The following is a 144,179-nucleotide window of genomic DNA, read 5'->3' as shown; positions in this document are numbered from 1 at the left end:
GACCAAGAGTTCCTTGATATTTCATCCCGTGCTATTTCCCTTTGGTTATTTTTCTGTCCATAAGTGGAATAAAAACTAAAATGTTGCTATTATCACTGATGCTGCTCTCTGTAATGGCACCATTCACACAAATTTAATCTCAGACTCCAAACCAACTCATTTGTGCGGTAATGATTAAGAGCATGGTGTCTAGAACAATTGCCTGGACACCTCACTGTGCAGCCTAGAACAAATCACTTAACCTCTCTGAGCCCTGGGTTCCTCTACGGTAAAATTGAAGTAATACTGGTCTCTCTCACAAGGTTCTTGTAAGCATTAAATGGGTTCACAGATGTCATACACCTAGATGGTGCCAGATGCGTAGCAAACCCTCAATAAACCTGGTTATTATTGGTACCATTACCTCCTGCCACTGTCCACCTTCCAACCTGCTTCTCCTCCAGTGGCCCTATCATCCAGCAGTTCACCTGTTTCTATGTAGAGTTGAGGGCTGGAACCTCCTAGTGTTCCATCTTGCTGACATCATTGCTCCATTCCTCAACTGCTAAGAGCTTTGCACTTCCCTCTACTCGTTCCTTTTTCTTGTCTTTTTTTTTTCTTTTGTCCTCCTTCTCTAATTAAGGTCTCTGGTGCCATGTATTTTTCAGTTTAATACCGCTTTGCAAAGATATTCAGATGCTTTGGGCTCACAAAAATATTGCTAGTCAAAGTTAAATGGTATTTATCATTGATAGGAAAGGAAAGTTATCAAATTCTTTTAAAAAGTTTTCACTCTTTCAGGTTAATCTCTTACTATTAGGAGTTGATATCTAGAGGCACTGGGTGGCTCAGTCAGTTAAGCACCTGCCTTCAGCTCAGGTCATGACCCCAGGGTACTGGGATCGAGCCCCACATTGGGCTCCCTGCCCAGTGGGGAAACTGTTTCTCTCTCTCACTCCTGCCTGCTGCTCCCTCTGCTTGTTCTCTCTCTCTCTCTTCTCTGTCAAATAAATAAATAAAAACCTTAAATCAAACAAAAAAGGAATCAATATCTAACCAAACATCTATTATTTAATGTTTTGCTAGATTTGGAAAGTATATTTTTCATACTCTTAGTTTCTTAATGTTTAAAAAAGGGATGTTTCTATGTAACTGGAATGCTCAGTAAGTATTAAACACAGTAAGTATTAAACACAGGGCCAGCTACGTAATTTGCTAGGTTCAATGCACAATGAGAACAGTCTCCACGAGATCTGAGAATCAATCTCCCCTTCCCACCAAGCCCTCTGCTCAAACCCACAGCAGACCACCAAGTCTCAGGGATTACAACCTCTTCCCAGGATGCACTCAGTGCCTGGAAGGGGATGAGCCAGAGCACAAGGTGCTGCAGGTCCCACCCTGAGACTCCCAGAGCATGTGCCTGACACAGCTCATCCAGGTGCCCACATCCAGCCCCACCCAGGAAGGTGCTGGTAAAAGGGGGACTTCCTCCCCACCATGCAACCTAGTTAGTTGCTGCCTAGCCTGAGTGGCAGTGGTGCAGGGCAGGCATGGCCCAGCCACCAGGTAGCCAAGAACTCATCCCAGAAAGGGGGAAAAGGGCAAAGGGAGGCAGAACTACACATGAGCCAGGCTCTAAGCCCTGGGCACCTGCTCCCCTGTTATCACAAATTCAAAGATAAAATCAATAAGAATTTCAAGGCAGCAATTACAGAGCATTATATCCCAAGCACAGGACTCGTCTGAGAGTAGGATCCCACTCAACTGTGCTAGTCACTTACTCATCTGTGAATCCGACCCTAAGACATATTCCTGTGTTTGTCCAGCTGAGGCAGTGGAGGTAAATGTCAATCAAAAAGGAAAATAGACATATTATCACAAGTATAGTTCTACTTCTGTATCCTTATCAGGTGTCAACGAGTATTTACTCAGTACATACTGGGTATTATGTTAGAATCAACTAAGATCGCTGCATTTTAGAAAGACAGGGTTTGGGTACATATTTCATTGCAAGAAACAATACTTCTTGAATAACATTAGATGATTAGGATACTAATGAGAAGAAAGAGGAAGAAGAGGAAGAGGAAGCAAGAAGGGGGGAGAAGGAGGAAAGAGAAGAGGAATATGTTTGAATGATTAAAAAAAAAACAGAACTTGTATTTTTAGTAAATCCCAACAATTCCTACTGATTTCTTCTTGTGGATCAAAAAACTCAGAATATATGTCAGTTGGGCATGATTAGACAAAATTCAGATAGAAAGTTAATATTTATATCATGAGTTACATAACTACTTTAACTTGCTATAACTTTCTATTATATAAAAAACAATTCAACCTAGTTAATGCCAAAAACATTTTACTAGGTTTCCAGAGTACCAGGGTATCTTTGTTTTCTAGGCATAGATTTATGCAATTTTATTTTCATAGTGTGTATAGGGGTTTTTTAAATACAGTATTTCCTGCAAATGTTTTTATTTACTGGTTGAACTATGGTTACAGAGGCTCTTTTTATGTTTATATCTACCTGAATTTCAAAAGTTGTAGAATGACATTTATAGCAGTTATGTAAAAAAAAAATGTGGGGTGTTTCCTACTACTATTTTTACTTTTCTGTTCCAAGCAAGACAAAGGTCTAAGCTGATCTGAAAAGCTGAAAAGATGTATTTTTAATTACATTTAGTTTACATGTTACTTGTATTTTGAAAGTACTAATCTAGTACTTTGCTTTGCCTTTCCAGTTTTTTTTTTTTTTTTTTTTTTTTTTTTTTTTATTTATGATAGTCACAGAGAGAGAGAGAGGCAGAGACACAGGCAGAGGGAGAAGCAGGCTCCATGCACCGGGAGCCCGACGTGGGATTCGATCCTGGGTCTCGAGGATCGCGCCCTGGGCCAAAGGCAGGCGCCAAACCGCTGCGCCACCCAGGGATCCCTGCCTTTCCAGTTTTGATTTAAATTTGTGACCTATAAATAAATGCTTTAAAGATTTCTCTCTCCTTATCCTGGGAAAAACTGTGGCCATATGGATGTGTGGAGTGAGCTGTGACAACCGCTTCCATTGAGTACCTACCCTGAACTATATTTCTTCTGTGTATGTAATAATTTCATACTCACAAAAACCATTTGACATATATGCTACTCATTGCCCCAATTTCTTGTTTAACAGATTAAGGAACTGAAGTTCAGTTAGATTAAGTAATTTGACCAAGGACAAAATAATCCCCAAGTGGATTCAACTCACTTCCGAATGCTCCCAAACTGTCAGTGTTTTCTGCCTGAGATGGTGCTGCCCTTCTAACGGTGACAACTTGAGATTTTATCTTATGAAATTGTGGTTTTATTTTTTTTAAGATTTTATTTATTTATTTGAGAGAGAGCACCAGCAGGGGGAGGGGCTGAGGGAGTGAAAGATGCTGACTCCCTGCTAGGCAGAGAACCCACCTCTGAGGCTCAATCCCAGGATCACAGGATCATGACCTGAGCCAAAGGCAGACACTTAATCTACTGAGCCACCCAGGCACTCCGAGATAGAGGTTTTAAAGTTACAGTTGAAAAGAGATGAGGCACAAATTTAATAAGCCTAAATATTTTCCAAAATAAGCTTCCTAAATTTCTAGTTCCATGTACATACATCGGCATGTTCTTTCATTGGGCTCAAATGTAACAACTCTAATGACCAGTACTCTCAACTCACAAACAACAGAGTCATAAACCTTCAAATCATTCCACTTCAGTTTAGTCTGAGTCCCAGGGGGGCAGGCGGAGGGAGATGTTGGTGCAGACCCAGCATGGCCACAGGGCTATGACTCTTAAGAAGGGAAGAATGGGGGGTACCTGGGTGGCTCAGTCAATTGAGCATCCAACTCTTGATCTCAGCTCAGGTATTGATCTCAGAATCATGAATTCTAGCCCCATGTTGGGCTCAACAAAAAAAAGAGAGAGAGAGAGAAAGAGAAAAGAAAGGGAAGAATGCCTGGAAAATGAGTGTCCTGCTTTGTGACAAAAGATTAGAAAAATTGCTTGCCTAGGTGGTGCCACTTCCAAGGTCACCCATCACAGAAAACATAGGGGTCTTGTTTCCTTGTTCTATGAGCACCTGGAGTGAGTTTTTAACTCTGTCAGAGCATGGGAGTAGGTTAAAGAGAACCAAACAGGTGGTACCTGATTCCTCTGGCCTACTTAGGAGCCATCCAGAATAGTCTCCATTTCATTATGGATCCAGTGAGTCATTTGGACCCTGATGCTTTAATTTTCCCTAGCCTGCATACCCCATTCCGAGCAACACACTAGGAACCCACATTTTGAAAAATTTAATGTTTGAGGCTTTAGATATTTTGCAATGCAGAAACTTTACTTCTTTATGACCATTTTTTAATGTCCAAATGAGTTGGTCTATTCTACAAATGCCTGTTCTACTAAGAAACTGCCTTGGGAAAAAAATACTTTTCAAAAAAAATTACCAGAGTTCACATATTGGCAAAATTTACTTTGAGGAAAATATTGACACTTTTGTTCTTGGCAATGTTATGACAGAACCAGATAAATTGCATATATACCCCGATGAATTTTTTAGAGGTCCACCATTAATACAGTTAAACAACAAGGAATCTAGTAGGAAATTGTGGATTCAAAGCTATGAAATGTATGGATGCAAACCCACTCTATTTTAGATTGACCATTGAGACATTAAACTTCACATTCTGATTTATAAAGTGTCAACACACATCATGAATACACGGAGTATCATAACCACCAGAAGTAAATGGATGAAAATATCCAACAATATTTTTAATTGTATGTGTTTACTGCAGCATAGACATTCGGGAAAGACTTTTCTTTCATTAACAGGAAAAACATATTTTTCTTTAACTGTGGTAATTCCTGTTAGTATTATCTGGTAGGTCTCACAGTATTTAAATACTATTTGTCAATACATAAATTATATAAGTTACACTATTTATTTAATATAGTAATTCATAATCTTTTTAAAATCACAGATCCTTTGAGGTAAATGATGAAGGCTCTGGATCTAATTTTCAGAAAAATGCATATTCACAGAAAACTGTGCCTAAAATTGTAGGTGATTCACAGACTTTAGATTAACTCTATATCTATGAGTGCCTAGGAGCTACTTATATCTTTAAATATATGTATATTTCTTAAATATTATATATCATATTATATATATATATATATATATATATCCTCTGCAACAGCTGGGATTTGAGATTAGTTTATGGAAGAAATCATGCTCTAATGTTATCATTTATTATAAATTAAGCTTACAGGAAACAAAAGCTATTTAAACTTTGTCATCTAACTAGTAGATATATAATGTAATAATATAATTAAAAAACACTAAACAAAGAGAATAACATTTTAGTAATGAGAAAATTTGGAATATATTAGAATTTGAGAAAATTAACTTTCACTTAGCATAGCACACCAAATATTTATGAAGCAAGAGAATATATAAACAAAAGAAAGGGGCGCCTTGGTGGTGCAGTCAGTTGAGCATCCAACTCTTGATTTTGGCTCAGGTCATGATTTCAGGGCCATGAAACTGAGCCCCACATTGGGCTCCACACTCAGCTTGGAGTTTGCTTGAAATTCTCTCTCCCTCTCCCTCTGCCCCACCCTCACCCCACCCCCGCTCATGCTTTCTCCCTCCCTTTTTCTCTCTCAAATGAATAAATAAAATCTTTTTTAACATTGTTTGCTTATTTTAGCCAATCCTTTGCTTGGTTGTGACCTTTGAACCTGTCTCATCACAGGGGCAAGGGATCATTTTTTCATTTCACTCTTTCACTCTGTCAAAAACCTCCCCTACCTTCCATGAAAACATGGATTGTCCCAGCTCAAAAGTTCACCTCAAAACTCTACCTTGACCATAGTGCCACACGCTGCTGCAGAATCAGAATAATCAGAATTCCTTACAGGACAGAAAAGCTTGGAGAAAGGAGGACCACCATAACTGGCATGTCTGTGGGTGGAAATACTGGTTCTTAAAGGAGCTAGTTCATCTGATTCATGTTTCCATCTTTCCCCCATGACAACTCCATGGTGAGTCATACAGCAAGGAGGCTGATGGGAGAAACAAACACACACATACACCCCTCAAATTATAAGGTTCCAGAACTTCAGCCTTGCACATAATGCACACTGTGTATAATGGTCTACAGAAGCCAGTACTCTTACTGAAAAGAGCAGCTGCTCCATGTTTTTGCAGGGAAATTAAATTCTTTTCTTGTTGCTTTTTTTCCCCTGTAAGCTAGAAGCAAGCACTTGCCACCTGGACTCTTTCTGGTCCTCAGCTTCTGTTTGAATGCTAAAACAAGCCTGGGAGGCCAGTGGATGAAAAGTATGCTCCAAAGCCCAGATTAGAAATAAAAGTGAGGTTTGTTCATGTTTTACTCATATTACTGAAATAAAGCCTTCACCAAGGTATAGCTTTTATTTCAGTACCACACTGTAGAGTCAGTCAACACCAGAGAAGACAGCCAATTGAATTACCTAATCCTGTAGGCCTATTTCCCTCCTTTGATTCTTCCAAAAATTATACATATGGCACTATGAAGGTGCCTAATAACATTTGTGTGTTTTTATTTGTGCAGCTTAATTAACCAGATTATATAACACCTTTGTGGTCATAAATTATACAGATCCTTCTTTTATTACTCATAATACTAGTTCCTCAGGAACACATTGATGCTTTTATTGAAGTGGAAGGCAAATATATGATTTGCTTTTAAATGAGTTTACAAACAGCATGTAGATGATGGCTGTTTCATTTCTCAGGCAGGCTGTACAGAATTAAAAATATACAAGTTCTTCCTGAAGAAATAAATAAATAAATAAAAATGCAGAGAAACATTTAGCGTAGCACATGCATGTCCATAGTAAGGCCTCAAGCTCAGCTCTCTGTAAGTTTTGAGGAGTTCAATCAATATTTGACTGGAAAGATAAGGCAATGGTTGAAGATAGAGTTATCTCGGCCTTGCAAATGGATTTTTTGAAAATCATTGTCTGCCATAAGTTAATGAACTAGTGGCAGTAAAGTTTACTTGAGAGTTTTCTGTACACATTAATATCACAACAGAGATTTTATGAACTCCACACACCACTCTAGTTATATTGAAAGGCTCACACTATTCCCATTAGCTGCACATCTAATAATACAAAGCTGTACTCTTTATGATTATCGATTAATTTGATGGAACACCCAATGGGAGATAAAAATCAATGAACTGTTCACATACTTTAGGGGTTCTCAAGGGATCACAAGTTGCTTATCCACTAAAGGTACAGTGAGTCCTAGATCCTAGCTCACTATCCCCTCCAACTGATAAGAACCTGACTTCTAACACAAACGTATATCCCATGCCCATGTCTACATTCATTTAAGTGCAATAAGGAAATATAAAACATGCTAAGTATATATTTAAAGAAATGTAAGAATAAAGAAATGCATGCAGCTTGGGATTGATGGAGGCCACGACTAGTTGATTGGAAAGACATTGAAAGGCTAATTGCTATTACAAATAAATATTATTAGTTTTATACTTCATTTGAGAAGGGCAAACCTTTTTACCTCAACTAAGGTATTAAAACAATATTGTGTGGGCCCTGCTACCCAGAATAAAATACATTTGCATTTCACTGCCATGTAAAATTATACGTTATTTTCCTTTGTTTTCTGATGTATTTATTCAACCAATATTTACTAAGCACCTACTAGCTGGTGCTAGGGAAGTTCATTACCAGCCCCTGTGTGTGTGGTTCCTGTCATGTGCTGTGATTATTGAATTAGCAGGATCTTGTTCCATTGCAGGAGCTGTAATGTGGGCAGAGAGAAGACCTGCACATAAAAGGCAAAATTTCATAGGAGACAGGAAGTCTATTCAGTTTGTCACTAACATGAAAAAGGGGTCTTTCTGAACCTAGAAATGAGAACTGAAGAGGTTTTAGTTGGGCAGAATTCTGTAGACAATACTGTGCCCCGAGGACTGGAAGGGTCTGTGGACTGAATATGCTCTCAATCAATACAAAGGGAGAATCCACTTTCCTTGGGTTAGTTTAGTGGTCCTGGTTCTGCATAAGGATGATTCCAAGGAGGGCGCCTGGGTGGCTCAGTTGGTTGAGCCTCTGCCTTTGCCTCAGGTCATGATCCCAGGGTCCTGGAATCAAGCCCCACATTGGGCTCTCTGCTCAGTGGGGAGTCTGCTTCTCCCTCTCCCTCCTGCTTGTGTGTGCTCTCTCTCAAATAAATAAAATCTTAGAGGCTCCTAACTCTGGGAAACGAACTGGGGGTGGTAGAAAGGGAGGTGGGCAGGGGGTGGGGGTAACTGGGTGACAGGCACCAAGGGGGGCACTTGATGGTATGAGCACTGGGTGTTATTCTATATGTTGGCAAATGGAACACCAATAAAAGTAAATTTATTAAAATAAATAAATAAATAAATAAATAAATAAATAAATAAATAATAAAATCTTAAAAAAAAAAAAGACTCCAAGTAAATAAGTCAGGGTCCTATATTGTTTCTATGTCTGTCTTCTCCAAGACCCCAATTTATCATTAGCAATCATATAGTTAGTAGGCTGTGAGAGGAGACAGTGTCTGTCATACAATTTGGTCAGTTATATTCGGAGAGCTACAGGAACACAGAGGAAACTCGAATACATTGGGTGAGGTCAGGAAGTCTTTCCTGAGCAGGGATTTGAAGACCGAGTAGGAGAAAGGAAGGACATTCTAGAAAACAGAAACAGCATAAGCAAAGGGACAGAGGTGTTAAAAATATTTGTTTTATTTGGGAATTAGAAGTGAGCTGAGGTAGCTAGAAAAAAAAAGGAGAAAAGGAGATGGATCCATAAAGCAATTGTTGATACCTTTAATGACAAAAAGGAAAATCTTACTTAAAACAGAAGCAAGAATAAAACTGCCTCTGGTTCTGCCCTGTGTTCTGTGAAGTGACAAAGAAATATTACAGGAGGTAAAATGTTTGGAGTCTAGTTCTATCCATGTCATTAATTAAATGTAGGAGCTTGAACAAGCAACCAAACTTTTGTACGTCAGTGTCCTCAGCTATTACAAAAACAAGGGAAGGTAAATAATCTTTTCAATATTAAAGACACAGTGATTTTCAGGGACATGAGTATGAAAAATGTACCTTCATATATAGCAAATATTTATTCAAAAAATGTGTGTTATGTCGTACTCTACACAGCACAGTGGGGACCTAGGAATGAAACCAACACAGAGGATTTTTAAGGCAGTGCAAATGCTCTGTATGATACTATAGTAATGGATACGTGTCACTGCATATTTGTCCAAATCCACAGAAGGTAGGACGCCAGGAGTGAACTCTCATGTACACCATGGACCTTAGATGTGTCATTGTATGTTCATTGGTGTTCTTAGATGGGGGGAGGTGGTAGGAAACTCCTATTTGGCCATTTTGCTGACATCATTCTGTGCAGAACCCTGCAAGGCCCCTCCTCAGCGTCCCTCTGTAGCAGCTAAACTTTGAGCACCCTCACATTTGGAATGGGGCCCTGGAACCTGCATGATAAGCAAATATCCCAATTTACTTTGAGACAAATAGTCCGTGAGCCATACTGTTAAAAAATTTTTTTCAAAATGCAAACACTTTCAGTTCAGATCTGTCCCTTCATGTTCCTGTTTTTACTTTTTTGACAATACAGTATTTCCTGAATTAAAGACAAGCACTGAATAACAAAACTATCCTTTACCTAAAATACACTGGGCGCGGGGGCCGCCTGGTTGGCTTAGATGGTTGAGCGTCTCTTGATTTCTGCTCAGGTCATGATCCCATGGGTCATGGGATTGAGAGCCATGACTGGGGCTCCCTGCACAGTGGAGTCGGCTTCTCTCCCCCTCCATCTGCCTTTCTGTGTGCATTCCCTTCCTCCCTCCCTCCCTCCTCCTCCTCCTTCCTCCTCCCTCCTCTCTCACTCCCTCTCTATCTCACATAAATAAATTAATTTTTAAAAAATAAATTAGGACATCTTATCTTTGTTTAAGCCAAGTGTGCATCCTCTGCCATTAAATATGATTGCTAATGTAAAGTGGCCTCAAGTAACTGACAACAAGCCATTAACAATACCAAATTGCTAAAATTGTTAACACCATTGAAAACAGGAAAGAGAAATAAATGGGCCTTTTCAGGGAAGGGCTTAATAAGGGAGATGGTTTCACTTGCCAAAAAAATAAAAGCTCTTCCTTATTTCAGAAGAAGCTTGGCAAAAAAACCATTGAAGCCAAAGCTTGCCAGAGACACTTATAAATTAGTCCTAACTATGATTTCCTGTCCTCCAGCTAGTGCTGAGGTATACAGCAATTCTTAAAAACAAAACAAAACAAAAAAACAGGTGGTCCTGAGATTGGTCCTGTCACCTAGGACACTGCTGAAAGATAATTTCTCAGCTCCACCCACCCTCCTGAGTTAGAAGCTTTGGGGATTAAACACACCAGCCTGCATTCCAAGGAGCTTTAATAAGACCCTAAGACCGCTGGTAAAAAGTATGCTCATTGGTGAGGATGTGGAGAAACTGGAATCATCGGGCACTGATGGTGAGAGTATAAAACAGTGCAGCCGCAATGGAATACAGTGTGGATGTCACTCAAAAAATGAAAGGGACAACTGCCATATCATCCAGCCATCCCACTTCTGGGTATTTGTCCAAAAAATATTGAAGTCAAGACAGTGAAAAGATGTCTGCAACTCCCATGTTCATTATGGTATTCTTAATAGCCAAGACATGGAAACAACCTGAAAGTCCATGGTCCAATGAATGAATAAAGCAAACGTGGTATACACATACAATGGAATACCACTTTTTAAATTTTTTTTCTTAAAGATTTACCCCCTCCCCCCAAAAAAAAGATTTACCCATTTATTTATGATAGACAGAGAGAGAGAGAGAGGCAGAGACACAGGCAGAGGGAGAAGCAGGCTCCATGCTGGGAGCCCAACGCAGGACACGATCCTGGGACTCCAGGACTGCGCCCTGGGCCAAAGGCAAGCTCCAAACCGCCAAGCCACCCAAGGAATCCCCAACGGAATACCATTTAATCTTTGGAAAGAAGGAAAATTTGCAACATATGACAACACAGATGAACCTGGAGGACATTACGTGGAGTGAAATAAGCCAGTCACAGCAGGATGAATACCACATGATTCTACTACCTCTTTAGGTTCTCATGTAAGTAGAACCATCAGTTAAACTAAATGAAAAGGCTCTAAAGAGCTACTGTACAACATTGTACCTATAGCCAACAATGCATTGTTGAAAACACTTGAAAATTTGTGAAGAGGGTTAAGTGTTAACTGGAATTGAGAAGAGGGAGGGGGAGGGGAGAGGAGGGCAGAGGAGGGGAGAGGAGAGAAGAGGAGATCTGGTGATGGCTACGGGCTAAAGTCTGAGAACCTCTACTGTGGACAGAACATGCTATTTCTGTATCTTGCAGTAGCTGAAAGTAAAAGCAGTGGAACTGAAGTCGTTCAGGAAAGCATGTAAGAAGCACTAAGGGAAAAATCTGTGGCACAATTCAAATGTATATGGAGTCTGGTTATTTTCAGACAGCTGATTCAGATGCACTAACCCTTTATAGCACCCTCCTCCCACCTCTTGTCTATGCCTCCCTACCCCCACCCCTCCCAACTGGAAAAATCCTCTGGTTCAATTTGATTAGCGTTACAGTTTACTAGGTGTGTTCATGCACATTATCTCATTTTATCCTTATGGTAATCCATGCAATAGGCAGGGATTATTCCCATTTTATAAATGAGACAACTGAATTGGAGCGATTAAGAGATTTACATGAAATGACACAACTATTAATTAGCAGAGCCAGAACCTAAATTCTGCACCTTTGCTCATTCTCTAATCCACCCTGCCTTTTTGTGGACTAAATTTAGCTACTTTCTCTATTGATTTCCTTAAGGATTTAGTTCAGAGTTTTTCAACCTTGACGCTATTGACATTTTGAGCTGCTGGGCTCTTTGTTGGGCGCCCCCCTCTCAACCCCCACCCCCACTGTTAAGATGTTTAGCAGCATCCCTGCCCTCTACCCACTAGATGGCAGTAGCACCCTTCCCTCAGTTCTTAGAACCAACAATGTCTCCAGACTGTCAAATGTCTCCAGGAGGGAGTGGAGGGCAAAGCCAAACCCTGTTGAGAACAACTGTTGGAGTTTAAACTTCCATTAGATTCATCAGACCTTCTTAAACTTCAGATGTCTGGGCCCACCCTGACTTTCTGATTCAATAGATCTGGTGCCATCTGAGAATTTGCATCTTTAACAAGTTCCCAGGTAATACTAATGCTGCTGGTTTAGGGACCCCACTTTGAGAACCACCTGTTTAAACCTAAAAAAGTGGAGTCAAAAAGTATATCCCTAAAACGCATATTTTCTATTGAAAATTTTTCATTACCAGAAAAATGAATAATCAAAACAAGCAAATCCATGACATGGTAGTTCACGGCAATTCTGTATGTACAACTTCTTTCCACATATCCCAGCTGAAATGAAAGCTCAGATGAGGTTTCCATTATTAACACATGGCCCTTGACTATTATTTAAACAAAAGTACTCTTATACTATTAAGTGGAAAATCCCTCATACTTCTTACTTCTCACATCTCTTTGTGAAATTTAAAAATTTATGAGAGCTTCAAATCTCTCTTATGATACGGGAAAGATGACATTCTCATTCTTTTTTTTTTTTTCTTTTTTTGCTTACCACAGTTACTAGAGTTAATGGGCCAGATCAAGAGGTTTTTGAGGTTTTTCTTTCCCCGTGTCTGCAAACTCTTTATTACTCTTTTAAGAGGCATTTTAACAGGAAATTAAGGGGAAAGGAAGCTACCTAAGGATCAGAAAAGAGGAATCGCAACAACTCAAGAGGAATGAAGAAGCTCAAGAACAGGAGGGTCGAGGGTGCGGTTCTAAAAAGGAACGGACATTTCTGAGGAGGGACGGGGGAATCAGACACCACCAGGGATCCCAGCTCTATGGAGAACAGTTCCCCCCATCACCCAGGGCTTCCATCTGCTCGGCCACCAGCCAGCGGAGGAACAGGCCCAGAGCATGTCTCTGATACTATATCCAGCAAGGCTCTCATTCAGAATAGAAGGAGAGATAAAGAGCTTCCAGGATAGGCAGAAACTGAAAGAATATGTGACCACCAAACCAGCTCTGCAAGAAATATTAAGGGGGACCCTGTAAAAGAAAGAGGGAGCCCAAAGAAACAATCCACAAAAACAGACTGAATAGGTATTACAATGACACTAAATTCATATCTTTCAATAGTTACTCTGAACGTGAATGGGCTAAATGATCCCATCAAAAGATGCAGGGTATTAGACTGGATAAAAAAGAAAAACACATTTATATGCTGTCTACAAGAGACTCATTTTAGATGTAAGGACACCTCCAGCCTGAAAATGAAAGGACGGGGAACCATTTACCATTCAAATGGTCCTCAAAAGAAAGCTGGGGTAGCAATCCTCATATCAGATAAAGTTTATCCCAAAGACTGTAGTAAGAGATGAAGAGGGACACTATATCATACTTAAAGGCTCTATCCAACTAGAAGACTTAACAATCATGAATATTTATGCCCCTAATGTGGGAGCTGCCAAGTATATCAATCAATTAACAACCAAAGTAAAAACATACTCAGATAATAATACACTAATAGGAGGAGACTTCAACATGGCACTTTCTGCAAATGACAGATCTTCTGAGCACAACATCACCAAAAAAGGGGGGGGGCTTAAATATACACTGAAACAAATAGATTTCACAAATATATACAGAATTTTGCATTCGAATGCAACTGAATACACATTCTTCTCAAGTGCACATGGAACTTTCTCCAGAATAGACCACATACTGGGTCACAAAACAGGTCTCAACCAATACCAAAAGATTGGGATTGTCCCCTGCATATTTTCAGACCAAATGCTTTGAAACTAGAACTCAATCACAAGAAGAAATTTGGAAGAAACTCAAACACGTGGAGGTTAAAGAGCATCCTACTAAAAGATAAATGAATCAACCAGGAAGTGAGAGAGGATTAAAAAGATTCATGGAAACTAATGAAAATGAAGATATTACCATTCAAAATCTTTGGGATACAGCAAAAGCAGTCCTAAGAGGGAAATACATTGCAACACAAGCCTCCCTCAAAAATTTGGAAAAACTCAAATACACAAGCTAACCTCGCACCAAGGAATTGGACAAAAAATAGCAAGTAAACCCTACACCAAGCAGAAGAGAGATAATAAAGATTCGAGCAGAACTCAAGGAAATGGAGACTAGAAGAACTGTAGGACAGATCAACAAAACCAGGAGTTGGTTCTTTGAAAGAATTAATAAGACAGATAAACCCCTAGCCACCCTTATTAAAAAGAAAGGAGAAAAGACTCAAATTAATAAAATCACGAATGAAAAAAGAGAGATCACAACCAATACCAAGGAAATATAAACGATTTAAAAAATCTATTATGGGGAAAAAAAAAATCTATTATGGGGATCCCTGGGTGGCGCAGCGGTTTGGCGCCTGCCTTTGGCCCAGGGCGCGATCCTGGAGACCCAGGATCGAATCTCACATCGGGCTCCCGGTGCATGGAGCCTGCTTCTCCCTCTGCCTGTGTCTCTGCCTCTCTCTCTCTCTCTCTCTCTGTGACTATCATAAATAAATAAAAATTTAAAAAAAATCTATTATGAGCAGCTATATGCCAATAAATTACGCAATCTAGAAGAAATGGATGCATTTCTGGAAAACCACAACTTACCAAAACTGGAACAGGAAGAAATAGAAAACCTGAATGGACCAATAACCAGGGAGGAAATTGAAGCAGTCATCAAAAACCTCCCGAGACACAAAAGTCCAGGGCTTGATGGATTCCCAGGGGAACTCTATCAAATGTTTAAAGAATAAATAATACCTATTCTACTCAAGCTGTTCCAAAGGATAGAAAGGGATGGAATACTTCCAAACTCGTCTTATGAGGCCAGCTAAATTACCTTGATTCCAAAACCAGACAAAGACCCCACCAAAAAGGAGAACTATAGACCAATATCCCTGATGAACATGGATGCAAAAATTCTCAACAAGATATTAGCCAGTAGGATCCAACAGTATATTAAGAGGATTATTCACCATGACCATGTGGGATTGATCCCTGCGATGCAAGGGTGGTTCAACACTCATAAAACAATCAATCAACAAGAGAAAAAACAGGAACCATAGGATCCTCTCAATAGATGCAGAGAAAGCATTTGACAAAATACAACATCCATTCCTGATTAAAACTCTTCAAAGTGTAGAGATGGAGGGAACATTCCTCAATATCTTAAAAGCCATCTACAAAAAGCTCACAGCAAATATCATTCTCAATGGGGAAAAACTGAAAGCCTTTCCCCTAAGAACAGGAACATGATAGGGATATCCACTCTCACCACTGTTATTCAACATAGTACTAGAAGTCCTAGCCTCAGCAATCAGACAACAAAAAGAAATAAAAGGCATTCAAATAGGCAAAGAAGAAGTCAAACTCTCCCTCTTCGCAGATGACATGATACTATATATAGAAAACCCAAGAGACTCCACCCCAAGATTTCTAGAAATCATACAGCAATTCAGCAATGTGGCAGGATACAAAATCAATGCCCAGAAATCAGTGGCATTTCTATACACTAACAATGAGACTGAAGAAAGAGAAATTAAGGAATCAATCCCATTTACAATTGCACAATTGCACCCAAAAGCATAAGATACCCAGGAGTAAATCTAACCAGAGGTAAAGGATCTATACCCTAAAGCTACAGAGCACTTCTGGAAAAAATTGAGGGAGACACAAAGAGATGGAAAAACATTCCATGCTCATGGATTGGAAGAATTAATATTGTGAAAATGTCTATGCTACGCAGGCCAATTTACACGTTCAATGCAATCCCTATCAAAATACCATAAAAAAGAAAAAAAATACCATGGACTTTCTTCAGAGAGTTGGAACAAATAATTTTAAGAATTGTATGGAATCAGAAAAGACCCTGAATAACCAGAGGAATTTTGAAAAAGAAAACCAATGCCAGGGGCATCACAATGCCGGATTTCAAGCTGTATTACACAGCTGTGATCATCAAGACAGTGTGGTGCTGGCACAAAAACAGACACATAGATCAATGGAACAGAATAGAGAACCCTGAAATGGGCCCTAAACTCTGTGATCAACTAATTTTTGACAAAGCAGGAAAGAATATCCACTGGAAAAAAGGACAGCCTCTTCAATAAATGGTGCTGGGAAAATTGGACAGCCACATGCAAAAGAATGAAACTAGGCCATTATCTTACACCAGACACAAAGATAAATTCAAAATGGTTGAAAGATCTAAATGTGAGACAAGCATCCATCAAAATCCTAGAGAACACAAGCAATACCCTTTTTGAACTTGGCCACAATAACTTCTTACAAGATACATCTATGAAGGCAAGGGAAACAAAAGCGAAAATGAACTATTAGGACTTAATTAGGATAACCTACAGAATGGGAGAGGATATTTGCAAATAACATATCAGATAAAGGGCTAGTATCCAAGACCATTAAAGAACTTATTAAACTCAACACCCAAGAAACAAAAAAATTCAATCATGAAATGGGCAGAAGACATGAGCAGAAATTTGACCAAAGAAGACATACATATGGCCAACAAGCGCATGAGGAAATGCTCTGCATCACTTGCCATCAGGCAAATACAAATCAAAACCACAATGAGATACCACCTCACACCAGTGATAATGATGAAAATTAACAAGACAGGAAACAACAAATGTTGGAGAGGATGTGGAGAAAGGGGAACCCTCTTGCACTGTTGGTAGGAATACAAACTGGTACAGCCACTCTGGAAAACAGTGTGGAGGTTCCTCAAAAAGTTAAAAATAGAGCTACCCTATGACTCAGCAACTGCCCTACTGGGTATTTACCCCAAAGATACAGATGTGGTGAATGACCGGGACACCTGCACCCGCAATATTTTTAATAGCAGTGTCCACAATAGCCAAACTGTGGAAGAAGCCATGATGTCCTTCAACAGGTGAATGGTTAAAGATGTGGTATACAGTGGAATATTACTCAGCCATCATAAAGGACAAATACCCACCACTTGCTTCAACATGGATGGAACTAGAGGGTATTATGCTGAGTGAAGTTTGTCAGTCAGAGAAGGACAATCATCATATGGTTTCACTCATATGGGGAATATAAGAAATAGTGAAAGGGATTATAAGGGAAAGGAGGGGAACTGAGCAGGAAAATTAGAGAAGGAGACAAACCATGAGAGACTCCTAACTCTGAGAAAGGAACAAAGGGTTACAGAAGGGGAAGTGGGCAAGGGGTTAGGGCAAGTGGGTGACAGGCGCTGAGGAGGGCACTTCATGGTATGAGCACTAGGTCTTATACTCTATGTTGGCAAATTGAACTTAAATAAAAACAAATGAAAAAATATTTAATAAAAATAAAATGGATTTTTAAATTATTTTAAAGTATTTTTGTTTTACAACTCTGAGATTCATTTTTAGAATTTTAAATTTTAAAGTAAGGTGTTTTTAAGGGAAGATTATTTTTCATGAAAAGAATGACTTGGTTTTTATTCAAAGATTTTATAGTTTATAATCCTAAGAAACGTGTCCATGGGGAGCACATGGGTGGTGCAGATGGTTGAGCCACCAACTCTTGGTTTCCTCAGGTAGTCATCTCAGGGCCATGAGATGGAGTCCAGTGTAGGGCTCACACTCAGCATGGAGTCTGCTTGAGATTCTCTCTCCCTCTCCCCCTTCCACCTGTTTTCTTTCTATTTCTCTCTAATAAATAATTTTTAAAAGGTTCCATAGTAAATACTTTTAAAGCAGTAGGAAGATCACCCAAGGAGAATTATCCCCCAGTATGTGCATATAATAGCCAGTCTCAAAGACAGACCCCAATTGTGCCCTGCAAACAGGGTTTCAAGGAGTACTGAGACAACAGAAGGTTTGAAAATAAAACATTTCTCTAAGTCTTTGCTGCTTAAAGCATGGTCCTGCAGCAAAAGCATCACCTGGCAGTTTGTTAGAAATGCAGAGCCTTGGTCCCAACCCTGACCTACTGAATCTATTTGGTCTTTTACCAAGATTCCCAGGGGAGTCACATCCATTAAAATCTGAAAAGCATGGCCTGGATGAAGCTGGCAATTCTTCAAAATAGAGTTATTAAATGGGAAAAAAAATAGAGAACAGAAAAGGCCAGAATCATTTCTTTTAAAAACCAAAGAAAACCAGCCCTATTTAAGAAGCTCACAGATGTTCAGCTTCAATTCAAACCTGTTCATTGAGGCGCATGTAAAACTTTTCTGAATTTTTAGAAACAAAATGATTGATATTGAGGGGTGACCTGTAAAGAAATGCTACTTTTTCTTTACATGTGTACTCCTTTTTAATACAAAATATACAAAGGCTATACCTAACGTTCAAAGTAGAAAATATCATAGTTAAGAGAATTATTAAGAACTGATATTTTTTAAAAGATTTTATTTATTTGTTCATGAGATACACAGAGAAAAAGAGGCAGAGACACAGGCAGAGAGAGAAGCAGGCTCCATGCAGGGAGCCCGATGTGGGACTCGATCCCGGGCCTCCAGGATCACACCCTGGGCGGAAAGCAGGTGCTAAACTGCTGAGCCACCCAGGGGTCCCCAAAAACTGATCTTATTTTGGACAAAATTTGCTTTAGAATTTGAGTCTAGAAGATTTTTCTGATTCAATTTTGTCTGAATAGCTAATTAACTAGATTCATTACATAGGCAAGCTGACAATTTAACTTTTATTTTTAGTTAATATATTATTTTACTAGATTTTTTCCTCCCTTTTTCTTTTTTCTTTTTTTTCTCCCTTTTTATTTTTAAAGTGATATTCACATAGGTCAGTCACAGATTTTGAAACATGTTGAAGTTATGAGAAGAATAATTGAAACAGTTGCTTTATTTGTTCCACCTTCAAAGAGAAAAAAAAGTGAGGTTTGTGTAGCATGATTAGAAATTATTTTACTTTGATGGTGCTAATTTAAATATAGCAAATACATTTCTCTTACATATCTTGCTTTTGGGATCTAATTTAACATTTTAAAAGCTAAGCATTCACATTTTAACAACCAGTAATCATGTAATTATAGTCTTTGCATGTTTATATATATGATTGAAAGGGTAATGGCACAGGACAAATGTCTTTTAATTAATTGAATGTTTTATATGAAAAAATAGCAAAATGACTCAAAGCAAATAAGGAAAATTTGCAATTTTTTTCTTTCTATCTTTTTTTTTAAAGATTTTTATTTATTTATTTGAGAGGGAGAGAGAGAAAGAGAGAGCGTGAGAGAGCATGAGCCAGGGCTGAGGGGGGTAGAGGAGAGAGATAAGCAGAATTCCTGCTGAGCAGGGAGCCCAACATGACATAATGATGTGGAGCTCAATCCCAGGACCCTAGAATCATGATCTGAGCCAAAGGCAGACGCTTGAACGGCTGAGCCACTCAGGTGCTCCAAAGAGAAATGGCAATTTTTTTTCTTTTAAATAAATTCATTGTATATTCCATTTAACTATATAAATGTAATAAGGTTATAAATGCAAAATGGGTAATTCAAGCGAATATTGTTTGGCTTATTCATTCAAGAGAAGAGCTACCTTTGCCATTGTGGGTATAACCAGGCTGATCTAAAGATTTAAAAACAGATTTTTTTTAAAGCAAATTTTATTTTTAACATTTGTTTCACAATTTCTCATCTCCTTCAGGTGTTTATCTCCAAATGCCGGGGGACACCAAGTGACTGCACCCACCCTCCTGTCAGCTAGCTAACCCACCGAAAGTATCTGATACACTACTGTACACTGATGCTTGCTCTCCAAAATGATTGCATTCTCAAAGCAGTCCTCAGTGGTCTGCACTAAAGGAAATACTTCAAGCCCTTGTTCTCCTTGGCTTTTTCCTTGGGCCATTATCTCTACAGACCTAAGCCTCAGGCCACTTCAGACAAAGAAGCACCTAAACCCCTGTGACTATGAGGTTCTCAATAATAGCATGAAGACCCGTCTCACAACCCTTATATCTGCACAAATAGTTCAACTGCTTCTTTTTCTTCTGAAATGTCTATTGTAGCAATTCTCCCCTTACCTTCTTACCAATTGACCAATTGGCTTGTTATCCTTTGGTCATGCAAAGTCTATCTAATGTCCCTGAAACTTACTGACCAGGAAAAGGAAACCGAAGCCAATTACCTGTTTGACTCAAACAAACAAATGCTTAGTTATTCACCTAATAGAAAAGAAACCAGAATTAGTGATTTTGTGATAACAAAATAAAGTACGAAATTTGGGCATTACAATACCCAAAGTGGATTTTATTTGAATTAGCCATTTGTGCTGTCTATTCAATCTAAATTAAATAATGCTTAATCTACATCTTTCCACGACATCTTGTATATACTCAGACTCCATTATGGTCTGAATACTTGAGGGAGATTGGTTCTGTGTAAACCATCTACACAATTCTCCTTCCTTGTCTACTTCCCGCAGGGACCATGGATCACCTGGAAGAGGCATCACATTCCATCAGTCTCTTTCCATTACAGGAATTTAAAAGCAACAGCTACATTGTTAGCACAGACTAAAGTGACTTGGAAATCTTGCTGCTATTTAACATGTAAATATTTCAAAGATAACCATGGAAATTTTTAAAAGAAAACTGAACTAGGGAAAATATATCATGCCTTTCTTTATTCTGTGTTGTTAATACTTGTGTTGAACGTGACATGTCACAAACCGTGCCCATGATGATGAACACAAAACTAAGGTACAGCCTTTGCCTTCTAGTAGTTCATGCTCTTAGTAGAAAAACGGACAAGACAACAGACAATCATTGTAGATATTGACTACAACTATCCATGAAAATTCCCAGAGAGCTTTAGGAGTAGAGTTGGAGATCCCTAAAGTGCTCTGCGCAGGGGGCACTTGAGGAAAATAAGGTTTGGGTAGAGAAGGAGGGAAAGAGCTTGAAGATGGCAAGATATGAAAAAATATAATTAGACTTGAGGCTTTCACAGTAGTGACTGTGAAGGAGTGTCATATATATATATTGACATCGCTAATTCATTTTAAGAAGGGAAAGTACATGCAAAGTAATTTAAAGACATCTTTGAACCTGAGGGGTGTTTAAATATGTTACTTTTACCCTTGTATTATTTAAAGCCTGAATGAGTCTTATTATGTGTCAAGTTCCTGTGCTTATTAATCTCCCAAGGCTGTTTATATTAAACACTTTATTTTTGGAATAGTTGGTATTCTCTTATGTGTAAGTCTCTCTGTCTCTAAAGAGCTCTCTACCTTCACACATTGTTTCTCTTCATGCCTCTGCTCCCTGAGGTTAATAATAATGAGTCGATGTGAAACCTTCACAAAACACTTTAAATTGCCCTAGAAATGAAAAAATCTCAATTATCCTGGTTCAATAATCCCTCTACAGAAAAATGAAGAATGATTTGTGGCTGAGAGCAAATTTAAGCAAAACAATATCCCAGACATGTTTTTTTTTTAATCTCTTCAATTCCCATTAATATTTCCTGGCATTTTAACACAATTTTTCTGAGTGAAATATAGCCACTTTGTCTCTTTTAAAATAAATGGAGCAACAAGGACCACAAGAGCCTTAAGACACAGTCCAAAGGGAGCAAGCTTTGGGATAGAGGCAAGTAGGACCAGAAGCAATAGGAACAATTCCAGAAAAAAAAAAATCACAAAGTAGAAAATTAAAACTTGCCAGTCAGGGGATCCCTGGGTGGCGCAGTGGTTTGGCGCTTGCCTTTGGCCCAGGGCGCGATCCTGGAGACCCGGGATCGAATCCCACATCGGGCTCCCGGTGCATGGAGCCTGCTTCTCCCTCTGCCTATGTCTCTGCCTCTCTCTCTCTCTCTCTGTGACTATCATAAATAAAAAAAAAAATAAATAAATAAATAAAAAAAACTTGCCAGTCAGTATGAGAGCTTTGTGAGAGAATAAATATGATTCTATCAACATGAGAAAATAGAGTACTATTGACATTCTAATGGAACAATAGTGATACAAACATACATATACAAATACATATGCACTCTCTCTACAAAAATACACATACATGGATAGATAACCAAATATGCTTATATACACAGATACACACTTATCTACATTATGTTACAACCTATACATATGCACACATATACATTATATACATGGTACATATATATATTATATATATTATATATAATATATGTGTGTATATATACACATATCACATATGTCACTTACCAGTTACACAGAGAAAATTTTACAGATTTTTTAATTACACAGTGGAATTCTTGGGGTGCCTGGGTGGCTCAGCCAGTTAAGCTTCTGTCTTCGACTCAGATCATGATCTCGGGGTCCTGGGATCAAGCCCTACATGGGGCTCCCTGCCCATCAGGAAGTCTCCTTCTCCCTCTGCCCCTCCCCAACTCATTCTTGTGCTCTTGTTCTCTATCTCTCAAATAAATAAATAAATATCTTTTTTTAAAAAAAAAGTGGGATTCTTTTAATGCAATGCAATGCCTATCAAAGACTTGTGACTCCAGTAATAAGAAGTTGCTCAACAAACTATTAAATATTTTTAAATCACATGCTCACATGAAACTTTCTACAGTAGGGATCCCTGGGTGGCGCAGCGGTTTGGCGTCTGCCTTTGGCCCAGGGCGCGATCCTGGAGACCCGGGATCGAATCCCACATCAGGCTCCCGGTGCATGGAGCCTGCTTCTCCCTCCACCTGTGTCTCTGCCTCTCTCTCTCTCTGTGACTATCATAAATAAATAAAAAATTAAAAAAAAAAAGAAACTTTCTACAGTATATCTCAATGCAGAGAATTTATATTTAATTTTAGAAAATATGATTGTCTTTTTTCACTAAGAAAAAAAGCCTGAAGATTAAAGCTTTGACTTCAGAAATCGCATGATTTGCGTTTTTTAAATATCTAAGTATAACTATCTCATTTTTGACCTATGGAAGATAGTCTAAGAAAATCTTGATGCAGTTTCTAGAGGCATTTAATTTGAGAAAAAGAAAGTCAACTCTATAATGACCATTGTTGCCTAGGCAGCAGCCGCTCCCCATTCTTCCTCCCTGATAGACCCCCACAGTAATTCCTACCTATGCCATCCTCCCATCACCAGGGGCCTCCAGAGGAGCTGACTCCACCCCTCTTCCAATACCATCTCATTCTCTTTGCCAGCAATTGGCTCAGGATTCTGACCTTCGGGTGGCTAGGGGGAAGTTTGTAGTGGCCACCATGCCACCAGGCTGGTGATTTCAGAACCACTGAGCCAAATCTTGAAAGCCATCTTGCCTCTGGACATTCTGTCATGGGCAGATCATACATTTCCATACATACTGTTTGAATTACATTTCTGTTATTTGATGCATAAAGAGTGCTAAAAGATACAGAAATTATTATGGTTTCATTTAAGTTATGTTCAAATTATTTGGGCCCATTGAATGTTTTTTGTTTTCTAAATAAAAGATTTTGTAAGTGAAACTAAAGCCATTAATAAAGGCATAGCAAAGCAGTGCTATAGACTTAATATATTTGTGTCCCCCTAGAGCTCGAATGTTGAAACCTAACCCCAATATAAGGGTATACTAAGAGATGGGGGTTTGGGAGATAATCATCTCTCAAGTCTCCCAGGTCATGACTGTGGAGCCTTTATAAAAGAAACCTCAGAGAGACTTTTGTCCCTTCTGCCACATGAGAACGCAGAGAAAAGACATCCATCTATGAACCAGGAAGCAGGTCCTCACCAGGCACTAAAACTGCTGGCACCGCAATCCTGGCCTTTGCCATCTCCAGAACTGTGAGAAATCAGTGCTTGTTGTTTGTAAGACCCCCATCTTGGACAGAGACAAGAGAATACAGCTTTCCCAAAATGATTTGTAACTTTAAGTGTTCCATTTTCATAATTAAGGGAAGGAGAAAAGAAGACACAATGAAATACCAGGTTGATAACATATCACACCTGCAGGTTATTTGGGTTCCTGTAAACATAGAACCAAATGGACTTTTAATAAATGAAACCTTATTTTGAATGCACGGCAGGCAGGATGCGAGCTACTTAGGGTACTTAGTCATTACTCCTCCAGGGCTTATATTTGAACATTTATTAAAATCCTCCTCTGTATCAGACACTGGGTTAAGTGCTTTTACATATGTCCTAACAAAATCTTCACACAATATCTGAAGAGTAAGAATAAATATGCCCATTTTGTAGGTGAGGAAAATGAAGCTTGGTTGGATTTAATCAGTTGAATAGTCTACACAGAGATTAAATAATAAAGCTGGAGCTGACTCTCAAAGCCACTTGATCACCAGACTATCTTTTCTGAGATTGATAATAATGAAAGATGTTTTAATAGTTACTAGTTCCTTGTTGCTACTGTAACAAATTACCACAAAGGTAGGCTTGAAACAATATATTTATCATCTTACATTCAGATGCCCAGGAATCTGAAGTCAGTTTCACTAGGCTACAGTCGAGGGGTCAAAAGGGATGACTTCTTCTGGAGATGTCAGCCGGGGTGGGGCAGAGGGGGATTCCCTTTCTTCTCTTTTTCCAGCCTCTGGAGGCTACCTGTGTTCCTTGGCTCATGGCCTCTTCCTCACCAGAATGCAGCACTCCCACCTCTGATGCTATGGTCACATCATCTTCTCTCCAACTCTGGCTCTTCCTTCATCCAACTTGTAAAGACCCTGGGATTACACTGGGGCCATGAAAATAATCCAGGACAATCCCCATCTCAGCATCCTTAATTTAATGACATCTACAAAGTCCCTTTTGTCAGATAGAGTAACATTCACAGGTTCCAAGCATTAGATGGACATCTTCGGTAGCCATTATTCAGCCTACCACAAAAGGACAATAAAGATAAAAGAGATCACAAACCATGGAGAATGAAAGAAGCTAAATATTAAAGGAACCTGGATAAGAAGCTTGCTACAAATAAACCTATGTATATTGGTGACTTAGAAGCAATCAAGGGCTGAAGAAAATATATTACGTTAGCTGCCATAACACGCCAAGAAACTCAACAATTACAGAGGCAGAATTAATTTCCTTACTTCTAGTTGCTACATTTATCAATGCTACTTACATTAAAGGCTAGGGTAGGAACTATAGATTCCCATACACCAAATTCCCATACACCATCCTTTCTGAGAAGTGGCCTTTTCCCTGACTGGCCCAGAAACTAGCCACCCCTGGTGCTTGCCAGTCCTGAAGAATAAAGGATAGAAGGGAAGAGAAGCCAAGGGAGGAAGAGAAGTTGAGCCTGTGTGCATCTCCAGTTCATGAAAAGCCTGAGTTTCCCCGAGGGTCACAGCCTAACAGATCACATAGGGCCTTGTGCGCCATTCTAAGAAATTAAGTGTTTGCTCAGAATGTGCTGGGGGCCACCAGAGGGTGTAAGCAGAGAAGAGAGGTGACCTTAGATGAAGGGAGAGCCAGTGAAGGGTGTGGATAGCTAGGGGAGCCTCCTTGATGTGGTCTCTGCCCCTAAGCCACGCCATCCCCCACCATCTCTCTGGATGACTGCAAAGTGGATTTTGAGATCCAGGCACAAATCCTTCCCAGCTCCGGTGAGTTTCTCATGCGCTCCAAGCTTTGTCTTAATACAGACTAAACTCCGTCCCATCCCCACTCTCCTGCTAACCAGCTGCGGTGTGCTCCATGTTCTAGCTCATAAAATCCTACCTTCCTCTTTGTCATAGGAGACCATTCCCAGTCTATACTCTCTCTATGAGAGAGAATCTCTCACTGAATCTCTGAGTCTACCAGGCCTGTCATGATTCTTCATGTTTCTTCATGTTGTAGTTTGTTACACAGAAAGACAGTCACCATCTCATACACTGCTGTTGGGTCTCCAAAAATGGCATGGCCCCAGAGGGAGAAATTATGCAATATTTCCAAATATACAAAGTTGCTTTCACTTTAACCAGAAATCACATGGCTAGTAATTTATGTCCTGCACAAATGCAAAATAACATATGTATAAGATTACTCATTCCTGCACGGTTTATGAAATAAAAGATTGGAAGCAACCTAAATATTCCTCATTAGAAGACTGTTTAAACTAGTGATTCTCAACTAGGATGATTTATTTTTGGCCATCACATCAGGGGAAGCATGGTCCTGGCATCTAGTGGGCAAAGAATGTTGCCGAGGATCTAGTGGGCAGGAATGCCATGGTCCTGGCATCTAGTGGGTAGGAATGTTGCCAAGGATTCTACATTACAAGGACAACCTCCATAACAAAAAATTATCCTGCCCCAAATTTCAGTAGTGTCAAGGGTGAAAATCCTGGGTTGAACAATCATACACATAATGAATATTATGCAGCCATTTTTTAAAAAATTTTAATTCCAGTATAGTTTTTTTTTAATTTATTTATTCATGAGAGACACAGAGGGGGTGGGGTAGAGACACAGGCAGAGGGAGAAGCAGGCTTCACACAGGGAGCCCGACATGGGACTTGATCCCAGGTCTCCAGGATCAGGCCCTGGGCTGAAGGCGGTGCTAAACCGCTGAGCCACCCAGGCTGCCCATAATTCCAGTACAGTTAACATACAGTGTAATATTAGTTTTTAGGTGCACAGTATAGTGCTTCATCTCTCCCATATATCACCCAGTCCTCATCACAATAAGTGTACTCAATCCCCTCCACCTATTTCACCCATCTCCCACCCATCCCCCCACTTCCCTTCTGATCAGTTCATTCCCTAGAGTTAGGGCTGAGTCTTTGTCTCTTTTTTTTTCATTCATTTGCTTTATTTCTAAAATCCACATGTGAGTGAGATTGTATGGTATTTGTCTTTCTCTGAGTGACTTTTTCACTTAGGATTGTACTCTCTAGCTTCATCTATGTTGTTACAAATGGCAAGATTTCATTCTTTTTTATGGCTAAATAATATTTCATTACATATATAATGAATTATATTATATATATATCATCTTCTTTATCAATAGACACTTGAGTTGCTTCCGTATATTGGCTATTATAAAAAAAATGCTTCAATAAACATAAGAGTGCATACATTTTGAGTAAATACTTATCAGTGGAATTACTGGATCATATGGTAATTCTATTTTTAATTTTTTGTAGAACCTCCATACTGTTTTCCAGAATGGTTCCCTCATATGCATTTCCACCAACAGTGCACGAGGGTTCCTTTTTCTCCACATTCGTACCAACACCTGTTTCTTGTGTTTTTATTTTAGCCATTCTGATAGGTTTGAGGTGATATCTCATTGTGGTTTTTATTTACATTTCCTTGATGATGAGTGATGTTGAGCATCTTTTCATGTGTCTGTTGGCCACTTGTATGTCTTCTTTGGAGAAACGACTATTCATTCCTCTGCCCATTTTTAATTGTATTATTTGTTTTTTTGGGTGTTGAGCTATATAAGTTCTTTATATACTTTGGATACTAACAATCAGCTAGAAGCAGTAATTTTTTTAATAGGGTAAGAACACTATGTACAAAAATAAAAAGATCTTTGGAAGACATTTCCAAAGCAGAAAAAGCAAGGTAAGAGTGGCTATGGGCTAACTTTCTTTAAGAAAGAAAATAAGAAAATATATGTAAGTGTGTATTTGCTTGTACCTACATAAAGAAACATTAAAAGGACCCATGGGATTAGTGAAAATTATTACCAATGGGGGATTGATTGGACTTGGAGCGGGGAAGTGTAGAGACATAAATAGGAACTACACTTCTCAATGTCAGTCTCAACACATTGCTTTAACTTGGAACCACGAGTCTCTACTACCTCTTCGATACACAAAAACTTAGACATAAAGATTTTTTAAAAGATATGTGAGGTCCTTGAAAATAAAAGGATTATATCTTATTTGTCTTTGTGTCCTAATTATCTAGAATTATGCCTTCTCTAAAACAGACACTTAGATATTTACCAAAATAATTTCATTCAAGCCAATAGCTTTCATACTATTAAGTACTTAAAAAATACATTCGCAAGCAGTGAACTAATTAAAAAATAAATGAAGTATAATTTGTAGACTTTGACCTACAAATGGAAGTTACAGTCAAGTACGGAAACAAATACATAAAACGGTTAAAGAACAATCTAGCTGGGCAGCCTGGGTGGCTCAGCGGTTTAGCGCCGCCTTCAGCCCAGGGTGTAATCCTGGAGACCCAGGATCAAGTCCCACGTCAGGCTCCCTGTATGGAGACTGCTTCTCCCTCTGCCTGTGTCTCTGCCCCCCCCCCCCCCGCCTCTCGAATAAATAAATTAAAAATCTTAAAAAAAAAGAACAATCCAACTTTATTTACCCAAAGAATGCAAAAATACGAATTCAGAGAGATACATGCGCTCCAATGTTTATAGCAGCATTACCTACAATAGCCAAATTATGGAAACAGCCCAAGTGTCCATTGGTTGATGAATGGATAGAGAAGATGTGGTATATATATATATATATATATATATATATATATATATATGCAATAGAATATTATTCAGCCATAAGAAAGAATGAAATCTTGCCATTTGCAATGATGTAGATGGAGCGAGAGTGTATCATGCTAAGTGTAATCAATCAGAGAAAGACAAATACCATATGATTTCACTCAGATGTGGCATTTAAGAAACAAAACAAATGAACTAAGTGGGGAGAAAAGAGAGAGGCAAACCAAGAAACAGACTCTTAACTCAAGAGAAAAAACTGGTGGTTCCCAGAGGGGAAGTGTCGGGGGGATGGGTGAAGTAGGTGATGGGGGATTCAGGAGTGCACTTGTTGTGATGAGCACTGGGTAATATATGGAAGGGTTGAATCACTGTATTCTACTCCTGAAATTAGTATTACACTGTATGTTAACTAACTGGAATTTAAATTAAAAGTTTAAAAAAAGAACAATCCAATTTTGGGGAGTGATTTAGTAGGAAAAAATGAATTTTTCATCATGATTTTCAGAAAAATGAAAGTGAGCTAAATTAAGCTGTGAGCCAATTTATCAACTGCTTCTTTCATTGAACATGCAAATTTGTCCTCTTTTAATTTACAAAGACATATGACTTTGATTCATATGTTTACTATTTTAGTTAATGGAAGGAAGCATAGAATTAAAGGAGTGACATCATAACACACTTCAGTAGATAAGACAGAATAAATAAGTCAACATGGATTCACTGGAAATTTACATCATCCTATCTGGGAAAATACTAAGTACTAAGGAGTTGCTGCCCCCAAGAGGTTAATCAAAAAACTCCAAAATTAAAAAAAGGATGACCTTTCAAGAGCCAAGCAATTGAGAAGGAAAGACATAAGATGGAACTTTGTTTTATTAAGGAGACCTAAGCCCACTAATTCTGGAAGAAAAACAAAAAGGAAGAGAAGGTTGTCCGGTGTTCTTAAGAATGGAGAAGTGTGGGCAGCCCGGGGTTTAGCGCCACCTTCAGCCTGGGGACTGATCCTAGAGACTCGGGATCAAATCCCATGTCAGGCTCCCCACATGGAGCCTGCTTCTCCCTTTGCCTGTCTCTGACTCTCTCTGTGTCTCTCATGAATAAATAAATAAAATCTTAAAAAGAATGAAAAAGCGTTTATAGCAAAGGAAAAATAAGAGAAAGTTTTTGCTCATTGTATCCAATGAACAGGGGCAACTTTTAGGGAGGAGATTTGTTAGCTTGAAAATTTTTACTTTTTTACTGCTTCATATTTCTCCACAGATGCTAGTGGTTAGCAACTATTAGGCATGCCTAAAGGGCTCTGTGCTTATTTCAATTATTTAAGAAAAGCTGCGAGCTTTTGTTCTACTCAGCAGTAGGCTCAATGAGAGAAACCCCCAACAAAATCAACTGTTGCGTGCAGTGGAAATGAAAGCCTGCAGACAAAACCTCTGCACTATGAGAAACTCTTCTTAAAGTCAGAGGCAGAAGGAAAAAAGTCTGGGCCCCTAGGTGTCCAATCTAGCAAAAGAACTTGGAGTGCCCCACCAAAGCATTTTGCTCCCCAAATCCTTGGATCTCTTTCATCTCATTTTTAAGCCCCTACCTCATCAGAAATCCTACTGAACCAATCCTACCAAGCTCTCAGATGGCTTCCAGTAATCCAGGGTTCAAGTTGCCAAATTCTGTTGTTCCAACTGGAAAGGATATATTCAAACTATCTCCAATTGGAATTCATCTGTGAGCATTCACTTACAGCTGGATAGATTGTTGGACAGATACAATGTAGGTTAAATAAGTATATGGGAGATATTGTTTCTCTGGGAAAAAAATTAATTTCAACCTGTTGACTTATAGGAATTTCTGAAAAAAGAGAATAAACCAGCAGAAAGGTTTTAGGCTTTGGAGTCAAAAAGACAACAAATTCCAACTGCAACTCTGCCCTGTATTAACTGTCACGTACATTCTCTGAACTTCAGCTTTCTCCTTTATAAAATATAGTTGATACTTACCTTAAGCATTGCTGAAGGATTTACAAGCAATATGTACACAAAAACTATATGCTCAAAAATGCTATCCATTGGTATACAATCAGGATTAACCTGTACCAGGTTATATAACGTAGAATCAAATTTAACTGATATGCCAAAATATTTCGTAGAGACGCTGCAAGGCTACTGGCCACTAGGAAGGGGAGATCAATGTTGGCTGGAAATTTGAGTAGACTTTATGAAGACCTGAGATGAAACCTGATCAAAACTGTATAGTTCATTTGAAAAAAAATGTCACTGCCACCTTGAAATCTTTGCAGAGATCAAAGACATAAAATGTCTAATATGCATCCAAACTTAGCTAAAGATTAGACCATTACAAAAGTCTTCTTGATCATATCAAGAAAATGACTTTAATCATGAGATTATACTTTCTAAATATGGTCATGATGATGACAAGTCCATATATTCTGAAAACAGTACTCTATTTTAGAGAGACATATGATTATGGATAAGACTCTATCCCTATTCAATTAGCAGCTATATACATTACTTTCCTGGAGCTGCTGTAACAAATTACTACAAATTTGGTGGCTGAAAATAACAGAAATGTATTGTCTCCTAGGTCTGAACATATGAAGTCTAAAATCAAAGTGTCCATAGTCCACATTCTCTTTGAAGACTGGAGGAAAGTCACTCCTTGCACCTTCCAATTTCTAGTGGTCCCCAGAATTCCTTGGTTTTCATCGGCTTGTAGCTATGTAACTTCAGTCTCTTTCGTCATACCCATGGTGTTCCTCCATGTCAGAGCTCCTTCTCCATTCACTGAAAAAGACATCTGCCATTGGAATTATGCCCTCCCCCCTCCCCGCAAACCTAGGATGACCTCATCCCTGGATCCTTAACTAAGTTACACCTGCAAAGACTCTTTTCTAAATAAGGTTAAACTCACAGGTCTTATGGGTTACTACTACTTGGACATATCTTTTAGGAGGACATCATTCAACCCACTACAAGTCATTTCTAGTGAACCTTGGCATATTGCTTTTATTTACATAGCCTTCTCAAAACCTTGAATGTTTATTTTGCTGAAGCCTAAAAAAATAGCAAACTGTTATCTGTGTAGGAATCAGAAACTCCTCCTATTAACTAGGACTTCTAATATTTTATTATAAAAGCATGCGTAAACACAGGTGAGTGGAAGGGGCTACAACACAAGCAATAACCTTCATCAACTTAATCAAATGTATTTGGGATTTATGCTTAATGATCCATATCCCTGCCAACTTAAGCACTTTATTACAAATGATTTTACCTTAATCATGGTTTACTTATGGTTCTTTCTGCCTGCCCTGATGCCCCATCCCCACAATCCCACATTGTAGACTCTAGTCACATTAAATTATTTGCCTTTCCACAAAGATACCAATGCTTCTCTCATGCTTCTCCAGCCAATCTATGTGCCATCCAAGCTCAAGACTGTATCTTATTTGCACAAAGGCAACATCCACTAGCCAAGCCCAGTGCCAAGGGCCTGCATCTACCCCAGTGAGGTGTCTTCTTTCCCTCCAAAGCTTGAAGAAGGGCCAGACTAGCTGTGATGTGAGACCTGAAAATCCAGGACTGCAAAAACAGAGCAAGACTCCACCAAAAAACTGCTAGAACCGATACAGGAATCCAGCAGTCGCAGGATATAAAATCAATATACAGAAGTCAGTTGCATTTCTATACACTAACAATGAAGCTGAATGAAGAGTAATCAAGGAGTCAATCCCATTTACAATTGTACCCAAAACCATAATAAGATACCTAAGAATAAACCTAGCCAAAGACGTAAGGGATGTACTCTGAAAGTTATAGAACACTCATGAAAGAAATTGAGGAAGGTAAAAAGAAATGGAAAAACATTTCATGCTCATGGATTGGAAGAACCAATATTGTTAAAATGTCTATGCTCCCCAAAGCAATCCACACATTCAATGCAATTCCTATCAAAATACTACCCACATTTTTCACATAACTGGAACAAACAATCCTAAAATTTGTATGGAACCAGAAAAGACCCCTAAAAGCCAAAGTCATGTTGAAAAAGAAAACCAAAGCTGGAGGCATCACAATTCCAGACTTCAAGCTCTATTACAAAGTTGTAATCATCAAGACAGTGTGGTATTGGCATAAAAACAGACACATAGATCAATGGAACAGAATAGAGAACCCAGAAATGGACCCTCAACTCTATGATCAACTAATCTTTGACAAAGCAGGAAAGAATATCCAATGGAAAAAAAACCAGTCTCTTCAATAAACGGTGTTAGGAAAGTTGAACAGCCATGTGCAGAAGAATGAAACTGGAGCACTTCCTTACACCATACACAAAAATAAATTCAAAATGGATGAAAGCCCTAAATGTGAGACAGGAATCCATCAAAATCCTAGAGAAGAACATAGGCAGCAACTTCTTTGACCTCAGCTGCAGAAACTTATTAGACACCTCTCCAAAGACAAGGGAAACAAAAGCAAAAATGACTGTTGGGACTTCAAAAGGATAAAAAGCTTTTGCACAGCAAAGGAAACAGTCAGTAAAACTAAAAGGCAACCTACAGAATGGGAAAAGATATTTGCAAATGACTTATCAGATAAAGGGCTAGCTACTGTCCAAAACCTATAAAGAACTTATCAAATTCAACACCCAAAAAACAAAAAATCCAGTCAAGAAATGGGTAAAAGACACAAACAGACATTTCTCCAAAGAAGACATCAAAATGGCTAACAGACATGTGGACAACTGCTCACAGTCACTCGGCATCAGGGAAATACACCACAATGAGATACCACCTCATACCTGTCAGAATGGCTAAAATTAACAACTCAAGAAATAATAGGTATTGATGAGGAGGCAGAGAAAAGGGAACCCTCTTACACTGTTGGTGGGGATACAAACTGGTGCAGCCACTTTGGAAAACAGTATGGAGGTTCCTCAAAAAGTTAAAAATAGAACTACCCTATGACCCAACAATTGCACTACTAGGTATTTATCCAAAGGATACAAACTTAGTGATTCAAAGAGGCATGTGCACCTGCCTCTTGTTTGTAGCAGCAATATCCACAACAGCCAAAATATGGAAAGAGACCAGATACCCATCAACAGATGAATGAAGAAGATGTGGTGTACACACACACACACACACACACACACACACACACACACACACTGGGATATCACTCAACCACCAAAAAGGATGAAATCTTGCCATTTGCAAAGATGTGGATGGAACAAGAGGGTATTATGTTAAGTGAAATAAGTCAGAGAAAGACAAATACCACATGATTTCACTCACATGTGGAATTTAAGAAACAAAAAAGATGAACATAGGTGAAGGGAAGGAAAAATAAAATAAGACAAAAACAAGCAAATCATAAGAGACTTGTAACTCTAGGAAACAAACTGAGAGTTTCTGGAGAGAGGGGATGGGATAACTGGGGAATGGGTAATTAAGGAGGGCACATGATGTAATGAGCACTGGGTGTTATATGCAACTGATGAATCACTAAATTCTACCTGTGAAACTAATACTACATTAACTAAATTGAATTTAAATTAAATTTTTAAAAAGCAGAGCAGAGCCAAGGGAGAGGGTTTGTAATTAACAGCAAACAGATGGAGGCTTATGATGAAAAAAGAAGATCCAAGAAGTCCAGAAGCCATGGTGAACTGATTTTAAGACATATAAGTAGATGGTCAGGATGGAGCAAAGATAGGCAGAAGCAAAAGCTGAAGACTCTCTAGGAAAAAAACTCAAAATGAATTTAAGAAAAAATTAGCATTTTTAAAGTGGGAGCTTACAACTGACTGATTCTAACATGATTGTTTGGTCCTAACTTCATCTTATGGACAGAACTGACAAAGAATAGAGTGGGATATGTTCTTGTTTCCACTTCAATTAGTCAACTATTTCTGCCTTGTTACATGAAGGATATAGGAAGTGTGGTGTAGTGGTTATGACGTAAACATCCACACCAAACACACATGATGTCTTAAGCTTAACCTTTCTGAGGCTCAAAATGAGATGCATAATATATCTTCCATAGTTATTGTGGGAAAAAAAGACAATTCATGAAAATGTCTAATATAGTATTAGATTCATAGCTGGCCTTCGTAAGTGTTAAATTTGTTTAGGTAGAAGTTCAGATTATTAAATATGAATAAAAAGTTAAAGTCAGAACCAATAAAATTCTAATTTGGAAAAGACTTGGAAGACCGGGGGCGGGGGATACGGAGAGTTGAATATAGATGTAGAAGCCATAAGGGTTGTGGTGAACACAGTAATGTACCGCCAAAGTCCCATTTCAGTGAAGAGACTGTAGCCCTGGCAATGGCAAGGCTGTTATATTTTAGGAGCGGTTATCACCGTAGTCAAAGGGGCAAGGTCACGGAGTGTGTGCTGGAACCAGGGAGAGTAGCTTACAACAGAAGAGTGACAACAAGCAGGGGCTATAGCCTTCTGTTGAGGGACAAGGCCAACTCAAAGAAAGGCTGAAGTAGACACCCTGGCCTTTCTCCCCTCTCCCCAATCCATCCTGCCAAGGTCTCCCACTGGCCAAAAGAAAGAGGTAAGGGCACGTGGATGATAAATTCTGTCTCCTGGAGCACAGAGAAGGATGAAGAAGATGGAAAGTAGACTTGGAGGAGTAAATGAAAAATATCCAGTGCATATTGATCCCTCAGTTTAAAAGCAATCTTTCTTCTATGTACCCCTATATTCCCTACCCCCCAAAATGACTCCAAGTGTAATAAGCCAGCTTCAACCAGCAGCAAGAAGGCCCCCTTCTTCCAGCAGGAAGAGTTGTTTCTAAGTACATTTTCCCAGAGTTCTGGTGGCTCCATTCCTCTATGTCCTCCAAAGTTATCAGATTCTGAGCAACTTGAATCTCAGAAAACTCTTCTAATCAGTTGGCACCCGATTCCAGCCTGCTTGGCTTCCAAACATATGTGGTGTTCCTCATTAACATGGTTACTTTTACTCTGGCTTCATGAAATCCCTAGTAAGGTGGTCTCTCCACTGAACTTCAGACCCACAGTATGTACCCAATGGACTCCTGAGATAATTGGAAAAAATAAGAATGAGAGACTCATGCTTTGTCTTCATGATGATTCTGCTTTATTTTCTTTAATAAATCCTATTCCATATGAAGTGGTAACATGTAATTCATTATGATCCCTGTTGTATGACAGTGACACCCAATATGGGACATGACCTTAGCTACTTTGCACTTTGTACAACCACTTTACTGTGGATTTCAAAAAAAAAAAAAAAAGTAGGTAGATACTCTCCTTAATCTCTGAACTTCACTGGGGTACATAAAGGAAGAGCCAAGGGTAGTGACTATGGCTCCTTACAAATGAAATATTTGTGATAGATGTGGAAAGGAAATTTGGAATACTAATTTCTGGAATTCCCAACTATGTATTTGAAGATTGTAAAATGTATTTGCTATGCCATAATTCACATGAAAAAAAAACCTCATTCAACTGAGCAAAAATCTTTGCAAGCATCTTTTTTTTAAGATTTTATTTATTTATTTATTTGAGAGAGAGAGCACAAACAGAAGGAGGGGCAGAGGGAGAGAGAGAGAAGCAGCCTCCCCGCTGAGCAGGGAGCCCAATGTGGGGCTCAATCCCAGGACCCCAGGATCATGACCTGAGCTGAAGACAGATGCCTAACCGATTGAACCACCGAGCACCCCTTTTCAAGCATCTATTATGCACTATGACTTTTGGTAAGAATAAGAGAAACAAAAAAACAAAACTTGGAATTCAGTGAAATAAAATTGGGGACATTCAGACAGCATAATGAAAGTAACTGACTTTCTGACTCACAACTAGATGGAACAATCCTACTCCTGTACTCAAAATCCACAGTGTGTCCTCTGAGCATGTGTCCCTCTTCCTGTGAGCTGGCCTGCTCCATCCACTCAGCGGGACTGGCAGTTCCATGTTCTCCGCGGCCCCACCATCTGACCCCAACTGATGCCTGCAAGGATGGGTCTGCAAACTAAGCTGTTTCAGTGGCATTTCCTTGGGATTTTTTAAAAAGATTTATTTATTTATTTATTCATGATAGACACAGAGAGAGAGAGAGAGAGAGAGAGAGAGAGAGGCAGAGGGAGAAGCAGGCTCCATGCAGGGAGCCTGATGTGGGACTTGATCCCAGGACTCCGGGATCGCGCCCTGGGCCAAAGGCAGGCGCTAAATCGCTGAGCCACCCAGGAATCCCTTCCTTGGGATTTTTGCCTGTCTAACTCAGAAATACGAAATAAGTGCCACCTTCCCATTCTGTCAGCCATATTATCCAAAGACATTGAACTCAATACTGAAGAGAGATTAAGCGTAACCTTTCCTTAGTGGAAATATGGGGCATTAAACTCAGTGGTCATGTGTCCATCAAATGCAAGAAATGTATGAAGTAAAAGAATGAAGCCAACACACTGAATAAAACAGAGTCAAGAGCTGGAAGAAAGGGGTTTGGTGGCATTTGTGTTCCTGGTTCCAGTTAGGCCTCAGGTTCCACCACATCTCTTCCTTTTCAGAGTTTTGTATGGTTGACACTTCTTTAGACTCCTCTGGGACCTGCAGCCCTCAACCGACCATCGCAAGCCATTGCATCTTTAATCTGAAGAGGCCCTAAGTGACTCAGAGTCCTCTTGTGCACACCTCAGTAAAGGGAGACATGTCTGGGGTGTCTCACCATCGTTGTGACACCCACAGTGGCTGTGGAAATCAAGTATGGCTGGAGGCACCACAAATCATAAGGTTATTTGTACCCTACTGCAATGATACTACACAAGTTGGCCTCCCTCTGCAGGTTCCTTCCCATAAACTCCAGCCCCTGCTTCCCCTCATCTTAACATGCTCCCCTACCCCCACCATCATATTCTGCTTCTAGCCCTGGACCTGCCCACTTGCTGCAAATGGTCTCTCCATCTCAACCCTAGTAAACAGAACACACATCCTGTTATTGAAGGAATATAGCTGCCCAATGGCAGGAATCAAAGCTGCCCCAAACTGGTAGAAACACCAGAAAGGTGTGAGATCACCCACCCAGTTATGAAATGTAAGTCACGGTTCTATGTCAATGAGTATTTTCTCATGATAGCAAACTAAAGTATACTACCAGGACTATCTTGGAGAGAGACCTTCCACTATGAAGGTTTCTATTATTCCAACACTATTATTTTAGCCACTATTTATACCTATGATGTCCCCAGTGACTACCCCAGTGACTAGCTCATTTTCCTTGTTACAGAATAACTCTCATCTGGCACTAAGTTCCAGCGTTATTATTGCAGATACTAGTTTGGAGTGAGTTCTCACGTGTCACTAAAGCATTGAAAAGTGACCTGTTAATGCTCCCTTATCACGGAGTGTTACAAACTCTAAGTAAGTGAACTTGTTACCTTTTGAAGACATGAAGAGCTTGAATCATTCTCTATTGTTTAAACATATAATTTTAGTTTATTACCAAACCAACTATGAAAATCCTCCTTTTGGAGTAAACTTTGTTAGATGGCATATTTTTGGCTTAGGGTAGGAGTTGATTTTTCTGTTAAACTAATAAATCCATGTGTCTTCATCATCTCAGGAATAGATACACTTTTTAAAATATTTAGTTACACTGTCATCTCTGATAACTAACACAATTTACTATTTTTAGTGACCAAAAATATGTCCTCACCTTCATATTAAAAAATGCAATGTGTAAAGCCCCTGAATCCTCCAGAGATAGATCATAAATGTGAAATACCTTACTAAAAAAGAAAAGTAAGAAATGTTTACTTTGGAGTATACCCTGTTCCAATAAGCTGATTTAATGCCAAAGGGAAGACGTTTTTAGCGTGCTTTCCCAACTGAGACCAAACAGATGCCTTCCCATTTGAGGGGGTGTCATGGGGAATCGTCTGAGCAGTCGTCACATATGTATGCTCAACAGAATTCAGCATAAACAATTGGGAAATTGCAGTCTGGTAGGAAATGTATGATATTAGATTGTTTCCTCAGGTTTTTTCATGCTTAGAAATACTAAGTTGGCTTGTTTCCTTAGAATGTCCATTACCCCAGACAGAATAGTGAGCTTGTATTGATAATGTAAGTCCTAGAAACAATGAATCATAAATATTTATGAGGTACCTATTGTGCTCAAGTCACTTTGCTCAGAAAATCTAAGTATCTATTATATAAAAGACATCTTATGACACATAGACACTCTTACTAGAGTGTGCGGTTTTGCTTAACAGTAAAGGCAACTCTTTCCTGTGCATGTCACCTCCATGGAAGACATGTCCCCCTGTATGGGCATATTCCTCAGTCCTCAACTAAGGAGACTGTACATCCCTGGAAATTCAATGAAATGATAAAATTTGGGAGAAGGAGGGAAATCCCCCAACAGTGCAGGGCTGTAAGTGACAGAAAAGACATTGGAACTCTGGATGACAATCTACAAAGGAGCATGTGCAGAAGCTACACGTGCAAGTCTCACACACAGTCGTCCCTCTCTGGTTCAAGGACTGTTGATCCCAGCTGTTCCTGACACTGAGCACCTCCCTCTGATGCTGGCCTCACCCAGTGCAGTCATGCTGGGGCACCCATACTTGTTAAATACTAAAATGAAAATAGAGTGGCTCTACCTCCTGCTTTCATAATTCCTCCCCAACTCTCAGTCCTTAACTCACACCTATATCTGTACCTCCTTTACAAGCATCTGAGTGCCTTATTTTTAAATGGAAAGAAAAGTCCCAACAAATAACACTTTTCCAGTCTTACTGTTTTGGAAGAAAGTATCTCCTCCAATTTTCACACTTATTCAGAGTTGGAGCTAATTTCTCCAGAAATATTAGCCATTCCTTTGTCCTTGACAGTCATGCAAAGGAATCATTCTACACATACAGTATTTTTTTTTCAATCTAATGATGTTGGATAGTCTTCATAGTAGGGAGCTGTTACTATGGACTGCATGGATGTCTGTTCTACTAGAGTTGACCACCAGTCTCTGGAGATGGTGTGTTGATTTTTCTAAATCAAACTCTTTGAGTTGCATTTGCAGGAGGTTTTAAATGCTAAATTTGTGGGATATTTGTTGATTGGCAGAATGATGTAAATGCAAGTAGTAACTTTTGGAAAAACTTTAAGCAGGTTAACATAGAGATTATATTAAGCCGAACACCACGAATGGCTGCAAACTGGAATTAGGGTGCAGGCATAGATATAAAAATTGATATTCCTCTGCTGCTGTCTGGCTGATAATAAAGAAAGGGTCCTGAGAGGGACCTGCTGGAAACAAGGTTGAGGACAGGAAGGGGAAGAGGAGAAGACAAGATAGTATTGCTACTGGCAGAGCCAGAGACCAGAACCCAACAGCCAGAGATGGAGAAGGAAACCAACCAACAGAAGCCACGATGCCCTAGGAGTTGCTGGAGGACCAGGCAAAGAACCACAGATAGAATGGTTCCCTGCTGGAGAAATCATGGATCATATACATTTGCAACATTTATGGGTGGAAAATGTTGGCAGAGGCGGTACTTGAGGGTAACAATGCGAGGTAGGGAAAACAGATTTGCAGTTACAGAAAAGCAATCCAATTTGGTGGTATGGAGCATTTGGGGAACAACAAGCCAGAGTCACACTGAAGCCCAGGGACATACTTAATAATTCATTTTTAGGATAACATTTATAGAGAGATTTTATTATAAGCAGAAACACAATTATATTAAATCTAGCTCTTTGTTTTATGGTCAATTAGGTCTTAAGCACCAAATCTCTCCTCCTGTATAAATGATTTATTTAGCTGAACAAATTAAATTGTAGTTAAGCTCTATTTAAACATACAGAATTTATGGGTTTACAAAAGGTTCAGGGCATAGGGCACCTGGGCAGCTCAATTGGTTAAGTGTCTGCCTTTGGTTCACTCAGGTCAGGTCAGGTCAAGATCCCATGGTCCTGGAGTTGAGCCCCACGTCAGAGTTCCTGCTTGGTGGGGAGTCTGCTTCTCCCTCTGCCCCTCCCCTGCTTGTATTCAATCTCTCTCTCAAATAAATAAATAGAATCTTTTTTAAAAATGTCCTGGGCAGCCATCTTGAGCTCAAAAGCCTACACCCGTTAACACTGGGTCCTCATTCTTTTTTTCAATTTTTTATTGAAGTATCATTAACACACAATGGTACATTAGCTTTAGGCGTACAACATACTGATTCAATAAGTCTATACATTATGCTCAACACAGGTAGCTACCATCCCTCACCACACAATCCTATTGCAGGACCACTGATTATATTCCCTGTGCTGTAGGTTTTACCCTCGTGACATATTCCTTCCATAACTGGAGGTCTGTACCTCCCCATCCCCTTCACATCTTGCCCATCTCCTCTGCCCCCTCTCCTCTGCCTTCTCTTATTTTACCATGCTATACTGTAGATGTTCTCCGAGACTCTCAAAGAAAATCTTTGTAAGTCTCTCTGTTATTAATTGTAATAGCCACATGAATTGAGGTCATTGAAAATGGTTAAAGGGGGCAGATAAGGAACTTACTTGTCCTTTCTTTGTTCTAATTGGCTTATAACATTGTGTAACTTAAAGGTGTTGATGTGATACACTTATATATTGCAAAATGATTACCACCCTAGGATGAGCTAACACTTGCATCATATCACATAATTACCATTTCTTTTTTTCTGGTGAGAACATTGAAGATCTACTCTCTCAGCAACTTTCAAGTATAGAATACAGTACTATTAACTACAGTCAAGGAACTTGCTTTTCTAAATTAAAAAAAAAATGTCTTTGCCAACTTGAGCATCTGGGAAGCTATAAATTGAAAGTAATAAAGATTGATCAACCTTGACTGGGGAACACTCCTACAGACCCTGAAATACTTTTGTGTAGGAGATAAGTAAGCCTCTGACTAATGATCTCACAAATCCAAATATAGCAGGTGAACCGGAGATGTCTATAGGTTCTTCCTTGTTTGGAATACCACTCAAGTCCTAGTTCTTTGTGGGAAACCAATATTCACAAACCACCAGATCTAGTCTGTCAAATCTACTTTTAGTTGGGGTGACTGAGATTCAGATAACATGAACAGTTTTCACAAGAGATTGTGTGTGGGGGGGAGAGGGAGTGAGAGAGAGATGGAGAGATTTAAGAGATTCAGAGAAGGAATAAAGGGAAGTAATCGTTATCAATTTCTTAATTTTCATGTTTCAAATGAGGACTAAATTTTGGTTTGTGTGTCTCGAATGAAATCAATAGACCCTTTAAGTCGGCTTTAGTTCCTGTTGAGAAGTTTAACAAGTTTAGAAACAAAAACAAACAAAAAAGCCAGTTAGCTCTTTTAGTTGTCATTTTTATCTCAGAAAAGACCTCTGAATTTTTTTTTTTTAAGATTTTATATATTCACTTGAGACAGAGAGATACCAAGAGAGAACACCAACAGGGGGAGTCGCAGAGGGAGAGGGAGAGGGAGAAGCCGACTCCCCACTGAGCAGGGAACCAGATGCACTGTAGGGCTCAATTCCAGGACCCGGGATCATGACCTGAGCAGAAGGCAGATGCTCAACCATCCAAGCCACCCACGAACCCTGAATTATTTTCTATAATTGAGAATTAATATATGTCTTTTGCTTAAAAGTATCACAATATGACAAAGGATTTCACATACCCAGAGATGAGTTCAGTAAGCTGTTTGTGGACTTACTATATGTTGTGAAAGGTTGAATAAACAGGAATAAATAGTGTACGTACATGTAGTCTTTGAATTTGGGACGTGGAGATAGGAGATTCTTAGTCTGAGAGGCTCAGCCTAAGTTGTCTTGATCATGTGTGAAGTTTGTCTCAAGTGAATTATTGCTGCTAACAAATTGTCAATTTTGTGTTAACCAGGAACTGCTTGATAGCTGGGGGTTTTTTTGGTTTTTTTTTTTTTTTTTTATCCTTATGCTGAGACTGTATCCAAGAACAAATGTAGTGAAGGTGTCCTTGAGTTTTACACCTTGGAGGGAATTCAAGGGTTTTCCTATAACAAAGAGACTCATTCATTCTACAAGCTTCTATGAATGAGAAAGTGAACGAGAGTGAGAAAGGTGGGGAACTATATGTATCTTGTACCTGAATTTAGCAGTAAGTGATCTTTACTATTCAATCTGAATAGTTGTGTTGAATACAAATTGCTGTGATGCATTATTTTTACCAACATAAAACTGGGAGGAGCTTTTGTGAAACTCTAGATGTGCTTATTGGCAGTTGTCTCAGATTTTAACTTCATACTTTAAAAGGGGAAAGGGTGGGATCCCTGAGTGGCTCAGCGGTTTAGCGCCTTCAGCCCTGGGGCGTGATCCTGGAGTCCCGGGATCGAGTCTCATGTTGAGCTCCCTGCACGGAGCCCGCTTCTCCGTGTCTCTGCCTCTGTGTGTGTCTCATGAATAAATAAATAAAATATTTTTAAAAATAAAAGGGGAAAGGGTGAGGAATTAGGTTTAAGAACCATCGCTGTAGATGGACTCACATGGCCACATTCAAATGCTTATATGAAAGCCAAGTAGGTACCCCAGTAGCCCAAAGACCCATCTCGGGTCCTGACCTATGTATACACCAGGTTTTGAGACAGAGAGAGAGAGAGAGTTTTGGATACAATCATTTCATCCGGCCTTTTCTGCAACTTAATCAGTTCCATTGTATCTTTCGAAAGGAGAATCATTCCATCAGAAGCAAAGAAGCATTCCAAGTTTAGACACTGTAGTGGTCTATTTATATGCTTAACATAACTTCTTAGTTTCCTGTATTCCGAATGCTTTTTCATCCTATAGCACCCAACAGGCCAGCATCTTTAGCGAGCAGTCTGCTGGGATTGATTTACCCTTGATCACTCAAGTGATCCCCTGGAACAAAATCACAACGTAACAGGCAAGAACCCAGCGAGTCTGGACAAGATGCCTTCTTGCAAAAGCAAACTCTGACCAGGAGGTGGCGCTATTGCAAAACCGATGCAAAGTAGCAAAAGCATGAAAGAATTGTTTGATACACAGTATTTTTCTAGAAGCTACTCAAATGGTCACACAAATAGATACTGAATCAAAGTTTATATGGATAAGAAAACAAAATTTCACTCTGGTTAAGGATAATTATGATGGAATTATAATCGTAAAACTCAACACATAGTTTATGACGGTAACGGCCTGTTTTCCTACAATATATAGATTTGTGGTTTACTTTCCACTGTAGCCAATTTTCAGTTGTAAATTTGACAGTCATTTAAGCAAAGCAGCAAATACTTTTCTATCTTTCACTATGACCCAGGAATAGTTCTAAGCATCTCATACAATGTCAATTAATCTTTAGGATGGACCTAAAGATTAGGTCCTGCTAAGGACACTTTTTCAGAGGCCTTGAATGAGGATATTCTCTGGGTGTTTTCTACCAAGTGCTCCGCTGTACCTGCTCAGCCATATTCTAGTATCTAAAAATGACCTTGGTCCATTTGGCTTGAAATTCTTTCAAAAAAGCTGGCTGCTCAGGTTATTCGAATAGAGTCACCTAACTAGAATCTGCTTGCTTACATATTCATTTCTTGTTGATTCACACACATTTTTCCCCCACAAGTTCAGGTTTTCAGAATTCAAGTCTGAAAATCTTTGTATCCATTTTGACTAAGAAACTTGCAAATGTTTATGCACTTGGATAAATTCCAAATTCTGGGACTTTTTCCAAGAAAATCATCAGAGATGCAATCAAGATTCTGGTTTTGTAAGGATGTTTGTTATAGCATTACTTACAAAAGCAAAATCTTAGAAACAATTTGAGTATTCAAATTTTGGGAAATGGTTAAAATTTTTTTGGTATATTCATTGAGCTATGTACAAATCTCGTTTATAAATAAGTATTTAAACTCTGAAAATGTGAATAATATGTTAAATGAAAGCTTTGTATATGAAATTCTGAAAACAGTGTAATTTTGGTCATTGGGTTCTATTTCAGATAAATATAATTAGGACTCTTTCATTATAATAAAAAATGGAGTATCACCATGCACCTGTTGGGATATTTTTTAAAAAGGTAAGTGTTGGCAAGGATGTTGAGAAGTTGAAACCAGAGTATACTCATTTATTTCTCAGATTTTTTTGTTCTTCTAAATTTAGCATAATTAATGTACAGTGTTATATTAGTTTCAAGTGTACAATATAATGATTCAACAATTCTGTTATTCAGTGCTCATCAGGACAAGTGCACTCTTAATCCCCTGCACCTGTTTCATTCATCCCCCCCCCCCCATGGCCCTCTCCCTGGGAGCCATCAGTTTGTTCCTCTGTAGTTTGTTTTTTTTTTTTTGTCTCTTTTTTCTTTATTTTGTTTCTTAAATTCCATATATGAGTGAAATCAGATGGTGTTTGTCTTTTTCTGACTTATTTCACTTAGCACTATACCCTCTAGATCTATCCATGTTGTTGCAAATGGCAAGATTATTTCACTCTTTTTATGGCCAAGTAATATTCCATTCTTATATGCATACCACTTTATCCAATCGTCTATCAAGGGGCGCTTGAATTGCTTCCATACTTTGGCTATAATAAATAATGCTGCAATAAATATAGGAGTGCACATCTCTTTTCAAATTAGTGTTTTTGTTTTCTTTGGTAAGCACCCAGTAGTGGAATTACTGGAGGATATGGAAGTTCTATTTTTAATTTTTTTAGGGACCTCCACACTGTCTTCCACAGGGGCTGCATCAGTTTGCATTCCTACCAACAGTGCATGAGGGTGCAACCCATGTACACTCTTGATGGGGATGTTAAATGGTGCAGCCACAGTGGAAAACAGTATACAGGTTCTTCAAAAAAAAATTAAAAATAGAATTACCATATGCCAGCAATCCCACTTCTGGATATATATCCAAAAGAACTAAGATCAGGTTCTTCAAGAGATATCCACACTCCCATGTTCATGGTGGTATTATTTTCAACAGCTGAGATGTGGAAATAACCGAAATGTCCCTTGACAGGTGAGTGGGTAAAGAAACTGTGTTATATACATACGATGCAGCATAGTTCAGCCAAAAAGAAAGAAATTCTGCCACTTGCCTGGTTGGACCTGGAAGATCCTATATATGCCAAGGGAAAGAAGTCAACTACAGAAAGACAAATACTGCACAAGTGAGCGCATGAGTTCTTTTACGTGAGGCACCTAAAATAGTCAAAGGTAGAGAAGTAAGCAGTAGAATGGTGGTGGGAGGGAGGATGTGAGAAGCTATTGTTCCATAGATACAAAGTTGCAGCTATCCAAGAGGAATGCTTCCAGGGAGGCGCTGTGCAACATCACTCTTAGGGTTAACCATACGGCACTGTGCACTCATAAATTTGTTAAGACAGTCGAGCCAGGCTCTGGAGCTTGTCTAGAGCAGCTTCCTAGAGCTATTTCACCAAGAACCTTCTAATGGCTGAGACAAAAGAAAAGAAAAGTCCTCTACCTTGCTGAACAGTATATTTGGTTCACAGCCCGGGATTCCTCACATTGCAAAGCAATAAACATGAAACTGAAATTTCTTGAGGACAGGGACTGTTGTATTCCTTGCCGTGGCTAATGGAACGTTTGCGTAGGGTAGGATGCTCTGTATTTGTTGAAAGGTCTGGCTCTCTAAACAGCTCTAAATGAGATGTTTAGGATGCCCCATGTGGAGTGATAACAGGAAGCAGTGTCTAGGTTTCAGTTCTAACTTCGTCGTTAGCAATAACCACCGTATGCAGAGCACCTCCTACATACCGGGGACTGTTGTCTTTATAAGCAGCATCTTACTTAGGGTAAAGCATTTACTGTGGACGGCTAGGTTGCCAGGTTAGAGGAGAGTCACACTGGTAATAGTGACACATTCTCCTCTGTGCTCTAAGCACACAATAAGCGTGATGCCACTGCCCCAGCATTGCAACCACTGCCAGTACAAAAGCCATTCCTTTGCCACCAAGTCTATGGTATTCTGTTATTTTGTCATAGCATCCTAAGCAGACTAAGACGGAATGACAATAGCATAACCTAGCTTATCATGATAAAGAAGACTATTGTATAACCTGGGCTTGGATGAAGGAGTCAGCTGTGGAAGTGACGAGAGGGATCAAATTCTGGATACATTTGGAAGATAAAGCCAATAGAGTTTACTGTTGAACTGGATGCGAGATGAAGAGTGAGGAGACAAGGAAGATTCCAAGACTTTTGACCTAAACAGCTAGAAGCATGACGCTTCCCATAATGAGAAGAGGATCACTGGGAGAAGAACAAATCTGGGAAGACCAGCAATTAGGTTTTGAGACAGGTAAAGTTTTGATGTTTCTACTCCATAACCGAGTAGGTATTAGATGTTAGATATCAAACAGGCAGATGGAATCCAGGAGAAAGAGCCAGGCGGCAACTCAAATTTTGGAATCTTCAGTGAATAGATAATATTGAAACCCATGCCACAAGATTTCGTCATCAAGGGAGTACAGGGTAGATAGAAAAAGAGAAGTCCATGGACTGAGTTGTCGGGTGTCTTTAAACCAGAGGTTAGGAGAAAAGGAGGAACCAAGAAAGGAGACACACAGAGAAACCAGAAAACAAGGAGGATAAAACCAAAGTTTTGTTTTGAAAACCAGTCTGTCAAGGAGGAAGCAGCATTCAGCTGTGTTGAATACTGCTGATAAATGTCAAGTAAAAAGATAGGTTAGCAGTGTGGAGGTCCTTGAACATACCTTTTGAAAGGTGGGGGGGAAAATCCTAATCCTAGTGGGTTAAGAAGATGGGAGGACTTCAAGATCAGGTTCTTCAAGAGATATCCACACAGAGACCACAAACACAGAAATCTGGCCAAGCTCAAAACTATGGCAATCAGTATGCGAGACTTACTTCTGGGGCCCAGCTACTGTAACAAAGCAAAGCAGAACAGCAGGGTGGGTTTGAACCTGAGAAGCAATACATCGATGATTAGCACTCTACCCAGTGGAATAAAACATCTTAAAGAAACTTTTCTGTTTTAATTCTCTGTACTACAGAGCTATCTTAGAACAGTGTAGGCAAGTCCGTACAGAAGAGTAGTTTCCCAAACATCCCTGATAAAAAGAATTACTTGGATCTTTGTTAAAAACACAAATTCTCATGGGTATCCCCTGCTAAACATTCTGACTCAATGAGTTGGAGGTAGATGCCAGGTAATTGTCATTTTTAACAAGAGCACTGAAAAAAAAACAAAAAACAAACAAACAAACAAAAAAAAAAACAAAACAAGAGCACTGGATGATTCACATCAGTTTGGAGACACCTGTTGAGGAAACTTTTCTTTCAACTTCATGTGGTAACTGCTTCCTGACTTTGAGTATGTAAGTATTATCCATTATGGATATTATCCAATATCCATTATCCATTATCCATATGATATCCATATCCATTATCCATACTTCTGTTCAACTCTTTGTCTTAACCTAACAAATATGTGTTCAAAAGCTTTAGGGACTCAGTTAATTAACAAAGACTTTAATTTTTTTAAAGTCTCTTCCTTCTTACTTTTTTCTTGATGCCTTTTATATTCCCCAAAGCTAGCCCAGAAGAGCTAAACACGCTTTATGATTCATTGAAAATCTTTCTTTTCCCAGAATATTTTCGTCAGTTTCAGAAGACTTCAGAGAATTATCAGTTTGGCCCTCAAAATGCTACCACCCCGGTATATGTGGGTGCACAGGCATACACACAGATTATTATAAGCTGTTCTCCATTTTTATTCTCTTATTAAAGAAAAAGGAATAGTTCAATAAGATTAGAGATATATTTTCTTTTTTAAGATTTTTTATTTACTCATTCATGAGAGACACACACAGAGAGAGGCGGAGATATAGGCAGAGGGAGAAGCAGGCTCCATGTGGGGAGCCCGATGCAGAACTCGATCCGAGGACCCCGGGATCATGACCTGAGGCCAAAGGCAGATGCTCAACCACTGAGCCACCCAGGCATCCCTGGAGATATGTTTTCTTAAAAAAAAATTAAGTCCTAGAAATAGTAAAAACCTATCTGTCCATATTATGTTTCACAATTTCACAAACCAATCTCTTTATCTCAAGGAAACAGGCTTTAAGGTTTTACTATATGCTAAATTGATTTTTAAAAACAAGTTCTTGAAAACTAATCCTTTGGGGGGAAAATCACTTTGTCTACCTTATCTAAGTCCAAATCTATCAAGTAGGATGTCAAATGAGATGATCAGGCCTAGTACACTGAATCTTTACTGCATACCAGCTACACTGCACTAACAGCATTTATTTATTGCCACTGTGGGAGATACTTTTTCACATTTCGTTCTGATAAAACCCTCAGATTGATCGTTGAGGACTTTGAGGTCTTGTTAATCATGAAGCTAATTAGTGACAGAACTAGTCCTAGAGTCCCTTAACTTCTAACTGCTTTTACTAGAATATTCTCTGCCTCTCTTGCTCAAGTCAGGATATTCAGGATCATTATTAGGATCAGCCTTTAATTGGAATCCTAAGTCAAACATATTTTTCTGGCACCCCAAGTTTGGGGCCCTGGGAGGAGCAGCCTCATGGCAAATGCTGCACAGGATTTCAAAACCCAGCAGCCAGGACAAGGTGGATGCTTTCAAAATCTCTACATGGCTTTGGAAACTTGACTAACAAATATTGTCTAAATGAGGTGGCACCACAATTGCTGCAAAGAGGTGACTCGTGGGAAGCTTATTGCCTCTCGCGGCCCCTTTGCACTGACTTGCAGGCTCAAATGGGCAGGGGATGGGGAAGGGAGGTGCGTCAAGAGCACCTGGCTCTGCACATCCTGCTATGAACAATGCTATGTGGGAGGGTTTCATGGGTCCAGCCTATTAATCTGCCCCAGATAGGGTAAGTGACACCTTTGTCTGACTCTATTGTGTCCCCTCCTCCCCTGCCTCTTCCTCCTCCTCTCATTCCTCAGTCCTTGTTTTATTTATCTGTACCTTCATTGTTCCCTCTAGTATCCTCTAGTTATTTCCTTCCCATATCTGTCAAGCTGTTTGTCAAGTTTTGCAGACTGACTCAGCCTTGAAAGATTCCTCTTAGCTGAGAAAGTCCTTAAAGCAAAGGAGGAAAGAATGTAAACACAGAGCGTGGATACTATGGTTTGAAAACAAAGAATAAAGGACTTCATTTTGAGTTAAAGTGATTTTAGGGGTTATATGAAATAGTGATTATTACTGTGGTACAAAAGTCATAATTTCAAAACGATCAATATCTAGACATTTAATGTCATATCTACTCTTTAAATTTTTTTAAATTTATTCATGAGAGACACACAGAGAGAGACAGAGACATAGGCAGAGAGAGAGGCAGGCTCCCTACAAGGAGTCCGATGTGGGATGCGATCAAGGACCCTGGGATCACGCACTGAGCCATAGGCAGCCGCTCAACCGCTGAGTCACCCAGGCATCCCATATCTACTCTTTTCTAAGTGTATCTGCTTGAAGATGTGCATATGGTGGAAGGATATACTTACTCTCCTTTGCACCTGTCACATCTGGGTCTACCACTTTTTGGTGCAAAAATCATCTTACTATTGTGCAGTGTCTGCAGGGGAAGTAGCCTTTGGGGCATCAAACAAAAAGGGACAATTTGGAATATTGGCAGCAAAACCATCTTTAATCACAGAGCCCAGTAACATGCATCTCACGCGTCTTTTTGAAAGCTACATTTTAAATGACCTTTGTTCAGCAATTTGTAATCAAAGTTTAAGATTTGTCCACAGTGTTTTGATCAACTTTCTGGTTATTAAAAGATAACTTAATCCAAAAGAAAAATTTTCATACTTTCTTTCCAGGAAGACGTTTAAAATTAAATTTTAACACACAACTTTTAGATCATAAGTGATCACTGACTTTCCATTATAAATGTGGATTTCATTAGGAGAAAACACCATAGAATGGAAATAAACTTTCAAGAAACAGTGATGTAAAATGACTGGTTTTAGATATATTTTGGGGTACCTGGCTGGCTCAGCCGGTAGACCTGCCACTGACTTTTGCTGTTGGGGTGGTGCATTCAAGCCCCCATGTTGGGTGTACAACTTAGGTAAATACGTGTTTTGAATATGACTTTGAATATGTCCAGATATTTTATAAACAGACACTACTAGGTATCAAAGAGTAACATTCAACTGGACATGTTTAAGCGGGTGATGTAGGGGCGCCTGGGTGGCTCGTTGGTCTGGCGCCTGCCTTTGGCCCAGGGCGTGATCCTGGAGTCCTGGGATCGAGTCCCACGTCGGGCTCCCTGCAGGGAGCCTGCTTCTCCCTCTGCCTGTGTCTCTGCCTCTCTGTGTGTCTCTCATGAATAAAGAAAATCTTTAAAAAAAATTTTAAAAATAGGGGATCCCTGGGTGGTGCAGCGGTTTGGCGCCTGCCTTTGGCCCAGGGCGCGATCCTGGAGACCCGGGATCGAATCCCACGTCGGGCTCCCGGTGCATGGAGCCTGCTTCTCCCTCTGCCTGTGTCTCTGCCTCTCTCTCTCTCTCTCTCTCTATGTCTATCATAAATAATAATAAATAAATATTTAAAAAATAAATAAAAAATTTTAAAAATGAAAGCATTGCTGAGAAGGGGTCTCTAAGCCTCGGCAGGTTGCCCAAGTAACCCGTGGCGCAGATGCGCTCCGGTCGCCCAGCTGTGCACACAGATCACTAAAGAACCACGAGCGCGGCGTGGAGCAACCGATGGCTACCGGGAATCCGCAGAACTGCCGATCGTGGGTCGGTAATTGAGTGAACCTTAAGGAACAACGAGGGAACTTCGACTTAAAGGGCCAAGCAGTGGTTCCTAGAAATCTGGGAAGCCAAAGGTAAGTACGCGACGAGGACGGGAGGGGCGGGCCTCGGCGTCCCACGCAAGGCCCCGACCCGCTTCCCGCCGCCGGGCTCCGGCCTGTCCCACGCGCCTAAGCGGAGCCCAGGGAGACCCCAAGCCCACACCACTGGCTCAAACACCGTCTTTCAGAACTCTACGTCCGGGCCAGCCGCCGACAAGCCGCGACTCCAGGGGCTGGGGCTGGGGGCTGGGGGCTGGGGGCTGGGGGCTCGAGGCTCGGCCCCTTCCCTGGTCGGGGCGTTCCTCCCGCAGCGGACCCCGAAAACTTTGGTCCAAGGCTCCAAGCGCGGGAACCATCACTCGCCCCGCGCGAGTTCCGGCTCCGCCGCGCTGGCGGCACAGTTCCTTCCCGGTCCGTCGGGGAACGCTTCGCCCGGGACACGCTCGGAGCCCGGCCCTCTACCTAAGCACCATCCCAAGCGCCGGCCTCCTGAAGACCCCGGGGGAGAAGCGAGAGCCGGCCCCGCGCACTCAGGCTCCGCCTCCTTCCTTGCGGCCCGGGCAACACTCCGGCCCGGCCCCGGAGAGCGGCGCCTTTGGCTGACGTCGCGGTACGCGATTGGCCGCCGCCCCCTGGCGGGCCGCGATTGGCCGGCGCCCGGCCCCGCCCCCGCCCCCGCCCAGGCCCGCGGCCGCCCGGGTGTCCTCGCGCCGCTCGTCCGCGCGCAGCCTGGCAGTTTGCCTCTTCCTCGTCCTCCAGCCTGCGTCCATGGCCACCGCCGCGGCCGAGGAGCCCTTCCCCTTCCACGGCCTTCTGCCCAAGAAAGAGACCGGGGCTGCCTCCTTCCTCTGTCGCTACCCGGAGTATGACGGGCGGGGGGTGCTCATCGCAGTCCTGGACACGGGGGTCGACCCCGGGGCTCCGGGCATGCAGGTGCGGCGGCCGCCGAGGGCGGGCGCGGGCGCGGGGCGGGGGCGGGGCGGGGGCGCGGGCCGGCCGGGGGCGCGGAGGGGAGCGGCCCGGAGCCCCGCAGGCCGAAGCCCGCTGTGCGGCCGAGCGGGAGCCGGCCCCGGCTGAGGCGGGCGCGGGGCGCGGGGCGCGGGGCGCGGGGCTCGGCCCGGGCAGCCCTCCCGGCCCAGACAAAAGCGTCTGGCCGGGCCGCCTGGGTCCGCCCTCGGCCCCGCATCCCCTTCCTGCCCCGGTGCGGCCGGGCCCGGGCCTCGGGCGCCTTCCCCCGCAGCTCCCTCGTGGCTCGGGCACCGGCCCCTGCCTGCGATTTTCACATTTTTTATTTTGGGTGGGGGTGGGGAGGAAGCAGGAAGGGGGCAGATGACCTCTCGGAACTTCACTTTGGTTGCTGTCGCTGGGGAGATTTGGTTTTGGGGAGAATCTGTCCTTAGCATGAAAGCCGGGTTTCAAGAAGATAACTCGGTCAACTTCCGGAATTGTTTCCTCTGCTAGTTTTACGTGTTCTATTTTTAAACCATCTTCTGCAGTGTAACTTGTTTAGGGTCATTGAAACGCTTGGTTTCGTCTTTGTTTTACATGAGAACCCAATTTAGTTTGTTTTTGGCGAACTCTTCAGGCTTTATGAGAGGAGGCTTCTGTGGTTTGTTGTTGTTCGTATGTTTTGTTTGTTTGTTTGTTTGTTTTTTTTTTTTGGTTTTTTTTAGCCTCAAGGTGTAAGACAACATACTTTAATTACGAGTTTAAAAAATTCATTAATTTTGCCATAGGCACCTTCGAAATCTTTAAAGCACTGTACCCAAAGGTGACTTTAAAAGATGCGTGTCTCTCGCTTAAAAGTATTCTAAGTCTTCAGAGTTTGACTTTTGTGAATTTCGCCTTAGCCTATTACTGAAATACAGTCCTAAAATGTCACCATTGTTGAGGATGCGTCTCTTAAAAATCTAATCTAATCCTGTCCTTCGCTGCTCTCTTCCTTTTGTGAGCCCGTCCGCTGTGTACCTTACTTAACCCTCCTTTCTACACCAGATGCTGGAGTTGAATGATTCTCTTCCTCCCCCAAGTACCCTCTGGCCTTTGGATCTTTTATTGCAGGCTCGCTCTCTTAATTGAGGTGGCGCTCTCCGAGGTTAGGGTGTCTTGGGGGCAAAAAGGGAACCGGTCTGTCTCTGTGCTGCATCCCTCCAGGAGGCTTGCTTCCCCCTGTGAATTCTTCAGCAGCCCTTTGGAGTACAACACACCTCGGGCTGGCAGAGCCAGACAGCCTTGGTGAATCAGAATAGCAAGTGATGTGTCCCTTCCTGGTACCTCTAGTGGTAACGGGCTGTTGTATTAATAACTCTGAAGACTTACAACAGTGACAGCTATCACCTCATTGAGGCTTTATTACACAGTAGTAATGGTTTCCATGCTGTTGTAGTGTATGTTTACTTTTTATAGGGATAAGTGGGAGGAGAACAGCTGGGGTAAGTGTTTACTGGCTCCTTTTTTGTCAGGATAATAAAAGGATCAGGAGGGTTCGGAGGAGTACTGTCTCAGTAAAAATGCTTTTGTAGAACTTCCCAGTCTGCTTCACTTATTGTTCCATTTCTCTCTGCAAAGTAACAGCAGTTATGCCACAGTGTTGCTAGGAAAATTGAGAAAATTATTTACATGTGACTTTTTAAAGGGCTCAAGAAAAGTGGTAAGTAAACACTAATTTTTTTTTTTTTTGGAGCAGGTTTATTTAGAAGTTTATGCTGGTATTTAAATCAAATGAAGGATAAATATGTGTTAGATATTTGGGGGTTTTTGTTTAAGATTTTATGTATTTATTCACAAGAGACGCAGAGAGGGAAGCAGGCTTTGTGTGGGGAGCCCGATGTGGGACTTGATCCCAGGACTCCAGGATCACACCCTGGGCCTAAGGCTCAACCTCTGAGCCACCCAGGCTTCCCACATTAGACATTTCCTGCTTTAGCAAATAACTTTGTAGATCTATGTATACATCATTAAGATAAGAAGGTAGATAGAAATAAAAAGGAAGGAAAGAATGAAAAAAGGAGGCCAAAGTGGACATTTGGAAAGCCAGTGGGGGTCTGCAAAGGCACAAATGAACACTTGGGAGAAGGCAGTAGAGTGTCATTCTATGATTGCTTTGGGCCCAGTGCTCTTCGGTGACAGCTGCCTGGGTTTATAATAAGTAGAGGGAGGGCAGATGAGAGGAGTAATAAGTACATAATGATTGTGTCTTTCCTCAGCAAATATCCAGGCACCTACCAGGTGCCTAAGGTTGAGTAAAAGATGTCCATCTGCAAGTGTCACCACGGTTGTTGTTGGGGGGGGGGGGGGGGGGGAGTGTGTGTGTGTGGGGTGGTCAGTGAGACCTGGCCTCAGGGCCTGGATGGGACTTTTGCACCACTGGACCTGGAAAGAATATGCAGTAGCCAGTTGGTTCCCTGCCATCAATCTTCCTTTTGCTCCATCCTGCACATTGTCCAGTTATTTTCCTTAAAGCAAGAAAGGAAGCAAACACCTATAACACCCTTGTTTAATACAAAACAAAACTTTTAAAATGTTGATGTCCTAGTTGCCTTTGCATAAAAATTCTGAAATTTGAATTTTGTGTGGCCCTGCACATCCAGCTTGACCTCTACGTGGTGCCTTGGTTCTCACTGTCCCCTCATCACTTCTGTCCACCCCACTGTTAACCCTTTGCTTCCTCCTTGAACATTCCGCCCTTTCCACTCATCTACATTTGAGGCCTTTCCTCAACACATAAGTTAATCTGCCTGCAAGCCTTCCACCATCACCTGTAAACTCCTGGTTAATCCTTTAAGACCCACCTGGGTCTTGACCCTATTAGCTTTTGGGATATCTGCTGATTTAATTCAGACCCCCAGCATATATTTACATGTGGGTGCCTGCCATTGTGTTAGGATCTGACGGTTCAAGATGAATAAGGACCAATTCTTACCAACAATTATTGGGTGCTTTTTTTCTTTTTTGCTCTCATAGCAATGTGTTCAGATCCCCCATAGCACCTAAAATGTTTAATTTCGGTATTTCTGTTACATAACCTTTTTTTTCTGTCAAAGTTAAAATTATTTGACAGCATGTATCCAGATTGATTTTGTACGAAATATGCTTATAACATTAAATATTTTTGCGGAGTGGAAAAAAGTGTATATGTGTGTACAATGTATGTAATTTCCTCGTGGAGAAAAAATGGTTTTGGGAAGGTTACAAGCGGTTCTATAAAAATTTTTCTATTTTTGCATTTACTAAAATAATAAGTACAATAAGTAAATTATCATATATATATATATATATATATATGTAATTGGTTGGTAATATTAGGTGCTGTGGAGTTGATTGTGACTTTTATTACCTTTCTCTTGGCTAGTCTTCCTGAATTCCCCCAAGCTGGGTTTTATGTTCTATATGATTTCATAGATACTGTCCTGACCTTTTTTATTTATTGTCCTATGTTGCAGTTATCGCTTTACTAACTTGTTTTCCAGTTAGATTGTAAGCTTTCTGAAAGCACAGCCTGATTTGTTCATCAGTCAAGTTCTGATGGCAGACTATTCTGAGGATAATAGTCACTTAATAGTATTTGCTTATGAAATATCTTCCCTTGCTTAAAAGAATACTTTCAAGTAAATACTTATACATTCACTTTGTTTTGTTTAGGATAATTTAAAATTCCCCTCCCCAATTTCTTCTGATCCTCTAATGTTTAATGACTAGCTCACTGCCCTCACCAGCTCCCCAACCATAATCAATTCAGTGGAAACACAAAGTAACTCAGATTCTTGCATTTGGAGAAAACTTTTGGGAAATTTCTGTTTTGTCCAGCCAGCATAGCCCTGTGAGCACTTCTCCGTGCCCCACCGCGATACACAGGGTTCATTACCTTAGCTGTACTAACAACTCTGGCAGTGGCTCAGTCCCTCTTTGCCATGTAATATACTCGCCCTCTCATCCCCCGCAAAGGTAGGAGGGATTTCATTCTGATGGTAGCAGTTCAGTTTCCTTCTCCCAAAGCTCCACTGCAAAATCCTCAGCTGGTTTGCCTTCTTTAAACCTCTTCTTCCTAACCCCAGACTCCCTCTTCTGTCTTACTGTCTCCTGTGGAGTGGTTGCCTTTACCTAATGGTGAAGAAAGAGGTACAGAGATAGAAAACTGCATATATACGAATTTTTAATGTAGGAGAGATACTAATAAGTAAAGCTTGTAGCAATAGTAGATGTAAATAAGTCACTAAATCCCGTTAGGCTTTCTTCCTTTGCTCACACATTGATAATGAGGTTTTTAATGAGGGATCTATCTATGTCTGGCTTGTTAGTGATCTCTCGTGATTCTCGATCTCAAGTCACTGAAGTTGTTTGCTTATTGAATAAGAAGGTAAAGATACATGATTGTGCTCTTAGTGCTGTGGCCTAGCTTTTCAAATTACGTGCTTATTTGGGTTGATTTTTTTAAATGTTATTTTCTTAAATTCTTAGTACATGGTTTAGCTAGTTTTAATTTTATAGGGGAGTATTAGCTTCCTCTTATTTCCATTTTTTATTTTGGATTTTCTTACATTTTCCTTCATGATTTCATTTCTAAAAATAAAAGATATATGTACTGAATTAGCCAATCCCTTCAAAATCAGTAACTGATTTAAGTTTTATCATAGTCTTATCAGAGTTTGGTACGACTTCTACCGTAATTTTTTTGACCTTGATTTTGAGTCTCCTGAATATATTACTTAATTACTAGTGTAGGCATCTAGCTTAAAAATTACTGTACATTAAAGAAAAACCAAACAGCTGTGCCTGGAAGACCTTTCTGGCCCCTGGTGCTCCTGTGGCAACGTTAAACTGGAGTAAGATTTTGGGTCCATCAAGAACCCCCTTGCTTCTGCCTCGTAAAGAAGAACATGTGCACCTTTGTTTCCTCCACATGGTGACTTTCCCTCTCCCCCACTTTGGTAACTTAACTGTGGAGCTTTGAGGGCACTGCCTGCAGTTGGGGATGGGTAGGGGAAGCTATGCCTGAGAAGACACAGAAAGGGACACTAAGCTTGATCTTAGAGAGAATGTGAGTTCTCCAGAAGGAAAAGGAGTTGGAAGACCTTGTGCTTTTGTGACACTCTTGGTATTTCTTATATTACATTTTTTTCCCTTGATGGGAGGGGTCTTCTTTTTTCAGTCGTCTTTGTGTCTCTGTGCCTGATTTCTTGCTAATAATTCGGTTCATATATCTTGAATGCTAGAGATTCCCTTTGCAAAGCTAGGCTAGAAAGATCCCATAAATGGTTTTTCCAACAAAAGCAGTGTGAAAATACAATACTGCTGTTACCTGTAGCTATCAGCATGGCCCAAATGAAAATGTGTGGTCTGGCCCAAAAATCATGCCTTAGGAAAAATCATTCTTAATGCTGAGTAACTTAGTCTCAGATTATTCAGTCGTTAAATATGTGTTGAGTACCAACCAGACACTGCTAGGTTTGGGGGAATTTGGTGAGTTAAATAGACATAGCCCTTCCCTTTAATAATGGTGCTTATTTTCTAATAATGGAAATAGATCAAGAATCAGCTAACTGTGTAATTACAAATTCTGTGAAGGAAACAAGGTACAGTGAGGAAGAATAAGGTTCAGGTTTAGGACCATAGAAGAGGTCATTAGGGAGACCTTTCTGAAGGGGTGACATTTTAGGTGAAAACTGAAAGATGAGATTGGGATGTCTATGAAACAGCTGAAAGATGATTCCAAGCGGGAGGACTGTATACAATGTTGTGAGGCAGGGAAAAGTTTGACACATGCAGAAATTGAAAGGAGGCCAGTGTGGTACAGGACCGTATGTGGCAGTGCCGGGTCATGCAAAGGCGTTTGTAGCAAGTGCGTTGGGATCTGTTGCATGGTGCCACATGGAAAACTGGCGCATAGTACAGCTTGTTTTATTCTTTTGGTGGGGGCCAAGAATGGGCCCTGGGAGACCTGATAGGAGCATTAGCATTAGGAAGGCAAGGGATGCTGGTGGGAGGAGAGTCAGCATAGTGGTGGTGAAAATCAAGGGGGAGAAGATGGACTTGAACTGCATTTTAGAGGTAGAATGAAGCCAACTTCCTGACAGATTTGATGCAAGGAATCGATGCAAGTAGTAAACTAGAATTAAAGAATCAGAGAAGGACTTTTAACCTGGTTTGAGCAACTGGGTATGTATCAGTTCCTGAGATGGCAAAGCCTAGAGAGAACTAAGTTTGAATGTTAAGTTTGAACTTTGGACTCACTGAATGTGAGTGCTAGTGTGGCATCCTATAATTACATGGTACTGCATGCTTCCTCCCTCAGGTTTTGTGCTTGTCCAGCCCAAAGTTCACCTTCTTCAGATCTTTTCTCAGATGTTACCCTCAGTGAAATCTTTCTTGACCAACCTAGTTAAAGTTGAAACCCCCACACTACCTCTTTCTTCTGCTTAATTTTTCTCCGTGGTAATTATCACCATCTGGCATGTTATAGTTTATTCACTGAGTAGAACAGAAGATCTATGAGATCAGGGACTTCTGTGTCTTGATCATCATTATGTGTGTTCCCAGTACCTAAAACAGAGTGGCCTATTAATCTTGGAATTGACATCCCATCACTTCTGCCATTTTGTTTTCAGTTGAAATGAATCATGAAATCCAGCACATGCTTAAGAGAAACGGGATTTTACTAATATCAGAAATACCAGGAGGAGGGTGGGGGTCATTAGGGGCCGTCTTAGAAAAATTCAGCGGTGGTGTTTGTTTGTTTGATAGTGAGCTTAAAATTGGGATGTATTTTTCAATGTGGTTTCAAATTCTAAAAATTTCAAGTTTTGGATAGAAAGGCAGGAAAAGTGACCAGACTGTAGTTTTGTCTTCATCTTTCCCTGTCCCTTTGGGAACTTGTAACTTGAAACATTTAGGCTTTAATAATTTGGATATTTATTTATTATTTATAAATATTATAATATTTATTAACTGAATACATAAGATCACTTGAAGGATTTTGTGGTGTTTTCCATGACTAAATTTTTCGTATGTATCTGTCCCTCTTTTTGGCTTAAAACAATTCAATTTTCTTTTTAAAATGAATGCAGATTTTATAGGATATTTTAGGTAGGTATATGTGTGTGCACATATATGGAGGTTGGCATTGCTTTTCTAAGGACTAAAAAATCTGTGATTTATATTTTAATTATCTCTTACTTTTAGGTTACAACTGATGGAAAACCAAAAATCATTGATATCATTGATACAACAGGAAGTGGTGATGTGAATACTGCTACAGTAGTAGAGCCCAAAGATGGTGAGATCGTCGGTCTTTCAGGAAGAGTGCTCAAGGTTAGAACTTTTATCTTTTTATCAATATTTTTTTCCTTTTTTTATACTGGTTGCCTCAAAGCACCTAATGTATGTTACATTTGGTGGTAGGTTATTCATTACCTGTTGCTCTTTAACAGATTACCCTCGAAACTTCATGTTTTAAAATAACAAACATTTATTATCTCACAGTTTCAGTGAGTCTATAATCTGGGTGTGACTTAGCTGGGTGCCTCTGTTTAAGAGCTCTCCTGATCTTGCTGTTGGCCAGGGCTGTGGTTTCATCCAAAGGCTTAGTCTGAGTGAGGAAGGGGAGTCTGTTCTCAGCTAACTTGCTCAATTGGTTATTGATAGGCTTCAGTTCTTCTCCATGGGACTGTGTCACACTATCGCTGTGTTCCCTCCAGGTGACTAATCCAAGAGAGAGTGCCCAAGGTGGAGGCCATGGTCTTTGTACAAATTAATCTTGGAATTGACATTCCATCACTTCTGCCATTTTGTTTTCAGTTGAAATGAATCATGAAATCCAGCACATGCTTAAGAGAAACGGGATTTTACTAATATCAGGAATACCAGGAGGAGGGTGGGGGTCATTAGGGGCCGTCTTAGAAAAATTCAGCGGTGGTGTTTGTTTGTTTGATAGTGAGCTTAAAATTGGGATGTATTTTTCACAATGTGGTTTCAAATTCTAAAAATTTCAAGTTTTGGATAGAAAGGCAGGAAAAGTGACCAGACTGTAGTTTTGTCTTCATCTTTCCCTGTCCCTTTGGGAACTTGTAACTTGAAACATTTAGGCTTTAATAACTTGGACTTAAGTGACTGGCTTTGTGTTACTCTGTGTTGGTAGAAAGACCTTGGTAGAAAGTTAAACTAACATGAAAAATGATTAGAACACTAAAAGCAGTTGGTGAGGTGTTAGCTAATTAGCTTCTTACAATGGCAAGAACTTGATTGTGATTTAGTACTCTTTATCTTTTAAACTAATAAGCAGAATTAGTTTGGAAGATGAATTTATGTTTATGTCTAAAAATCTGTATTGAACTCTACCCATCTTCTGTCTGAATCATGTTTAGGTGTTGTCTTCTGGCTAAGATTGTTGTGGCATTGTATTAGTTTTCTCTGCTACGTAATGAGTTAACACAAAATTAGCAGCTTAAAGCCACATAGATTCCTGTGTTTTTTATCTTACTGTTTCCATAGGTCAGGAATCTGGCATGGCTTTTGGTGGCTCTCTGTTCAGTATCTCATGAGACTGTAATCAGGCGTTGGTTGGAGCTGTGGTCTCATCTGAGGCTTGGGATCCTCTTCCAAGTTCACATGGTTGTTGGAAGGACTCATTTTTCTTGCAACTGTAGGACTCATTTTTCTTGCAACTGTAGAGCTCAGCTTGCTTCTAGGCCAGCAGGAGAATCTCTTTGACCTTTGGGATGGCCCCAGTCTCTCTTTTAAGGAGCTCACTTGATTATGTCACAAGAGTAATGTCATTTTTTATTAAAAAGATAAATTAGAGACCTTAATTGTACCTGTAAAATCCCTTCACCTTTCCTATATTACTCACCATATCACGATCACAGGGGCAATAGTCAGAGGCCCTGCCTTCAATAAAGGGAGAAGAATATACAAAGGCCTGGGTCATCCTTAGAATCTGCCTACATACAGGCAGACAGGAGGCATTGTCATCCAGGTTTTGCTTCCTTTTCCATGTGTTTGGGACTGAATTGTTTGACCCAAAAATCACATGTTGAAGCCCGAAGACCCTCATGATGGGATTAGTCTATGCTTTCTTTCTGCCTTGGGAGGATGCAGTGAGAAAGCTGCACCTACAAGTCAGGAAGAGTCTCCCCGGAACCTGACCATGCTGGTACCCTAGTCTCATGCCCAGCCTTCAAAACTTTGTGAGAAAATAAATTTCTGATGTTTGTGATATTTTCCACCCAGTCTATTTTATTTTCTTATGGGGCCCAAGCTAAGACACTGTGTATCTTAAAAAAAAAAAAAAAAAAAAAAAAGTTGTAAACTGGAGGGAAATGAGTTTTCTGTACATTTGAATTACTCTAAGGTTTTGCCTATCTTCCCCAAGTTGACACCTTGTTATTTAGAGTATATTTCAGAGAGACACAAGGGGTTCCTATGAGTTACATTGCTCTGGGAAACTAGGGAACACTCCTACTAAGTCCTGCAGATTTAGAATCCTGTAAAGTATTGTCCTCAATTGTTTATTTTAAGCAGCTATAGTAGCCCCCGCTAGATAAACCACATGGACTGATAATATCACTGGTGCTCAAAGGTAGAATTACATATACCATATATATGCTGTGAAATGAGATCAGAAAATTAATATTTTGATATTTAAATCTTTTCTCAATTTGGTGACATACTTCTTTAGTTCTAAAATATTCTCTACCCATCAATATAGTGGGAGGTTTTAATTTTATTTTTAATTGTATACAATATGTCTTCATAGTTTAAAAAGACAAATACTTCTTCAAGGCTTCTAACAGGAAAAACTAAGTCCCTTGTCCTACCTCTCCCTTTTGCCACCAATTCCCACTCACCAAAAGATTAGTCTTTGATATTACAGTATCTTCGAAGTTTTAAGTAACATCCTAATACTTTTTTTCTTGAACTTTTATGTGATTTGAGACTTTATCTGTAGAATTAGCACTGTGGAAGAAGAGGATTTACCTTTCATGTCCTTCATCTGAGTTGTCTGGTGTCTCAGGTTACTTCCTCCCACTGTTTTTGCTGTTCTTTTATCTGGAACTCCTGTTCATTGGACGGTGGACCTCTTGAGTTGATCTTCAGTTTTTCTTTCTTTCTCTTTCCTTTCTTTCTCTTTCCTTTCTTTTCTTTTCTTTTTTTCTTTTTTTCTTTCTTTCTTTCTTTCTTTCTTTCTTTCTTTCTTTCTTTCTTTTCTTTCTTTTCTTTCTTTTCTTTCTTTCTTTCAAGATTATTTATTTGAGATAGCGTGAGTGGGGGAGCAGAGTGGGGGGAAGAAGCAGCCTTCTCCCTGAGCAGGGAGCCTGATGCTGGGCTCAATCCCAGGACCCTTTGATCATGACCTGGGCCGAAGGCAGAGGCTTAACCGCCTGAGCTACCCATGTGCCCCAATCTTCCAATTTTCTTTTGTTTTTCCACCTTTTCTTCGTTGCTTTTGTTTTTTTCCTTTCTGAAAGATTTGTAAGATTTTTCAATATTCTTTTCTAGCCCTTGTCTTGAATGTTACATTTTGCCTATTATTTTTTAAATGCAGTTCTGTTCATGTTGACTCAGCATATTTTTGTGTCATGTGTGCAACATTTTATCTGTGAGGATATTGTCTAAAATTTTTCTCGTTTCTTCTTTTTACTCACCTTCTTCCTCCCATTCTCCTTTCCCCTTTCCCTTCACTTCCTTTTTTCTTCACCTCCTCCCTCTTCCCTTTCTCTTCCTCTTTTCTCCCTTCCTTCTGCTCTGCTTTCTGCTTGAGAGTTTTCCGCAAGGTATCTAGTTGTCCTGGCTGTCCTTTGTTTAGGAAGGCACATAAAGGTGATGGAAGTGCTCTCTGCTTGTGCAGGGTCTTGGAGTGAGGGCAGTGATGCTGTCATGGCAGACTCAAAGGTGTCAGTGTATGGCATACCTTTTCCCATAGGGATGCTCAGTTACCTCCAAGAGGATCTTAGCATATTTGGCCTGGGCTTTGAGGCGAGAGAAAGAGAAACCTGTCCATGTTCAGGGGCTTACACCTAGTGCCTGGGGGGATCTTTTGAAGACTCTTCTCTATGTCTCACCACCCCCCTCTACTATGTGAACCTCTCTAGAAAGCTAACATTTCAACATCCCTCTGTTTCAACGTCTAGTTGCCTGGCTGGTCAGGTTTGGGCAGAATGTGGGATGGGGGTCAGGATTTTACAGATTTTCCATCAGTCTTTGATGTTAGCTTCCTTCTCCATCTGTACATGTGACATAACCGCAAAGATGTTCAGCTAATTTTTTTTCAAGGATGTACCAATGTTCAGAAATTTTACAGCGCTCATTAAAAAGAAAGATGTTATTAGTTGCTGGGATTTGGCTAGCTGGATCTCTCAGAACTGTTGAGCACACAGTTTTTGGACAGCAACATACTGAGGTGTTCAGATTTCTTTGACTTAACCATGCTTTACGGTGAATTAAACATCTGTATTTCAGCTTCTTCAAAATAGCCTATAAACTGTTAATGGTTAATGTCTTACTCTTCTCCCAGTTTAAGATGAACTGCTAATTAAGTGCTTTGAACATTCCAGTAATCTCATTCTCTAAGGAGGCTATTCCTAGGCTGTTCAGTTACTTTGCCCGGTGACACTCCCATGAACAGATAGAAGCAAAAAAGTGAACAGAAGTTCAAAATCTTTTATGGTGAAATGTACAGACATAAAGGAAAGTGCATAAAACACATATGTACAGCTTGATGAATAAAGTGAATGCCATTTTACCCACTGCCCAGATGAGACCAAGAATATTGTCGTGCCTCCGAAGTTTCCTGTTCTCCCAGATCACAACCTACTTTGACATTTGTGATAATCACTTCTGTGCTTTGCTTTATAGGTTTTACCACCTTTGTGTGGATACATGAAAAATATTGTGCAGTTTTGCCTATTTGAGAACTTTATTTGATATCATTTATGTATCATTTTACATGAGGTGCTTGCAAGATTCCTACCATTCAGCCATGATGTTGCATGTAGTAATGACTTGTTTAATTTCATTGCTATGCAAGATGCCATGGTTCATATGTACCACATTCTGTCCGTTCTACTGCTGATGAACAGTTGTTTCCAGTTTGGGAGTCACTAACAGCTCTTTAGAGAACATCCTTTTGTCCATATCTTGTGCACATATGTATAGATAATTCCAGGATGTGTACCTGGGAGTGGAATTGCTGAGTCATAGAGATACAGCGTGACCAGGTGATACCAAACAGTATTTACACTAAATATTTGCCAAGTATTTGCACTAAAATGCATTTCCACTAGCAGTGTATAAAAATCGTAATAGTCGCATGGGTAACACTTGATATTTTTAGGCTTTTTAATCTTTGCAAGTATGGTGGGAATCTAGATGTATCACGTTGTGGTTTTAATTTGCGTTTTTTAAATTATTAATGCCATTGAGCAGCTTTTTCTATATTGTTAGACATTTGGATTTCCTCTTTTGTGAAGTGCCTGTTGAAGTCTTTTTTTTTTTTTTTTTTTTTTTGTTGAAGTCTTTTTGCCCTCTTCATCCCATACTGAGTTGTCTTGTGTCTCACTAATTTGTAGGTATCCGTTACACATTCTAAGTACCTGTCCTCTGATGAGATGTGTCAGGTGTCTTTTCCCATTCTGTATATCTATCTTCACTTGTGGTGTCTTTTGATAAGTAGAAGTCCTTAAATTTAATGTGTTTGGATATTAGACTTTGCCTTTTTGATCAGGGCTTTTCATGTCTTAAGACGTCCTTTCTGACCTCAAGACCATGAAGATACTCTCCTCTATCATTTTCTTTTGTTTTGTTTTTTGTATATTTTTTTGTTGTTCCTCTATCATTTTCTAAGAACTTTTACCATATTTCTTTTCATGTTTTAGAATTCACCAGAATTGATTTTAGGCTTGGTTTGAAACCTAAGAGGATCCTGGATTCTCTTTTCCATCTGAAAACCAGTTGCCCCAACACCATGTATTAAAATTCTCTAATCTCCCTACAAATTTTCAGTGCTTCCTTTTACTTTGCAACCTTTAAAATAGGGGTGATACAGCTTTAGAGTATCATTTCCAGTTCTCTGTGTCCTTTGGGTATTTTTTTTCTCCTTTATTCTAATTTTAGTAGCCATTTGGAAGGGAGCTTGGTGCTTTTTAAAATTCTACCACATTCAACTTGACTTTGGTTTTAACATCATCGGTATTCTTACATATAAAAAAAAAAAAAAAGTCCAGGCATAGTGAATGACTTGGCCAAATTTGGCCCTATATTTAGGTGCAGTGGTAGCTAAGGGAGTGTACTGACAGTACCACGAGGCTGACAAGGCTGAAACATAGAGGAAAAAAAAAATTACTGTAATGGAACATTAATACTCATGATGACATTTGGCTTAAGAAAATGTTCAGTTCATTAGGCATCCCCTCTTTAAAAGAGTTAGGGAAAAGAGATGTAATTAGTAATGAAAGAGATTCTCTTTCTCCAAGAAAATCAGCCTTATTCCATTGTAGTATTAATCTTAAAAATAAAACTGCCAGTTATTTTACCAGCAAAAGTGGATTTATTCAGGAATAGCAGAGAATTGCAGTCTGATACAAGCAGCCTGTGGCAAAATTATAGGCAAGTCCCCACCCAGAACAAAGAGGGGACCCCTGTTTCCTATAGAGGAAAGGGTGGAAGATGGGGGGCTGTTACAAACGGAAAGTCCCTTGGAGTAAACTGCCTGCTGCTCAGGTGGTAAATTAGTATCCACCAGTGAGATCCCTCTCTTCCTGGGTCTGCAACTGATGAGCGCTAGGGTGTGAGAGCACCCCCTGCTGGCCTCCAGACTCCATTCAAACCAACATTCCTTTTTTATTAATTTTCACAGTAGTTCCCATGTAATAAAACAGTTTTAAAGGTAACCACTTAAAATGGTCAAAATATAAAGCTTCGATTCATAAAAGAGACTACAAATAAGTTCATGTGTATGAAATACTCAAATAGGCAAAATGACATATCCCACAGCTGCCTCATAAAGTTACCTTTACTCAAATTTGGTTAATGCTACATAGGAGACCCATGATTAAAACAGTTATTTTATGATTTTTTTTTTAGTTTAACTTTTTGTAACCAGTCTGCCTTTACTGTGAGGAAAGTAATTAGTGGTGGTATGAGATGTATCTGGTTGTGGGGACCCTGCAGATTTTGATCTCATTTATAATTAAATGTAAATTATGTCTCGTGGATTATTTTCATTGTGTTATATATACTGTAAGGAATTGTGGTTAAATATATGTTAGCAACTGTTTAGCTTGCAGTTAATCAGTTATTCCATTTAATCCTTCGGCATTTCACAGCCTTTTATAATCTCCTTGTACAAAGAAGTTGCCACTAGCCTAGGGTTACAAAACCTATGTAGTAGGATGTCTGTGATGAAATAGTCTTTGAATTTGCCAGCTAGTGACTGCTTACTTTTTTGTTGTTGCAGTGCCATATTGTTGTTATGTCACAGGCTATAGCAGGGACATTAGAGTTAAGAATTTCTGTTCTCAAAAAAAAAAAAAAAAAATTTCTGTTCTCTAAAAGAGGTTGGTAAGTTTTGAATGAAAAGTACTAGTTTATATGCCAACATATTTGAAATTTTGCATACTCCAGATGTCCATTTGATTCCGAAATGATTACTGACACATGCAGGCTTTTGATAGTTCAACCTTATGCTTTGTACACATTTGAAAGATGTTTTTAATGATTATGGGTCCTGAGATTACAAAGAGTGTGAACATTCCACATTTTCTTGATAGACATTTGTGAAGTTGATTGATATTCAGTGCATTTGTGCAAAGCATAATGTAGGGAAGGATTGTTTTCTTCCTTTTACACACGAGGAAATACGAATCTGTGGGTGTCCTCTCTGGTTAGTGGCAGAGTTTGAATTCACAGCCAGGTTTACCTAAGTCACACTTCCTTTATGCTGAATTTTTTGGTCTCCATGATAGAGCTAGAGTCTACCTTTCTTTTCACCCTTCCTGTGATTTGGGCAAGCAATTTGATTTCTTTTTATTGCTTTGTTTTTTTCCATTTGTACACTGGGCATGCTCTTTACATCATTCTGTTAATTAGAAACTTTTGAATACTTTTGAGATATTAAGAAAGACTATTATAAGATGTTATATATAGTTAACATGATTTTATAGAACCTTTTTCTTAAAAGCTATTTTAAGTATCTAGGCATTATCCATGTTGATTATAGAGAATGCATTTCTTTAATTTTTTTTTAAATTTTTATTTATTTATGATAGTCACACAGAGAGAGAGGCAGAGACATAGGCAGAGGGAGAAGCAGGCTTCATGCACGGGGAGCCCGACGTGGGATTCAATCCCGGGTCTCCAGGATCGCGCCCTGGGCCAAAGGCAGGCGCTAAACCGCTGCGCCACCCAGGGTTCCCAGAGAATGCATTTCTTAACAGGAAATCTGAGTCTTGGGATCCCTGGGTGGCTCAGCGGTTTAGTGCCTGCCTTTGGCCCAGGGCGCGATCCTGGAGTCCCAGGATCGAGTCCCACGTCGGGCTCCTGGCATGGAGCCTGCTTCTCCCTCCTCCTGTGTCTCTGCCTCTCTATCTCTCTATGTCTATCATAAATAATAAATAAATAAATATTAAAAAAAAAAAGGAAATCTGAGTCTTGAGAGGGTCTAAAAACTGCTTCTCCTCCCAACTAGTTTGTCAGGTAGCTCTGAGAAGGGAGAGGTGATATGTCCTTGATTCTTGAGAACTAAAGATTATAGCAGTTTAATGAAGTAGCCTATGTTGAAAGCAATTCATAAACTATGAAGCATTGTATAAATGAAACGTATCTTAGGTGAACCATCTTATGTATGGATGCCAGATAGATACTAAGTGGCGTCTTAGAATATTAGAAATACTGCTGTAATATGCAACCTTGCCCATCCAAGTTGAACCATCAGAAGAGAAATGAAATAACCTTTTTCTTTAGTAGTAAATCATTGGAATTGGGAAGCATTTAGTGAGTAAACAATTTACTTTTTTTTCTACAGATTCCTGTGAGCTGGACAAATCCCTCAGGCAAATATCATATTGGCATTAAAAATGGCTATGACTTCTATCCAAAGGCACTCAAGGAAAGGATACAGGTAATGTACAATCTAGGATCGATGACTTCTTCCTCAAAATTTTTTTTCTGCTGAAGAAAAGCATTGTTCGTAGGTTCCCACTAACTCTTGATTATTTTGGAGGTTGGGAGGCTTTCAGACAATGACTGCTTCAAGCTTCTGTTCAATAGAATGTTACCCATTGCAAGTCATGGTACTTAATTTTGGATACTTGGATACGTTTAGAGAATTGTGAATACATTGAAATTATATTCAAGTTTTTGTATGTTTGTGTTTTTCTGGGAGTTGGGATATAGCTTTCACTGGATTTTTGAAGGCCCGCCCCCCCCCCTTTTTTTTAACCTGCAAAAGGCTAAAGACTATTTAAAGTCCTGGCTAACTTAGTTATTCCTGGTCCTGTAGCTTCTATGAGATTTTGTCCCATTTTTCTTACTGTTTAACCAGGCTTTTGACTCTGGCTAGTCACATTGTGTACTAAGGAAAGAGTTACTCACACCTAAAGCAGCTGAAGTATAGGAAACACAGATCTAGCATTAGAGAAATAAGAGTTGAAAACTGAGGAAGAAGGAGCTTCCTTTAAAACAGTGCTGCTGAGTCGACCTTTCAGTGATGGTGCAACTGTTCATTGTCCATTATGGTAGCCACTGGCCAGAAGTAGCTGTTGAGAACTTGAAATGTGACTAGTGTGAAATTTAAATCTAAATTGCAACCCATGGCTCCCATATTTGCCACTGCCACTTTAGAGGATTGCTGTAACATCAGTAGCAGATAGAGGTTCAGAGTTTCAACTATAAAGATAATGTGATCCTTGAAAATGAGCCTGATGGGTAAGGTCTGTGGGTGCTCTCTTCTCATTATAATACTACTATTTACTTCTCCAGGGGCCTGAACCATAAGAGCTACTCAGCATATTGCATCTTATAACCTTTATTTGTCAGATTCTAATCATTCTGCAAAAAACAAAATTATTAAAAAAATGTATATAACTTATTGGTTGCTGTTTTATTTTAAAATGTCAGGCTGGAATACACATAACAGTATTTTTTATGCAATATGTAAAATTCCATCAACTGTATGATAAAGTGCAAATTAACATACAAACAGAGAAAGTAAGTTAATGTCAGCCTCTTTAGCTCAGTGGAGTTGATTATTTTACTGGAAAGGATTTTTTTAAACTAGCAGACTCCCACTGGGTGGCGCTGTGGGCTAAAGACAGCAGCGATGAAGGGTGAAGACCAATTTCAAGTAACAATAGAACCCTGTCAAATCAGAGAGGATAGGGTAAAAATAAAATAAAATCCTTGCCCTCTCCTTGCTTGTGGCTTAGGGCAGTTTTCAGTTCCAGAAGGCCCAGAACACAGTCTTGGCTTTTATTGTAAATGACTGGGAGTTGAGTCTGTTATCTGACATGCTATTATTTATTCTCAGATGGATTAAAATTGGATCAAAATACATTTGATATTCCTGGTAAATGTGTTCCCTTAAAACCCAGGTGCAGTGAGTTAACTAGTTGTTAATAATTGATCCATTGCTTTACCAACTTGATTATAAATGGTGTTTTAGTCCCTGTGTGAAAATTGTGTGGCCTCACAACTGATAACTAGGTCTGTATATAAATGACTCTCTGGGTTTACCTGAATATTTGTTGACCTCACCATAAGGTAATTTTTCTGTTTTTTGGGTTTTTTTTGCAGAAAGAACGGAAGGAAAAAATCTGGGATCCTGTTCATAGGGTGGCCCTTGCAGAAGCTTGTAGAAGACAAGAAGAATTTGATGTTGCCAACAATTGCCTTTCTCAAGTTGGTGCTCGTCGCTTTTATTTAAACATTACCATAAGATCATATTCTCACAGAGTTCTTAGAGATTTAATAGACTATTTTTTCACAAGTTTTAAGTTATTAAATTTTAAATTTTACTTTTATTCTGAAATCAATTTACATATTTATTTTTCAAAACTTCTTAATGAACATGCATATAATACACATTAAAAGTGCACAAATCCTGGGTATATAGTCATGAATTACTACAAAATGAATACTTTTTCTAGTACCTCTTCCTTATCATTGCTTTCTACCTCCTCCAAAAGTAACCACCATCCTTTTAACATTGTTGATAGATTTTTGCCTACTTGGAATTTGTAAAATGGAATCATACAGTGTGTTCTTTTAGGAGTAGCTATTTTCATTCAGTATTATGTTTGCAAGAGTCATTCATGCGTGGGTGTTATAGTAGTTCACTTTTGTTGCTGTATGATGAATGCACCACAATTCACGTGTCCGTCCATTCTGCAGATCAATATTTGCTTTGTTTTCAGTTCTTGGCTTACGGAAGATATTTTGACGGTGTCATGCATGTCTTGGGTGGGTTACAGAGTGGTAGTAAAAGTTCATATTCCCACAAGAAGAACTCCATTGTTCCATATCCTTAAATAGCCGTTATATATATATTTTTAAGTATTTATTTATTTGAGAGTGAAAGTGTGAGGGAGTAGGAGCAGGGGCAGAGGGAGAGGGAGAGAGTCTCAAGCAGACTCCTTGCTGAATGCAGAGCCCTACACAGGGCTTGATCTCAAGACCCTGACATCATGACCTGAGCCGAAATCAGGAGTCAGGTGCTTAACCGAATGAGCTACCCAGGTACCCTGGCCATTACGGTTTTTTTTTTTTTTAATTAGTTAATAAAATGAAGATAATGTCTTGGTTTATTATGAAAATAGTACATGCTTGTTGTAGAAACTTTGGATCACATGGGTGTACAAAGTAGCAAGTGAGAGCCTTCAAAATGCTAGTGCCCCCAGCGATGGTATCAACAGCTTGCTGTTTATCCTTCTGAATCTTTCTTTCTTTTTTTTTTTTTTTTTTTTTTTTAATTTTATCTATTTATTCATGAGAGACAGAGAGAGGCAGAGACACAGGGAGAGGGAGAAGCAAGCTCCCTGTGTGGAGCCTGATGTGGGACTCGATCCCAGGACCCTGGGATGACACCCTGAGCCAAAGGCAGGTGCTCAACCACTGAGCCACTCAGGCATGCCTGAATCTTTCTTTTAATGCATACATGTACTTTGTTTTAACAAAAGTAGAATGGTATTGGTGATTCTCAACCCTGGCTGCATATTATAATCCCATGAAGAGCTTAAAGGGCCAATGCTTGTGCCCTGGAGAGGAATTAAATCAAGGCCTTGCAGGAAGGCTGGCATTTTTAAGTGCTCCCAGGAGCTTTAATTAATGCACAGTTAGGATTGAGGACTCCTGGCCTGAATAAGTCTATATACACATTTAACTTGCACTTACTCTGTGTAGAGCTTCCTCTTTAGCTGTGGTATTTTCTGTTAAATCACTGTCCTTCATTCTCTTATTAGACACATTAAGTGTAGTATTTTATGTACTACATATATATAGCCAATTTTATAAAAAGAGATTTGGATTTTATTAGCCATTTTATTTTGTTTACCAAAAACGTCTATATAATTGTTTTGTTTTTTCCTTTAAGGAAGAGTAAATATTGAACATGTTGAATAACTAAAAATGAAGTGTAACAAGATTTTTGGAACATGTGGAGATTAAATTGTATTTCAGTAGGACTCTTCAGGTGAATGTAGAGCAGCCTAATTTATGTTATTTAAAAAAAATCAGATTGGAGTGTATACAGTTCTCATTTTTATGGACCAAAGTGGTTAAATAGCAGCTTATCTGTGCGGGTCACAAATATAGTATGTATTTAACATACCACATTCTAAAGGACAGAAGATAATTCATTATTTCTCTTATTAATTTAGATTGTTAAACAGATTTAAATGGAAACAGTCCTTATAAAAAAATCTACAAGTCGGTAGATAACCTACTTTGTATTAACTTTAGAGTTATTTTTGAAGATTAGTTACAGATTATAGATGTGTGACTAACATGTCTTGCCTAAATGATATCATCAACATGTAGCACAATGTCTTTCCCAAAGTGGGTAGAATAAATAGGTGAATGAGAGACTGAGTAAACGTAGTAGTATTTTTTAAATGTTTACTGTATTAATATCTGCATCGTTAAATTGAACTACAAGTTGCATAGGTATAAAAAGAAAATTTACTTACATTTTTCTAGGGTAAAATGGCTTTACCATTGGTCACATTGTGTCTTTGGTTGTATGTTAATGAACTTTTCAAGAGCGCAAAATGTACTAATATTAATATATGTTCTAATTGATTAGGCAAATAAACTAATCAAGGAGGAACTTCAAAGTCAAGTGGAATTGCTCAATTCTTTTGAGAAAAAATATAGTGATCCTGGCCCTGTATATGACTGTTTGGTGTGGCATGATGGTGAAGCCTGGAGGTAAACTTCATGTATTCTTCACTTAAAAAATTATTTTTATCTACTGAAGAACACTGAACTCCCAGAACTGTCTAGAGATTTTTTTAAGCGACATTAATAATGCTAAGCAGAACTATTTGAGAAGCCATATTGGCTTTTGAGTAGTTCTGGATAAGCCCTGTGAACTTCTTAGTATCTTCGATACTAAGCCTGACCGTTGCATGTTTTAAAGAAGCTTGTTTCATTAACCAGAAAGTAACTGTTAACCAGACATTAGGAGGTTAATCATCGGTAGACATAGAAATGTTCTGATTGGGGCTGGGCAATTTGGAAAGTAACTGCAAGAGAATGCTGCAGAGCATTTGCTATTAATGTTTTAAGGACAAATGAGTACAGTTGAGTGAAGATTTCTCAGATCGAGATGATGTAGGTAAATTGAAGTGAGGCAATATAATAGAGTTGGGCAGAGCTCAGTTTCTGAGATGGAATCCTAGCTATGTGACCTTGAACATCATCTACACCTCTAAGCCTGTTTCCTTGTCCATTATTTGGGATAATAATAGCACCTTCCTAGAGGGTTTTGGGAAAATTAAATTTGATGTTTCTAGACATGGTATGCACTTGATAAATGTAAGCTCTTCCTGCTGCTGCTGCTACTGTTACTAATAATAATGATAGTTTATACCAGGTCACCTGTCACATAAGTTTGTCAGTTTCTTTCTCAGTGAATTTTACACTGCAGGTGTGCTTCTTGGAGTTGGCTAGTGTTTTCTTGCATTACTATCTGCCTGGAAACGAGAATATGTCCTTAATGCAGATATTTCAGCATACACATGTTTAAAAAGGGTATCTGCTATAAGTCAGAGACTCCTCCCTGAAAATTGAAATCAACAAGCAGTTTGTTTGTAGCTTGAGTCCCTGCTCATATGTAGAGGATTGTTTCCCAGGATGTGGCAAATAGAGAGCAAGATGCAGTGAGTTGGTCATTTTTCTCAGGTTGTGTACATTGCAGTGCACCATTCTTAAGGAGAGCTTTCTTCCCATGGATGTAGGTACTAACTCATCTCTGATGATGAGCATATAACATTTTCAACTGAATGAGAAATTCTTGCCCTATTTGGAACTGAAAATGTTTTTTTTTTTTTTTGTTGAAAATGTTAATAAGATATTTGCATATAGCAACATTCCAATCCATATGATACCAAATACTAATGCAGTTTGTTGCACGTATTCAGGTGTGTTGTTTGCGTGTATAGATGCAGGTTTGCACACATTTATGAACAGTTTTTTTCTTTGAAAATTTTGCAGAATGTTTGGATCATATATTTTTATAATATTAAAAAGTGTTCAGATGTATGATGTAACAAATTTGATATATCTACCACATGATATAGTCATTCCCAGTAATAAGCCTTAGACGAGTTTTAGTGTGAGAGAGGAGGCAAAGTTAGGGCTAAATACTAGATACAAAAGTGAGTGTAAGTAGGAGAATGTACCACAAGGACTTAAGGAGATAAGATAATCTAATATTAGCAGGAATTGAGGCACTGGGGCAATAGATGGTTTAATTTCATTACTAACTTTGTCCTAAGGAAAAGAAATTTGGGTCAGGATGTCCAGGGTCCCAGTATATGTTTCCAAGATCTTTAAGGCAGTTGACAAAGCAAGGGATATACTGCAACAGTTTGTCAATAGGATTCTAAGATAGCTTTTGGAATTTTTGTACTGGAAATGAAACTTAATAAAGGAAATAAAAGCTGAAGTCACTGGAGTAACATTTTAGAAAATGTTATAATCCATGAACCATGCAGCAGAATATGCTTTCAGGTGCTACTGGAAATAATTTTTGTTTGCATGATACTGTATACCCTATGGGGCTTTGATTCTCCTACCCCATCTCAGAGTTAGATCCAGAATCTTTTGAGGAGAATCTTAGAGATCCCAAATTACCTAAGACAAAGGTAGGCACTATCATTTCAGAAATCCCAGCCATTTCTGAGAGGAGGTAAAGTGACCTCAGGTGCCTTGCCTTTTGTTTTTGCAAAGACTGTTGATTTTGCCCTCCGGCTACACTTCCACCATTAAACCCATATCTTTGCACATAGCCTGTTAACCTAATATAAGCGTACTCTTAAATGTTTGTCAGGATGTATAGGGTCAAACTCAATAGGGAGTAAAATACTGGTTGAGAAAACTCTTTATAAAGGATTACATGAAGGAAAGACCATTAATTGGTTTCTTTTCAGCAGTTTCTGACCTTGTTATCTCAGATTTCCTTTGAGTTTGATGAAAGCTGTGGATTTTTTTCATAGAAAATTAGACATAGAAATGTATTACAAATGTTCGGGAATTTATAACCCCTCTGTCCGGCCCCCCGCACACATGTACTCTCATCCTACCCATGAACCTCATTTCCATGTTCTCTTTCTGGTATTCTGACAGCTGTTCCTGAACTAAGCCAGCCACCTTCAGAAAGTTGTACCCTTGCACCATATGCATACGTGCTCTCTATGGAATTGAGTGAAGTCACTCAATTTTATATTGACATTTTGATATAGTGCTTGAGTGTTGAGTCACTTCATACTCATGATGGTTACAGGAAACTGATTTGTGGAATATGTCACTGTATTTGCTGTGAGAATGTTGTTAAAGGTGTTGATTCCTTTGTTCTTTCATCATTTGGCAAATATTTGAGTACCAACTTTGTACCAGGTAGACTTTAGAGAAGCTATTCCACGGACTCTAGATTCTGTGGAAGCCAGTGTGAGAACATCTGAGCCCATCTCAGAAGCATCAAGAAAGATTTCATTGAGGGATCAGCTCAAGTTAGCAGAGAGGGAGGGTAGGGACAGGGATTGAAGGTAAGGGGGAAAGTCAAGAGGATGATGGAGGAACTGCTAGGAATTTAGAGTGTCTAATGGGCAGGATAAAGAGGAGGATGTCACAGATGGTTGCCAGGATGGATACTGGCCAGTTACATGCTTTTAGGAACCAAAAGTGTTACTCTGTTCTGCAAATTGGTAGGATTTGGTGAAGTACATTTTACCTGTTAACCTCACTCCTTATTCCGTTTGATAAGCTCCTTGTTTTCTGTTTGACTCACTTTCCTCATGAGTGTTCAATCTCCTATATTGTATGTCTTTTTTTGGAATGCCCTAAATCATTTTGGCCACACTGTTGATTGGTGTACACATAAAAACAGACAGTTTGGGAGATCCTTCTGTGTAAACTATCACAGTTTGTTAATGAAATGCATGCTTTAGTCTTTATAATAAATGCCCTCTCTATACTAGTGGGCTTCTTCCCTTAATTCACTGTAGCAATTGTGATTGACTTTAGCTTATTAAAACACAGTTCTTCTTATCTAGCAAATCTTCACAAAGGCCTAAAAGCTAAAAACATAATATTGACCTTGAAATGATGTGCATTCCATTTATGACTTTTATTTTAGATTAATTTAGCTTTAATGAGACTCTTCTAGTATTGGGAATATATATTTTTAAAATTACAGCAGTAATAAAATGAATAAAGAGCAAACAGGAGGACAACATAAAACTATGTAGAAAGAGCTTTTTGTAAAAATAAATGTTTGCCTCATCCCCATAGCTATAATGGGGATGAGGCACATTATATAGTTCATCTAATTTCAAGGAGCCTGCACACACTGTTAGATTTATAAAACGAATTATAAAAGAAGCAGAAGGGAGCATAAGGCCTAGGCTGTGTGTCATAATCATCCTGAACTAGTCTAAAGCTCTAGACTAAGCTTTGGTCTAATTTCTTAAGTGGCTGGAATTTTGTAATGGACAGTGTTCCTAAAGTCCTTTATATATGCCTTCATATAAAGGCTGGTTCCTTTAAGCTTCTTACCTAATCTTTACTGGTGACTCTCTAAAACAGAGGACTATAGACCTGACAGTTACTGTGTGTGTTGTGATAAAATAGGACAGTAAGAAGATACCTAATAAAGCATACAGCATTATTTTTAGAAAGCCAAGAAAATAAATTTCACTATCTATTCTCAATTTTCAGAGCCTGCATTGATTCAAATGAAGATGGGGATTTGAGTACATCTACCGTATTGAGAAACTACAAAGAGGCCCAAGAATATGGTTCTTTTGGCACAGCTGAGATGCTGAATTACTCTGTTAATATATATGATGATGGAAACCTACTCTCCATTGTGACCAGTGGAGGTATTCTGTTTCAGATCTGCTAATTACAGAGAAACTTGGTGCGGTAGGGTGATAGATTACTATAGCCATAAGGCAGTCTTCTAGAGAATTTAACTTAGCAATTCCACCTAAAGAACTAGGTATGGGATAATAAATGGGATTTGGCCCCCTTGGCAAGGTATTGTATTCTTTAAAGTCATAACCATATAGGATCCATTGCAAGAGTACAAGCACGGTCCAGCCACAAAAAAACCATCAACATAATTCATCTTACGAAAATTCCTTTGGGAGGAATTTTACTTCCACATACTGCCTCTTAAGCAGTTCACCTACAAGTACAAAGTCAGGTAAAAAGATCCTCATATGGCATTCTCTGTAATTTCAAAAAAGTTGGGAACTATTCACATACCCATTAGCAAAAGAACAGGTTAATTTAAAACTGTATTATTCATTGTGGAATATTATATAGAAAACAAAACGAATAAATCTACATATACCTGTATTCATAAGTCTCAGATACATAAATTTTAATGAAAAATATGTCGATAAAACATGTAATATTGTAAAACATGCCAAATAATACTACACAATATTCATGGTTATATGTGTATGATAAAAATATAGATGGGAAGGATCAGCTTCTGGATAGTGGTTATCTAGGGAGGAAGTAAGGACAGCTTTAATTCTTATCACCCCCTCCGCAATATTACTGAGTCATAATTGAAGTACAGTAAACTGCAGGTATATATACACAATTTGATAAGTTATGATAGATGTGTACACCCAAGAAACCATCATTACAGTCAAGATATGAGCATATCCATCACCCCTACAAGTCTTCTTGTCGTCTTTGTAATCCAGCTGTGTGCCTTCAGCCACAGCCCCAGGTAGCCCCTGAACTGCTCTCTGTCAGTCAAGACCCTGCATTTTCTAGAATTTTGTATTAAGTAGAATAGTTATGGTATAGAATTCGCCTATATTATGTTTATAAATTGTTCCTTACTGCTAAGTAGTATTTCATAGTGTGGATACACCGTGGTTTATTTATACATTCACCTACTGGTGGACATTTGGATTGTTTTAACATTTATGTATAAGTCTCTGTATGCAAATATGTTTTTGTTAATTTGGACTGATATCTGTCCAGTCCAAATTATATCTGGTCCAGTCCAAATCATAATCTTTGGATTTGATAGGTACGTATTTAACCTTTTAAGAAACAGTGGCTGTATCCTTTTACACATGACCAGCAGACTGCAAGCACTTCAGAACTCCATGTTCTTGTCCATGTGTGGTGTGGTCAGCCTGCTGACATATAGCCACTCTGACTGGTAGTTTCCCTATTTTTAATTGGAAAGAAACAGGAAAGGAAGAATTAGTGACATTAGTTCCATATTCTTGTGTGACAGGAGTTGTCTAGAGCACACGACTCTCAGCACTGCAGCAGACAGAGGGTCATGGACTCCCATTTCTTCTGGAGCTATGACGACTCTGTCGTCACCCAAACATTAGGCCCAGTACCAGTAGGCATTTATCATTGTGTTTTTATTATTTTTTTATCTGACATTGGTGGGATATTTCTCTCTACCCATGTCTTTTAAGAAACTTTTTCACTTAAAAAAAAAAAAAAAGCCCTAGCTGCTTTGTATTGTTTTGCTTGGCTTTATCACAAATTATATACACGTTGCATTCTCACAAAGTAGACACTTCTGTTTAACCAAGTCAAGAAATAAAACATTGTCAAAGCCCCATCATGTCTCTTCCTAAACACTAACCTACCTTCCATCTTCCCAGAGCTAATTATGGTCGTGATTTCAATCACTGCATTAGTTTGAACCATCCAATAATACTGCTATTTTTATAGGTCAGAGATGATTAAATAGTGGCACTTTCACATAATTCAACCCAAGGTGATATGTTTCCATTTATAAATGGAATATATAAATATATATATAATATTATATATAAATGGATTATTCAGTATATATCCTTTTGTGTGTGAATTCTAAGATCAACCTTATTTTTGTGTGCTTCATCTCATAATGTTTAGAAGTAGTTCATATTTTTTGCTGGATAATATTCAGTCCATGAATGCACCGTGTATCCATTTACTATTGATGGATCATAGGGTTGTTTCAAGTTTTTGAAATTTGCAAGCAATGCTGCCACAAATGTTTTTGCATGCATCTGTGTATATGTGCACACATTTCTGTTGGGTGCATTTCTGGAAATGGAATTGCTGGATCATAGGGTATACCTGTGTGCAGCGTTCCAAAATGCTGGTCTGCCCTCCCACCAGTAGCGTAGGAGTGAGTGCAGATCTTCCTCCACAGTTGCTCTTGTCAGCTGAGTGGCATACTGAGCTGTCTCGTTGTGATTGATTTGCGTTCCCTGGGTGAGTCACAAAGTTGAACATCTTTTCATATGTTTATTTAACCATTTGGTTATCCCCTTCTGTGAAATGCTTTTGAAGCGTTTTGCCCATTTTTCTTCTGGGTTCTCTCTTTAGGATTGGAAAGCTTATTCTGGAAATAAGCTCTTTGTCAGTTGTGTATGTTGCTGATACTTTCTCTCCTTTGTGACTTGCGTTTTGCTTTCAGTGAACAGGATAGAATCCAGGGTAGCAGAGTAGTGTATGTAGTTCAGAAAGTTTCATTTTTTATAAATTATTGATGAGGTTTAAGATAATAATACATAGTTAGATGTTAAAGCGAGAGTATGTTTTTACTAGATTATTTTTATCATGCTTAATATGTTGAATGGTTAAAACTTGGAATCTGAAAATATTTTATCATTTTCCTCTCTTTTTTGCTCAAGGAGCTCATGGAACACACGTAGCAAGTATAGCTGCTGGGCATTTTCCAGAAGAACCGGAGCGGAATGGTGTAGCGCCCGGGGCTCAGATTCTTTCCATCAAGATCGGTGATACACGACTAAGCACAATGGAAACCGGCACAGGCCTGATACGAGCTGTGAGTATTTGTGAGGTATTGATTTAGAAGATCAGTGATGGATAATCTTGGATATTTTTAGGTTTATAAAGTGTTCTTGAGTTTACTAAGAAAATATTGAACTGTATTTGGTATTCAGGACTTTGTCCTAAGAAGCAAAAATACTTAATTCAGTTTTAAATTATTTTTTTTTCAGTTTTAAATTATTTTTATTAAAAATTATTAGGATAAAGTTTTTTGGAAAATAGGAAAATATATTATACTTCTCATTTCTACTAAGTCCCCTAGCACACTATTTTGAGATACTTTAAAAACCCCAAACCAATCTTTTAGCCAGCTTGCTCCATCATTCTCGGAGGAATTTAACTTAAGTCTGAATTTCATTTTTATGTATGAATTAGATTTTACCTTAACTTCAGTGATTTTATAATTTAGTAAGAACCATTCCATTCTGTACATGCTAGTTATATTTTTTATTGACTACTTACTATACTCTGTCTCTGCCTTTTTTGTTTGTTTTTCAACTTAAAAGTTGGAAGTAAGTATATATTTGGATTTGAAATAGAATATGATTGGTAAGAAACTGGGATTCCATGCCTTTATTTTACTGGCTAATCTTTTTATAAATTGCTGCCTAAACTAGATGCTTCATCTTTTTAATAGATGATAGAAGTCATAAATCATAAGTGTGATCTTGTCAACTACAGCTATGGAGAAGCAACTCACTGGCCAAATTCTGGGTGAGTGTTCTCAGATATTTGTGAGGCACAGACTTTAGCTGATGGAGAGTATTAAATGTTTTTATAACTGGATTATACACTATGAAAACAAGCAGTCCCATGGTAAGATGATAAGTGTGTATCTCGTGGGCCCCTAGCCTCCGTCCCCACGATCCTGTCTCTGATGTTGTGATTCCCTCCTAGCCAGATAGACTCGCCGGCGCATCCATCATTACAGTTCCTCATTTACAAGCAGCCTGAACTCTTCCAGGGGTACTGACCTGATAGAATGCTAGACTTGCTGAAACCTGCTGATCTCTTCAGTGAGCCCACCCGACCTGATGAACTTGGTGGACACGAACACTGATACTGATTTTAAGTTCGTGACCAAGAATCTCAGATGGTCACTCAGCATTGCCTTCAATTACCTGCATTTACTCTTTCACTCCTCTATGATCATTTATATCTTCTTTTCTCCTGAAAGACCTTCAGTGATGTTCCTTTCAACTCTTCCTTTCCCAGAGAAGATACAGGCCTTCAGAGGGGACTTCTACCCTTCCTATACCTGACCCCACCTTCTCTGCCTCACCTTCTTGTGTAATGAATGAAGTGCTGGGTGCAGGGTTGCCTGAGTGGCTCAGTTGGTTAAGCATCATACTTGGTTTTAGCTCAGGTCATGAGATTGAGCTCTCTCAATTGGGCTCTGCACTCAGCACAGAGTCTGCTTGAAATTCTTCCCCTCTTCTTCTCCCTCTGCCTAACTCCCACTCCTACCCTCCACCCCCTGCTCACACATACACATGCTCTCTTATTCTCTTTTTCAAATAAGTAAATAAATATCTTTAAAAATTCATTTAAAATTTACTTTTTAAGATTTTATTTATTCATGAGAGACATAGAGAGGCAGAGACATAGGCAAAGGGAGAAGCAGGCTCCCTACAGGGAGCCTCATGTGAGACTCCTTCCCAGGACCCTGGGATCCTGAGTTGAAGGCAGATGCTCAACCATTGAGCCACCCAGGTACTCCACCCCCTCCCCCCAAAAAAATGTTAAATAAGTGAAGTGCTCAGGGTTAAAAGTTACTCAAGCACTTGTTATCTGGTTCCCATTTCCTTTACTTAAAAACTGCTCTCATGTTCCTTCTCTCCTTTCCTGGATTAATATTACTCCACAGGCATGCTTTAGAATCTGCTGGCTTTGAAACAAACAGATCTCTTCATTTCATACTGCTTTCCCTCACTTTTCCAGCAAAGCTCAGTTGGTTGGTATATTCATCATTTCCGAGGCTCCTCAGTGTATTTTGATGTGTTACACAATTCCCTGCCTTTCTGTGTCATGGTGTCCTCCTGCCCCTAAATTCAGTAGCTCAGCCTTGAACTCCTGTCACCTCACCTTTTCTTCTTTCATGGTAATAACTTTGAAATCACTTTGTTTATAGTGTTTCCCTACTTAGTGATCACCTGTCCCCCATTCCCACCAGGCCATCCATCTCTACCTATCACCCGGTCTCTGAAGTTCTTTGATAAAGGCTGGCCAAAATGAAAATTTTACCAAGCCAGACCCTACAGTTTGCTGTTAACAAATAACTAAGTTTTCTCAGCTAACCAATACTAGGTTTCCTGTGACACATCACTTTACTGCCCTTATGACAATCACTCTGTCATCCTCTCTCATTTCTTTTGTGACCATAATGTTGCCCTCTTCTCTTGCTTCGGTGCCTGCTTTACCTAAGTGCCTTTCTTTCTCTTCCTTTGACAATCATCCTTTAGGGTTACCTTTCCCTAGTATTCTTCCCTTTGCTCTTAGGACTGTGGCGTTCTTGGCCTTAGGCCTTTTTTTTCTATTGACTGCATTTCCTCAGTGGCCTAACGTCTTCTCTTTTATTTAATACCAGTACATTTCTTGTTTGCTATCAGGTTCTAGCCAGACTCTGTATTTTAGATCTTACTCTGAAGTCCTTCCTGTCTGTCGCCTTTGTTCCCCTTCACCTTTGCTACTGATCATAAATATCTATAAGAATCCCCTGAGGACTCATTTCAGAAGACAGTATTGCAGGGGAGGGTGGAAATCAAACTACTTCTTGCCCCACCATCTAATCCGATCCCTGCTGATATTTCAGTATTTGCTTTTGATCCTTTTGTAGTTTATTTTGCCTACATATGTTCAGCATTGAATCTAGCATTCTTCCCACATTTACCTTGGTCTCATGACTCCTTCCTTACACTAAAATCCAGCTGAGGTGTATCACTTGGACTGGCTGTATCCTGTTCGACCCATGGTGGAGGTGCCAGATTTTACTTAACCACACATTTGAATGTCATCTTGGTATTGTAAATGCTGGGAATAAGGCTAAGCGTGTAGTTTGAGAATGTCGCCTGATTCAAATGCCTACTTGTAGCCACTGTTTTAGTGCTACTACTTAGAATCCTTATTTTCATTTGGTTTTGTGAAAACCGTATTTGAAAATCTCTTCGCAGTATAATAATACATTTTTTGAAAAATGGGACAGTTTTCTATGTTCAAAGGAATACTCTCTTTCAGGAGGATTTGTGAAGTAATCAGTGAAGCAGTTTGGAAGCATAATATAATTTATGTTTCAAGTGCTGGAAATAACGGTCCATGCCTTTCTACGGTCGGTTGTCCAGGTGGAACTACGTCAAGTGTAATAGGTTAGTTTCCTGTTTTAGAAATAGACTTATTTAAAAACAAGCAAGCAAAAAACTCAGTGAATTTGATGTTAATTGTATCTCTACTATATGCAAGACCCCATGAAGTTGAGTGTACACCCTCAGGACCTGAAAGCTAGTAGAGAACTGCTGATCTGAAGTAGACTGCAGTAAGTGATTTGAGGGAAGGACAGGTACAATCTGGGTTTGCAAAAGTGCAATTACTTCTGATTCAAGAATTCAGGTGAGGCTCTCGGAAAGAAGTGTGGCTGTGAGGATTTCGATAGGTAGAAATGAGCAAGGGAAGGGTTTTCCAGACCAAGTGAATGACATAAACACAGATACTTGCTTCACTTTTTATTTATAGTATATGACTGCTTATTTACAGTATAGTTTCCTCTAATTTCTCTTGGGACATGCAGAAAGAATCAGATGCCGAGAAGGAGAAGTTTTATTCATGAGAACGTGGCTTCTCTTCCACTGTTTGGTCTACAGGATGCGATGCTGTGTTGCCGTTTCCACTGTACTCAATGAGGAAAATGCCTGTCAGCAGGAGTTTGGGGGAATCAAAATGAGTCGCATTCATAATAGGAAAATGATAAGATTAGCTGTAGCTGCCAACTTATGTGAAAACGCCCACAAAACGTAACACCCACCTTCTGTTTTTCTTAACATGAGGCATGAATGAGGAGGAGGATGAACTGAGAGAACAAATAGATAGTAATTGATGTCTAGAATTTTTTACTTTATTTTTAAATTCGAGAACAATATAAGTCTAATATATTTTAACATAATTGGATGCATGACAATGAAAGCTCTTTGGTCCCAAATAATTTTTCTGGTGTATACATAAATAACTGCTTGAATGTATACATATTATAGTTATTATTAAAGGCATTCAGTTACTGTAGATGATATAGATACATAATAGCATTTAAGTATCCAAGTTTAGAAACTGGTCCTTTAAATTTTTTTTTTTCAATAGCAGTGATCTTAGCTTATTAGGACATGCTTTTATTTATAGATTCTGTTAAATCCTGTATTGAGACAATAGTGCCTACCTGTGATCTGTCCTTTGTATTTCAGTTCTCTAGATATTTTAGATACATAAATTAAAATGAAACAAAATAGAACTAAAAGGTACCTAAAGATCAAAATACACCACTCTGCCACAGTACCCAGTATTTTGTCATTTTCTTATCCCCAGACTCATTGATAATTTTAAACTAAATTTCACAGTGATTACCGTTTTATGTGGCAGCATTGTTAACCTAAATCCTCTTAACTCACATATTTTATTCAGTCTTCTACTCTGCATGTGTATCATGTTGCAAAGAAGAATTAGGCACTGGTAGACCTGGATTCTAAACCTTTTCTCCACCTATCATTATACACTTAGTATTTTCAGCCTTCTCTAGACCCTCTCTAGACTGTTTCTAGATTTCTAGAATGAAGAAACTTGAGTTTGATCCCTGAGAGTCTGTGAATTAAGAACCTTTCTGACTACTCTGCTTTACATATTTATCTGGAAGACTGCAGCATGTTAAGTATCTGTGCTGCTTGCTTATTTTTACAGCCATTTTGGGGAAGAGGGATACTGCTAACCTTAATGGGTAGAATTGTGGATACAGTGGTTGCTTGAAAATGAAGGCAAACTAATTCCCTTATTTTCCTAAAGTTAATATTTTATAGTTTAAGACACATTTCTCATTTTCTTTTACACAGACAGTTTTAGGTATATTTTAATATTTAATCCACATGATAATCCTGGGGGATATTTTTATATTCAAAACCAAAGCACCTAGTATAACATCTGGTACATGGTTAACTTTCCTTGCTCATTAAATTTTCTTTCTTTTCCATTTATGAGCAAGGACTGTGATATAGGATGATTAAGTATTTACCCAAGGTCACAGCTGAGTGAATAGTGGGTTTAGAATTCGGATCGAATTTTACAACCTTTCATTAATGATGATATTCACCCAACAGGCGTTGGTGCTTATGTTTCTCCCGATATGATGGTTGCTGAGTATTCTCTGAGAGAGAAGTTACCAGCAAATCAATACACATGGTCTTCTAGAGGCCCCAGGTAGGACATGGGTCTATTACAAATACTTTGTTAAACTACATGGTGGGGGGAGACAAGTGGTAATTTTACCAGGTACATTTTAGTTTTTACTTTTTCAGCATTCATATTTTGAGGAACAGTCTCATTTCAAGGAAACGTAATTAAAGGAATAAATTTTAGATATTTTATTGTTAGAGTGTGACATAACTGTTCTGAGTATAAGATTAGAAAAACTGGGGGACACCTGGGTGTCTCAGTTGAACATCTGCCTTCAGCCCAAGTCATGATCCCAGGGTCCTGGGTTCAAACCTCACATTGCCCTCCCTGCTCAGCGGGGAGTCTGCTTCTCCCTCTCCCTCTGCCTGCTGCTTCCCCTGCTTGTGCTTGCTCTGTCTGTCAAATAAATAAAATAAAAATAAAATGATGAAAAAAACTGGTTGGAATCATGATGGTAATGACAAATTTAAATCTCTCAGTTACAGGTATCTTCCTACTGTTTTCTAATTCTTAAAAAATAAACTGATTTCAGTAGTTTACTATCATTGTTACTGAAAGCAATCAGGCTATAGATTTCTGTGTGGACAGCAAGCCTTGCCTGTATCATCACCATATACTGCCCACATCAGCCCAACTAATTGGCCTAAAACACCACATCACTGAGTAAGAGGGGCCAGGATTAAGAATCAAAGTTGGCAAAGGTTTACATGTTTTATGTTCATTTAATAAAAGTACTAATTATTAAACTTGTTGATTCTCTTCTAAAATTGATTTTGAAATGTTTTATCTTACAGTCAGTATAAACACAAAGTATCAGAGAACGTGTAAACCAGCCTCTGTTAGTTTTATTTGCCTGTAGGACATTTAAAGATTTATTTCAAGAAAAACAAGTTCACGAATTGTGAGGGAAGCCTGGATTAAGGAGATACTGGCTCACAAACCAGTTATTTTAGGAATGAGAGAATTTGTTCATGTTCACTGTGCTATGAATATGGAATATTACTACAAATATATGGTTTGATTATTAGGGTTAATTATTAAGGTATGAAACATTGTCTAGTGATCACAGAATGGAGCATATTCTATATACTATTTGAAAAATCCTCTTTGTCAAGAAAGACAGACACAGAATTTACTTGATTTCCTGGTATTTGCAAGTATTGCATATTTCTTAAAGACTGATTACCCAATAATGTCTACATAAGCACATTTTGAATTTCATTACATACTGCATTTTAGAAGAAAAACATCACTAGTTTTTTTAAAGAAACTTCTACAATTATGTAAAGTTTTTAAATAAGGAATATGTAAGAATTCTATAAAGAAAACTTTACTTCATAGGACATGAGCTAACAGCCCCAAGATTAAGTCACACAGCTCTACCAACTGAGCCAACCAGGCAGCCCAAAATTTTATTTTAATAATATTACATTTACATAACCCTTTTTAGAACACTTATTAAGTGTTTTATGATTAATCACTTTAACAGTGTAGTGTAAAATGAATAGAGAGCAATAGGAGGTAGTTAGAATTTATGACTCTTCTAGTTACTTTTTCCAGTTATAAGACACTGCATGCTCATTGTGAACATTGGTAGACGATACAGATGGTGCAAAGAAGAAAGTAAAAATCACCCTAAATCACACTGTGGTGTGTTTGGGTGATATTGTGGTGTACATCCTTTTAGTAATTCTCCTGTAAATAACTGAGAGATCACACTGTTTCTGGTGCCTGTGCAACCATTTGTCAATCAATAATACCATATGAAAATCTGTACAGGTCAACCGATCTTTACTTAACAATGTTCTCTTTAAGATCACTAAATAAGGTGCCACCAACCCACTTTAGGAGGAGGATCTTATTTGTATTGCTTTCAGCTCTTTGTGAAAATTTGAAACCAAATTGCACTATTATCCTTAGCCAGTAATAAAAATAGTCCTACCAGTTGGAGGAAGAGTAGTAAAAGGGAGAGGCCAACAGCTTTTATGGGGAACTTACCAGCCACTCCTCCAGGGAGGAAGAAGAAGTGTGTCATCATGTTATTCCTTTACTTGGGGCAGAGGGCCAAAGCTTGTTTTTAATGATGACACAGTGATGAGCTCCATGGGCTTTATCTCGTTAGCCCTGTGTAGTCAGAGCCCTCAACTAGAGGCCTTGCAGCCTTGAGCCATCCAGTATGACAGCCCTGAGTCATGTGAGGCTAGTCTACATTGAGATGTGCTAAAGTGTGAAATGTATATTAGATATTTATTTAAGACTAGTATAAAAAAGAACATAAATTAACTCATTTTTTTACACTAATTATATATTGAAATTACATTTTGGATATGTTGAGTTAAGTAAAATACATTATTAAAAGAAATTTCACCAGTTTCTCATGAGCTCTTTTTATTTTTATTTTATTTATTTTTTTTTTTTGATTTTTATTTATTTATGATAGTCACAGAGAGAAAGAGAGAGGCAGAGACACAGGCAGAGGGAGAAGCAGGCTCCATGCACCGGGAGCCCGATGTGGGATTCGATCCCGGGTCTCCAGGATCGCGCCCCGGGCCAAAGGCAGGCGCCAAACCGCTGCGCCACCCAGGGATCCCTCATGAGCTCTTTTTAAACACATCTTTTGGAAAGTTTTAAATGCCTTCTGGGGGCGCCTGAGTGGCATCTGCCTTTGGCTCAGGTCATGATCGCAGGGTTCCCAGGATCAAGAAGGATTTGAGCCCCATGTCGGGTTCTGCATTCAGTGGGTAGTCAGCTTGTCCCTCTGCCCCTCCCCCCACCTCCACTGAGCACGCACACGCACAAGTGCTCAAATAAATAAATTAAATCTTTTAAAAATAAATAAATGTCCTCTGTGTCCTACATGTCTGTTGGACAGTGGCTATATTAAACTTTTAAAAAGGAAAGGCTTCTACTTACTACAGACAGGAAAAAAATGCATTCATTAAGGAATCTGAGCAGTGACATTTTCTCTCCATAAATATACCTGACACCCTTTGCACATAATCCCAGATACATACAGACACACTTAATAAGATTTTGCCCACTTTTAAGGAAGATACATAATGGGAAAATAGCTGTGCTGGGTATTTTTTTTTCCAACTGATTCCAGTACTGCAAATTATGCGTGGTATTGTACTCTGATCTACTTGACCAGTGGCCTTGTTATGAATGCCCATGTTGATCTAATTCTTACCATTATAAGCAAACTTTAATGGCTTTTCCTTCAGTGCTGATGGAGCCCTTGGAGTAAGTATCAGTGCACCAGGAGGAGCCATTGCTTCTGTTCCCAACTGGACATTGAGAGGAACTCAGCTAATGAATGGGACGTCTATGTCTTCTCCCAATGCGTGCGGAGGCATCGCCCTGATACTTTCAGGTAGGGACACTGCTTAGTGCTCTACTTGGTCTAACTCAGTACTGTTTCTAAATTCCAGGGCACAGGTGGTGAATTACCAGATGATAGCATAATTTAAAGTCAGGCAGTAGTCATAGAGAATAATTGTATAAATTTCTCTCACCTTATTGCAGACAGATACTTGTTTTCTGAAGTCCTCATGGTGAGAAAATGTCCTGGCTCAAAGTAAAGTTTAAGGTGGAGAATAACTATATGATAATAAGGATTTGAATTCTATTCATTCATCCAACAAATAAATTTATTTGCTACTAATGGCTATCAAGCATTACTTTGGATCAAAATTACCTGCCCATGTGGAATTTATATCTTAGCTGTGGGAGAGAGACTGTAAGCAGAATTTAAAGTTAGTTTATATTACATGTTAAAAGATCATGAGCATTGCTGTGGGGATAACTAAAATGGAAAAGGAGATAAGAGTTTCTGGGGTGATGTGTCAGAGGCTCACAGTATTAATTGGATGGCATTGGCATTTACTGGGACCCAGTTATGGTCACCAGGTCGTCACAAAGATTCCACCTCAGGAGTGTTCCTCTATGAGATCCCAGGACTCTGCCCTCATTTCTAGCCCTTTTCCACCTCATCAGATTTCAGGATTGCTCCACGTCTCTGGTCTTTGCACATCTTACTCTCTCTGCCTAGAATCCTTTTGTGCCATTTTTTGGTCTTGCAAACTCTTGTGCATCCTGGCAAGAATAAGATTCTCATATTCTTTCCTCTGATAGAGCATAACCTTCTTTTGGATTCTTACTGACAAAATAGGCTACTTTCTTGATTCACTCTTAAAGCAGCATATTTCTGTGTTTTGTTCATTTCTTTTAACATCATAAGTGCGCACATGTTTGATGAACTCTGGAATGGACAGGAATGTGGTATTTCTCATCTTTTATCTTTCACAACAGTGTTCAACACAAAGTTGACAAATTGGTGGCTTACATATCTTCCCACAGAACAGTCATTCCCAGCCTGGATGCTTCTGCCATCACCCAGGAAGCTTTTAATCAGTATCAGTATCTAGGATCCAGTCTCAAAAATACTGAATTGAGCTGTGGTCAAGCTTCAGCATCTTTTCTGCTGGTTTGTTTTAAGTTCTCTTGGTGTCTGTAACACAGCCAAGTTGATTAATATCTCCAGCAACCATATCATTTGACCAGCAGTGCTTTAAGATTTTATTTTTAAGTGATCTCCACAGCCAACGTGGGGCTTAACCTTACAACCTCAAGACCGAGGGTCCCATGTTCTACCAGCTGAGCCAGCCAGGTACCCCTATGACCAGCAGTATTTTAAAGAAAATGTCATTCGAATGCCTCTACCTGCTTTAAATGTTTGCATCACCTTTGCAGAGTGCACACTAATGCCATTGTGTAATGGACACACAGTGATTTTTGTTGAATGAAGTGTTTACACAATGCCAGCAGTTTTGAGTCAGACTGTTGTAGTTCAGCTTTCTAGAAAAGATTAAGAAATTGAGTGTTGGCACTTGGTGGCTCAGTGGTTGAGCATCTGCCTGTGGCTCAGGTCATAATCCTGGGGTCCTAGAATTGGGTCCTGCATCAGGCTCCCCAGAGAGAGCCTGCTTCTCCCTCTGCCTATGTCTCTGCCTCTGTCTCTGTATCTCTCATGAATAAACAAACAAATCTTCCAAAAAAAGAAAAAGAAAAGAAATTGAGTGTTGAAACACCAGACATTAAAGCCAGAAAATGTACACATTATCTCTACTGGTGAGGGGAAGAGAAGTTTCAAGTAGTACACTCTCTAATACTTCATTCTTGCTTTTGCTTTTTAATTTCAGGTCTGAAAGCAAATAACGTTAACTACACGGTTCATTCAGTCAGAAGAGCTCTAGAAAACACTGCAGTGAAGGCTGACAATATAGAAGTATTTGCCCAAGGACATGGTATTATTCAGGTAGTGTTTGTATGAAAAATGGCTTAATAGTCATCAAGATACTGTTTTAGTTGTTACTGGATAGTATTTCCTGTTGTAACAGTGATTGAGTTTATCTGATTCTACATTATATGTTCATAATAGGTTCTGAACTAATAAGCAAAGAGGATATGAAAACAGATTTTGTAGTTAAGACAAATTTGTTGCAGTAAGAGAGAAATACAGTAGACATAAGACACATGGAGGGTAGAAATTCAAAGTGAAGATGTCGAGGGCAAAACTTGTGAATTTAGTGGTGTATGGAGGAGTTCTGACTTTAGTCACTTGGGACTAGTGGTGTGAATCTAGAGACTGGAGCTGGAGGTGAGTGGTCAGACTGATGTCTTGTCTGAAAAGGTAGACTTGCCCTCTTTATTTGGGGTCACTATGTAGTTGAGACAGGTGAACGTAGAAACTGGCTTTTCACCTGTACCTTTTTATGACTGAAATCAAATTGGTAATTTATAGCAAAATATTTTCTTGACCCAACCATTGATATTTTACCTTTTGTATTCTTTTAATTAGGTTGATAAAGCCTATGACTACCTCGTTCAGAATACATCGTTTGCTAATAAATTAGGTTTCACTGTTACTGTTGGAAATAACCGTGGCATCTACCTCCGAGACCCTGTTCAGGTGGCTGCACCTTCAGATCATGGCGTTGGCATTGAACCTGTGTTTCCAGAAAATACCGGTAAGAAATAAAAGGACAGTAAGCCAAAGTGCTCACATTTTTAGCTTGAATGAATAGTATCATATGAGAGCAATGCCATTTTGGTTAATGTCCTAAAGAAAAAAGATGAGTTGACAATATTATTTTAAATGTTACATAGTTTAAGGGGAGGAGGGGGTGTGATGGCAAGCAGAAATCCCAGTATTGTGGCAATTCAGTCAGCCTGGTAACCACTGAGGAAAACAGTAGCCTGTAGCCTGGGTCTTCAGTGTCCCAGAGTTGAATTGTGGATAATGAAGCATCCAGTTTCTTTTGTTTAGCACTCTTACTACTTGGGTGTAAACAGAGTTTTAGTTGGAGGGTGGGAAGCAGAAGCAGCCAGGGAGAACTGTCGCTCCAAGGAGGGGTCACCACCGTGTACTTGGCATCTTCCTTTCAGGCAGGTGCCGCTCTCTGCATGCAGTAATGACAGATGCTCAGGGAAACCCCTTAAGATTACAGCCATGTTGGATAAAGTGTGACTGGATCACAAGTGCACTAAAATGTAGGGAAGATTCTGTGACTGCTTTATTTGAACCGTGTTTTGGAAGCACATGCCCTAGTACATTTTATAACTGATTAAACTCATCTGCTAGATTTTATGAGAAGATAAAACTTTTTAAAATGGAAGAAAAGGAAAAAAGTACTAATCTTTCATTTTTGGTCTTTTTAATGCTAGAAAACGCTGAAAAAATATCCCTTCAGCTTCATTTAGCTTTAACTTCAAATTCGTCTTGGGTTCAGTGTCCCAGCCATTTGGAACTCATGAATCAATGTAGACACATAAACATACGTGTGGATCCGAGGGGCTTAAGGGAAGGATTGCATTATACAGAGGTATTGGTTCATCTTCATTGTAACTTTCTAAGTACTCTTTAAAACATGTAAAAATACCTTGTGTGGCAGTCTGTCTGCCCTTTGGTCTGAATTGGTCAAGGGTGGTTATGCATGCATTTATTTAGGCTATTTGCCATTATTTATGCGACCCAACATCAGAAAATTGGTGTCAACTTGTGCTTAAGACCTTTAAATTTTAATATTAAATTAACTTACTCTATGAATAGATTTCACCTTTCTTTCTTTCTTTTTTTTTTTTTTTTTTCATCTTTTAAAAGTTTGTGGATACTGAAACTTATTCTTTTTTTCAAGGTATGTGGCTATGATATAGCATACCCCAATGCAGGGCCTCTGTTCAGAGTTCCAATCACTGCAGTTATAGCAGCCAAGTAAGTAACAAGTTGCCAACAGCTTACCGTTACATGGGATTTTTTAATGGCTATTTATGGAAATAGTATGAACTTTTAAAAGATGGTAGACCAGAATCAGGTAACTGGCTTTTAGTTCTGCCTCTTGCTCAGAGTCGAAAGTGGCACGTGGTCTTTCTATTGCCTTTTGACTGTGAGAATACCCAGTGGCATCTCCTGTGCCCTGCCCCCTGTGCCAAACTCCACCCTCCTAACTCCCTGATCCATCTGGAGCATTTCACAATATTACTTCATCCCTCCTCCACTCCCACCTCATCTCCCCACCATTATACCTCTTGTCTGTGGGATTGCTGTTTTCTCTGGCTCTCCCACTTCTCCTGTTTCCAGACTCTTCTTTCCCATCATATCTTTTACCCCGGAACCGAGAAGCTCTGATCTGTCATACTGCTTTCTGTTTAAGATAAAACAGTGGTGCTCCCCAGGATCATGCTCTTTAAAATAGCAAACAGTGGTCCTTTAAAACCAGCGTTTCCTGTCACCCCATCCACCCAACATTCGTACTCCTCACTGGTGTCGGCATTCAGGCTTCCTCAGACTGGCTCGTTCCTAGTCATCCCCGAGTGAAGGAAGTTCCTTCTTGCTCCTTCATGGTGCTTTGTACATGCTGTGGTACACGTGTCAGTCAAGACGTCATCTTTTTTAGCTCACCACATTTGACTGAAGACACAGGGACTGTATCCTACTAGTTACTCTGTGGAGCCCATTACACAGTATCTTCAGAACATTCGGTTAACAGTTTCTACTGAAAAAAAAAAAAAAAACAGTTTCTACTGAGTTAGTTAACTGGTAAATATTAAATATGCAGTAGTTCTCAGCCTGTAGGAAACATAGGATGAAAATCAGGAGATAAAAAGTGACACACACATGGAGAAATTGCAGAACACTTAAATCCTCAGGCAGATTTTCCCTCAAAGTCCAGTATAGAAAATTAGACAAGATAATTTGTCCTTTGCATATTCTTTAGGTTTCCATAGTAGAAAATTATACATTTGACCTTTATGTATCATTGGTTTCTTACCAAAATGCTATAAAAGTAGTTTTCTTCTTTACTGTGTCATTATGGTGTGGGGTATTTTGCAGCTATATAAGGGGTTTAATGCCATTCTCAGAGTTGTAAGATAGTATCAGTCACAGAAAACATTACCTGTGGTTTTATTATTTAGGATTCATCATAGTTCAGATTCTAGTAGTTGGGAAAGCCTATGAATGAGGGAGCTGTGTATGTATGTCTTATGGACAAATTGTAGCATAGACCAGTAAAAAGGAGAAAAATCATCTACACTGGGCTATCCAAAATTTATCGCTGCTAACATGTTGCAAAAATGAGATAGTATTGTGCACACTGTTCTATAACCAACCTTTAAATCCCCATGCTCGTTTCTAATGAACTCTTAAAATCTAGAGTACCAGTGGGCTTGTAGTATAAAAGCCTTTTTTGTGACAGCATCACATTTAGCCATTTATTTTTATTTTTAGAGTAAATGAATCATCACATTATGATCTAGCCTTGACAGATGTACATTTTAAGCCTGGTCAAATTCGAAGGCATTTTATTGAGGTTCCTGAGGGTGCGACATGGGCTGGTAAGTAACATTTGAGTCTGTCCTGACCACTTTATCTTTATGTACTTTCTATCTCTGCTAGGATTGTGACCATAGAAAGTAGTTCATATATCTCTAACATGTGCTTTTGTCATAACAATACTACATCTGACACCCTACATTGGCTGTTAGGTTTAAAATATTATGAAGATCTCATACTATTTTACACTGGCTCATACATCAAATCATCTAGGCTATCTAAGATGTTTTAACATTCAGGATTTTAACTTAGTTTAGAATACCTTATCTGTTAGTGATTAGAGTCAGAGTTGTATTGTTGAACAGCTCTAGGCTACCATTCATATAGGTCCCCATGGATTTATCTAACAGTGAGCCCTGATAAAATATACACTAATTGTAATAAAGGAAAATCTATGATTAATTAATGCTGAATCTGATATTTTTTCAATGGTAAATGCCAGTAAGTATAATGTTCAAATTATGATTTGTCTTTGTTGATATTGAATATAATTAGTTTTTTTTAATAAAAATTTATTGAATGATCCAGAATAGAAGTAGCTCAGACCATTTAGCAGCCTTAGATTAGAAATGTGCTTTGAGTGGGGAAGGAAATGGGAAGATGGTGGTCAGAGGGTACAGAATTTCACTTATTCGGTGAATAGGTGTAAGCACTCTAATGTCCAGCATGGTGACTATAGTTGTCTATTCTGTGTTATGTACTTGAAATTTGCTAAAAGTCAGATCTGAAATAGTCTCACCACCAAAAAAATTGGTGTATGTATGTAAAGTGATGGATGTGTTAATAACCTCCCTGTAATAATCATTTTAAAACATGTATATCATAGCCTCACAGTGTATACCGTAAACACCTATGCAATGTTGTCAATTGTGTCTCAGTAAAATGGGAAAGAAAGAAAGAAAGAAAGAAAGAAAGAAAGAAAGAAAGAAAGAAAGAAAAAAAAAAAAGAAAAGAAAAAGAAAGTGAAAGAAATATACTACAGATGGGTCCTGTTTCAGATAACTAGAAATACTGTCCTAACACTGGATTTTTTATCCTTAGCAATTGATGAGGTTCACAGAGCTCTCTAACCACTTGACCTTGTGAACCAGAAACATAAGCCTTGCTTTAAGCTTCCTGTATTAGAGTGAGTGTGCATTAGACAGGATGCTGATTCTGCTTCACAGTGATTTTGGTTTTGCCTCTAGCTCAGCCTCAGAATAAAACCTAAGATGTGTAGTTCTGATAATCATACTTTTCTAGAAGCCGACATGAGGGAGAGATTAGGAAAAGTTATCAATGAATTTGAATAAATAGACACTAATGGAATTTAGGTGTGATAACAAATAGAGCGTTCTAAAATTAAAATTCTCTTTATCAGGAATTGGTTGATTTTTACCCAGAGCAGGTTTTTGAAAATAACTTGATTAGGACAACTGTGTCCATCCGTGGGCAGCTCGCTGTTCCGTGGTGTTTGCAGCATAGCGGTTGTTAATTGTGTTACTGATTTGTTTATTTTCCTACCCTTCCATCTTTATTAATATTCTGTCAATTCTTTGTTAAGGAAATATGTAGTTTTCCTTTGAATGCATCATTTTATTCTTGATACGTTATTTTCTAAAAAGTTGATATTATTAAAACAATCCTACCTCTGTTTTAAATCCCATCAGTTTAAAACTTTGCTGCTTCTCTTCTCATTTTAGAAGTTACTGTGTGCTCCTGTTCTTCTGAGGTGTCAGCCAAGTTTGTTCTTCATGCAGTACAGCTTGTGAAGCAAAGAGCGTATCGAAGTCATGAATTCTATAAGTTTTGTTCACTTCCAGAAAAAGGAACACTAACTGAAGCTTTTCCTGTCTTAGTAAGTTTTCATTACCAGTTTGAAATCCTATGAAATGATTTCTTTTTTATTTTTGGTATGGGGCTAAGACTATGTATTTGAATTTGATTTTATAGTTTGTATTCAGACTGGGGGCTGCATATTTTATTGATGCCAAATAAAGTGGGAAGGTAGGTAGTCTCAGTGGGATACTTGAGACTAAGTTGGAGATAAATATTAATCATCTGAAATCTTTAAGAAATGTCATCAGAGGAAAATGCTGGTCTGCTGGATTCTGACGGCTTGCAACATAGAGCCCAGTTGGGAGTGTTGCCTCATCACACAGGAGATTATTTCCTTATTTAAGATTTTTCTACATGTTTTCTACTTGTTATTTTATTAAAACCCAGTTGTTAAGACTCCAGGAGGCTGTTTTGCTCTATATGTGAAGCCACTACTGCTTCTCACCTGAATGACCTCAAGTGTGCCAGGTCCCCATCCTTCTGGGCTGCGGTTCTTCCTCTGCAGAAGCGGAGCAAACCTGTGTTCTTTCTTGAACCTGCTGCCTAGTGTTTTCACGCAGTTCTATCATCCTTCCTTAGGTTTCTCATTACAGCTTCTTGTGTTCTTGTAAATGTTAGTATCACATGACCCATCTTCAAACTTGCTAATGTATACTGATTACTAGAAAAACTAATTTAAAACTCAGTGCTAAAAATAATTTTTGTTTTTAATTTTTTTTAATAGGGAGAAAGATGTAAGGGACCATGATATCATTTTGCTTTGATTACCAGGCAGCTCTGAGCTTGAAATTCAGCTGTGGGTATTGACTATGCCTTACAGAGCTGTAATACTTACCCTTTCCTTATCATGGTTTTTATAAGTTTTCCTTTGGTCTGAAGTTTTTATTCCAGTTTGTTTTCACCATTATTTTGTTGTATATGTTCTCAAAAGCTGCCTCCAATCTTCTATGACAAGGGCTGTAGGAGTCTGAGTAGATGACTGTATCTTTACTCTCTATACTCTGAGTAGATAACTGTGTATCTTTACTCTCTATCTTTGCAACTAATTCCACCCACAGGTGTACAGATAGGAAAGGTTTGAAAGCTAGAATTGCTTTAAAACACCTATTTATATTCTGTAATTTGAAGGAAAATGAGAAAAGAGATTTACAAGTTTGTAATTTTTATTCTTCACAGGGTGGGAAAGCAATTGAGTTTTGCATTGCTCGTTGGTGGGCAAGTCTTAGTGATGTCAATATCGATTATACCATTTCTTTCCATGGAATAGTGTGTACTGCTCCTCAATTAAACATTGTAAGTTCCACATTTCCATAATTTTTAATGTCAGTTATTTGTGTTATTAAAAATAACCTCACTGGTTGGACTTAAACATTAACGGGCAGATTACCTGTAGTTCTGAAAATAACAGTAGTATTTGTTCATGGGTGCTTATAAACTTTGCATTATGCATGTTTATCTTAGGTTCAAATGTTTAAGAATATAATTTATTATCAATAAAGTTTGAGAACCTAATTTGATAACTATCCTTTGTAGCATGCATCAGAAGGAATCAATCGTTTTGATGTTCAGTCCTCTCTGAAGTATGAAGATCTGGCTCCCTGCATAACTTTGAAGAGCTGGGTCCAGACACTACGGTATCATTAAGTGTTTTAAGACTACAGATGTTGAGCATTGGTGTGATAGGAGTGGGGATATCTCTTCTACTCTTTGAAAAGAGTCATCTTTTTAAATCATCTGAGTGCTAGAGATGAAAATGTAGTTTCTGACTTTGCAGCCTAGGAATCCCAGCAGCTTTCTAAGAAGCAGCCTCAGCAGTAGCTTCTAGCCTTAATAACGTGTATAAAGCTCTCAGTGTGGCATCTACAGGACCCATCCTCTGATGGGAGTATATTGCTATCTGCAGTTTGGACAGAAGGATGCGAGTCAAAACCTGTCTGTCCTTAACACTCTTAGCAGTTGTTGTCCTACTATTGGGATTTGGTTAAGAACTATTTGTTGACATTTGAAAATGTTTCTGTAATGTTGCAAAATTTAAACTGTATATGTTGCTATGGTTCAGCCAATAAAGAATTCTGTAAACTGATGATTAAAATATTATATACTGAAAAGGACAGGTTTTAGGAATGCTCATTGTCACTTACTGTGCTGTGTTATAGATTTTGTTGGTTATAGTTTCATTTCTCTCAGTAAATGAATTCTTGCATCAAATTACTTACATGTTTTTCTAATTACAGCCCATTGAGTGCAAAAACAAAACCTTTAGGATCAAGAGATGTTTTGCCAAATAATCGTCAGCTTTATGAGATGATCCTGACATATAACTTTCACCAGGTAAGTGTTTTTATAATAAAGCATAACCTTAAAATGAACTTCTGTGTTTTTTTCATGAAATGTGAAGTCACAAATGGCAGGACAAGTAATTTAATTTATATGTATATATATGAAATAGAGTCAAGTAATTAACACTGGTTAACTTGGAATTATCCTCTTGGAAATTATAATTTGTAATGGTCTAAGTACTATTCAGGTCTGAAGTCATAAACTCTAAATTAGTGGTGACCTGACCTTTGAGCCTTAATTTTTTTATTCATTGATACCTATTCAGTGGTACCCATTCGGTGCTAACTGTCCAGTGGCTAGATGTCTCATCAATGCCAGATGCCTTCTGATTATGGTACCGGGTCTGATTGCTTTCTCTGAAGTAGGTGTTAAAACAATGAAAAGTCAGAATAACTCTTGGTTGAATGAGTGGTAAAGATAGTTGAGACTAGTGTAAACGTTGGTCCTAAGAGTTTATATAGGATCAGTAAGATTTCAGCCAAACGCTTATTGAAGCATAATACAAATCTGGTTTTAATGTTTAGATGATTGTTTCAGTGAATTGTCATTTTCAGTTTTCTAATTAGAGGTCCTGAAGAATATATGTTATACTCAATGCATACAGATAGCTAGGTTTGTATTTTTGAAAGCTTATAAAAGAAAAATACCTTTAATTAGTGCCAAAGTATTGGATATTCTGCATTTTTAATATTGGTTGCCAGAAGAAAATATTTTTAATACTTGTAATGTAAAAATCTTATCAGTAACAGTATTACCGATCTATGTTAGAAATCATATAAATCATATCAAGTACTTATTCTTATTTTTTTTTTTTTTATAGCCCAAGAGTGGGGAAGTAACTCCAAGTTGCCCACTACTCTGTGAACTATTGTATGAATCAGAATTTGACAGCCAATTGTGGATTATATTTGACCAGAACAAAAGACAAATGGGTTCAGGAGATGCCTATCCACATCAGGTATAAAATTGGCAGAGATTTTTGGAATTAACACAGGCTGTTTCCTGAACTAATAAATCCCTGATTTCTTATTTATGGTAATATTTGTTTTTCTGTTTTGTTTTTTTGTTTTTTAATCCTATAGTTTTGTATTTAGTCCTTGACCTACCGCTAGAAACTTAGTTAGTTGTCTTACAAAACAGACTGTGACAGCCTCTCAGCCATGTAGATCAGCTAACTCAAGTTTTGGGGTAGAGAAGGGCAAGTATGATGCTTGCAAACGCTAGCCCAAGGTAGGTTTTTGTTGTTGTTTTGTTTTTGTTATGTTTTGTTTTAAAATTTATTAGAAATAAAATAAAATAAAATAAAATTTATTAGAGAGACCAGGGGAAATAGGGAAGAGGGAGAAAGAGACACTCAGGCTGACTCCACAGTGAGCGTGGAGTCTGCTGACATGACTTGAAGGTCGAGCCGGAGCTAAAACCAAGAGTCGGATGCTCAACTGCCTGTGTTACCCAGGCACCCTCAGCATAGCCTTTTAAGTATTTGTCCTTCCTGCCCACTGCTTCCACCTTTCTGAAGGCTGACAGCAAATCTTCCAAGACAATTTGAGTATCTTGAAATGATCCAGGTCTAAATTGGATGAAAAGCACTATAGCAGTGCCAAGTGTTTACTAGAACTTTCAAATTTATTTCTTCATGAGACAGTGGTGTATTCAACACTTAGTGTATGCCAAGCACTGTGCTTCGCACTAATGTTTTAAAGATAGAAAAACTTTTAATCTTATATTTTATAGAAATTTCATCCCTGATTAAAATATTGTTACAAAGAAATGAGGTATTTCCTATAACATCTATAATTTTATGCAAATAATGAAAATATTCTGTGCAAGTATTTTCCAGTTAACTCCTCAGGGAATGATTTCTTTTTTTCTCAAAGCAAGCCAAGCCACATCTCCTCAGTACAGACTGGATTATTCCAGTGCCATTACTTTGTTACTTTTAAAATCTCAGAAGAAACAGTGTGCCATGCTCCTGAGCAGGTTAATTAACTAGATGGAGCACAAGTGGGTTTGTATTCCTCGATCTCTGCTGGCTCCGTTTTTCCTGTCTGTGATAAAGAGGTGTGTGGCATTTTGGTGATATAAAGACTACCAGTTGTGTGTACACACTTGTGTGTATATTTGTCTTGAGCATGCACGCACGCTGTTCCTCACATACTGTAAGTGCTTTCACGCACACTGTTCCTCACATAGTGTAAGTGCTTTGTACGTGGTAACTGTTCCTGTTTATCCTCTTACTATGATTTCTGTTTACTTGACTAAACTTTACTTTTTCCGAATGTTCTTTGTGTTTTTTAGTATTCTTTGAAACTGGAGAAAGGAGATTACACAATTCGACTACAGATTCGTCATGAACAGATCAGTGATTTGGAACGTCTTAAAGATCTTCCATTCATTGTTTCTCATAGGTTGTCGAATACCTTGAGCTTAGATATTCATGAAAACCATAGCCTTGCACTTCTAGGAAAGAAGAAATCAAGTAATTTGACATTACCACCCAAATATAACCAACCATTCTTTGTTACTTCCTTACCTGATGACAAGTAAGTGACAGTGTTGCTTACACTATGTGTCTTAAATACTGTAATTTTTCACTCAAGCTCATTACATTGGGCTAGATTGATGGAATGTTGTCACTTACCATTTTATTTTAGACTAAGATTATTTCTTCCTTTGATTTTTGAAATCTAAGCTATGGGAATTATTTCAGAATACGATTGTTTTGATGTTTTTGATCCCTGGTTATCTTTCTGAGACTTTCTCTTTAGTTCCATTTTTTTCTCTTTTGAACTTTCTTATTAGAATACCTAAAGGGGCAGGACCTGGATGCTACCTTGCAGGATCCTTAACATTGTCAAAGACTGAACTTGGAAAGAAAGCTGTAAGTATGCTTTTTTTTTTTTTTTCCTTTTACACTGAAATTACCTATTCCAAAATTCTCTTTCTTTTAAAAGTTGGGAATTAATCCCACACTTTAGAATGGGATTCTAAGAATGAGATCTCCCTGGGGGGAAAGGAAATATTAGTATTTTTCAAATTACTAGTAAAGTCAATTAATATTTTGACTGTTTTAAAATATTTAATATTCTTTTTCCCAAGCCTAAGTACTCGGGCCCTGAACAGGTTGTACCTTGCATGACTAATATACTTGAATTTCCCTGAAAACATATAGGTCCAGATTAAACTTGGCTTAAGTGAATGAGATGTTTAAAATTGGAACATTTTATAGGATTTTAATCAAATTAATATTGTGGATATAAAAATAAGTCAGGTCTTCTTGGGCCACTTCTAGAAATCAGAACCATTATTTCTAACAGTATTTTTCTCACTTGTACAGACCTTTCTCTTGTTGAAATTTTGCCTAATTGTGTAGATAATTACGAGATACTTCCTTTGGCATTTACCTTTTAAGGTTTAAAATTATACTATGAAAAACTTGTTTCTGGTTGTTACATTTTAAAGATAAATATTAAAACTGGATAGGTACTTATTTTAATTTTTCCATCTGTTTTTATTACAAATTTATTATGAGAATAATACTTATGTGGATCTGTCACATATTAGCTCAATGCCAACAAAAGGTTGTCATTCTTACAGTTTTGCATTTCTTCTTAGAATCAGTTCTTAAATAGTGGTCTGCAACGTGATGCTGGAATCATAAAGGCTATTATCCAGATGAATAGATTTCTTGCATCTTAACAAGTATACTTCTTGCCACTGTTGAACCAGAGGTCACTTACTGCTGTCTTGGAAGCATCACTTAGGAATTCTGTGTTTTGAAAAAAATTGTTTACCCTGACATTTCTTGAGTCTCATTTTGATTGGTACTGCAATTGACCCTGAACAACATGGATGTGAACTGTGTGGTCAACTTCTATGTGGGTTTTTTTCCCCCCCAGTAAATACAGTACAGTACTGTAAATATATTTTCCTTGTGATTCTCTCAGTAACATACTGTTTTCAGTAGCTTAAATTAATGTAAGAATATATACAAATTAATATGTTCTTTGACTGTTTATGTTGTTGTTATCATGGCTTCCAGTCAGCAGTAGGCTGTTCATTAGTTATGTTTTGGGGGAATCAAAAGTTACACAAGGATTTTCGACTGGAGGTGGGAATGGTATCCCCAGCCCCCATGTTGTCCAAGGGTCAACTGTACATATTTATAGATATAGTATTTTTGACGTGAATCAGTACTCAGTGACATTGGAATTCATTGATGCGCTGATTTAAGAAGTCCTGGTCTTTTTTGTAGGCTTCATTTCCTGGGCAGCAGGGCTGCTTCCACTATGGGGTTCTCACCCAGATAATTCTTCTCAGGTGTCTGCTTCCTTGTGATGATTATGACAGAAAAGCATTGTTATTCAAAGTGCCCTTTTTAGCAATTCAGAGATAGTTTCTACTTCCTACCAATGTTCTTTCAGAGGCATAAATTATAGGAGTGTGGGATTAACTGTAGATACTACTTACTAGGTAATTACTTATGGGGTAGATTTACTTGAGGGAGCAAAAACCTAAAGGTACAGAGTTCATTACACCAGCATCTTGTTTGTGTAATCTTCCCTCCATAGTTTGGCATTTCTCACTGGTTTGGTAGCTGGGAAGGTGACTGTTGTTTTACTTCTGCCTTTCATGGTCACCTTGAATGATGATGCCTGGGTGTGTGCGGTGGTTGTGATGTCCTTGAAATCAGACTCTGGACTGTCAGCTAAATTTAATGTTTTCAAAAGTGTGTTGATAACTAATGGTTTGCTGTACTAAATTTTTCAAACACAGAGTTGAAAAACACTTGCCCTTAAGAATAACATATTCGATTGCCTTTTTATTAAAATGGGAGTGGCAGTGTTGCTTTCTTTAAAAGCCTGCCACTTTGATCATAGACCTGACCCCTCTAAGTACTGAGACACATGCAGGTGGGACGTAAACTGGAAGACATTTAGAAAGAGGTGGTGTCTCCATCCTGTGTAGATTGTGCATGTTTTCTTACAGAATGTCGTTCTAACTCCCAGGGGCAGTCTGCAGCAAAACGACAAGGAAAATTTAAAAAGGTACTGATTGTCAGTTCTTAAAAAAGATGTCTTAAAGCCTTATTTGCATATTAGTTAACTTTTTTTTTCTGTAACCTATTATAAATCTTTTTTAAAAATCTCTCCCTTAGTTTCCTTTCTTTAAGTTCTGCAGTATAGTGCTTTTAGCTTGTCAGTGTTGACATACTGCTTTCTGAAGTGTTTTTTTTTCCTGCCATAAATTGATGGAAGACCCCTGTTTTATATGTGTCTAAAAAAGAAATTTAATACTATTCATTTCTTAACTGCACATATGCTGCCAAATAGTAATATTTGAAATTTTGCATATCTAATGAATGCATTCATTCATTAGTGAATGAATATGGTTTTTTTCCTAGCTATATAAGCCAAAACAATTATTTTTAAAGTCAAAAAAACATTCTTAAATTGGATGATTTGATTATTAAAATATTATTATTAAGATATTTGAAAAAAAAGTTTATTCCCTGCTCTTGTGTCGTCGAAGTACTGGAAGAGAAGAGACAGAGCAGTGGACAGGAGGAACAGAAATAAGGACTATTGACCCCACATTAGAATTTACACTAAGAACACGAGCAACTTTAAGACCATCACTTCCCCAGCTTATTAGACAATCTCTGATTTACTGCTAGAGCCAAGTTTAAGTAAAAAAAAGAACAAAAACAAAATTCTACTTCAGGTGTACTTAGAGAAAGGGATAGATGTATTCAGTGAGCTCTCTGGTGAAGACCTGCTGCACCATTTATCATTTTAGTGATTTCTCATGTTCAAGTGGGAAGCATTGCCAAGGAGAACTTGTATTTTAAAGTATAAATAAAAGATAACTCTGTTTCTTAATTCATAGTGATATGAACCTGGGGATCCCTATTTTAGAATACATGAAGTTCCTTTATTAAAGAGACTTCAGTAATGTCTATATTATTATGTAATAGTAAGCACTTTGTTGAAACAAAATGCCCACTGGGAAACATGTTTCCAGATAAAGGAATATGTGCTTCACTACAGACCAGTATTTCTCAGCTGAGAACTATGACCCATTTGTGGGCCATGTACATTCATTTAATGAGATATAACTAGCTTTAAAATGAAAACAGAATAAAGTAGAAAAATGTCATTCATCAGACTCATAAAACTAATGTCTTTTTATTTATAGATTGCTTATCTTTGGGTCATCCTGAAAATAGCTTGAGAGCCACTGCTTTAGAAAATGAGGAAAAGGTCTTCTAGGAGCCCATTAAAAATAGAAGATGCTTATCACAAAGGCAGAGCTGGGATTTTCTCTTCCTATTGTATATTTTTGTTGGTTTTTTTGGGAGTTTTGGTGGATTTTGTTTGGATAAAGTTGTATAAAATAGGAAACTCTCAAACGACCAGGAAGGTTCTTATTACTTGATAGTTAGGAAAGCTTTATATAAAGAGCTTGGCAATTTAAGTTCCCTCTTCCCAAATCCTCAATGGATTTGTCCTTTTGGGTCTCAGTGACTTTTGATTTGGAAAATGCGGGTTATCTTTTTTAAGTTCATTGTCATATAAAAGAGTGTGCTTACTTTTAACAGATGTTAAATAGCATTCCAGTATGATTTTAATCTTTAAAATCACTATCTCAGTTTTGCATAAAGGTATTCAAGTTTTGAATTTAGCTATTAATAATTTAAGAACTAAGGAAATTATAATTTTGAACCAAAATTTAAATGGCAGTATGTTATGTTACCCAAAGAATAATTACTGTTTTTGCAGGTAGATTTGACTTTCTAAGGGATATTATTCAACACTGTCAAAATATATGGTAAATAGCAGAAATAATATGTTTTCTTAAAAAACTTAGTGTGAAGTATCTACTATAGAGAACTTAAGCATCTCTTCTCTGAAGATTCCTCTTGACTATCTTTTTAAATCATAATCAAGGTTTCTCAAGACTTAAAATGGTAGAAAACAATTTCTATTAAATTGACCCCATAGTAAGTCCTTGAGAAGTGAGTTGAAAAAATACTGACAAAAAGAACAGGTAAACATGATAAAACAAAAAATAACTCCATTTTTTCTCTTGATTAGGAATTAAAGCTGCCATGTTCATAATTTTTAATAATAAAAATTACTGTCCTGAAATACAGAATTATATTAACACTTATAATTGCTAATTTGATATATTTAATATATAAAATGCTGATCAGAAAACTTTGATTCCCACCCACCCACCCCAGGCCATTCATCACAAACTCCCTTTCTCTTGTGCTTTTAGTGGTAGTTTATGGTTGCCATAGTACAGGGTTTCTATTTATAGATCTTTTTTAGAGTTTATTGTTAATCATAAGTTAATGCATTGCTCATTTTAAATTCAATTCTGTTTTCTCTCTTCTGTACTAAAACATAATAGCAAATGCCTTACCTTTGAGCCTCAGAGGAGAATTGCCTCACAACAGAGATTTCCTTCCCATCCTAAAAGTTGCCCCTCTCTCTAATCAGGCAAAGAGGAGTGGGGAGTAAGGGAGGCTCAGGTTAGATTAGCATCAACACGGCCAGGTGTCTTCCTCCAAGCAGGTGCCCTCCTCTGGGCAAGTGCCTTTCTCTGGGCAGCTGTTGTCTATGTTCTAGTGCAGTGGAAGTACACAGCAGGCAGGATTCTAGAGAGAGCAGGACTACGTGAACAGAGGGTAGATGTTGGGGGCTGTCTCTGCCCCTCAATTTCTTCAGTATATTGTTCATGCTGTACAGATGACACTGATATGACCTGTTCCCCTAAGAACTTAGGGTTAATTAGCAACTCAGATTTTACACTTTTTGCCCAGGCAGTGCCCACTGAGGAAAGTGAACTCAAGAGGAGGGAAGAAAAATGAGTAGCAAAGTCCTGAGGAGCTTGCCCAAGCAGAACCCCTGTTTCTTTTCCCCAGCCCCCACACTGCACATGCGACCTTGGCTTGCAGGCGCTGGCTCCTGGCCTGAGACAGCATGGCACTGAAATGGCTGAAAGTGGATTTGTGTGGTTATGTCACATGAGTTGGTTTTATGTGCTTTAAATGAGTCATACTGAAGTAATAGTTACTGTTTTACGTTGGAATGCTATTAGGACTACTGTAACAGTAGTTCCTTATATCTGCTATTATAATTATACCCCCAAATAAAATTTAATTGTGAACATTGCTAACATGGGCATATGTACATTGTATTTACACCTGAGAATCCTATTTGGGACAAGGTGGGACTTGCAATACTATTTTTTTGTCTCAACTTGAGTTTTTTTTTCTGAAATTACTGTGATTAGGGGAGTAAGTCTTGGTAACATCATTTTTTCCTATTCTAGAAATTTTGTTAATTAAAACAAAAAAGGTTTTAATTTAGTGTTTTTAATATAAATTTGAAGACAGAATTGGAGAAATTGACTTAATGATTTAATTAAGGACACCTGGTTATTATACCAGATCCAGATCTACCGAGTCTAATAGGGGATTTCATTTCCCAGACACCGTTAGTTTTCACAAGTGGAGACTTAATGTGCTTTAACAGAATAGATGGAAACAGGTGTAATTAGATATAACAACACTTTTCTCTACTCTTTTCAAAGCAAAGCTTCTCAAAGGAACTACTATGCTTATTTACCTCCTGTTTTCCCTGCATCTCTTTCTCGGTCAGCCCTTACCCCCACTGTCCATAGAGATTGCGTGTCTCTTGTGGTGACCAGCCACTGCTGCCCAGTTCTGCGGCTGGGTCCTTCTCCCTACTGGCACCACCTCCACTGTCACTGGCTGACCACTCTTTGTTTCTGCTGGTTCATCTGCAGAGCCCCTCTGGTGTCTGTCTCCCTCACTCCTGAACATCTTTGAGACAGTAGAACGCTTTGGGTCAAGGCCTGGGCTTCCTTCCCCACCCCACCGCCAGTCCTGCCCAGATTCATTTGTCCCCTAGTTTTAAACACCGTCAGCAAGCACTGTCTGTTCTGCCTTCACAGATTTCTAAATCCGTCCACAGCTTCCTCTTGTACAGCCCATTCTTTAGATCAGAGCAGTGTTGGGAGTCTGGGCTCACTTCCTAACTTGTCTCTCTCCTTTCAACTTCTGCCCTCTATCGTCCATTCTCCAAGCAGCAGGAAAAGTTATTAAAAACAAACCAATATTTTTCATCCAGATAAGGATCCAAAGACCTTAAATAAAAAGCAGAAATCCTGAATCCTATCACTGCCTTGCCTACAACTCTCCTGGTAGGCTTCCTGGTGCATTTAGAATAACATCTGTATTTCTATACTCTGTTTTATCAGCCCTACTTCCTGTAATCGCTGCCTACTTGCTCAGTGCACCCAGCTGTGCTTGCCTCTAACTCGGGCTCAGGGCTTTGCATGTGCTCGTCTTTTGTCTCCAGATATTTCTTCCTCTTCTCATTCTGGTCACTTAGGTCGATTGAGGTTCCTGTGCTTAGGTCATGGAGGTTCACTTTGATAGGATGTTCCCTGTTTCAGAGTGGCTTTTCAGCACCCCTTCCTCATTGTTTTCCTCGCTTCACCTAGCAGCTGTTCTGTCCCTGCATTGTTTCTTCATCTTCATATCCTGTGGTGGTTTCTAAAGCTGTTTGCTACCTGTATGTTGTCTGCATCCCCACCACACTATGCTCCTAAAGGGCAGGAGCATTGTCTGCTTTGCTGCTCACCTCTTAGCACATTACCTGGCACATCACAAGGCCTCACGAAGTCCTCTTGATTGAAGACATTTCTCTTTAAATTTACTTTAAAAGGAGGTTCTTTCCTCTTTTTAAATTCTAAGTTTAAAATTCTAAGTTCTTTCCTTCCTTCTCAAGTAGAAGATGGGAAAGCTCAGTAGACTTTGGTAATTAGTACTTTCTGTAATCCAGTCTATCAAGTAAAACTAAGAATACCAGCTACACTCATACGGAGGAAAGTGTTTTCTTCCTCTATTTTATTCTTTTTTAAGATTTTATTGTTAAGTAATCTCTACACCCAGTGTGGGGATCAAACCCACAACCCCAAGATCAAGAGGCACATGTTCCACCCACTGAGGCAGCCAGGCATCCCTTGCTTCCTTTCTTTTAAAGGAGATTTAGAAGCATCAATACTTTAAAAGTTTGGGAGAAAAGTCCTTTGATCACACATTGGAATTTTTTATGTATTGTGGCCCTTGGGATCTGGAATATCATGTAATACAACTGAGTGCAGCCTCTGTTTTGGGATATTCAGGTACTGAAGATGATTTAAAATATGTTGAAGCATGTTAATCTGAGACTCTCCACGTTCATAGGATGTGATCCCCGTTCATTACTACTTAATACCTCCGCCAACAAAGACGAAGAACGGCAGCAAAGATAAAGAAAAAGAGGCAGAAAAAGAGAAAGATTTGAAAGAGGAGTTCACTGAAGCATTACGAGATCTTAAAATTCAGTGGATGACAAAGTAAGTTTTAGTGGATTTTAATCCTCTAAGTGTTTACTTTTATTTTCCCATTTACAACCAGAAGTGAGATGTGTATGTGCATGGGCTCTATTCAGAATATTAACAATGGGTGGTAGGGCTACAAGTGTTTTTATTTTAACTACTTAATTCTGATTTGCTCTTGGAAGAGAATTTTATTGGAAAGTATAAAGAAGAAAATAAAGATCACCTTTTTCCTATTCTGCAAAGGTAATCATTGTCCTGTTATTTTCTCTGTAAAATACAAAGAAATCATTGTCCTATTGTTATTTTCTCTGCATGTAGCAGTGTGAATTACATCGTGTCCTAGTTTTCCAATTACTATTTGATGATGAGCATTTCTTGGGTCATTTAATAGTCCTTTAAAGTACCATTTTAATGACTATTATGTGGTCCTATTAATGAAATATAACCCACTTAAATACTGTCTTTGGTGTATGGTATTTATAGCTTTTCTCTGTGGTGCTGTGATGCACATTTTTATACATGTAGTTTCTTTAAATATCCATCAGATTGCATCTTGAAAGTATAATTATTGAATCAGTATTATTAATACTAAAAATTGCCTTAATATGTTTTACCAGATTGCTTTCTAGAGGGAATGTCACAGTTTCTACTCCCTTCAGTAGTTTATGGCGGAGCCTGTTTTGTTCACTATACCTTTGCCCAAGCTGAGCCATGGAATTGAAAATAAAGCCTTGCTTCTAGAGGGTGAAAAAAGAAAATGCCATGATCATAGTCTTAAATTGCATATCCTAAGTTATGAAATTTGAGCTTTTTAAATGCTATCATTGTGTTTTTTGTGAAGCTTCTATCAGTTGAACATGTTCTGTACTCTTTTTCTGTTGGGATATCAGATTTTTCTTTTAACTTTTTAACATAAAAGATATTAATGCTTTGCTGTACTTGGACACATTTTTCCCCCAGCTTGTTTTTTGACTTGTAGCTTACTTTTTACATAATAGGAATTTATTCTCCTGTTAAATGGATTGCTTTTTCCATTTGTGTTATGTAGTATCTCTCTGACCACTGCTTTCCTATGAGAGTCCTCATTAGCTAAATATGTATGCACCCTTGCAGTCCTGCAGTCTTCTAGAGAACAGACATCATATTGTAAAAATAATTCCCAAGGATTGAAGTTACAGTGTCTGTCTACATTCAAACTTACCTTTTCACTTAAAACCTGCCTGTATCTCCACCAGAAGTCAAATTCTATAAGTCTGATTATAGGATATTGTAAACAGTTGAAAATATTAGTATCCCCTGGAAACTAGTGAAAATCCTTTTTTTAAAAATCAACCTTAAAACCTTTGGAGATAGTAGTAAGGGCATACAGCAAATGATGAAGCATCTATTCAAGAATATCTAAAGTTCAGGAAGAAAAGTGAGAATCTTTGTTATCTGTGCCAAGGCCACTCCCTCACCCCTCAGCTCCCAGAGGACTCTCCTCCTGGGAGGAGCTGGTGCTCATGTGTGACTCAGCTACCTGGTGCTAAGGCTGAGTTATGAGCGAATGTAGGGGGGAGAAAGGGTGGAGCAGAGGGCCTGCCTTGGACATGCTGCTGCTGAGAGCACTGGGGCCCCTGCCACCCCAGCGCAGCCCAGGAAGCGGTGGTTTCATGGCAGGCAAGGCAAGCCAGGAAGAAACCCCTGGCCACTACTCCCCCTCACCTATTTTATCAGAAGAATTCACAGCTTTATTCAACTCCCCATACAGGGACATGGAATGTGTCTTCATTCACCTAAGACTTGAGATTTTTCAGAAAAGTTTACATATTTCTGAAACATTTTAGACATTTCTAGGTCTTTTCATCTCTCTTGCTTATTTGAATGTTTTTTCCTCCTCTTTATACGTCTATACCTGGTATGTGTGAAAACTTGATGCTTAACAATTTGATTTTTTTTTCTAGGTTGAGCATAGTTAATACCTGCAAATAATGATAGTCATTGTCAGTAATTTTATCTCAGGTTGATGCCTTTTGTTATAGACTGGAACTTCAAAGCAATGTTAAATAATAGGGAAGACAAAAATTGTTTTCTTTCTAAAAGAAATGAAATACAATGTTTATCTCTTTCTTGTATACATAGGTTGGATTCTAGTGACATTTATAATGAATTGAAAGAAACATATCCTAATTATCTTCCTCTGTATGTTGCAAGACTTCATCAGTTGGATGCTGAAAAGGTTGGACGTGTTCATTCTTAATATGAGTATTTCATTTTGTTTGTAACATTAGATAAGGTCTATACGTTGAATAAAAATGCAGCCTTATATTTGTCTTGTGTTCTTGCCAGATGAAAACATGTTTCTTCAGATTGAATGTTCTATTAACTATTTTCACTAAGGTAATGACAGGGCACTTAGCCATTACTGTGGGTTCAGTATAGTATTCCTGCTCACATTTTTGTCATTGGGAGGAGGAATAGGTAAGATATCCTAGGATTGCTTTTCTGACATTCACCTCAAGGCAGCAGTCCTGGCCTCCTGTAATTCTAAACACATGTAGCAAACTAAGAACTCCTACTCTGCATCAACTTTGTTACTGATGCTAATTTTTAAGAATTGGCCGTAGTTCCAAACTGTCTTAACGTGGGCCAGCTCTTGTTGACCAGTAGGAAAGTGCTAGCTATAATCAATTAAAAATTCTCCAGGGTTCAGAGTGAACCTGAAGGTGTTGAAAGGAGACCTCTGAGACTCACAAGTGAGGAGCAAATTGCTGAGAGCAGCATGAGCACCGACTGTGGTGATTGTAGCGAGACTCTGCGGGTAGACTGCCCAGCCCTCTCACTCTGGACTTGGGATTCTCATGATTGAGACAGAGGAAGCAAAGGTAATTTGGTGTACTCATTGATACACCTATTTCTTATTTATTCTTTTTTTTCCTCCCTAGGAGCGGATGAAAAGACTTAACGAAATTGTTGAAGCTGCAGATGCTGTTATTTCTCATATAGATCAAACGGCCCTAGCGGTTTATATGGCAATGAAGACTGACCCCAGGCCCGATGCAGCTACTATAAAAAAGTACCTAACCAGTAAATAATCTTTCTTGCATCTCATTTCTTAGTTACTTTTTAAAATCGTTGAGAATATTCTTCTTTTTTGATATTTGTTACGTCCCTAGAACTATCAGTTTTTGGATACTCCACCCTTAAGATATTTTGTAATAATTTTCTTCAGTCATTTGAGATTAAGCAAAAGAAAAGGAGTTTGTTTTCTCTACCATTAGGTGCTGTTGTGGTGGAGAGACTTGAGTGTCTGTGATCAAACAGTCCTGCCCCTTGGGGATTTGTGGGAACTGGATATCTGGAGAAGGCAAACACATAACATTCTATAAGATTACTTTCTAAACTCTTCGTTGATTAAAACCAGGAAAAGCTCAGATTTAGTTTGTAATGCCTGGTAACACAAACAGAAATAAAGTTAGGTTGAAACCGTCACCTAGCAACTTGAGTTAGGAACTGTTCTTACAGTATCTTTTGGGGTGAAGGGAGGGAAGTTTATGGCTTAGCTTTAAAAAACCTAGTGTGACCTGTAAAGCAAGAGGCATCGCTGGATGGTGGTAGGTGAACGTATGGCTCCCACACGGTCTATGACGCTCCCTCAACCTCCCCTTCACCTTCCTTAATTCTCAGGACCATCTTGTGAAGTTCTCCTGATACCAGCTTTCCCTTTGTCACTTTGGTTTACTTTCACCCAAGGGTCATCACCTGCGAGGGTGGAAATCTTGCCTCCTCCTAGAGCTATTAAAGTGATTCCTTCAGCTTCTTCAGTCAATACTTCTTTCTCTATCAAGTTCCTGATTCTAAACTTCTAGAACTCTTGGTATTACGTTATTTATACTAATATTACAGCTGTTACGAATCTACAAGCAGTAGTTTTCAAGCAGAATAAAATTTCTTCAGATTAGATTGTTGGCATGGTGTGCGTCCTTTCCCACCTTCTAAAGGAGTGATCTCAAATGTTGCTGTTTTGTCCATTTGTAAAGTGCCAGTTATGTACAAGGAATTATTTGGGGCCTGTTAAATACCTCATTTAAACTTAATCTTCTAAATAACATGCCTCGTAGGGGCATCTGCAGAAAAGCAAAAAGGCTCAGAGGATACATGACCAGCCTAGGGGGCCAGTGCTGGAGATGGGAGAGCGGGATTCACACCGGATACATGCAGGCCCGGGTCCTTTCATATTCTGATACCCTTGCGTTCCTACCTGTCTTGAGAGGATTCATAGGCCTCATTTCTTTCTGATAGTAAAAAAAAAAGCATCAGCTCTGCCTTGCACTTACCCATCTTCTGGCTGTCCTTTCTGTGTCGGGTGGTGGTGGTGTGGGGAGGTAGAGAGCCCTCTCTGAGCCTGACTTCTGCTCTAGGTCTGAATACCCCCTCCATTTCTTTCATAACTGCCCTCTGCTGACAAGCCCCTTTCTCCTGGTCTTCAGGTGTGTATGCCTCAGCCCACAGCCATATCCATATGTCTCCTGTCCTCTGTGGGGCTCCTGGCTTCTCACTGGAGTCATCTACATTGCACTTCCTCAATTCCATTCCATGTTAATCCCGTTGCAGTAATTAATAAATCCCGTCTAGGCTTTATTACCTGTGAGAAGCTCATTGCAGAAATATTGGCCCCTCTAAGGCTACGTTGACCTCACTGTGGCCTCTGCTATCAGCTGCCCCATCCCTTCCAGCATCTGCTATTTCTTAGTTTGTGAAAATAGAGAATAGACTCTCATGTGTGTAGGAAATCACGTTTGAAATTTCAGTAAATATGAAGGTCCATTTAGCACTGCTGATACTTTGACCTGAATGGCTGATACTTTCCTGAATCTTACTGTCCACAGAGGAAACTCTTAATTCCAGATTAAAGTGAGCCACGGACCAAGATTAGTTGTATTTTCTTCTCTTTTCTTTTTTTTTTTTTTTTTTTTTTTTTAAGATTTATTTAATCACAAGAGACAGAGAGAAAGAGGGGCAGAGACACAGGCAGAGGGAGAAGCAGGCTCCATGCAGGGAGCCTGACATGGGACTCAATCCCAGGTCTCCAGGATCAGGCTCTGGGCTGAAGGCAGTGCTAAACCACTGAACCACCTGGGCTGCCCAGATTAGTTGTATTTTCAATCTTATTAGTCCCTTTTTTCTCAGTTTTAATTTCAGACCCTGACTCCAGTGGCTGTCAAAAAATAACAGGAACTTAGGGTCCTTGCTTTAAAGATTATAAAGACTTTCAGAGATGGTGGAATAAAACCAGAAAGGAACCATCAAACGTTGTGAAAATGCTGAGACGCTAGTTTGTTTTTGGCAACACTAGATCGGTTTGTCTGACTCACAATGTAGGTGTTTGCCCCAGGCCTTGCTTTGGCCAAACCAGCATGGGCCTCAGGTACGCTGTGCTGCGCACAGTACCCTGTCCAGGTGTTCCTTTTCTGGGCAAACCTCGGGAGGGTTTGCATTTGTTGGGGACGGAGTAGCAGTGGGGCATTTATTCCTCATTTTCATGCAAAGCTGCTTTTACTTCAGTCACCCATGTACCAGAAATTATGATAGCCCTTTTTTAATCTTAAAAATGATAGTAGCTTTTTGTAGGCGCTCCATTATCAAGTTTTAGTTAAATTAAGCTGCGGTTTATTTAGGCCATTAAGGTATCTGATTGAAGCTCTTCCTAAAATATAGCAGTACCACATTGATCAGAACCACTAACTAGATTTGATTCAGAGATGTTTATTGAGCAAACACTGTAGTCAAAGCATCACTGAGAGGAACATAAAAAGAACAGGATGCTCTACTCCTAGAAAGCATATACTCTGATGCCGAAAATGAAGTTGCTAGCTAGGATGTGATTAAGAGTTACAATATTTTACATTGTGAGAGCCTGTAGGAAAGAGAGCTGGTTTCATTTGAGTAGAGAAAGCCTCGTAGATTAATAAGGTATTTGATCTGAGCCAGTAAGTTCTAAGTTACATGAGAATAGAGAAGGAATATTCCAAATATGTGGAATATTAGGTTCTTGGATCAGAGAATGCTAAAATAGAAAGAGGTCTTGCAGGTAATATGGTCCAGGACTGACAAGTACAGCACACCTCTGTCACCCTCTATGTTCTGCATCCTCCAACCCTTCTCTGGGCAGCTAGGACCAAGCAGTCAGACTGCCATGAGTGATCAAATCTGCCTTGCCAATCCAGTTCTGTTCCAAGGCTCTCTTCCTCCTTCACGGAATGGGGACAATAATTGTATCCTGCTCCTAGGGTTGCTTTAAAGTATAAATAAAGTACTGGCAAGATGTTTCAGATGGTGGCCGGCATCTTAAAGGTGGGGCAGTGAGGGGGATGCTCAGTAAGTGAGAAGCCTTGTACGTGCCCTTCACCTCAGAAATCCTTTTGTTCCTGAGTCCAAAGTAAACCAAGCAGTTCCCTGGCACCTTTCCCCAAAAAGAGAGTGAAAGTTGGTTCTTTCAAGCTTTGAAACTTTGCTGAAATTTCATCCCAGGCATCTTTTTTTGGCTTCACTTTATCTACATTACAAACTTATTAAGGTGGGTAACTTTGTTGGCTTGTAACAAGTTGTTGTTTTCTCATTTTAATTATCTCTTGTACTAATTGTTGATTTTGTAGTGCCAGAAGATTTCATGTGTTGCACATTACACTCCGAGTCCTTCAGAATCATTCCCACTGTTAGTTTGTGTGTCCATGTCCGAGCGCTCCGTGGGCTCTCATCATTTTTAATCCTCATTGTCTTTTACGCATGTCGGACATGAGTTGGACAAAATTCCTCAGATAAGCAAGTATCTTCAAGAAGAACACTATCCCCTGGAGTGTAGGTTGTTACTGTATTTCACTCAGCAAGGGTTTATTGAGTTTCTGTTCTGTGCCAGGCATTGTCTGGGCACTTGGGATACATCAGAAGAGCACAGATTCCTGCCTTGCAGGGAGGCAGTTTTACCATCCCATCGTGATTAAGAGCAGGGTTTCAGAAGCAGACACTGTGTAGTTTCAAATGCTGGATCTACTGATTCCTAACTGTAGGACCTTGAACAAATCTGTGTGCCTCCACCGCCTCCTTTGCAAAATAGGGATCATTAATAGTATCTTACTCAGAATTGTTTTGACTGTAAATGAATTAATATGTAAAAGTGCTAAAAGAGTTGCTGGCACATTCAGAGTAAGCATTTTAGTGTTTGCTTTGTTTATGAATGAAGGTTCACTGCTGAAAGAACTTCTAACGTCAATTCAAAAATATGTAATAATTGCTCTTTATAAGAAATCTATCTAAAAGATACTATTCTGATGAAGTTATCTAGCTGACAGAATTTAGAGCTGAATAGACTTTCACTTCTGTTACTTTGTGGCATCCTGTTTCAACCAAACACAGCTGTCATAACTGTTTAATCTGTATGTATAATGTAGCAGCTAGTGTGGCATTACAAATAAGGCATCTTGTTTGATGTACTATACAGATGGATATACCTAGCTATCCAATATTCCTACATTGTCAATCTCAGGGAAAGAATGCATGAGTTTATAGTTTCAGATAAGTCTGCACTTTTCAAGGACTTTTACTGATCTATGAATTGTTTTTTGATTTGGTGCCCAGTGATATGGACAAACAAAAATCTACCCTCGTGGATGCCCTCTGTCGGAAAGGATGTGCCCTAGCTGATCATCTGCTTCATGCACAAGATCAAGATGGGGCTGTTTCCAGTGATACTGAAGGGAGAGAGGAGGAAAGAGAAAATACTCTGGATTCTGTGATGTTAACTTTTTGGGAAACTACAAAATGGACTGATCTTTTTGACAATAAGGTAATCTTTGTGCACAGTTCTTGGGGGTCACTTACAAACCTCCCTGGTGCCCCATTGGCTCCTCTCAGGTTTCCCAGCTCCCTGGTCAGAAGAGGAAGAAAATCTATAGAGTGGGGCTGTGCTGGGATCTGAAGAAGACATTGTTTAGAGAGACCTCCTTCATCTTCCCTGTTTCAGAACCATTTTACCAGATTTTTCTCTATCTGCACAGTGGCTCTTTAGCCAAACTAATTCGGAAAACAGCTTGAGAATGTGTGTGTAGTGGCCTTTCTGTTAAGTCCATTCTCTCTGAAGCTAGAAAGAAGAACATCTAGAAATTGTGTTTGTGCCTTCCCACATCTGTGCTGATTCATCAGGGATGGAGAGGGCGGCATTCCAGTTACTTTAGATGCTCTTTTTCTCAAAACCCTTTGACTTTTAAGTAATTATCATCTGGATTTATAGCTCATCAGTTTTAAAACCCAGTTTAGAAGTAGCATTGATAAATTTTTTGGATTTTGGCTATAAAAACCTTTTAAATCCCTTTAAGCTTTCTACCATAATTCTTACAGTAGGGATTCTGTAAGTATAAGTTTTTATCAGTCTTCCTTTCTTCTGAAGATAGAGAAAAATAAAGTAAATGAAATCGGTGGAGTTCTCCTAACCCAGCACAAGCCACTGTTTTTGTTTTCTAGATTAACTGATAATTTATAATAAAGACCTAAGATAGGAGAAGTTTCCTCTATGCCTGAGTTTTTCCCACCACAGTACTTTTATAATTTAGCTAAATGTTTTATTTTAACTCAGAAGTAGAATGGAGATAGGCCTAGTTTTATGGCAGCTGTGCTCATGCTGGGGAAATGGGGTTAGAGTCAGGAAACTGAAGGATTTAGTGCAGCACCAGAGGTTAAGAATTTGGATCTGAAACCGGACCCTGGAGTTCACATCTTGCTTCTGCCACCTTCATCTGTATGACCCTGGGCAAGTTACTGAATTCTGATGCCTCGGTTTCTTACCTGTCAAATGGGAGTGGTGACAGGACACAGAGTTCCTAATGAGTGAGTGTTAAGTACAGGCAGGGCCCTGAGCAGTGTTTGCTGCCATTGCTGACATAGGACTGTTGCGTGTCTGCCTCATGCTCCCTGCTGTGCTTGCTGCTGGAGAAAGATGAATAAGAGCCTGCAGGCCAAACACTGGATGAACAGCGTAGAAAAACTTATCAATGAGCCTGTTTGCCATAATACCTCTACTGTATTAGGGGCCATGCATTGTATTATGTGTCTTTTTATTACACTGAAAAGAATTGAACACTTTGCTTGCCTCTAGAGTACAAATAAAAGTGATAGGATTCCTTTCTTTGAGATTGTTCTCTATATTCTAAAAGTGGAGAGCAAAAATATGAATAAATGGTTACGAGTATATTTGACAGATGGAATAATTAAAGGTACAAACTTATACAAAAGGAATTAATTGAAAGTAAGAATATGTTTATACAATATGATACCTTTTTTTTTTAACTTTATACCCTTTTGTAGTTTTGGTCATTCATAATGACTTCTTATAGTTTTGTACTTCTATCTTTATTTGTGTTTTTTGCAGTCATTTATGTTTAGCTCCCCTTTGCATAAAGAGGTGTTTTGGTATAGATTCCAAGAGCTAGTGGTTTATCACAGTTTTATTTTTTCCCCCAAATAAGTTATTTTGTGGAATATTCAACTTTTGTTCTTTCAGAAACATTTTGAAATTTGCTTGATGTAAAAATGTTTATTTTAAAAGCTGAACTTCTCTTAAGGCCTTGTTTTCATTATTAAAGCTATAGGCTATAAAATATAAGCATTTCATAGATAAGCTTTATCTTGTTTTATATTATAGGTTTTAACATTTGCATACAAACATGCATTAGTACATAAATTGTATGGGAGAGGCCTTAAATTTGCAACTAAACTTGTGGAAGAAAAGCCAACAAAAGAAAACTGGAAAAATTGTATTCAAGTAAGTGATACTAAATTGTCACTGTTAAGTGTCCCGTCAATATCTCATCATGTGACAAGATAGCTAGAAGACTTAGTGATTTAGTGATGCTGACTCTTACATGACTACTACTCTAATTTGTGTAATGTGAACTATAAAGTAAAAGCATGAGAGATAGCCAGTAAGCTATTGACTTTTTTTTGACTTTTCTTATTAAAATATTTATATTTAGCCTCAAATATTTTTAACATACGCAAAGTACATTAGGAAGTTTCTATGTATAGTCAGAAGACTGAGTTTTCTTTATGAAGGAGGCAAAAATCATTCCCTTTAAATACATATTGGCTCAGTTCTAAAGTGGTTGAGCTTCTAGAGTTTATATTTGATCTTACTCATTTGAAATGATAGACCATTTTATGATTTTACCACATACCGTCTTCTGTACTAGTTAACTGTCAAGTGTAAAAACTTACTGAACTCCACAGAAATCATCCTAGCCTTATCTTGTCTCTGGACACACACAGGTGGTTTGTGCCTACAAGGCATAATGGGTTTGGGCACCTTAGTCCTATGCCAAATGTTGCAAAGGTCTGGTCTCTCTAAGGTATTCTTTGGATGTAAGTTCCTGGGGAAGCTTTTTATAATTAAACTACAAGTTATCTTCCTTCTTAGACCTTTTCTATGTACCTTCACTGGTGAGTCCAGATTGTAAGACATTTTAAATTAGCATCTTCAGATCTTTGAATAGCTTAAGAGAACTCTTGCTGAAACTAATCATTAATGAGTGTAGTGTGATTCTCGTTATGTCAACTATAATCTGTAAGCTCTTACGTCGGTAAAGCCAGTGACTCACCTAGATGTTCACGTCAGGGGATGTTCTATAACGAATGTCCCAGCCACTCTGTTCCTGTACTGTCTGTTCTCCACAGCACAGCTGGAAAAGAAAGGCTTTAGACACCTCCTGGTAAAGCCCCATCACATTTAGGATAGAATCCAAACTCCTTTTTGTGGCCCACAACACTCCATGTGATCTGGCTCCTGCCTTTCTCCCCAGCCCTCTCTCACCAGGGGACCTCACTAGTCCAGCTGTATGGAGAGCTCTTCCCAGGTTTTCAGAGCAGGTTACTTCTGCTTCAAATTTTTCCTTAAATATCCCCTTCTCAGAGATCCCATTCTTGACCCATCTCATTTCCCAGTCACCCTGTTATCTCATCAGATTGTAGTGTGTACTTGAAATACGCAGCTTAATTATGTACTCATTTGTTCATTGATTTGCTTATTTATCTTTGGTTCTCCTGAATGGAACATAACTTTCCTGAAAGTGGGAAGTGAGTTTGTATGGTGCTGTTTTCCCCATGTCTAGCACAGTGTGTGACTTACAGTCAGAATGAAAAAGAAAGAAAGGCAACTAGTATGGTAGAAGGGAGCAAGGAAGTTGGAATGAAGAAAGGAAGACGGGAAGGTTAGTAGAAAGACAGGAAAGAAGGGAGGTTGGCCAGGATGGTCATAGTTGCCTGTAGAGGTTGGCTGGTAGGAAAGTGGTAAGTGAGCTGACGGTAAGGAAGATCCGTTGATGGTTGGTGGGTGGCTGGGATGGGAGGAAAGTTCTACGTGCTAGTACTCTATTATTGTTAGATACAGACTTTTTTGAATATTGATCTTAAAAACTGTTCTATAATACTACACTTTTGTGTTTTGTTATAGCTGATGAAGTTACTTGGATGGACCCATTGTGCATCTTTTACTGAAAACTGGCTCCCCATCATGTATCCTCCTGATTATTGTGTATTCTAAAATAGGAACTAAGACTTTAAATTTTAAAAAAGAAAGTTTTATAGTGAATGGATATAAAAACAAATTTGTGGCATTTTTAGTCTTAATGCATGTTTTCATCCGCTATCAAATACTGATTATTAAAATGATGTGTATTTATCAGAGAATTTGCTGGCGTGTGGCTTAATACATGTAACCTAGACCTCTGACATCATGGTGTTTTTTTAATGCCTCACATTGCTGGCTACGGGCTGTGCCCTGACTGCCAGCACCAAGGACTTTCATTTAGGTTGCAGCTATTACATGCATGATAGGTTTTGAACAGTGACTTTTAACTGCAAACCTGTAAAATTATATTTTTTATTTTATAAATGAACAGGGTTTTAACATGCTCAACTTTAATTTTTTCAATTGTATGAAGGCCTTAAAAAGCTACATTAAGCGTAGCTCAAATTATTTATCAGACTAAAAGTAACAGAACCTCATTTCCAGAAATTTTTTTTTCTTTTTCTTTTTTCTTTCTTTCCTTTTTTTTTTTTTTTTTTTTTTGCAAAAGTTTACATTCAATTAAGGGGGAAAAATAAAACCGACACAAATAAATGTGTAGCAGTTGCTGGAGCATAACTGCTTCACTAAATCTAAATCTTCATCTTGGAGTTATTTCAGGTCAATCATTTTTAACATCCTCTTGACATGCAGAGCATCAGAATGAACTAATAATACATGTATAAGTGCCAGACAGCTAAATCTTTATCAGGTATTGTAAAGACACACATATGGTATGTTTATTAAAGTTGAAATAATGTAAACACGTGAATAAATGTGCAAAACCAAGATCACAGTATATACCATATGCATTCTGATACCTTAATTTTTTTTATAAATAATAAAAGTGAATATTAAAGCTTCTTAAAGTTGGTCTTAATTTTTCATAAATAAAATTTGGGGTTAGAACAGAAATAATATATTAAATCAATAGACAAATTCTCAACATGAGGTAATTTATTTTATATTTCCTATAGGCTTGCAGTTATTTGAATATATTGCCAATTCTTATGTGATTAACTTTTGTGAATGTTTTTGGCTTTTTATTATTTTTATCTTTCTGGCTACTATACTTGCTTCTCTCATCCTTCCTATATAATAAAAAGACACACGTAGACAATAATTGAAAAGCCTCTACTCACAGCAAATGTGTTTGTGTGTGTGTATGGTTTTTAAATCTTATTCCTGTAGAATTTGCTATTATGAAAGACCTCTCAGTTAATCATCCAGTCTCTCACAACTGGTTTTGGGTAATTGACCCCTTTATTGGTAAAAACATCAGAGCTTTATGAGCAAATGCAAATATGCATGCAAATATTTTGCAAACAATTTCTGAGCCATCTAGAATTTAAAGTCTGTCCATGAACAACCACATGCATATTTTCTCACAAACACACAATACTTTCATCCCCAATTATACAGGTTCCCGTGTATATATGTTCAGTCCAATGAGGAAGTTGAGAGGCACAGAAAGGTAGGGTGACTGCTTCATTCATTATAGAGTCTGTTTTATAATTCAGGTTTCACCATTCCTAGTAAGTACTGCCCATTTGCACAGAGCCCCAGGGGCAGCCAGAGGTAGAAGCTTAAGTCCTCTCAGGTTCTTCATCGGATGTGTGCAGCCCTAGGATGTAGATACCCAGATTTCAAATCCTCTATGAACATCTTATTTCCTAGCTTTTCTTTTTAAGCCTTTTGATTAACCCCAACTTTTCACCATCTCAGGCAGCCACAAAATTACACAGTTGCCTATAATTATCAAGACAAACACCCCCTCGGGTAAAGGCCTCTCAGCCCAAGGAGAGCTGAATCTAGGTAAATAAAAATGGCCTTGCACATGGGGTTTTCTAGGGAGAGACCATTAAAGCTTGGGAGGAGCTCCCACCCCTGTTCAGCTCTCTCCGGTGATTGCCGGGCTGCTGGCTTTCCAGGCAAACGCGGAGCTGGAGATGGGATAGGAGCAGGGCAGTTTGAAACGTCACATCCCCCATGGTCACGGACATTACTCTTTCTTTTTAACCACATGAATCTATGTCCAATTTTAATATAAATTTAAGGGTATGGCGGGTTCCGCCCCTCGTTCGGGGAGCGGCAGGCTTGGGCTGGCCCACGGAGCTGCTGCCACACTTCACGCCCTCTGCGCCAACACCATGCTCCAGTTCCTGTTTGTATTTACTTTTGGCAATGTGGTTGGAATGTATCTGGCTCAGAACTATGACATACCAAACGTGGCTAAAAAACTAAAAGAGGGATCCCTGGGTGGCGCAGCGGTTTGGCGCCTGCCTTTGGCCCAGGGCGCGATTCTGGAGACCCAGGATCGAATCCCGCGTCGGGCTCCCGGTGCATGGAGCCTGCTTCTCCCTCCGCCTGTGTCTCTGCCTCTCTCTCTCTGTGACTATCATAAATAAATAAAAATTAAAAAAAATCACTTTAAAAAAAAAAAAAAAAAAACTAAAAGAAATTAAAAAGGACTTGGATGCCAAGAAGAAACTCCCTAGTTCATGAGGCGAATTCCAGCACTGCCTTCTGGATACACTGATTCTGCTGTTATTGAGGGCCTCCTTACCATCTGAACCAAAAACTTTTGTTTTAAATTCCAGCCTCAACCATTTTCCTCTCTGCTAGATCCTGTCTTGCCTGAGAGCACAGATGGGGCCAGAAGTTAAGAACCACCCTTTCCACCTTCCTCACCTCATCCCTCCTAAAAAAGAATTCAGCCCCTGGTGGCTTTTGGATCTACTCAAGAACAATGTGGCACTTCAGGTACAGGGAGCAGTTGGGCCCTCTCAACAGGTTCATTTAGTGGCGGCCTGTGTGTGTGATGCTGTGAATCGGTGGCCTCCCAGCCTCCCTCTGTTTAGTACTAAAAAGCAAACAAGTGACCTGTGTGTTTTCAGGAGGAGGTAGTGAAATAATGGAACTTTTTAGTATGTTCAGTAAAGCATGAATATTTTCAGGCAAGTTTTGTTTTGTTTTTTGTTTTGTTTTGTTTTGTTTTGTTTAAGGCTCAATAAGCCACTTCCTGGTTTTCAGCTGTAACAAAAACTTCTCTAATTACTACTTATCTCTTCTATTGGGGCTAAAGCCTTCCACAGGTGGTAAAATTTTAGAATGAAGATTGGTTAGTTTGCTATGGAAGTTGGAGGTACATCCACAGACTGGCAAAATCTGCTTTGAACTGTGATTTCTAGAAAGATCAGCTGCATAAGAGGAACCCGTGGTTAGAGGCTGTGACCTCGTGGCAGTTCAACAAAGCTTTCCTGTCTGCCTCTGGTTTCTGTTCCGAACACACTACCTCCGGGGTAGCAGCTGGATCCAAATAAGCTCTAGAAGAATGTGTCCTCAGTAAAATCACTACCGTTAATTAACAGGATGTGGATATAAAATAGTAATTTAAAAAGCCAGGGACAGTTTTCCTGTTTCTGGTAATGGTAGCCAATTTTTGCACCACGTCCACTAAAGACAACTCTAGGGGCCAGGTACTTCTTAAACATTAGAGATGGTCCAGAGTGTGTGCTCATCTCTGGCCCTTTTCCATGATGGGTTTCCAGTTGTCATAGGTAGGAGCTTTGCCATCGTGGGATTTCTCACCGCCGCAGGTAACTTGTCTGGCCCTGGAAGAGCATGGCCTGGTCCCCTCCTTCTCTCCTCTGATGATGAGATGTCTAGACCACATGGCTGGAGTCCCAGCCCAGGTCTCTGCTCACTAGTCCTGGCTCAGGCCCCGATGAGCCACATCACTTGACCTCCATGGGTGTCATCCAGAAAATTCAGGCAATATATTCAGTGTGTCTGTTCCAACTCAAAATTTATTGAATCTGAATTAACTTGAGTCTTCTTCTGCAGTGTTTCTTTCTCTGTATTCTCAGTGGCCCAGCATTAAAAGGTATGTTTTTGTCTTTCTCTGTAGGAATTAGGTCAGAGAAGTACACATAGAGATGGAAAGGAGAAATGCTTTTGATTTCCCCATCTTAAAAAAGAAAACAAAACCAAAAAACCCTTGAACAGAGACTTCCTTAAGGAATAAGAAAGGAAGAATAAGCTCCAAAATTCATTAGTGTAAACATAGTTAACAAGAGGAAACAACTATATTAGCAATAATTGAATGAGGAAGCTGGAAAGAAGCAGGAGGTGTAAGCACTGCTCTGGGGAAGGGCCCAGGGTGTCTCACCTGCAGTAGCAGCCTTCCCAGAGCGCGCAGGCAGTGGGAGGGCCAAGGCTCACTGCACAGCACCCGGCAACAGGCCAGCCGCACCCCTCCCGCAAAGGTACCGTGTTAGTGTCACTTAGAACCCCTGCTTTTGTGAGAGGATTTCAAAGAATCAACAAGCAAGTGCATAATTTACTGAAGCCACATCCTCTCAAGGGTGAAACATGAATAGTTACAGTTGCAGTGTCAAAGCCAGATGTCTGTTTCCACTCTGCGGTTAGGAGACTGCCTGCATTTCCAGTCATGAAATGAAAGTTCTTGTAGACTCCAACTATGATGCCACATCATATCCAAAATGTGAGTAGACAGCTGGAAATGGCTTCTATAATTCTCCTCTCATGTGTGATTTTAAAAGTTACTTACGTATGTGCCTCAATGATCTGTCTACCGAGCTACTTCCAAACTTCAAAACTCCATGGCTTCCAACAACAATCATTTCTTTTCACTCAGTATAACTTGGCTGGAGTTTGGTCCAAGCTGGGCTTGGCATGGGTAGTCCCAAAACTGTCATTAAAATGTACAATTTACAGGAAGGACAGGATGGAGGGACATTCTGAAATATACCGTGGTGATGCAGCCAGCAAAACGCAGCGGGTAGAAATGCTGCAGGACAGACAACTCGTATTCTTCAGCAGATAAGTGGCCAGAGGAAAAAGCAAGAGGGAGGGAGAAGCCGCAGGTCAAAAGAGATTTCAGATACATGCCAGCCAGTCAGTGAGTCAGACATGGACCTCCTCTGGGTCTCGATTCAGACGAACCCCAAAAATAAATGTCATGACATTTAGGAAACACACGGAAGTTGGAACACCGCATTTTTCAACATATTACTATGTAATACCAAAATACTTAGTATAAAATTTTATATTAAATAAAATATATTTTTAAATGTGATAAAGCATTATGGTTATGTGTCCTATGTATGTGAACCAAATATACAGAAGAAAGGATATCTATTATTTCTGTCAAATTAATACAGAACTGGAGAAGTAGGTGGAGGTACACATAAAAGGAGATTTGCCAGGAATTAAAAATCCATATGGGGTGAGGGTGGGGGGCCATGATTCTTTCACCTACTTCCTTAAGCAGCATTATTGTTATAGTTGCCATACCAATGAACTGCACACGTTTAAAGTGTATGATTCAAACTTTCAATATATTTAAGTTTTTCTATAAAAGCTTGAAGAAAGAGTCTTTATGATTGTAGTCTGGCTTTTCTAAAAGGGTAGACTTCTATCCATTTAGAACATAATGGAATAAGCATATGATCATCATCTCTTTTTGTCCTGGAAATGTGAAAGAAACCCATTTAGAAGTCTAAGAAGAGATTTAGGCATCAGGTCCCATGCTGTAATACTGCTGAGCTTTCTATATTGACACTTGGCAACCTTGATCAACTTACATGAGTCCCAGGAATTCCACTGTAGATGATCCACAGCCCCAGGGTCAGCAAACCAGGGCCTACGCGTTTAATCTGATCTGTAGCCTGTTTTTCACAGTGTCCGCAAGCTAAGAGTGGGTCTTGAATTTTTTTTAATGGCTGTAAAATATATATATATATATATATATATATATATATATATATATATATATATTCTGTAGAGAGGGTACGTGGCCTGAAGATATTTATTGGCTGGCCCTTTACAGAAAAGGTTTGCTGGGACGCCTGGGTGGCGCAGGGGTTTGGCGTCTGCCTTTGGCCCAGGTCGCGATCCTGGAGACCCAGGATCGAATCCCATGTCGGGCTCCCGGTGCATGGAGCCTGCTTCTCCCTCTGTCTGTGTCTCTGCCTCTCTCTCTCTCTCTCTCTCTCTGTGACTATCATAAATGAATAAAAATTTAAAAAAAAACTTAAAAAAAAAAAAAAAGAAAAGGTTTGCTGACCCTGGCTTACATAAACAATTGCATCATCCACAAATAGCATCCCTTCCGTTCTAAATGTGCGTGTTCTTCCTCTGCTTTCCTACATTGCCCAAAGCCTCTAGCACAATGCTGAGAAATGGTGGTAGCTGGATTTTTAATTTTTTTCCCTTATCAGAGAAGAAGCTTTTAACATAATCATGATGTTTGTTTTAGATCTTTTTTTTGTAGCCTTCTTTTATCGGGACAAAAATTTGATTCTTTCCTACTTTTCTAGAAACTAATCATAAATTTGTGTGTGTGGGAAACAGACAATCCAGACATCTAACTTGAAATGGTCCGGCCAATTCATTGGCACAGAAGCAGAGTATCCATAGAGTGGATTCTCAGGAAGTTCCTAAGACAGTATCCATTTCCTTATTCTGGTTCCATTCCTGTATTTTTCACTTTTAATCAATGGTAAGCCTGTTACTGGTTTCATCACTCAGTAGCCATTCCTTTTACTACAGCTAAAATCTGTATAAAACTGAGATAGAAGGATCCTGTCAGCCTCAGTTTTAAAAGCCTGTGACAAGCGTGTGTTAACAAATTCACAGTGGAAATAACGGGGGAAATCCACTTGTTTACAAATTTATACATGTAAAGTTTATTGAACAATTGAGAGTTTTTGGAAGCCAGCACAGCTACTTTTATGTTCTCATATTATTCATTGTAGATATTTAGATTGGCCTAAAATAATCTTAAATGGGTTATTTTAGAAAGATGCCAGAATATTAAACTATGCTTATTCTAGGTATACAAGTCGGTTTTATGCACTACCTTCTTGATCTCACAGTCTTTTGCTGACAGTACAGTTTCCAACACTGCTCAAAAGACAATGTTTCGAAAGGCATTTTGTTTAATTTAATCCCATTTTAGTATTCCTTTGAAAACTTTGACTGATGACTCTGGAAATTCAGCCAAGAGTGTTGTATCAAAAACTTGCTTGAATTTATCTAAGAATTCGTAATCGGTGCTGAACCTGAATTTGTTTGCCCAAAGCAACACCGTGCCTGGCTGACAAAGGTACACCATGGTGGTGAGCAGCTTGTCCAGGAAGTAGTGGTGGTAAACCACGTCCGAGGCCAGAATGTAGTCATAATAAAATGCTGACTTGGGGAAGTGCTGCTCCAGGCTCTCTCCCCAAACCAGTTCTCTCACTTCCGGCAGATGTGCCGTACGCTTTACTGTGTTCTTCAAAAGATTATACTGAAGGTTTCCTAGGACATCAGGCAAATCCGTTGCTGTGACTTGAGCCCCTGAGAGATTAAGAGAGAAATTGTAATAATTACCAGGAGACACTCAGGCCGCCACAGCGGACAGATGCACTCAGAGAGAACACAAGAAATGGAGCTGCGCTGTCTCAGCTTTGTCCCCTTTGACAGGTGGGCAGGACATTTTGACCCAATCCTGCTGGGTAATTCTTTCCTGCGATAGCTCTGCCCTGTGCACTGTCCGATGCAGAGTCTGGGGTCGCTACCCCACTCTTACCACTGCCCCCCACCCCCCACCGACTCCACCCCCAGGTCATGAAGATCAAAAATGTCTTCTCTAGACGTGGGCAAATGTCCTTCTGGGCTAAATCACATTTGGTTGTGAACCACTGACATAGAATAAAACAGTGGTGCGGTGTTGAGAGATTTCAGGATAATTAGCTGCTTAATATAATAATCTATCATGTTTTCCCTTGTAAAACTCTCCTTACCTGAAGATTTCATCTATTCTGTATGACTGTCTCCAACATAAATTTGTTAAATTAATTGCTAGATGTTTTAAAGCTAGTGACAATAGTTCACTAAGTGGACCACGCCATTTCCAGATTGATTTTAATAGAAGAAGATCTGTAGTAGTGTAGGCAAAAGTATGCCACCTCTGTACCCACCTCTTGCTTAGCACCTAGGAACTCACAACCTGCATTTGGGTTATCAATCTGTCTCCACCTTGGATTAACCCACTTATTTTTCTTCAAAATGTTAGTTACAATATTTGCAAGGAAAAACAGGAGACAGCCTAACACACCTGTTTACGACGGGGTCGGGGAGTCACAGCCCCAGAATCTCCACTTCCTCACACAGTCATTGGTGAGGTGGGCAAGTCCCCCGACCTCTCTCTAATGTGCGATTATCTTAATTCTGGGTTCACAGTACTAATTCCTAGTTCATGACATTTTGGGGGATTCAGTACGTGAAATCATGGCCAAGCACCTGAGTCACACTTGGCCAGGCGGAAAGCACTCGCTATCGCTGCTGTCAAAGTCCAGGTGCTCTGAGACAAAGTCAGGAAGAAACAGACAAACCTAAAATACTGGCCACGATGGAGACAAGGCCCGGTCCAGCACCGATTTCAAGTATTTTAGCATCTTGGAGATTGAGTTCTTCTGTGTGTTCCTCCAAATACTGACACAAAGCCACAGCCTAAAATAAATTTGCAGTTGTCACTTGAGCACTGGAACATGGGAAAGCGGTGGCGACCGGACCCCCCTCCAGTTCCCCACGCGAAACACCACAAGAGGTGCAAGTGATGGCTGCAGTTTGTCGAGGGGCTCATGAGGATCCCAACAGGCCCTCCACGCCCTATTTGGGCCTCGGGGCTGGACACCCGCTGGCTAAGCCACCTGCGCCCCGAGGCTACGGAGCCGCGCCGCGGAGAGGGCGGTCAGCGGGTCCTGCGAGTCCGAGTCCCGGGAGAGGGAGGAGGCGGGAACAGCCACCTCGGGCCCGGGCTCCGTCCCGCCTCGCCGCCCGGACCGCTCCTGAGCGGGGCTGTGCGTCTTCACCGCGTGCCCCGACTCCCTTCCCGAGCTCGGGTCGGCTGCCTGGACGGCCCCGCAGCCCATCTTTCTAAGCGGTCGGGTAAGAAGCGGACGGTCCACGCCGGCTGCGCAGGGCAGCGCCCGCGGGCGGGGCGGGGCGGGGCGGGGCGGGGCGCGGAGTGGGGGGCGCCCGGGGCGGGGCGGGGGCTCCGGGAGCCGCTGGGCGACAGCAGGGCCGAGGCCCGGGCCACACCCTGAGGAGCAGCCAGATGTTAAACAGCAGGCGAATGAGTTCAGAGGACTTTTTACAGGGAAAGGTGCAGATGCAGTGAAGCGCCGGGACCCCTGCACCCCGATGTCTCTAGCAGCAATGGCCACAATAGCCAAACTGTGGAAGGAGCCTCGGGGTCCATCGACAGATGATGGATAAAGAGGCTGTGGTCTCTGTATACAGTGGAATATTCCTCAGCCATTAGAAACGACAAATACCCACCATTTGCTTCAACGTGGATGGAACTGGAGGGTATTATGCTGAGTGAAGTAAGTCAATCGGAGAAGGACAAACAGTGTATGTTCTCATTCATTTGGGGAATATAAATAATAGTGAAAGGGAATATAAAGGAAGGGAGAAGAAATGTTGGGAAATATCAGGAAGGGAGACAGAACATAAAGACTCCTAACTCTGGGAAACGAACTAGGGGTGGTGGAAGGGGAGGAGGGCGGGGGGGGGGAATGGGTGACGGGCACTGAGGGGATGAGCACGGGGTGTTATTCTGCATGTTGGCAAATTGAACACCAATAAAAAAATTTATAAAGAGAGAGAGAGAGAGAAGCTCAAAGGTTCCCTCCCTTCCTCCTCCCGTCCCTCCCGTCGGCCCCGACCCCTCCACGGGGGCACCCAGGGCGCGGGGTCTGCGCCGGGGCCCAGGGAGGCGGGCAGGGCTCGGCTAGAGGACGTCCCGGGGTGGCCACTTGAGCCCTGAGGTGCAAAGCAAACGAGCGTCTGTGTGCGGCGCTTTCCCGCCTCCCGGCTCCGCGCGGCTGCTCTGCCCTTGCGGTGACGCGGGCGCTGGGAAGGCGCCGTCCCTGTCCGCTTGCCACCGCGGGGGACACGGCGGCAGGAGCAGTGTCCCCTGGAGCCGCCAGACGTGGAGCCCGACGGCTGCCCCGGCTGCCCCCGCCTGCCCGCCTGCCGTCCCCAGGCCCCGCGGCCTTGCGGTCACGCGGGGAGGCGTGTCCCCACCGCACAAGCCGCCCTTGGCGGGGGAGCAGGTGCCGGGAGAGGCCGTGGGGGGGGGGGGCGAGGCCTCACTGGCGGGGAAGCAGCCGCCAGGAACACTCTCCCTCTGACCGTCGGCGCGGCTGCCCACCTGCCAGACACACTGGTAGCCCCGCGGGGCGCCAAGCAAGAGGACTTGCCCAGGAAGGAATGATGCTTGCACACACGGGGGCAACACGAGCTTCCCTAGCGGGGGGCGGGGGCAGCTCCAGGAGCCTGGAGCCCTTTGTTGTCCCTCCTCCTTGTCCTCACCTGCCACTGGCGTCCAGGCCACCGCCCGGGGAGCTCCCTGGCACCTCCACCCTCGCCGCTCGGCTCCCATCGTCCCACCTGCCAGCAGCGCCCCAGGCAGAGGCCCAGCCCCCCGCACCTCCGAGGCCTCCGTCTGCGTTTGAACCCACACCCGGGCCGTTGCCCAGCAACCACGGAGCAGCTCGGATCCGGAGCCTCTCAAAGAGCAAACTGGCATCGGAGGCCGCTGTCCCAAATCAGTGGCGCAGCCCTCCCAGGCGAACCGACCCGATTCCCATGTCGCCCGCCCGGCGTCGGGTGAGGAACCCCAGGGGGTGGGTGCCCACCCGCAGCGCTGCCGCCGGTGCTCAGGGCATCCTGGGGTGACAGCACACGGCCCGCGTCCCAGGACGGACCGAAGCTGGGAGAAGCGGAGCCAGCAGCCAGGACACAAGCCGGGGGCTAGCGGACTGACTCGAGATTCAGAGCGTCTCCCCCATTTCCGTGCCCCCCTTGGGGGCTGCTGCGGGGAGGCCGGAGGCGGCTCCCTACCCGCTTCCTTGGGAACACCCACAGCATGGAAGGAAACGAACACTGGCTCCGATTGGCTTTATTCCCAAAATTCGTATGAATTCTTCATCTTACCTCCTGATACATTCAGGTTTATCTTAATGTAAATAGTGTTTCAGAAAACATGGCACAGAGAGAAATGATGGCTTCGTGGGGAGACGTTGTTGCTTTTGCAAGGCCAAGCGCACCCCCACCCTCACCCTCACTCCCTCCTGGAGAAGCCCAGAACGTGAAAGCACTTGGCCAACTGTCCAAGGCAACCCCAAAGTGTAGAAATGTGCCCCCAGAAGCCCCGACATCCCCGATGTAATGATTGTCTCACCCCTGGCCACACCGCGGCTCCGTAGCTCTCTATTGATTCTTGGATAACAATCTTCGTGCCTGCAAACAGGTACTGTTCCTGAGTGTAGCTGGCATAATCTGTAGGAACAAATTTCTGGAGGCTATGAGGAGATGGTTCTATCTCGTTAGAATCTGTGGGGCAGAAAATAAAATAGGTTCCATGATTTGTTGATCCAGTGCAAGTACACATGAGTTACAACTGGTAAGACGGGAATGGAGTGGGTGGTTTTCCCACAGAGAGGAGGTGATGCTGGCGAGGACAGCGGCCACAAACTAGCGCAAAACTGAGTGATATGGGGTGATAGGGACATGAAGTTCAGATGCGATGTTTTCGTGAGATGACGAAATGCCAGAGGATGCCCTGGGTCCATTCCGCTATGTAGCAGAGGGCAGAGAGGTGTGGCTCCATCCTCACCCCTGTGTTGATGGCAGGGGAAAGCTAGATGCCAACAGAATGGCAGGAGTGAGCTGTCTGGATGAGGACCTAAGCAAACACAGACCTGACTATTTTTAGGTCTTGAAGTGAAGTAACATGTTGGCTGGAGCATGTTCCTTAAGTCCTTCCTACAACAGCTCCTCAAAAGGTACAGGTCACCCAAAGACGAGCCAGCTCCACAGTCCTGGGGGAGGTTGTCAGATGAGCTCTGACTATTAAGTTACAATTGCTTTAAATACCCTTTAAACTCATGAGCAGCTCTCAAATATCATATAAAATGAGAGGAAAAGAGCACCTGATCGGGGCTGACATCATGGGAGCAGAGATTGTGCAGATTTTGCTGAGTGTTTGAGAATAAAAGAGCTGCGCTGCGTGGAAATGTCAGAAGTGGGGATGCTGAGCACATGCACACGGGGGGCCGGCCGAGCCCAGCGGCTGTGGTACCAGCACTGAGGAGGAATTAGCAGCAAGGAGCTGGAGGGAAACCTGCACGAAACTTGCCTTTGCTCCCTGAGATCCGCCTGGGACATTTTTAACCGCAGGTGGCATGTGGGCTTTGGAAAATAGCTAAAAGGAGTGGCCAGTGAACATCTGAGGCGCTCTAACCAGAGTACCCTGGAGGTGGAAGAGGAGGAGGCGGGGTGCGAATACAGGGTGAAGGGTAGGGGGTCTTTGGAGAAACCGAATCAGGAGTCTGCCCCTCGGAGGCAGGCGATTTCGGGTGTCCCTGATTAGCACACGTGCTAGAGCAGTTCTAGTTCAATTTGACCATGTCCAATTACCAAATAAAAACAAAAAACAAAACAAAACAAAAACAGGGCTTGCGTTTTGTCCTCGCATGCATTTGCATTTTGCTTTTCCTAGGAATGAATTTTTGTTGTATGTTAGCAAAAAGGATCGGTGTGCAGTAGATTGAGGAGCGGCCTTTGAGCACCGTGGAGCGCAGTGACTGGTTTGCCATCAAGCATCACAGACGTCCACAGCTCCGCGGAGCGCTGCTCTTGGCTCCCCGGTGGTGATGCGGTGTGAGCTGCACCCTTGGGGGAGAGGTCTGTGCCCTGACCTAAATGCTGAGCTTCCAGAGACCCGGGCCTTCACGAGCTTGCAGGAACCTGCTAATAATAGTGACCGAGGCAGGTGCGGGCCGGAGTCTGGGTAGGGGCTGTGGGAGGCTGCAGGGGCGGGAAGGAGGCCGCTGGCCCTCGGCCAGCTCTGCCTCGGCCGCTCCTGACTCCTGGCATCGAACACCCCCTACGTATTATCTGGGAATGACCCAAGAGGCTCTCACTTCTTCCCGCGAGCGGAGAGGCTGATTGAACCATTGGAGAGAAGATAAAAAGGCAGAGGAAGAGACCGGGGCCTGCCAGGAAAGAAGCCCTGTTTTATAGGGGGTCGAGGAGGGACGCCCGGGTGGTTCAGCAGTTTAGCGCCTGCCCAGGGCGTGATCTTGGAGTCCTGGGATCGAGTCCAACGTCAGGCTCCTTGCATGGAGCCTGCTTCTCCCTCTGCCTGTGTCTCTGCCTCTCTCTCTGTGTCTTCTTATGAATAAATAAATAGAATCTTTAAAAAGAAGAAGAAGAAGAAGAAGAAGAAGAAGAAGAAGAAGAAGAAGAAGAAGAAGAAGAAGCCCTGTTTTGTAGGGTTCGAGGATTACCATGATGTGAATGCTCCCACCATGGTGATTTCCAGCCACTAGCCAACGCCCCCAGGAAGAGGTGTGCACACCATCACGAGTGCTCTCCACCAGGCGGTACGACGGACACCAGTGAGCTCCAGAGCATAGACAATCTTAAAGATAATCTTAAAATGTATTAAAGTAAGTCACAATGAGTTGTATTTACTACCTTGGTTTTTTAATATACCTCTGGCTTTTATGTAATATATTTAGTGGTACATTTTCATAACTTACATTACAATAATGGCCATGATTAACAACAACCCTCAAAAAAAAAAAAAAAAAAGCCCTGAAATTCAAGAGCTGGGATAGGCTGTCACAGTGCAATGAGTCAGGACAGGGCTGTTCCTTTCCCTCTGAGGTTTTGTCACTGGGGTAGGTGACTCGGAGCAGCCAGACCAGCCAGGACTCAGGCCAGCTCCTGCAGTCTTGCCTCCCCCACTATGGCTCAGACAGGTCCTTCCTCCCACGTCTCACCAGTTGGGGACCTATTTTTCTCTCAAGATGACAGAAAAAGTCAATGGGTTGATTTGGAACAGCTCATCATTTCACAGGTGACTGGGCTAGTAGATATATGTCCCCAGTCAACATTGTAAAGAAACGCAGGTGCATAAATAGTCTCCCTTAAGACCCTTCTATGTTCAACAAAAATAAATTCATGCTTATTGCACGTTAAATGTTTTCATTTATTGTATCGATGTTAGTCTGAGAGTTTTAGAGAGATCAGTCGTTAGAGATAGAGTTGCCTTTTTTTACAAAAACTAGTTTAGTAAACGCCTGTCTTAGTTGAGCTGGAACATAATTTTACCATGTTAAATGATTATACATGTTTAAAATACCATACCTGGGCTTTTCTGACGTTATTTGTTATGTCTGTTATTTGTTACTACGGAGTCCCTGTCCAGAAATGCAACCCATCTGCCAGGAGAATTTTGGCGAAAAGCAGACATGACTCAAGATTTTGTTGCTTTTTAAAAGTGCTTGTTACAGGGACACCTGGGTGGCTCAGTGATTGAGCATCTGCCTCATGTCATGATCCCGGGGTCCTGGGATGAGTCCCACATCGGGTTCCCTGCAGGGAGCCTGCTTCTCCCTCTGCCTCTCTGTCTCTCATCAATAAGTAAATAAAGTCTTTTTTTTTTAAAGGGCTCATTACAAAAATATAACTATCTGAGATTTACACACAGGCTAAGACAAATTTGTGGACTTAGATAAGAAAATAATGAAAAAATAGGGATTACTTTTAATGCTGTGCTTATGCTTGCATAAGGCACTTTTCTACTAAGCTTCATTACAGGAACAATCTAGAGTTAAAAGGAGATGGGGATTCTTGTCACTGAAGTTAATTGGAAAATATCATGGCCAGGAAAGCAACAGAGGAAGGATGTTACCTCCTGGGTGTCCCCCGGTGCCATCCTCCTGGAGAGACCCCTCCACTGCCGGCTCCAAGCAGCCATCTGGGGTGCATGGTGCTTCCCGCAGGCGCCCGGGCTGCTGCTCGGAGCTCAGACACACGTCCATACCTGCAGCCGCTGGAGAGCAGAGAACCGGACAGGCTCAGCCCTGGCTGGCTGAGCCTCCCAGAGGCTCTAAAAGGTGCAGCTTATCGCCTTAGCATCTGCTGAGCCGAAAAGAACCCCTGCTTTTCAGCTTAGATCCCCGGGTGAGCAAAGCAGCTACCCAAGGAGCTGCCACCCTCGTTTTTCAGAGCAAAGGAGAGGGGGACCATTAAACATCACCGCACCTGTTCTGTGCACCAAGAAATGCAAAAACAGAGCAAGTGTCGCCGGAGGACAGGCGCGACGTCGCTGGGGTCTAAAATGTATTTCCAGTAGCTTTTGGAATTGAATCTTAATGAAGAAACTCTGATCCAGCAGTGCATCTGCCATCGGGGCTATCGTGTGGATTGAGGGGTTAATGACATCGTGGATGAGAAGGCAGGATTTGAACCAAACACAGGGCTGCTCCCTTCTCATCTGAGGCTATATTGCAAGAAAGCACTGGGGGTTGAGCCAGGAGCCTGGCCCGGCTCCCCACTCGGGCACTTGGCAGCTCACTTAATCCCCTCCCGAGACATTTCCTCATCAGCGAACAGGGGATAATAAGTGTCTGCTGCGACTTCTTAGGGCCTTCTAGGGCTGTGCTGGGAAACAGCAGGGTGAAAGTGATGCGTACAGAGATGAAAAGCACCTGATTTAGGAGAGGAGACCTGGCTGTGGGGATCACTGATCGGCATCAAAATAGTAACCGATGACATCACTGCAGGGCGTGTGCTGGTGCCCGGCCCGCCCTGGTGCTTTACGTGTATCGATTCGTCTAGTCCTAGCAATAGCCCCTATGAAGTAGATGCTATTCTTATGCCTCTTCTCAGATGCGAGCAATCCAGGCACAGAGAGCTTGAAAAGCAGCCCAAGAGGAGTGGCGAAGCCCAGAATCCAACCCAGGAGGTTCAGCTGCAGAATCTCCGTTCTAAACCACCCGGCAGGTGCACCTTGGGTGGGCTTGTTCAGCCTGGGCTTCCCTTGCCTCCTTTGCCCTGAAATTACTCATAATGCTTAGCTGCCACAGGGATATTTTCTAGTCTTTTTTTTCCCCACAAAATATGAATGATTTTCCTCGCCTGTGTTTACCTTCCTGAGTTAGTCTCCACACCCCCGCCAACTGGGGATAGCAACCAGACACGCCGGCAGTACCATTCCCAAATAGCTGACCAAAAGCCCCCGGGCATTGGCTTGATCCGTGAGCAAACAGACAAAATGACACAATGCAAGAAAGCACAACCCCTGAGGCAAATGTCATTCCGCTCTGCACCTGGGCAGGTCGAGTGTCCCTCCCGTTAATGCGTTAATGCGCAGCAGCAATGAGATCCCTGTGAAAGTGACATTTTCACTGCCCTTAGAACCGAACGATCCAACGTTTGCCCCACTTCTCCAGCTAACCAAACCAGCCGGAGTGCTCTGTGGGTCTGTGCCTCCGAGCAGAAGTTCTTTCTCTTGCAGATAATTGTTCATTCCTTTCAAGTTTCCCCAACTCCAGGAAATGAACTGTTCCCCTAAGAGGTGCAGCCTGGTCGTTTACGAGTACGCACGGCGTCTTTAGTGGGCAAGCCTCCACGCTTGGTGAGGAGCCTGCCTCTGGATCTCAGCACACCCCACCCCGCCAGGTAGGCCTCTCGTTGGAGAGGAAGATAATGGGGACACCTACTCCAATGGTGGTTGTGGGAATTAAGAGAGGTAAGCCATGCACAGCATCTCACATGGGGCAGCAACCATTCTGTCTGAACCTAGGAGGGTGGCCATGCAAACCATGCTCACGCAGCACCAGGGGCCTCTGACCATTAAATTTAAGACAGTTCCTCACGTTGCATGCAAACAAAGGAGAATTATTTTCCAATCCTAAGTGTGCTTTTCCTTATGAAAGGAAACGACTCCCTCCCCCATCACCATAGTTGACGCGAGAAATTAATTTTCCCCCTGCATCTGTGCGTTGAAAGGCAATCTAGAAAGTATTGACAGTGCTCTACCTGGTACTGTCAGTGGGATGTAGCATCTGCTACATAGCGTGCATCAGTATTTGCTAAAGATTCGGAAAGTTTTTCAAATGACTTCGTGTTAGTCCCCTCAAAAGAATTTCAAGCTGTTAGTTTAAACATTACCTTACGTAGCAGAAGAGATGTGAGATTTCTGTGCCCCCTTGAATCCACAATGTTTTATATAGATCTGTACCTGAAAGGATTAGCATTTTATGAACAAAAGCCAGCCAGTGCAAGTCCAAGTTATTTAGGGTAGCATGACCGACCAGGACTCAGACACATTACTTTGCTAGAATATCCATTCTCTCTCCCTCTCCCAATTCTCAGTGTTCTCTCTCTCTCTTTCCTACATACTGACACATAATCCTTGCAACGTGAAATGGAATCACCCTCAAAAGATCCAGAAAATGCCTCCAGCAGAACAGAGGCTCTCCTCTCTGGTATCCAGCTGCCGTGATAGAGTTTGAAATGTAGACACATTTCGCTTTAAAAAGAGGTGGAGGTTGGGGTGGTTGGGGTTTTGAACAGACCTGCACACTTTCTCTGTGCTCATTAGCCAACCTGCTGTGGCCAAAGGGAGGACTCGTGCTTGCTGTGGACCGTCCTGGACTCTGCTTCCAGCAGCCAGAAAGAACACAGGACTCTACCGGGAGAAGGCAGGAGAACATCTAACTAGAAGGGATGTGAGTTAACGGCTTTTAAGCTGCTTGAGGAGTATTTTGTTGGGGCAACAGGGAATAGGAAACCAGAACAACTTCCAAGAAAAAAAAAGCAAGCCGTTGCAATGTATTTCAATGGGGGGGGAAAAAGGCCGTTAAAAAGGAAGGAAGAAAATCGTGTACTCATTTGGAAAGCCTGGGAACCCTTAAAATAGAATATAGGGCATGTAAATTAAAACCTTGGCAGATGGGATTTAAACTATCACTCACGTTTATGAGGGGATAAGAGAATAGTAATTGAGCTTGAGTGGATACAAGAGCCTATTTTTATCATTTTACCCCACCTTGGTACTCTCTTCTCTGCTGTCACTGTTTTTTCCTTTATGTGCATCTCTTTTGGGTTAGGATCTGCATCTGGATGTGCTGTGATCCCACGACCATTGAGTTTTCTTTCCCGCTCCCTTAAATGAGAGGCAACCTGGAGCCTTGCCCAAATCTGTCATTGCAAAGCTTCCATATCCCCGAGTGGTCCAGGTCTCTGATTGTGTCACTTGCGTACCTTGTTTCCACCAGGGGTCAGCACCGCTGTGTAAGCACCCCTATGTATAAGAAGTAGCCAAAAGGTGGTCATCAGAAGGTGGTTACGATGCTTTAAATGACTTTAGAAAACTGACTGCAATGTATATGTATGTGTCTCTAAATTCTGGCTACATCAGAAATTACCTGGAAGCTTTAAAACACATAGAGTCTAGGCCCCTGGAAATTCCTGCTCGAAGGTTGGGAAAGAGCCTAGAGGTCTCAACTCCAAGTCCAATAGCCACCCCCTATGTGTCTGCGGCCCCTGGCACACGGGCTGTGGCGATCTATAGGGCAGAGGCCACGTGACTGATTTTCACATAGTTGAAATGTCAGCCCCTGACGAGGGATTAGGCTTTCAGCATGGCTCTGGAGGACACACAGATGAAGTAAGTGCACATTTGGTCTCAATAGGAAAGAACTTTCTAACAAGCAGAACAATGGAACAATTGATCTCAGGGAGCCAGCATAATGGAAAGTGGGCCAGATTTGGAGTGAGAACACAGGAGATTGGACCAAAGGTTTATACAGGGTCAATAAACAGGCCATGAGTGTGCTGTCACTCTGCCTTTCTCCAACACAGTAGACCTCTGATCTCTCACAGTGTTTTTCCAGCAGAACCTAACTCTCTCAGCCAGTGGTCCTTACCATGGAGGAGCCCTCCCCTCCCCCCAGGGATATTTGGCAATTTGGAGTTTTGTTGTCTTTTTCTTTCTTGGAACAGCTAGGGGCGGGGTGCTATGGTATCTCATGCATAGAGGCCAGGGGTGCTGCCAAACGTTCTGCATTACACAGGACAACTCTTCACAGCAACTCTTCCTGCCCAAATGTCACCAGTGCTTGAGCCTGAGAAACCCTTGTCTAGGTCGGGGACAGGAGCTGCAGGGTGAGTTCTCAAGACACTTTTTATTTTTAAGTAAACTCTACCCACAACGTGGGGCTCTAACTCATGACCCTGCAGTCAAGAGTCGTGCTCTATGCTGGGTGCCACAGGGTCAATTCTAATTTCCACCCTACAGTACACCATGTACTATCAGGGTGATCTCTGCCTGGTCAGCCTCAGTGTCCTCGCCTATAAAATGGGGTGGGTCAGCATTTACAGGCCATCCAGTAGATAGATCCAACCTCACATCCTCTTGTCTCCTGGGAGCAGACCCAGAGACAAGGATTTGAGAGAAAGGATTGGGTGGGGGGAGAATCATCCAGGTAAACGATGGGTAGCCAGCAAAGGGTGTTGAGTGCAGTCAGCTGAAAACTTGCACTCGTGGGCAAGGCTGGGAGATGAGCAAAATACACAGCTCAGAATGATTCCATTCCAGGCTCAGAGGGCTTCTGGGGATTCGAGCACCTCAGGATGGATGCGGAAACCAGCAGCTGGAGGATGCAGGTGTGTCTAAGAGACTGGTGAGTGAGGTGAGTGGGAGCTGAAGGAGGGATGCTGGCCCCGTAACAAGCAAGACTTCTGTATTGCTCCCCTCCCTTGCTGGCCACCCTGTGTGTACATACATCCTTACTTCCTTAAATACAGTTCCAAAATGGACACCCATCCTCTACGATGGAGGATGGCCTAAGCCTCATTGGCTTTCGCCTAACTCAAAACCTCCAGATGAAGTTCCCTGCCTCTCCCTCAGTGGGCATGCACTCCCTGGTGCCCACAGACAATAACCTGATTGGCTATTTCATCACTGCTCACCAGATGCTGCTGCACCCCCAGAATGTGAACGAGAGGCTCACTGCTTTCACATGACCTTCTGCAAAATTCTACAAAGGAAAGGTTGCTGACCAGACACACAGAAGGTGTGTCCTCCATACGCAAACGGGAGACTGTGTGACAACTCCCTTCCAGAGATGGGCTTTCACTGCAGACCTAGAAGTTCTCTAAACACCCTGGTAACCAACATTCAGGGATGCGCGGGATCGATTCCCAGTGTGGTAGGCAGAGCGTGTTCAGTCAGAGAGAAATCTAATTCCATAGTTTTTGGTCCCTCGACTCTGGTAACACAGAGGCTCTGAGTTCATGACCCTCTCTGTAGAATGATTTAGGGCTGCTTCCAAGCCCGCTCATTTGCCAGGTGCCAGGGCCAGCCCCTGAGATGCCAGGGGGAAGAACCCACCAACGCTGCCACAGCGGATGGAAGGATTTGGAGCGAGAAGCGCAGCCGCGTCACACACGGCAGGTCGGCCAGTGTGGCAGGGTGTGACCGCCACTCTTCTGGTCGTGCTTTGGCTGGCGCATGAACACGATGGCTTCCTCCTCATGCTAAAGAAAGAGCAGCATCAGAAATTTTACAGCAGGTGCTCAAAAACCATCCTGGCAACACTTGAGTTTTGCCAGGCATGTGGACATAGAAGAATTTACTTCTGTTTCATTTTAAATGCCTTTTATATAATGACAAACATTACCCGTGAGGGAGAAGGCTACGAGTGAAGGAACCAATCCATTTGAAAACTGAGTGAAGTTATAGTCATTTCATCTTAAAAATAGCGCCCGCCTCCTCCCAAGCATCTGCCCGTGGAAAGGCACAGCTCTCCGTCCATCATCTGCCCTGTAGAATGGCTCTCGCTTGGAAGCCCAGGAGCAGCCCTAATGGCCTTACCTGTATTTTAGAAAAGAGTTGTATTTAGTTGTTTGTTGCTATTTTTAGTTTTTTCCCAAGTCGGTTCTTTTTTTTATTTTTTAAAAGATTTTACTTATTTACTGGCGGAGGGGGATGTAGTGCACAGAGGGAGAAGCAGACTCCCCGCTGAGCAGAGAGCCCCACGTGGGCTCTATCCCAGGACCTGGAGATCATGACCTCAGCTCAAGGCAGACACCCTTAACAGACTGAGCCGCCCAGGTGCCCCTCCCAAACCAGTTCTTAAAACAGAGTTACCCTCAAAGAAATCTCCTTGTTATTTTAGGAGCATCTTCAGCTGGAACTGTGTGTAAATCACAATCGGTAACCGCCAGGGTTCATGTCATCAGCAAGCCAAGAGTGCCTTGGAGCTGAGCAATAGGCCTGTGATATTAATTACAGGGAGGAATGTCATGCTTGGGGAAAGGGTTTAGAGAAGAAATTCTGACATTGAAATGTCTAGGAATTAGGGGCTAGTTGGCTAATAACATTCCCTCTAATTTAAAATTCAGTAAATGATGGCTTAGGGAGCCAAGCGAATCTATCACTATGGAAAAACTCGCTCACAGTGACTGAACTGGGAGAGTGAGGGTGAGAGGAGATCCCTGGGTTGCAGGGTTCCTGTCACGCCCTCGAAGCAGCCATGACCATGACCATGACCATGACCATGTCGGGCCTCTCAGCTGCCCTCCCCCAGAGGCAGGCGCCTCCAGGGCCAGCTGTTCTTGCCACATGGCCATCAGCTGCTTTGGAAATGGCACTTTTTAGAGGGGCTTAGTGGTAACGAATCATGCTCTGATTTTAGCAACAGCAGTTGACTCGCGTTCAGGAAGGTAATACTTTTTTCCCAACAGATTTCTATTAGGAAAGAATGTTTACCTGGTGGCACTATTCTGGGATGCGCTGCGAAGGGGGATTCCTTTCATTCTTTCCCCCCATTCCAGGGCAGACTCTGATTTGAGAAACACGTGTTTTCCTCTGCAGCTGTGCTGTCGGGATGGGGGCGGGGAACAGGCTGAGTTATCTCTAGTATCCGTCCAGGTGGAAAGCAGCAGAGAGGACCCCGCAGCTCCGTGGGAAGCTGCCCTCCTGGGCTCCAGCTGGGCCATTGCAGGGAAGCCACATCTCCAGGCTCCCTTTCCTTCCTCTGTTAGGGGTGACAACACGTCTACCGCAGCCTAGGTGCTTCTACGGGTCTACTGATTGGACATTACACGGACCGTGTCGGCATTATCATTAGTTCATTCAAGAGGAATTTGGACCCCATGCTATGTGTGCATCCATAAGGTTAGAGAAGAAAATGGAAGTTCACTCCAGCCACTAGCTGACAAAGCTGATGCAGACATTCCTTTCCGCTCGGAACACATAAGATACTAGGTAGAGTGTCTTCAAATAAGCTTTAAAAATGCATGCCCAACCTTGAAAGGAAGGAAGGCCCTAACTATCATAAAAGAAGAGGGAATTAAAGCCATATTAGTGAGTGAATGAGTTAATGGCACCACAAGCCTAAGGGTATCAGATTTGGGTGTCACCTCTGGAATCCAAAGGCTTTGGGGTTTTGAAGCACTTGGAACACAAAATATATGTCCTTGGGTTGACAAGATGTGAGATTACTGGGGCCAGAATAAATCCAGGATTGGGGAAGGCTGAAGTTTACACAAACCTGCAGGGAGTGTCCCCTTTAAGGAAAAAAATTAAAATTGCAAATACAGAATTGGATACAAAGGTAATATTTATTTAAGATGAGAAAGTATTCAAAAATAAAATTTTAAAAGGTGAAAAATAATGAAGCATTTTTAAATAATGTTAACAATATATCACCAAATAATTTTTATAACTATATCACATAATAATTATTATAAAAATATAACAGTATTTTAAATATCATATGAATTAACTTTCTGCAACACTTTAAAAATATCATTTCCTAAAATTCTGGCTCCCTACTTTTTGATTACTTTATGTGATAACATATTATTCTATTTCTATAGGAAAGATAAACTATTAATGAAGTTTTTTTTCTTCTGTCATGGTTAATTTAAATTTATTATAATTAGTGATACTTTGATAAAGTTTCTTCTATCTTTATTACCCACAATTGGTACTGTCATGTGAATTTTCAAGACTGCAGTCAAATTTGCTTTTCTCAGATATGAATTGTAAGATCACAGGGCATTTAAAATTTTATTAAAAGACGAGTCATAAATGTTGCTTGACTAGGTGTCCCTTACCCACTAGATATGACCAATGCCCTTGTCTCTGTAGTAGGTTGTAAGTTTTATTTTTGTCTTCAGCGTCAGTATTTGATGGGAAACAGAAGTTTCATCTTTTTTCTTAGGATATTCATATGATCTATTCCTTTTGGTTAACTGCTGGTGCATTATATCTAAATATTGTGGACTTGGACTCCAAGAAGCAGACAGAGAAAACAGGAATGCACTTAAGGGGACAGGTGTGGAAAAGGTGTGGACCAGGAGCACACACGCACTCATATGTATGCAGAGCGAGAAGGCATCAGTACAAACACTGGAAACAGAGATGTTGTTATGGGAAAAAAACAGATGGAAGCCACAGCTCCAAAACACCCCAGACCAAACACTCGCAGTCACTTAACCAAGATTTAAACTGTCTCAAACTCCCAGAAATGCTAGCTCTGACCTTAAAACTGCCATGGTGATGGGATGGATAAAAGTGACATGGGCTGCACAAACTGCCTGGTTAGAACATTTGCCAATACTGATACCTTCCTTTCTAGAGTTGTTGACTAGATCTGCAGCGAGAAAGCTCCTTTCTCCTCTCTCCCTCACCCCCTACCCCTCTGCCTCTCCACCTCTCCCCATCTGGTTTCTCTATTTTCTTTCCTTGTTTTTGACTATTCAAAGTTCACTGCTGTTTTATTTAGTCATATCAAAACAGATGGAGAGAAAAATATGAAGCAGGAGACAAACATAAATTGGGAAAATCTTGCAAAATCACAAAGTAATTCTTGAT

The 144,179-nt window shown here is 40.2% G+C and overlaps 3 protein-coding genes and 1 long non-coding RNA gene across 6 annotated transcripts; 2 read left to right on the top strand and 2 right to left on the bottom strand.

Annotated features, from left to right (window-relative positions):
- The first annotated feature begins 52,072 nt into the window (after positions 1 to 52,072).
- Positions 52,073 to 121,279, top strand: TPP2 (tripeptidyl peptidase 2). 3 transcript variants are annotated; one of them, XM_041731202.1, is made up of 30 exons: positions 52,073 to 52,316; positions 59,562 to 59,690; positions 68,398 to 68,493; positions 70,167 to 70,271; positions 72,673 to 72,797; positions 76,809 to 76,972; positions 79,769 to 79,923; positions 80,566 to 80,642; positions 83,163 to 83,290; positions 85,277 to 85,376; positions 88,577 to 88,725; positions 90,554 to 90,669; positions 91,213 to 91,381; positions 92,079 to 92,236; positions 92,549 to 92,625; positions 94,141 to 94,247; positions 95,928 to 96,082; positions 97,240 to 97,356; positions 97,597 to 97,697; positions 98,298 to 98,394; positions 99,224 to 99,361; positions 100,702 to 100,946; positions 101,206 to 101,284; positions 103,413 to 103,451; positions 108,689 to 108,840; positions 110,947 to 111,043; positions 111,750 to 111,880; positions 116,440 to 116,647; positions 118,499 to 118,618; positions 120,302 to 121,279. In XM_041731202.1, exons 1-30 carry the CDS (start codon positions 52,152 to 52,154, stop codon positions 120,389 to 120,391), a joined length of 3,789 nt encoding a protein of 1,262 aa, XP_041587136.1. In that variant the 5' UTR covers positions 52,073 to 52,151; the 3' UTR covers positions 120,392 to 121,279. The 3 variants fall into 3 exon arrangements, with proteins under 3 accessions (XP_041587136.1, XP_041587137.1, XP_041587138.1); XM_041731203.1 differs by lacking the exon at positions 103,413 to 103,451; XM_041731204.1 differs by lacking the exons at positions 118,499 to 118,618; positions 120,302 to 121,279 and having other exon boundaries at positions 111,750 to 111,891; positions 116,440 to 116,640.
- On the bottom strand, positions 83,311 to 108,665 carry LOC121477023. The gene is made up of 3 exons (XR_005984073.1): positions 105,835 to 108,665; positions 92,937 to 93,406; positions 83,311 to 83,830 (listed from the first exon to the last, which is right to left on the bottom strand). It is a non-coding gene; the product is annotated as an uncharacterized LOC121477023 (long non-coding RNA).
- Positions 121,280 to 122,565: 1,286 nt separating the features above from the next.
- On the top strand, positions 122,566 to 122,920 carry LOC121476851 (short transmembrane mitochondrial protein 1-like). Its single transcript, XM_041730973.1, has 2 exons — positions 122,566 to 122,674; positions 122,874 to 122,920. The coding sequence occupies exons 1-2, from the start codon at positions 122,566 to 122,568 to the stop codon at positions 122,918 to 122,920; spliced, it is 156 nt and encodes a 51-aa protein (XP_041586907.1).
- A 4,241-nt stretch (positions 122,921 to 127,161) lies between these two features.
- On the bottom strand, positions 127,162 to 135,835 carry METTL21C (methyltransferase 21C, AARS1 lysine). The gene is made up of 5 exons (XM_041731310.1): positions 135,551 to 135,835; positions 135,198 to 135,338; positions 131,676 to 131,827; positions 128,818 to 128,935; positions 127,162 to 127,780 (listed from the first exon to the last, which is right to left on the bottom strand). Exons 1-5 carry the CDS (start codon positions 135,780 to 135,782, stop codon positions 127,386 to 127,388), a joined length of 1,038 nt encoding a protein of 345 aa, XP_041587244.1. The 5' UTR covers positions 135,783 to 135,835; the 3' UTR covers positions 127,162 to 127,385.
- Between the last annotated feature and the right edge of the window lie 8,344 nt (positions 135,836 to 144,179).

The sequence above is a fragment of the Vulpes lagopus genome, chromosome 16, assembly GCF_018345385.1.
Source record: "Vulpes lagopus strain Blue_001 chromosome 16, ASM1834538v1, whole genome shotgun sequence".
NCBI lineage: Eukaryota > Metazoa > Chordata > Mammalia > Carnivora > Canidae > Vulpes > Vulpes lagopus.
Note: the sequence above shows the minus strand (reverse complement) of the source record. Positions and strands in the feature narration are given on the sequence as shown.

Bases quoted from the DNA above. Each gene is read 5' to 3' on its own strand.
- TPP2 (XM_041731202.1), top strand. From the start codon at position 52,152: ATGGCCACCGCCGCGGCCGAGGAGCCCTTCCCCTTCCACGGCCTTCTG. The intron at 68,494-70,166 runs GTAATGTACAAT...TTTTTTTTGCAG, and splicing joins CACTCAAGGAAAGGATACAG to AAAGAACGGAAGGAAAAAAT. The intron at 83,291-85,276 runs GTTAGTTTCCTG...TTCACCCAACAG, and splicing joins AACTACGTCAAGTGTAATAG to GCGTTGGTGCTTATGTTTCT.
- LOC121476851 (XM_041730973.1), top strand. From the start codon at position 122,566: ATGCTCCAGTTCCTGTTTGTATTTACTTTTGGCAATGTGGTTGGAATG. The intron at 122,675-122,873 runs GTGGCGCAGCGG...AAAAACTAAAAG, and splicing joins ACTAAAAGAGGGATCCCTGG to AAATTAAAAAGGACTTGGAT.
- METTL21C (XM_041731310.1), bottom strand. From the start codon at position 135,782: ATGAGAAGGGAGCAGCCCTGTGTTTGGTTCAAATCCTGCCTTCTCATC. The intron at 131,828-135,197 runs GTAACATCCTTC...TCTGCCCCACAG, and splicing joins CACCGGGGGACACCCAGGAG to ATTCTAACGAGATAGAACCA. The intron at 128,936-131,675 runs GTGAGACAATCA...AATTTATTTTAG, and splicing joins GAGCCGCGGTGTGGCCAGGG to GCTGTGGCTTTGTGTCAGTA.